The sequence below is a fragment of the Rousettus aegyptiacus genome, unplaced genomic scaffold (assembly GCF_014176215.1).
Source record: "Rousettus aegyptiacus isolate mRouAeg1 unplaced genomic scaffold, mRouAeg1.p scaffold_m13_p_7, whole genome shotgun sequence".
NCBI classification, from domain to species: Eukaryota; Metazoa; Chordata; class Mammalia; order Chiroptera; family Pteropodidae; genus Rousettus; species Rousettus aegyptiacus.
This window is the reverse complement of record NW_023416310.1, coordinates 100,348,343-100,490,739: the sequence shown is the minus strand read 5'-3', so window position 1 is coordinate 100,490,739 and position 142,397 is coordinate 100,348,343. Positions and strand designations below refer to the sequence as shown.

Sequence of the window (142,397 nt, the reverse complement as noted above, 5' to 3'; positions counted from 1 at the left end):
TGTGAGAGAAGGTGGTAGAAGATGACTCCTACAGCTGAGATTCTGGCTTTGTGAGGCAGACAGTGAGAGCTGTGAGTATTTGATGGAGACATTTGGTAAACTTCAGGTTCATAGGCGGCTAGCCTACGTGGCGCAGTGCCACCTGCTAATTTTCATGGAAAAGCCAGGATTTGATCTGCATGTCTGCATAGTTGTCACCATGCTGGAGGCTTTGTATTCATTATCTCTAGTCTTTACCATGACCCTGCAAAGCAGATGAGGAAACTAATGCTTAGAGAGGTTAAGTCACTTCCTCAAAGCCACCCAGCTAATGAAAGATGGAGCTACGAGTCAGACCCAAAGCCATGATCTGATTCCAAAGCCAGACTCTTTGCATAACACTTGGGACATTTCCCAGGAGATTAGAGGATCAAATGAAGATCATTATTGTGCTTGTCCTCGCTTCTGGGAGGCCACCTTGACCTTGAGGCTGTCACCTGGCAGGGTGGTACCTTTCCCCAGGGCCTTCCGTTGCCATCACTGTTGCTAGAAAATGCTGGGAATATGCGCAGGGCAAACACACACTCACCTGAGTGCAGCTTCTAAGGGGGAACAACTTGTACTCAAAAGTAGTTGGGATAAGCTTTTCTGTCTCTTGCTCTGTCTATCGTGACTCTAAAATAGCCAAGGTCTCTGCAGACCTCCTCTGCATTGTTCAGGTGCACACCAGTTTGGAATGAAACCAGCTCTTGGCCAATTAATGGCATACAGGAGCCTTGATATAATTCCGCGGGTAAGGACTTGTGGATAGTTTTCCCTTTGGTTGTTCTCACTTTTTTTGCATTGGTTTTTGGGTTTACAGATGTTAAGCCACAGCTGGTTTCCTCCTTTCCGTAAAGGCCCTTTGATAGCCAGTCAACTGAGTTTTCCACTGTTATTTTTCACAGGTCTAATAGTTGTTGGCAACCACTTTGTGTTATTTTGTTCACATAATTATTCACTGAGCCTGAAATACCCCCAAGCGACCGTCAACATCTCAGCTGTGGCCTTGCTCACTGGAGTCACTACTAGGAAGTGGTTAAAACCTTGAGGATGAAATGGGGAACTTTTCCTAATGAGGTTGATTCAGCCACTAAGAGCAAAGCCTGACACATATGTTGTATTCTACTTCACTCTGAGTTGCTATGACACACTTGCCCCAAGTCCCCTGTGTTCTTTCAGGTCTGTCTGTGACTCTAACTCTTCTCAGAGGAGTGTTTTCAGGAAAGATAGGCCAGCCTAGTCTCCTTGCTTATGATTGAAACAGAGGGCAGAGCAGAGACCATGGAGTCCCAAAAGGAAACCCCCTTCTTCCCACCATGGGATTTTCTGCTCTTCAGCTGCTCCAGTAGCTGCTGAGAATTCATATTTCCAGCCCCTAGTAGAGCACAGATACTAAAAAAGAGAAAACCTTGAGATTATGACCTATTCTTTGTCCATGTTTGCTAATAGGCTGGTTGGAGAGAGAGCTAGAACTTCTCCTTCTCCTTCATCTTGTGACTTGAACAACAATTTCTGGCAGCGAAGTTCAGGGCTAAGGGAGGGGCTGGGAAGACAAAGGCCGTCAAGAGCACCAGTGGGCATGGTCAGGCTGCGAATTGGACAGAGGGCCTCAGGCTTAACCAGAGACTTGGGAACAGCTGCAGCTTTTCTGTTTGTGTGAAAGAGAGCCCTAGGAAGTGTTTTGAGTCTTGAAAAAAGTTGTATAAATAGAAGGAAGAAAAAAATTTCCCTTGGTAAGCTTCTAAGGACTATGTTCCAAGGCCCTTGAGGAGGGAATAGGAAGGAATTTAATTTCCCCATGGAAGGATTTGCATGCTGCAGGGAGGGGCGGTGAGGTGGCTCTCACTGCTGACACAGTCCGGGGAGGAAGAGCCCTCTCAGGCGGGTTCTGGAGGGAGTTCAGGAGACCTGGCAAGTGTTTTAGGGGCCTTATGGCAAATCGCTCACTGTTACTTGGATTTGGATTTCCATTTAGCAAGTTAATCCAACAGTCCTTCTATACACAGAGTTATACAGGTGGCTGCCTGGTCTCTGCTTCTCCAAGGGTTAGTGACCTCTGAGCCTCCACCTGCTGCTTGCCTGGACTCAGAATTTCTGTAGCTCTGGCCTCAGTTTCCTTGGCTGTAAACTGGAGATTACAATTACAGACTCCATAAAGTTTTGGGCAGGATTAAAATGAGATAATACATGGAAAGTACTCAGTCCCCTTGACTGACACATAGTGACTGCATAGTCAGTGGTTACTTTTTTATATAAATGTTTTATTTTGGAATACTTTTAGATTTAGAGAAGTCACAAAAATAGTCCAGAATTCCCATATATCCCTCACTCAGTTTCTCATAATGCTAATACCTTATATAATTATGGTACAATTGTCAAGGCTAAGAATCCAACTTTGATATGTTACTATTGATTAAACTCAAGATTTTATTTGTATTTTACTAGTTTTTTCTGTCAGTGTCTTTTTCTGTTTCATGACCTAATCTAGGGCACCATGTTGCGTTTAGACTTATTCACCTCAGGCTTCTCCTGTTGACCTATAGACCCCTGAGGTTCACAGCAGGATCCTGTCTTGTCGCAAACCCAGCACGGTCATGCATGGGGCCAGGAACGACCAGGGTTTGGGAATGCAATCAATAACTTTGCTTTAAAAACATCTTGCCTAAAATCTCTGTGTGTTGGGGAGACCATTAGGGCACAAGCTGGCATTCCTCAGAGCTCCACCAACCCTCAGTTCTCCAGCTTTATGGAGGACGGAGCCTTGGAGCATATGCAGAGGGGGTCTGCTGGGCTTTGGGGTACAGGGTCAGGAGGTGGAGCCATGAAGTCTACATCAAGCCCATGGCTGGAAAGGGGCCACTTTATAGCTTCTAGAGGCTCCAGATTCAGCCTAGGTGTCCCATCCCATCCCAAGCCAGCTCAAGGTCCAGTGTACTCTTTAGAACAGGCCCCGTGGCAGGAACCCCCAGTCCACAGCTTTTATCAAAACCTGACTCCTTGGAGCATAGGCCTTGACCCTTGCAGTCCTACTAGGAAGTCCCACAGTAGAGGTTTAGCAAGAGCTTTACTCTATTTCTTGTCAGGACCTGTGGTGGTAAAGGGGAGCAGGCTGTGGCCCAGAGGGCTCAGGGCCTGCATGGCATTTTCTGGCTTGATGCTAGACCCTTCCTTTCTGACTTCAGACCTTGTGGAGGCTTCTGAGGACTCTGACATCGTTGCCAGCCTGAGATGAGGCACCTCAGCAGGGATCACCATTCCTGGATCCACTGAGACACTTATGGAGGGAAGGAAGTCCCCAAACCCTCATTAGCGCAGACCCTGCTGGAGGGTTTGACGTGAACACCCTCAGCCCTTGTGCTGGCTGAGAGGACAGGTCCTTGACATCTTTTTTCAGAATCCGTTCTCAGGGCTGGCCTGGTACTTTTATATGGAACCGTGCTTGAATTTTGAGAATTTTCAGGGCCTGCGCCTTGGAGTTATGCAGCAGATGCTGTGACACACTTAGTCCCAGAGCGCTCACATCAGGCAGCCAGCCTGCCTGGCGCTGGGGCATGGCTGACGACCAAGAATGTGCACTTAACACACATTCCTTCTCCAAACCCTAAGCGCATTAATATTTTGAAACCTCAAATCAGTTTGTTCTCTTAAAAACTAGAACCACATGCCTGGGAGGCAGCGTGGTGGTGGGCTCAGATTTTTCACGCATGAAATGGGAACGCAGGGCTGTGGAGGCAGAAGTCCTCTGCTCCAGCTGCAGATAAGCCACTAAGCCCCCTGCAAGCTCGAGCAGGTCCCTGACCCTCCTGGGGCCTCGGTTTCTCTAGCCATAAAACAAGGACATTGAAATCTTTAAGGACCTACCAGATCTTTAAGGTTTATGATTCTTGGGATGATGGAGACTCTGAAGTTGACTGGTTTACAGAAAAGTGTATTTGAAATCCACGAGGGCCTATGATTGCTTGTAAATGTTTAAGATGCATTTTTTTAGTAAGTCTAAATACCGGCAAAAATGGCAAGAATGTAAACAGTCCTTAGAAAGACCCTCTCTGCTGGTGCCTGTGGATGAGAACCGCAGTAAGAACGCAGGGAGGCAGGAAAGGGCGAAAGCAGGATCCAGTCTTCCCGGGACCATTGCACTGGGGCCCTGGAGGACTTCTTCACAGCTGCCCAGAGCCGGCACAAACCAGCAGCCTGGACACCTCCTTCTCTGTCAGCTGTGGTAACAGTTCTTAGCTCTTTCCCAGAAAGAAGGCTTGAATCCTGCAGCCCTGACCTCCCAGCTCCCCTCAGGGAGAGTCCCGCAGACTCTCTGTGGCCAGCTTTGAATTCTGCTCAGAGCCAAACAGCTGGGCAGTAAGGTCCCCAGCTAACCAATTTTTGGGAAAATGGAGTAGAGGCCATAGGGGCCAAATTCTGGCCTGCGACTGGCCCTCACCCTGGGGTGTCTGGCATCCACAGGATGCACTAGGTGGGGGGGGGGGGCTTTCAGGTTTCTGAGGTTAGATTGCTTGAGGACAGAGAAAGAGTTCTGTGATTAACAAATGAGAAAAAAAAATTGCTCTAAGTGATCAACCTGGTGTCCATTGGCCAGGGAGGGCATGAGTCTATAGAGCTTCTTCCCTTAGTTGAGTGTTTGTTGAGTGTCCAGTAGGTACAACGCTGGTGCCTGACTTGTTGACCATGGCAAGAGCCTGATAGGAGGGAAGAAGCATAAATAGGTGAACCACAGACGAGGAAGTGTGACAGCTGGCAGACAGGGGGTCCTGGTCATGATGGAGGGCTGACTCAGGCATGGTGGTCAGCAAAGACCTCTCTGCAGAAGTGAATTTACTCTGAGACTTAACGGGTTAGCAGGAGCCAGTGGGGGCAGGGAACCCCAGCAGATGCAACAGCGCAGAGCTAAGGCTCGAAAGCCAGGACGAGCTGGACTGGGAGTGGGGTCTGAATGAGTGGGGGACGCCGGCATCAAAGATGCACATGTGGGGATTGCTCAGCTGTGCGTCCTGAGTCGGAGTGGTTTGGGAGTAGGATGGTTGTGTGGGCAGGATGAGAAGAGGACTGTTTGTGTGTGCCCGTCAGAGTCCTGGGAGTGGACAAGCTTTGGACCAAGCACGACATCCATGCTGCTAAATTCCGGACTCTTGACTAAGAAGCTGAAAGTCACAGCTGCCCAGAAACTCATTCAAACACAGAGGGAATTCATGGAGCCTTTCCCACCTCCACCCACTTCCCCTGCCAGTTATTGTCAGAGGCCATTCTCATCTTTTGTCCTTTTCTTGTGATTGCTCATATTTTCCCCAAACGTGTGTTTATATTTCCTGTAGTCCCATTGTTCTAGTCGGCCCATAATTGCTTGAGGGGAGAGCAGGTAGGAGTTCCTCCTGAAGTGTCCTTCTCTTGCTCTCAGGGGTCAGAGAAGGAACAGAGTGGGAAGAGGAACTCGAGTGTGACACATGGCATGTACTTGATCCAACTCCTGGAAGAAGGGCTTGCGGAGCAGGAGGAGGATGTGGATGGGTCAGAAGGCAGGATGGTCTGAGAGAGCAGAGGTTGTGGCAGGAGAAAGTGAGGGTGCTGCCTCTTCTGGAGACTGTTGGGTGCAGCCCTGTACCACACTCCATAAAACCTCCTGGGTATTGAAACCCAACTCCAGTTCCAGAAGCTCAGTGAAGCTTTGTCTAACTTCTTAGGTCTTTCTAGGCTTACATTCTCTGAGCCTGTGAGTTCCTGTGTCCACTTGATTGTCTAAGCCACACACTGCAGGCCCTTGCTACTCAAAGTATGCTCTGTGGTTTAGCAGCTTTGGCATCACTTGGAGGTGTTAGAAATGCAGAATCTCTGGCCCTTCCCTAAACCTTCTGAATCAGATGCACTTTAAGAAGATCCCAAGGTGACGCCTATGCTCCTTAGAGTTGGAGAAGCAAGGCCATAGACCTTCATCAGCTGCTAGCTCCAGTTACTCTACTCTCCCAGGGGCACGCTGCACTCCTGGGTAGGATGGTGAGCTCCTAGGGCGGAGCCCCAGCACCCCATCTGGAAGCCAAGCTGAGAAGAATACTGGCCACCTAGCCAGGGAGCCAGTCCGTGTGTGATCTGACTTATTTGGAGGAGGTGAGGTACAAACAAAACAGAAGCAAGTGGAGAGGAAAAGAAGAGAGCATTTCATCCAGGGTCTCAGGAACCTCGGAGAAGCCTGTGGGTCTCTTGGAATCTTCTCTGTCTGAGACGTTTTGCACTAAGCCAGCTCCAAACTGAAGAGTTTATGAGATCAGGGCCATAACTTGGAGAAATTGCAAGACTGAGAGAGCTGCGACCAGAGTGCAGGGAGCATTCTTCTCCTGAACCCGAAGGCCCAGACATCCCAGAGGGCTGTTCTTTCTAAAAGCCTGTCTTACAAAGGGTAAATGTCAGAGAGACCAAAATTGTGAACTAGCACCAGGTTATGTCAAAGACTGCTCTCCTCTCTGCTCCTCTCTCCATCACCAGTACTCTGAGCTCACTGAGTCATGAGGATGGAGGGACTTTGCCAGCATCCAAGAGGTCAGAGCTGAAGTGAGAGCAATTGAGATGATGCTTCCTTCACTTGGGGTGGAAGGAGCCTCCAGACATGCAGTGAGTTCTCAAGAAGAGCTTGAATCATCGGGAGGCTGCTGCCTCGGAGAAGGAAGGCTCCAGGGCAAAGGATAACAGGCTGATGGAGTGGAGCTGGAAAACTCTTTCTTTCAGAAAAACTGATTGTTATTAAACAATCGCCCAGGTGAGAGAAAGTGCTCAGTTCAGTGTCAGACCCACAGGAGTCGCGTTGTTAGGATGGTTTTCTGACAGTTGCACAGAGAGCACTCAGCCAGCCCCTACCCTTGGATTAAACTCAGCATTTTATTGAGATAGGGAAGCTCATATTTTACCGTCCACAGGCAGCTTTTCCACATTACTCTAGCCCTGTCTCCTGATGAAGAGCTGTATCTGCTCTGTTTGTACATAGAATAATATACTGTCATGTGGTGGTCTGCTCCCTGCCTTCCTGTCTGACCCCATCTCCTAGCACCAGCACCCCCTCCCATGCCAGTTATCAGTATATTGCTGTTCAGCTCCAAACCCACCCTTATTTGCCTGCTCTATGATAATGGAGGTGAGCTGTGTAAGTATTTCTCCTCTGCCAGCTGGCTTGATGCTAAGCCTTGTCTACAGAGGTCATTGGAAGGACACTAGAAAAAGAAGGGGTTTTCTCTTCCTGGTTCTTCTGAGCCTCCTTTACTAGGCTTCTGCAGTGCCCAGGTCCTGAGAGCACATGGCTTCTGCTGTGCCAGGCTCCTGTAGGACACCATTCTGTAGTACCCTCGCTCCTACAGAAGTGGCTTCTTGAGCTCCTGTAATGCCCAGTGGCCAGTGGCTTCCCTCAGCACTCCCTCAGGTGACTTTGCAGTGAGTTCTGAGCTATGAGACCTTCTCCTGACATCTCAAAGTATAGCTTCCTGGCAAGCCGCACCAGTGAGGCTTCTAATGGCTTTTCTGCCAGCCAGTGAGCCATGGCTGTGCCCTCTCCAAGGTCTGAATCCTAGTCCTTGGGGTAGAGGCTCTTCCCTGGGAAGTAGGGTACCGTCTCTGCTCTGGGGGTGGTGGCTGCTCCCCATATCTGCCACTGCCGCATTCTGTATAGCTCTCTTTAACTCTTACTAATCAAGGCTCCATCACTCCAATTTCCTATTAATAATTCTTTATATTATTTTTTTCTGTTTGAATTATTGTATGGTTTTAATGCCCTGATTGGACCCCGTGGGCAGAACTTTGAGCAGTACACTTGGTTGTCCACTAATGTGTAATGAAAGATGACCATAAATCTGGGCGGTTACTAATGGTTTTGCTGGAAGGTCAGGGGCTTGGAAGGAACAGGATCGATCCTGATTACCGCAGGATAACTGCTTTGCAGCTACACAGTAGAGAAAAAAAGAGACAATTTCTGGACTCCAAGGGATTCTCTGAGGCGCCTCTTAGTACTTCCATGCCCAGTAGTAGAGACCTATCCAAAACTACGGCAACAAAAATATGGGCAGGCGACTGAGGACTCAGACTCTTTAGGAATCTAGGTTTCAGTCACTTCACGAGGTAAAGAACCCAGCCAGCTGTGTCGTGACTGAGCACGGGGGAGCATGGAGTGGTTAGTGGAGCAAAGAAGCCGTAGATCTCCATTGCCCCCTCGAGACCAATTACATCAGAGAAGACTGCACTAGCTTTGCATGTTTATCTCCTTTATTTTATGCATGTGCTTATTTGTTTATGCTGATTTCATCTCCCTTCGTTTCATTTTTCTTTTCTGTACATTGCTGAAAGTTAACTTTACAATTTTGTCTTCAGGTAATAGATTATTCAGTGGATCTGTGATGGATTTGAGGAATAATTAACAGCTACAGCGGTAGATACGGTGATTTAGGACTGTGTGTCTCTTCATTTGGTATAGCGTGAGAAATTCTTTACTTAGAAAGATAGCTGTATCTTACTAGGTGGAAACAGCATGTTTTATTGTTACATAGAAGTTCGAATTTGTGTAAAATGTGCAAATGAAAATTGAGTAGCCACAGGGGTGGACCATGGTAGATATCAAATGTATTGCTGCTCAGCTGCAAACTCACCTTTTTAGCTGGCTCTGTCAGAATGGAGGTGGGCATGGGCTTTGCAAAGGTTTTTTTCTTTGCCAGCTGATATAATGTTAAGTCCGATCACTAGAGAACCCCGAATGGACAAGGAGGAGGAAGATATTTCCTCTTCCTGGTTCCAGTGTGTCTCACTTGCCAGGCTCTTGAAAAGCGAACTTTCTCCAGCACTCAGCCCCTGCAGAGGTTGGCTTTTTGAGCTCTTGGTTCCTATCAGCGTCCTGCAGCCAGAAGTGCCCAGTGGCCAGCATCTTCTCCTGGCATCTTTTTAGGCAGTGTCATAGTGGAATGCTACCAGCAAGGCACCCTTACATGACACTCTTTCTGACATCCTCCCAGATGACTTCTGAGGCAAGTTCTGAGGTGTGGCACCTTCCTGTGGATGGCACCCAAGAACACATAAATTGAATAAATTGGATAGGAAGACAAAGTACAAAGTCCCAACATTAGAAGTGAAATGGAATGAAAGATTTATTATAAGGATGCAGTTGTGGGCTGGTAAAGAAGTTAATGGAAAGGTATTTTCTCTGCATCTCATGGTGGGATTGAAGATGCTGTGGGTCACAGAGCTGGCGGTCAGGAGGAAAAGCCAGGCGTGAAGCGGGGAGAGCAAGGACAAATGAACCTGTGTGCGAGGGTCAACTTGGCTGTGCTACAGTAGCCGGTTATTTAATCAGACACTAATCTAGATGTGGTTAACATCTGTAATCAGTTGACTTTAAGTAAAGGGTGGTTATTCTTGATGATGTGGGTGGGCCTCATTCAATCAGTTGAAGACCATAATGGCAAAAGCTGAGATTACCTGGAGAAGAAGGCATTCTGCCTTAAGACTGCAGCATTCGATCCCGTCTGCGTTTCCAGTTGTCCCGCACAGACTGCAGGAGCTCAGGCTGCCCCACTCTTGTGTGTGTTCCTAGCAGCGCTGAGCACAGGGCTTGGCCCAGAGTGGATGCTCGATAAATATTTCCTGTCTGGAAACGACAACCATCTGTCGGAGTCGGTGTGAACAGAGCTCTGCCTTGGGGCAGGGGCGGAAGCTGAGGGACCGAGGAGGGCCCTTCCTGTCCTTAGATCCTATGACAGTGAGTGGGAAGCTCTCCAGGTTGAGAATAGGTTGTTGGGAGACAAAGCGGGAAAGGGAATCTGAGATCTATAAAGTAAAGAACGAAAATTTAGGCGAAGTGCTGGAAGAGATGCAGCTTAGGGGAGACATTCTGAAGCTTTGCCGGAGTGCTTGTTGCAGGTGAGCACTTCCGTTGGCTGTTCCGATGGGCCAGGCACTTTGTAAGGGCTTCACATATATTAACTCATATCAGCCTCACTATCCCGCCAGATAAGTTCTGTTATGATCCCCGTCTACAGATGGGAAAGGAATGAGCAAAGAGGTTAAGTAGCTGGAGAAGGATTCATTTTGACCCATGGGTGCTCCTCCTCCAGGCATGTCCCCTCATGCAAAGGGAAGGGGCCCTTTCTCTCTCATATCTAATTCTAGCCCAGGTCTCTGTGTTTTCCAGAGTTTTCCAAGAAAATCCCACCAGGCTGAGTGAGTTCCCTGTCCTCACTAGGACCTGTGGTATGCTCTGTATCAGACCTGGTGGTTTCAGTGTGGGGACAGATTTCTGTGCAAACCTTTTCATTCAGAGCTGCGGAGCTGGCTTTGGGGCTACATGTGCAATTCATAAAGTTTGCATTTTCCACAGGACTGGTTTCCAGAGCATTTTGGCCTGAGCACTACAAGCTTTCAAGAATTTCAGCCGAGAAACGCTGTCCACAGATTGCTCAGTCTCATACCCCCTTCCCATGGCTGTGAAGTTTGGCACGGGTATTCTATTATTGCTCCAGGATCGGATTTGGAGTTTTATTTTGTTAATATTCTTTTTTATTTTTGCAAGGATTCAGAGGAGAGGGGATATGGACCAACACTGTTTTCTCCAGGTTCATCATTATTCCCTACCAACATCCACGTGTGGCCTCTTTCTGTCAATTTTGACCCCGTTTGCCACGTCAGCGCATGTCTTCTGTCTCCCGAGGGCTGGTCTTTATGCAGTGCATGGAAACGAGTGTGACTGCAGGTGAAGGAATATGCATATAGCCTATAAATTTGCAAATTTACTCTAAATTGGCAAGTACTGTGTTAGCTGGGTTTAAGAACTGTGTATACAGGAGTTTTTTCTGAATAAAAATAATCTTGACTTTCAAGCTGCAGCCTGGCATTGTGAGATTTGCTGACATTGGGGCTCCCGCCCCGTCTGTGCCCTAGCCTGGGCTGTGAAAGCTTTTAGGATGCACTGGCCAGTGTTCGCAGGGAACACTACCATGCCACCTTGCCCAGGCCTACGAGCTCTGGGCTGGTTAGCATTGTGCTTCGGTGTCCAGCTGGGGCATCAGATTGCTGCTAAGGCGCAGAGTGCTGGGTCCTGGGTCTGCTGTCTTCCTGCCACGTGCCCAGGGCATTGAGCCTTGCCAGTTGTGGAACCTGCGGACAACCATCTTCTTCTAGTTCTGAGGACTACCCCCTTTCTGTCATGGGTTGTATCGCGTCCCCTCCCAAAGAGATATGTTGAAATCCGGCACCTCAGAATGCGACCTTATTTGGAAATGGGGTCCTTGCAGACGTTGTTAGTTGAGTTAAGATGGGGTTCTATTGGAGTAGAGTGGGTCCCTAGAAGAGAAGAGACATGGAGACACATGGAGAGAAAGCCATGTGATGACAAAGACAGAGATTGGAGTTAGGCAGCTGCAAGCCACGGAGTGCCAAAGGTTGCCCTGACCAGTAAACCACCAGAAGTTAGCAAGAGGCAGGGAAAGATTTTCCTATGGATTTAAGAGGCAACATGGTCTTGCTAACACCTAGATTTCAGACTTCCAGCCTCCAGAATAGGAAGACAGTAAATTTCTGTTGTTCAAGACCCCCAGTTTGTGGTACTTTGTAACAGTAGCCCTAGGAAAGGGTCAGCAAGGTTCCTGTCCATACTCCGCCCTTGCAGAGGACTAACATAACCCCTTCTCCATGGGCGTGTAGAATCACTGTGGTGGTGGATGCCCTTTTCAGAGGGTGAGTATTACAAGAGTGATGCTGAGACCAGCTACTTTTCTTCTCTTGGCCAGTTCTGTTATTTATTTCTATCATTATTCAGTTCTAAGCAAAGAGACATTGTGTGAGCAGGTGATCAGTGCTACTTAAAGTTTGTAGCCAACATCCAAAATTCTCCTTTCAGTTTACTCTTCTACTCTAGAGACCAAGCCGAGACCCGGGTTTGATCAAAGATATTTCTCAGATTGCTGACAGAGCAGGGCTCTCTGTGGGAAACGTAAGACTTGTGAAAGTCAAATGTTTGTAAAATGCAAACTCTTTCATGTTTTTATGGCACATGGCAGCCATAATTAAGGCATGAGCTGTGGGATAAAGAAAACCACCAGTCAGCTTCCTTGTTCTTTGTATACAAAGGATAGTGTCGGAATATGATTTCACCTAGCCTTGGGCTCTGTGGATACTGGGTGTGTAGCTCTGAGTTTTGGTCTTTCTCTCGGTTGGTGCCCTTTCCAGAAAGTTTAAGCCTTGAATTTCTCACCCATGCACTCCCCACCACCCTTAGCACTAGGGCTTCATGCCTGGCCATCCCTCCTGGTCTTTAGCAGCTTGTTTTTCACCCAGGCCTTGGAGAGGGACGACTTTCAGACCCGCTTCAGCTTCTATGGACCTATCCCTAGGCTGGATATCTGTTCTTGCTGTGTAAACTAGGGTGAACATTGAGAGGGGGTACCCTGAGAAGAGTTGAGGGCCTAGGGCTCTGAAGAAAGAGAGGAATTTCTCCAGAATGGCCAATGGGCCATACAAGTTATGGTCCAAGAGTAAAGCTACAAGCGAGAAACACAGGATGGAGCCTCAGTTCTGAGACTCAGTCTTAGACTCTTAGTCTTCTAAGACCTGTTGATTGAGTAGATACTATTTCCCAGGGGTCATGTGCTGAGAAGAGTGATGAACAGACCAGATCTAAATCCCTGCCCTCTGCGTTTACATGCAAGTGGATCGCAACAAGAGAGTAAGCAAGAAGACAAGGCAGGAGGTCCTGTGCTGGAAGGAGTAGAAACAGGGGAGTGGAGCGCTCAGGATCAGGACAAGTGACGCAGGACAGCAGCTGCACAGCGCCTCGTGCTGGCGGCATGTGTTCATGGAGGGCTGGCGTCAGGCCATTGAGCCATTAAGACTAGATGGTGGCTGTGGCGGGTCTTATCAGGAGCATATCGATCGGTCTTCTGGATGTTTCCAGCGATGGGGATGGAATTAATAAAATCTTTAGTTAAACAACATCTTCCAATGAGATCTGAAGAAAAAAGAGAAATGTCAATAGAGAAGATGTGGAAAGAAGACAGGCTGATACTAGCCTCCCAGGTGCCTAGGGAATGACCACCCACACAAAGGCCTGTTGTTTCGGTTGCCACACAGCATGAGAGCCAAGTGGGGGCTTCCTGGGGTCTCACACTTGGGTTTCTGTATTGAGATGTCTGCGACAGTCCAGGTGCTGGCTTCTGGAAGTGGTCGGCCAAAAAAACATCCATTGCAGACTCGTATGCGAGGACGGGGAATGGGGAGTCCCCATGTGGCCTCCCTCGATCCTCATTTTAGACTTCCCTATGGGCCAGCAGGCCCTACTGTGCTCTGAATGAAGAGCTGCTGACTGTGTGTCCTAGAGAGGAGTGTCAGCAACACCTACATGTGGCTTGTGCCACAAGCAGCCAGGCTGCTGTGGGCGAAAGCTGGCTGGAGGAATGCGTTAGCCTGGTGAACCAACCTCCAGGGAAGCCCTCTCTTCACTTCAGAACCTTCCAGTCTTACAAAACACCTAATTCAGTTGATTCGAACCAACCACTGGCTTCAGTCAGAAGTATGAGATATGCAACACACATTGTGTGCGCGCGGGCAAACACACACACACACACACACGTATGCATGAGCTTTGGGGTTCACCATTGGCTGTGTGTTTTTGCAGGCTGTTAACTGTCGTTACTGTATCTGGGCTGTCACAACCAGGTGACCCCTTCCTGAGGCATTCTGTGAAGCGAAGGATGCTGGTTGGGCTATTTGCTCTTTGAGGGCAACTCCAGCCAAAAGGATGCTCTTCTCCTGCTGCAAGCCAGGAATGGTTTCCCCACTTTGGAGCCCTTGTGTTTTGTTCTTTTCCATCAATACTGCTTTATTAGGCTATTTCCTTCTAAATGACTCACAGACTGTTTTTGTGGGAGCCATGCACGTGTGTGTGTGTGTGTGTGTGTGTGTGTGTGTGTGTGTGTGTGAAGCCAGGATTCTGGAACCAAGGAGAATTAAGTGTCGAAGCACAAGTAGTTTTGGTATATAGCTGCATTTAGTACTGGTCGCCTCCCTTCACTCCCAAGCCTTTAATTGGAACACACTTCTGGTTCATATGTATGAAATTTAACTTTGGCTTATTCAGTTGGGTCCTAAGTTTGGAAATTTTTAGCTATGGAGAAGACTTTTTTTTTTTTAATTAAAAACTTTTTGAGATCCACATGCAGTTGCGAGAAACAATCTAGAGAGATCCCCTGATAGCTGAACCCTGCTTCTCCTAGTGATAACATCTTGCAAAACCATAGTAAAATATCACGGCTAGGATATAGTCAATGCCATAATCGGGGAATGGAGCAGCTCCATCACCACAATGACCCCCACTGTCTGCTCCCCCTAAATCTATCCCTAGCCCCCTCTGGGGACCACTGCTCTGTTCTCCAGTTCTGTAATTTGGAAAGACATGGTTTTTTAGCAGGACGATCTTCGTGAAGTTGACTTGATTCCTCACTAGGGTCCTAAACTCTCTGCCATTTGGCTAGATATGACGTTAAAAGCTCTTCTCCTTGCTCTTCACACAGTCAGCGTTGTGTTCTGCTGGCTGGTAGTGTGGGCTCTGCTGGCAGAACTCAACCTATAGGAATTACTAGCTGAGTGACCTAAGTGAGACTTAACCTTCATATGCACAATGGGGGTGATAATAGGCCTCAGGGGGTTGATGAGGAATTAACTGAGTTAACAGATCCAAGTACTAAGGACAGTACTTCTCAAGTTTTAATGTCACATAAATCACCTGGGTCCTGTTATGTGGCCTGAGAGTCTGCATGTCTAACAATCTCCCAGGCGATGCTGACACTGCTGGTCCTCAGACCACACTTGGTAGCAAGGACTCAGAAGAGTGCCTGGTATAGGGTAAGTGCTCAAAAAGCTTTGGTTATGTTTTTTCAGTATGAGTCTTAAGCCATGTGGGATAGAACTGGGAGCAGTGAGCCTGAGCTTCAGGTTTCAGAGCCAAGAATGCCCCTAGCTTTACTAGTCTCAGGGCCAGATCGAACCCCAAGAATGAGGTGGAAGGGCAGCCTTAACAGAAGTGGGTTCTGTTAAGTGTGGTTGTGCCCCCAGCCCAAATCCCCATCCAGGTGCTGTTTCCTATAGGAAAAGGCATGCCCCGGAAGTCACTTCCCTCTGGCCTCCAGAAACACAGCTCCTGAGAGTGCTCCCTTCTTCACCTGGGCAGGCAGATGGGGACAAGAGAAGCAAGACCACCTTTTCCTAGGCGGCTGTGAGCAGCTCTAGACTGCCAAAGGTTGACTTGCCCTTAATTTATCAGGGACAATAATGAGAATGATAGCTGGGAGCAGCCCTACAGTGTGTCCTCATGGAGTCCCTGTGCCATGTTTACCAGTCCTGAGCTGGCGGCCTTGGGGAAGTTGAGCAGGCTGGGATGTTTCTGTCCTAGACAAGTTGGAATGCCATCTTCCAGGCATTAAACCCTGGTTGTAAAAATGAAAATAGCACATAAGTACGTGAAGTTAAGAGTGTCGCCTTCCTTTCCTTTCTGTCCCCCACGGTACCACCGAGGACTTCACTGGAGGAGGTAAGCAGTATTTATTTGTTTAACGTAAAAACGCTGCTGCAGAAGCAGTCACTGCAACCCCCAGAGGGCCCGCAGCTCCTGTTGGAAGGAGAAAGAAAGCTTCTATTTTAGTAACTGTGGATCCTCATTCTGTGTCTGCAATGGTGCAGCTCCAACAAGAGGGCCATTCATGGATTCACATGGCCCAAGGCAGTGTGATGTGGCCAGTGGGAAGAGCTCTGGGACTGGGGCCAGCAGACCCAAGTTCAAATCCCAGCTCCCCCCTGTGGAGGGCACAAATGGCATCCTCCCGGCTCGCCTCCTCTTTGCCACCTTGTAGCTTTTGACTTGCCTCACCCCGTCCTGAGGACTCACTATAACCTTGGCCTCTGTGGCACTGTTCTTGCCAGGCTCTGTGACCAGTCTCCTGCCCTTGAAGGGTCCTCATCCGGGTGTCCTCCATGCTCCTGTCTACACGTTCAGTTCCTCCCATAGCACCCACTGTGGCGGCTGCAGTGTGTCTCCGCCTAGCTGGTCCTCAGGCGGGAGCTCTCTCCTGGTCCCAGCTCACATCCCCCTGCAGTTGCAGCAGTGCGCCTTGGTGCTCTGTTCCCAGGAGCGCTCACAGGGTCCACCCCTGAACACCTTTCTCCCTAACGCCCCTCCTCCTGTGTGCCATGTCTTAGTAAATGGTGTTGACTAGTCAATCGAGCCAAAGACCTTAAGAGTCAGCCGTTGGGTTCTCCATCTCTGTTGCTAGAAATTTTTTCATGATTCCCCATTGCCTACTGAATGAAATCTGGGCTCTTTGGATTCTTTTTTCCCCTAAGTTGACTTCTTATTTTCCTCCACTGATTTCCCTGCATATATCCTATATTCAAATCAAATTGGGCTACTTACTATTACTCAGATAATTACGTACTTTCTGGTGTCTGCACCTAGAAAACAGGTTTTCAGCCTGGGCACTATTTACATTTTGAGACAGTTCTTTGTGGCGAGGGGCTCGCCTGTGTATTAGAGGATGTTCAGCTGGCCTCCCTGGCCTCTTCTCAGTGGCATCACCTCCTCAGTCGTGACACTTAAAAATGTCTCCAGATATTGCTTAATGTTCCCTTGGGAGAGAAAATCGCCTCCCGTTGAGAACCACCATTTGAGATTCACATTGTTTTATCTGCATGGAAAGCCCTGTCCCATCTCCCTACCTCTAATTTGTAATCTAACTGTTCAAAAAAGCAAATTATGGAAAAGTATACAGTATGACTGTTATGTGTGCAAGTAAATGAGGACTGGAATAGAATATGCAAAGATGAACATGGTTATGTAAGCTCTGTCTCCTTGGGCAGAGCTTACTCCTGTGGGGGGTTAAAAATGTGGTCACTTTTTATAGAACCAAACTGTACTTGGCCGTCTCTCACTTCCAACTGCTACTGTAAGATTTTGACCCTAGAAACTCCTGGGAGCACCTAACCTCCGGTGGCTTCACAAAAGAATGCCATGACAGAGATTGGTTTCTCTCCCACGGAATCCGCCCCCGACCTTAGACACCTGTCAGGCTGGGTGATGCCCACTCATGAGGCACCCGCCAAGCACTGAGCATCTCCGCCAGGCACACTGATCCTTGAGGTCTCAAAGTGGCCCTGCATCTGTGGGAGCTGTCACAGTGCCACTGTCTCTTTGTGTTCCCTGCAGAACTATGGCCATGTGATTTTAACGAAACTGCTCTTTGCCTCTTAGACAGGTATCCATGGAAGGCAGGTCTGGACTCAATCCAAGGGACAGATACTATGACAGACTTTTTATTCCGACACCTTGGCCATACCTGATGCTCTCCCCAAAGGGTCCTTGTGGCCTGCCCGACATGTCTCAATCCCAGTGGTGAGCATAGACCAATCTGCAGCAGATATTCTGCTGCGACAAGAATTGGATTATGAATGGTTCTTTTATATCAATAACAAGAATAACTTATTTTTTTTAAAAAAAAAAAATCAGATCCAACTTCAAGTCTTGCCTCTAAGACTTCTGAGCTTCCTTCCATTACATTTCTCTATTCCCAATTTGATGAACTGTGGCCTCTCATTCTCCTTCAAGGTCCTACACCTTGACCCTCCATGGGATCTTGAACGTGTTCTGCTCAGTGGTGGTTTCTCTCCCTCTCTAATGTGTATACTCCTTGAAGACACAGAGTACCTTAAACTCATTGTGGGGGCCACCACTGTTTGGCGACACTCCAGCCGTGTGATGAGACTCCCTGGGTACCTGTGACATGAATAGGGACAGAGGTGAACTGTACATGACACGGGTCCTTTCCTGGGACATCCAGAACATGGAGATCTCTGACCTGTTCTGCCACCATCTCACTGGGACCCCGGCCAGCTCTCACAACCCCTCCATCTCAGTGTCTCATCCATGAAGAGGGGGAAACAGCCCCGGCCCCTGGGATCTGGCAGGACTCCATGGTTAAGTGCGCTGAACCACTGAGAGGAAAAGTTCTCCATTTATTCAAGGGCTATTTTCAGTAATCTGTTCATATTAGACCAGGAAATAGTGGTATGGGTTTTCAGTAAAATACCTCAGTGATCTCCTGTCTTCAGATAGCTCTCACATAAAGAGCTTATGTTCAGGAAGGACTCAGCAGGTTGGGAGTGAGGATTGAAATTCAATTCCAGTCACTCCCGCCCTAGATCCCTCTGCTCCTCAGATGTTTTTCTGTAGTCCTGAGGGAACTTCAGGAAGCAGGGCCCAACCTATAGCCATGGCCGAAACCGGGGCCGTCACTCTGGGACAGGAGGGCTCTGGGAAGATTTAGGAAAAGCTCTGATTTCTAATAGAAGTCTGTTGTTCAGGGAACCAGAGAAGGATAATTTAGGGACAGAAAACTTCATTACTTAGGAGCCTTGCTGAGTTGTGAGGGGTCTGGGGACTGTAGGTGCTGTTTATTAGGAAAAGGAAAGCTGTTTCTCTATCCCTGCCTGGCTGTTTTTGGAGGACCAAGGGCACAGAGGGCAGTGAACGCACTGAAAGGAGGTAGGCATTTGGATGGAAAGTCAAGCTCTGACAGTGCCCTGCTCATCCAAAAGGACAGGAAGAAGGTTTACCACGAGTGGATTTCCCAGAAAATAGAATGTCAGCCCTGTGAGCAGATTTTGAAAAAGTATAATCATTTGGAAAGGAAATATTTCTAATGGGTGTTGCACTTTTTTCTGGTTTTGTAAAAGGAGTACGTGGAACGGCATTTTGCGTCTTCTGTGTTTCAGCTTTATGGCTCATCACTTGCACCCTGAGCTTTAGCTGGTCTCACCGGTTCTGAAACATGGCCCATGATTTTCCATCTGTGAGCCTCGGTGCCCTTGTCTTCACATGTCTGCATCCTGTGTAACATCAACTCTGTCTTCTGAAAGCACTCCGCTTGGCATCTGGCCCATACAGTGAGTGCCAAATAAACATCTTTGAATGAATGACTTAGAGCTGTACAAACCCCTGCCACCATAAAGTTCTGTCCAGTTGACAAAGCACTTCCATTGTCTTTTTTGAAGCGCTAATGTCTGGGGGCATCCATGAGCAGGAAGTCCTGTTCACCTATCACTCACTCTGCAAACATTTCCCTGCCTCGTCCTTTGTTCCAACACAATGCCAGGCAGCAGAGGCACGAAGGTGAATCAGACCTGGTTCCTTCCCTCAAGGACCTCGTGATCTAAGATTAATATAAAGAAAGTAGACGCAATTCAGTATGGTGAATGCTCTGTTTCCCTATACTTAATGGTCTAAGACGAAAAATTTAAAAAATTCTCTCCAATTTCCATCATTCTTCTCTTTTTTTCTCACCGTCACTTCTTGATATAACTGACACACCAGCTTCTTTACAGCAGTGGATTTCTACTTAGACTGGCTGCATATTACAGGCATCCAGGACTCCATTTCACCCCTGTATTGTGTTCGTGCTCAGAGATTCTGATCTAATTGGACAGAGTGGGTTTAGACCTGTTTCATGGGCAATTCCAATGAATCTATAGATCTATAGATTCCGACAAGGCTTGGGGATGGCCCTCGTCTCACCTGTGGAATTAAGTGCATGAGCTTTGTGATGTTTTTTTCCTAAGCACATAATCTATTTTTAAATCTCTGGGGTGTGAAGACACAGTCCTGGTCCCTCTGTAAGTTGTAACAGCCAAGAGTCCAACAGTAGAGCAGCCTAGCACCAAGAAACGGCCCCTTCCTCACTCCACAACGTCTGAACACCTCACAGGCAGTCATGGTGATTGAGGTTGTTCCTCGTCAGGTGTTTGAAATCTCAACTAATAGACATTGAAGCTAACATATCAAAACTCAGAAGTTTATAAATTGAGAGGCTCTAAGACCTATGGTTTGAAAACTGAATATTAGCTATTTATACACCTGGAAAAGTTAAATTAAAACTAACATCTGTAAAATATATCTAGGAGGGCAGAGTTACCAAAGTAGCAATGATCTGTCACTTTCTAATTTCTGAGAGGTCTTCTCTCAGAAATCAGCCTCATCAGGCTCTGGCTCCACCCAGATGTCAGTGATGTGAGTCCATTTAGCAGCCACCTGATGCTGTTTGGCATACTCGTATCAGATTATTTCAGTTAATTGGCAACCGTTTATTGAGCACTTACTATAGGCCTGGCGCAGAGGGATAAACACAGATGTTGTTCTCGAGGCAATTGCTGTCTTGTGAGAGAATGACTTTTGTAACACGTGAAGAATGAAATTATAACCCAAGATGTAACTTACAGCTGCCTCCTCCCACCCATGGGCTCAGACTGAGCAGCACACAAGGACCGAGGACATCAGGGAGACAGGAAGTGCTTTAGGGCTCCATCCCCTGAGCCTGAAACACGGGTAATGAACACACCTTCCTTGCTTTCACCCAGGGACAGGTAATGCGAATATTAAACAAAGCAATTTAATGTAACAGGTATGTCATGAGTATCAGCTCTATGAGGAAGAAGGGAGGCAGAGATGAAATACTCAAGGAAGTCAGAGCTCTGTGATAGGGAAGACAAGTGCTAGGGTTATTCCAATGTAAAATAAAATAACAATAATAATGCAGCTACCCTTTGGTGAGCGGTCAGCATGTGCTAGGCACAGTGCTCAGCTCTCGTCATACATGTATGTCACGCCCATTCTGTGATGATAGTGCACTTATCACCATCTTACCTTTGAGAAAACTGAGATCAGCTAGGGGAGAAGACACTTCTGGACAGGGGCTGGCTTGGGCTCTCCCAGAGGCAGACCCAGAGACAAGTAGTTTACTGGGAGGTGATCCCAGGAAGCACTGGGGGAGGGGGCAGTGGTGACGGGAGACAGGGAGGGGAAGGACACTGAGTAAGGGCACATCGTCAGGAGGTTCCCTCATTGCGACCGGATGTCAGTCCCACCAGACACTGGGTGAGAGAATGCAGACCGTGTCTTCCTGAGTGGTGAAAAAGCCGGAGATGTTTGTCACCATGCTACCCGCTGTCGTTAGCTGAGGCTCGCTTCTAGGGACATTAACTCTCAGGCACTCTGGCTGCTGGCAGAAGAGCCTGGAGAAGATTCTAGGTGGGCGCAGTGCCCTAAGCCTGGCTGTTGTCTCTGGAGGTCCAGGGATGAAGGATAGCCATGTCAACCCCCTCACCACCACGTGCTGGGGAGGCACCATGCTGTGTTGAGTTCCAAGACTGTGAGACCCACACACTAAGTCGTCTTCAGAATTAGGCGACTCTGGGTGCCACAGAGGAGAGTTCAAACTCAGCGGAGAGGAACTTCTTACCCATAAGTGGCCATGGCTACTTTGCAAGTCTTCCCTCTGTGACCAGAACAATGTCCCAGCACTTCAGGCATCAGCGATCTGGGCATTTTGTCAGTGAACTAGTGGCCTTTGTAGACAAGTTTGACAAGCCATGCTGGATTTCAGGCTAGCAGGCCTGGATTTGAGTGTCAGCTTTGATATTATCAACCAGACAAGCTTTTCTGGGTTCCTGTTGACTTGGGTAGCCAGCAGGACCTCGTCTCACCCAGTGCAGGTCTGGGGTGCTCTCGGTGAACACCGGGCAAACGACCCATTGTGTGAACTCTTCCACAGGTCATGAATAGAGCTGCTGCCAGGAGGCCTCCCAGAGCTGGGTCCCGGGTGCCCCCCTGCAGTCTTTTCCAGGGATGGACATGGAGCCAGAGCACAGGAAAGGAACGCAGGCTTGGGAGCCAGGGCCCGGGAGAGTCCTGCTCTGCTGTTTACTGGCTGTATTGCTCGCCAAATCACTCGGTCATTTTGAGCCTCAGTTCCTTCAAAGGTGGAATAAGGATAAAAATACTCAATTCTTCTTAATGTTGTTGTGAGAATTAAGTTGCATAGTGCTTACACAGTGCCTTACATGTGTGCGGTACATAGCAAAGACTCAGGAAATGTTAGCTGCTTCTTGTCAACAGTACCCAGACAAGGATCCCACTATGGGGGAGGAGGGAGTGCTCCTGTTCTTTGTGAGCTGCCTGGAAGAAGTCCCCACGTCATGGGAGCAGATGCTCTTTGCCTGTCTCCGTCTGTAATTGTTGGGCTTTGTTCTCTTACACAATTAGACATATCGGGTTCAAAAGAGACATTGTCTAATACTAATGAATAAGATTAATAGCTGCCCTGGCCAGATGCAGGAGACGTTATCAGGCTCTTGAAATGTTGATGATGTCTGAGAGAGGTAGCTTTAGGGAGCCACTCCTAAATAAATCATTCTTCCCTGCCACACCTGAGCCCCTCCTTGGCTGAGAGGTGGGAGCCTGCAGCCGTGGCACAATGGACTGGCTGGGGGGTCAGTCAGAGAGGGCACATGTGGTGAGTGCCCATGGGCAGGCCCCTAACCGGCTGTGTGGCAGGTGGGGGGAGCAGGGGTGGGGGGAATGGGGATGAAAACCTGACTGTAATATCAACCAGAGGGCAGGATAAAGGCCAAAGAAGCTAGATGAAGGAAAGCAAGGGGCTCCAGCTTGCAACTCAAAGGTGTGCTCAGGCCGGCCTTGGGTCAGGCTGGAGAATGCCAGGCAAACCCAGCTCTGGAGTTGGGAGGCTGGTGGTCACTGAGGACCTGGTGGACACTGTGCCCTTACCTTCCCTCTCTAGAAGGCCTGCTTGGTAATCGCAGTGCCTTTGACTGAGTCTCTCCTGGCATGCCGTCAGCCTCTAGGCTTATCATCAGTTTCATTTCCTGCTCTGGTTTGGGGCGCAGACCACTCAATTCATGTACTATGTGCGAAGGGCTCTTCTTTTGTCTTCCTAAGGAAACTCAACCTGTGGTCTGTTTCCTTCATCCCTGAATGCGTATTCCAGCTGTCTGATGTGGGGGCAGACCCGTTAGCTGGCAGAGCATCCCTGTTCCCATCTGGCGGGGAGCCTTTCCTCGTCAACATTTGATGAGATCTGACGCTTTCTCACTTTCCCTGCAGAAGGTCAACAGACTGTGGAGGATGCAGAACTTATTTAGAAGAAAGATGTTTCCAAGAGAATTGAGAATAATATCAGAGCCTTTTAACAAACACAACCAGATTTTATATTTATTCGTTTGCTTTCATAATAGAATATGACCTATCCTGAAATGAACTATTCTTTTAAATTATCTACCAGATCACACAACAGAAGGCATTAGGCTTTTTTTTTTTCCTTCTCCAGAATGAACAGTTTAATTTTAGAGACAGAGTTAAAAGAAAAACACTGAGACCAAGGTATCTAGCATTTCAAGAGAAAATGATGAAACTTTAAAAATGGGGGAGTTTACCAGGTCAGGCCAAACGACCCCTGCTTTGGTCAGTTTGTAGGAGCTGACCTCCTCAGAAGGATTGGAAGTCTGAGCAAAGCCAACCACTAGCTTCCAAATTGATTTTCAAAACAAAATTGGAACAGTTCTCCAATGCTTCTGGGATTCGGAGCTATTAATACTGAAGAACAATGAGAAGGAAAAAGTGAGTGTGTAAGAGGTGATTTATGACCAAAAGGAAGTAGCAAGCTTGGAAACTGTATGCAGCCCAATCACAGACCCTCTGGAGATGTTCCAGGGAAGAGATGGAGGATGGAAGGAGAGAGCATTTCCGAGGGATATTAAAGCTTATAAAAGGAGGTGGTGTGGGCTTTGGGCCTGAAATGAACAAGCAAAGAGCTGACCGTCTTGAACTCCTCATAACCACAGCAGGTTTTTGTGCAGCTGTCATCGGCGCCTGAGACACCCCACGAGCCTTTCCTTGTATTTGTTTCTTACCATTAGTCCGTCACCAAGCAGGTTAAGTGGCAGGAAGAAACACTCCCCACTAGAGTGTGGGACTGTGACTGCTGCTGCTCAAACCCACGGTCTCATCTCAGGTGTCAAGTTCTCGGGTGTCAGGGCTGACTCCAGCTGCAAACCAGTGAGCCCATCTACGGCCAGGTCAGAGTGGAGGTGCACAGGGCAGTGAAGCAGGGCGGTCAGAGCCCGGCGAGGTGTTCTGGCAGTGGACGCTTAACCTCACCCTTTTTTTCATAGTTGTTGCAGAAGTTATTATTATTTACAGCTTTATTGAGATAGAATTGATATACAGTAAATTATACATAAAGTGTGCAACTCGCACACTTTACATATACACGTATATGTGTATAGGCATGTATGTATACGTATATGCCTTTATTTGAAGGACTGAAGAGAACCAGCTGATCCATACACTGTTTTGGCTGTGTGCAAGGCATTCTTGTGGGATGTACATTCTTTTGGGGTACAAAAATAAGAGGAGGAAAGGCTGCTGAGATGAGCTTCCAGCTGTCAATCCTTGAGAGACTGGAGATGGGACCAATTGCAAGTGTAACCCAGGCTCCCCAAATGGCCAGATAAATGTCTCCTTCTGAAAACAAACAGTATGTAATAATCCAATCTAGGGAGTCAAAACAATACCTTACGTGGCTGCAGTCTTCGATAGTTTAAAAAATGTGATAGTACCAGGATTTCATTGGCACGGTATAACATATCTGGATTATTATTATGATCATTACTAATCATCGTTTACCAGTTCCGCTTCTCAGAAATCATTCTACACCCAAATGGGAGAGGGTTGAAGGGACTCATGTCACTGGAGGGCTATGGTCATTTCTAAGCTCTGAAGTTGGGCTGGAGAAGCCTCCGAAGGGTTGACCAGAACGGCTTTGCACTGTTAACATCACTTCCACTGGCGGCATCCGTCTCAGCCCTCCGCCGCCCAGATGGTGCCTCCAGATAACACGCGTTGCCGTCAACAAAATGAAAATGGAGGAAACACCGTGTGTTTAATCAGTGTTGGCCAAGGAATGAGGCGGGGGCAGGGCAAGGGTGCAGAAAGGTCTGGGAATGAGGAGAGATCTAGGATATGGAGAAGAGTCAAGCCTCGTAAAGGCATTTTATGGTGTGGCTGGGAGCGGAATCATTGGCATTGTATGTTTACCGCTCCCCTAGGATCTTCGAGAGCCGGGAAGAACCACCACTCCCAGTCTCCCTTTTTGCCAACTGGCATTGTTGCTGACTTAGCAATTCTAAGAAATTCACCTCTGATCTAACTCGGAATGTTTCAGTTCTATATTCGTAAATGGGATGAGGAAGGGCTTGGCTGGTTGTGGAGGGAGCAGTTCTGTTTGGAGGGAGCATCTGGGGAAGCACATACACGGCCTCCCCCGCCCCCCGCCCCACCCCGCACCTTCCTCCACCCTGCCCCGAGCTGTGTTGAAGAGCTGGGCGGTCAGCAGCGCCAGGGCAGTGTGAGGCCAGATGTTCAGCAGTCTTCCCAGAAACGGGCCTGGTGGGAAGGTCAGCCCTGTCGTCATCACCCTGAGCAGAGGACGTGTATGACCCTGCCCTCGCCAGTGCTCCGTAATGAGAACGTGGGCCCGCGCCAAACGGCCAGGGTTCCTCAGTGCTGTCTGTGCTCTGGAAAACCCATGGAGCGTGCAAGAAGGGAAGTCCTGCAAGGATCATGTCTCCTTTACACCGGGCTTGGACCCAGGGTGTCTCTATAGGCTTTGAAATGGAAAAGAAGGCACATCCTCCCCTCGATGTTGGCGGCCAGAGAGTAACCTTGAAATCTCTGGTGTCAGTGCCTGTGACCTAGGATGTCAGCCTGGCAGAGACTCCATGCTGAATGCTGGTAGTTGTCTAATGGCTGGAAGAGACCTATTTGGTTTTCTTAAACATTCTCTGCCTCTACCTTTTAAAGGCATTGTTACTTAGTTTGTTTATTTTATCAATGGTTAACATACAGTCATAATACAAATTTCAAAAACAGTAAAAGGCAAAATCATGGAAAGTCTTTTTTTTCTCCAGGTCCCTCACCACCCAGTTCTCCTCTCCAGAGTTAACCAATATTTCAGATTCTTGCATGTTCTTCTAGAGATAGTTTCTGCAAAATCGAGCAAGTCTGTAAATGGAAATCTTTTTGATCCCCCCTCCTCTGCCTTCCCCCTTCCCTGCCACAGATGGTAGCGGTAGCAGGTGGGTTCTATGGAAATAGACTCTGAGATGGTGATTTTCTGGCAGGAAGTTTGCTGGGGAGTGCACTCAGGGCCAACATCTGCGAGGGAGAGAGGGAAGCAGGACTGGCCAGAGGGAGGAATTCTAACTATCATGCAGTCACAGGAGAGGCCTCAGCCAGCCCCACAGGGAGCTCTGGAGCCTGATGGCCCTTCAGAGTGGCCCCGATTTAGGGTAAGGGGAGTAGGCTTTTGATCAGTCATTGCATAAGGGCATCATTTTTGGAGAAGCAGCTTTCTTCATCCCTGGGCAACCCCTGGAGAAAGACTTGGGGTCCCTCCAACACTCCCGGCAGCTGGGGAATCTGGGTGGGCCCAACACAGCAGCATATGATGCACATTGCTCTGCTTTTTTCACTTACGAGCAGATCCTGAAGATTGTTTCACATCGGTACAATAATAGTGTCCTTGTTCCATTTGTAATGGCTGCAGAGTGTTCCATTGTGTGAGTGTAGCATAATTTTTAGGTTCTTTATTGATGGATATTTAATTTTTTAGCAGTCTTTGCAGTTACGTCCAATTCTGTGGTGTAGATTTGTCCCTTCACTCAAGCACAAGTATATTCTATAGTCAAATCGCAGGGTCCAAGAATGTGCAGTTTCATTTTTGGAAGAGCCTATCTAGTGCCATCTACTGAGTCTATATCGGTTTACACTCCGTCAGCAATGTATGAGCATGTCTGTTTTTCCTACTTTCACCGATACTATGTTATTAAACTTTTTAATTTTTTCCAATCTCAAAGGTTAAAAATGGTATTTTGTGGGAATTTCCGTTTGCATTTTTCTTTTTATGAGCGAGGTTAAGTATCTTTTTGTTATGTTTAAAAGCGATTTGCATCACCTTTTCTGTAAACTTTTTGATTATCTTGCTTGAATTTCTTTTAGTTGGCCATTTTCTTATTTATTTGTAGAAACTATATATCACGAACGTTAGACATTTGTAGTGCAAATTGACAAGTTCATCCTCTAATGAACTTAGGCAGACACAGAAACTGTTATACATTTAGGGATCTTTTAAGGAGTAGGTTCTACGGCATCTCTGTTTTTCCGTCCACCACTCAGTTCATATGTTGGGGATGAAGCCAACCCCTGCTCGTCTACCTGCAGCGGTGCGTGCCCTGGTTCAGCAACACAGGATGTCCTGCAGTTTCCCTGGGGATTTTCAACCTGGTCTCAGCTTAGTGTGATCCCATCTATCTCCCATCTGTCTCTCAGACACTCTCACAGTGTCTCTCAGCACTGTAGCATGTTCTGTGACTTCGTTCATATGGGGACAGAGTGAGCTGAACTTAGGTGGAGTTTCTTGTGGTGTGTACTCTTTATTTTCATAGGTGTTAGAGTTGGACAGGCCTGGGTTCAATTCATTCTTTTGTCACTTAACAACCAACAAGTCATCTTGTCATTAGCTCCTCTGAGGTGCAATTCCTCATCTGTACAATGGGGAACATAATAGGTATCTCTGTGGCTCACTGACAGGATTAAACAAGACAATCTCTAAACGACTCAATATTGGGCACAGCTGCTCCTCTTTACCACTCCAGCCTCCCTTCTCCCCACTCCCCCCATTGCTGCTTGCACTCCAGGCACACTGAGCCTCTTTCATTTCCTTGGAGAACCATGCTTGGGCTAATCCCACTTATCCTGTAAGACTCAGAGCAGTCTCTTTCTGATATGGTTTAGTTGCTCCCTCTATCATCAACTCGGACATGCTATATTACAGCACTTCTCATGCTTCTCATTTTCTACCTACCTGTCTCCATCATTAGACTGAGAGCACCATGAGGGCAGGGCCACTGGATCTCTCCCTTGGCAGGTACTCAGTACAGGTTTACAGGAAGATAAGTGGATAACTAGACAGACAGCGGGATAGATGGATGGATGGATGGATGGATGGATGGATGGATGGATGGATGGATGGTTGAATGGATGGATGGATGAACGGACAGATGGTAGATGGATAGATGAGCTGCTTGGGGTGTCATCTGATACTCTGGGAAGGGCTTCATTTATTTCTGAAAGCTCTGACTTCCAAAGAAAGAGAAAGGGTTTTGCACAGATCAGTAGAGGCCTGACAAGCAACCTGTTCTCAGCAGAATCCAGCCCATGATACCTTTTAAAAAATCCATTAAGAAAATAAGACTGGCTTGGCTCACCCAGATTGTCCCTACCCAAAGCATGTAAAACTGAGTGTCAATGTCCTTTCTCTCTCAGTAGAGAGCCCTTAGCAAAATAGGAAGAATGACTGACATTATAGAATCCTTCAAAAAAGTTACCTACAGGTACAGTGAGAAAGTGAGCACTTTACCACCAATGTACTTTGAAAATCATTAAGTATGTTTTTCTATGAAAGCCAATCATAAGCTATCTAAAGATTAATCTTCAAAGATTTTATGGTAACACTTTGAATCGCATTATTTATACATGGAAAATGCTTCATTTATTGCTGAGTTGAAGAATATGGTGTTCCTCCCAGGTGCGTGAGACGTCTAGATCACTGAGGCTTGGTATTTAAATAGTCATTTTATCTTTCCAACACAAATGTTCTTTCGAAGCACTTGGAAATCTCTCTTTTGTAATTTACTTCAATTTAAGACAAGTCTTATTTTTTTATGTCACTGTTTTTATAAAGACATATTCCCTTCCCTACTTAGTAAATAGAGCACTTTAGACACAAGTTACCAATTTCATGAAGACTCAGGATAATCATTATAAGCAGACATTATTTTTCTGGGTCTTTATATTCACTGATGTTTTCAGGGGCTGGTGCCCTATGCAGCGCGGCTTGGCCCTGCAGGAAGCGGCCTCTAACTCTTCTGCTTTTACTAAGGATTCTTCTCCCCTCCCTTTTTCCTACCTGCCCTTTCTTTTGTGTCCCTTTGACCCGAGTGTGTTCCTTATTGTGCCTGGGCTTCCTGATAAATAACTTACTTCTCTGAGGCCTGTGGACATAGTTGAAAAGTTGATCTTACTAGGGGTCTGGTCTCTAGATAACACAAATGTTCCTGGAGGAGATTGTGCTTTAGGAACCAGAGTGTTTATTGTGTTTACTTAGGGCTGCAGGATGTCTTTTAAGAGGTTCAGCAACACCAAGGAAGCCTGTCATGGAACAATTCGCTGCAGCTTAAAAAAGTAATAATAACAATGGAAAGAAATTGCTCAAGAACTAATTCCATGAGGGAACATGGAGATGTTATCCAGGGAATATTGATTCAGGCTTATTACAGACGTGCTGAAAACAAAGGCTAAATTGCCAGCGCTCTGTATGCAAAAGGAAACACTCCTCCCAGTACTAGCACCAAGTGCAAGTTTAAACCCACAGAGTCTTATGGTAATCAAGGTGCCTTTTCAAAGTTCTGTCTTGTGAGTTAGCATATTTGGATCTATGAGGACTAAAGATGGCCAGTGTCTCTTAAAAATCCAAAGGTCCTAAAAAAAAAATCTGAAAGTCCTGAGACTCCATTGTGCTGACTCTTGTCTTTGTAGGTTGGAATGGGGTGAGGGTGGGAGGCTCCAAGTGCCTACTCTCTGTAATTCTGAATCGTGAAAGGCATTTCCCTAAAATGGATTTTAAGAGCAGCCCAGTTGTACCATTATAGGAAAACTGATCTTCCCCTTTGGCAGCGAAGACATGGGTTTATTCAAATCGGCAAATATTAACCCATCCCCACTCTATTCTGGGTTCTCCCAAACACCAGAGGTTTAAGGCCTGGCCACTGTCCTCAGGGAGTGGGGACTTAGGGCCGAGGATGGGGGAGTGAGAGGAGCGAGGATCTCTTGTCTGGTCAGCCAGGCATTTGCGTTCATACTAGCACGGCCACCTGTCTCTGTCTGCCCAGGACTGAGAGGTGTCCCTGAACAAGGGACGTTCACCGCTAGGACCAGGGATGACCTGGACAAACCAGGACAAATTGGTCACCGTAAAAGTTGCTAACCTTCTTTGTACCTCATTTTCCTTATCTGAAAAACGGAGATAATGATGCCAAACTCTCCAAGTTAATGGAAGAAAGAACCGAATGTGATAAAATTTGTAGAGCACGTGGCACATAGATGCATCAGTATATGAATGCCTTAAGACATCGAGGAAGGAGAGGATCACATGGAGCTGCGGAACATTCCGGAAAGGGCAAAGACAGCATGAGGGGAAATGAATTGGGGGAGACTCTGTGGAAGCAAGTGTGCGCCAGCTCTCTTAAAGAACCAGTGAGACTCAGCCTGAAATTGTGCATGAGATCTGATTGTTTTGGAATAAAATATGAGCGATTCTAGAAATAACTTCTTCCCTGCTTCAAGCCACTTGTGTTTTGCAGGATCTAGCTACCGCTCTGCTATGTTTCTCAACTTTTTCTCTCCCCCACCCCCAACCTGTCCACTCTTTTTTACTTGGGGTTTGCTGCTGCTGTGCCACAGGCTGGGTCTCCCCTCCATAAAACACCTGCTCATTAACTGGCCACCCGCCCCCTCCCCATTAGAGGTGTCTGGTGAGCCAGGATTAGGGAAACTTAAGCTCAGAGAGGTTAAGTGACTTGCCAAGAATCACCCAGCAGATCAATTTTGAATTCAGAAACAGGAACCAGATGTCCGCACCTTCCTCCTTGCTTACTTTGGAAGGTGGAGTGTGGGGCCCAAGAGGCCCTAGGAGAAAGACTAAGCTCCTCTGGGAGAGACCAGGAGACTAGGAATTCCACAGCCATCCTGTGATTTATGGTCGGGAGTTCCCCATAAATGTGTCTTAGGGGGAGGCGTTTTTATAAAAATTCGTCTTTGAGGATGCCCCCTGAGTTTAGAAGTTTTACCTATAAAGGAAATTTCTGACTATCATTTAGGAAAAGATGCCGCAGTGAATGAATTTAATGAATTAAGGATTTGGCACAGGCCGTATCGAGTATCAAGTAACGAGGTTCCATTTCCAGTCACACATTCGAGAGCTTCTCAATTCAGCCAAAATTGGCAAGAGTCAAGCTGGTTATTAAAGCAAAACCTGGGAAAGGCAATTAAGCGTTCCAAGGGTTAAGAGGTTGACTCCAGTGGAAACACGAATCATAAATTTTACTCACAGATATTCCCGTGGCTTGGAGGCTGTGGCTCTTAAACAGAGCAGTGTGTGAGGAAGAGGGCTCCCCACTCCGGGCTGGGTGATAAAAGGCATGGGTGGCCCTTGCCGCCTGCTGGAAGGCCTTCCTCAGACACCGGCCAGTGCCCTGCTTGCTGCAGCAGGAGGAGGGCCGGTGGGAGTCAGGGTCTGCAGAGAAGCCCGGATTTGCTCCAGTCCCTTCCCCGCAGGCGGAAGGCGCGGTTCAAGGCATCCTGTGTGTGCTTTTTGGACACTGAGAAATAGGTTGACCAACCATCCTGGGCTGAGGGGTGTCCTGCAATGCAGGAACGATCCCAGGGAAGCTTGACGACCAACTCTGTAAAGACCCTGATATTTTTGCCAGAGTCCTTATTTCCTTCCCAACAGTTTTGTAAAATGTCTAAAACTGAACCTTGTGCCTCCACCTCCAGAGATGTAAGGTGGGGGTCACCAGATTTCCACTGTCTGGGGTGGTGTGAGGAGTAGCTGAGTAGGCAAGCGAATGCTGAGCAGAGAGCAGGCGCCTGGCTGGACGAGGTTGCCACCCAGCTATGGCGCCCATTTTATTATCTGCCCCCTCGCTCAGGGCAGCCGCTTTGGGAGGGCTCTTCTATCCCACCTTGCAGCGGCCTGGAGGGCTCAGAGAAATCCCGAGTCCCACCCAAGATCAACTCAAATTGTGTTATTCAAGCTGACTTATCTTCAGAAAGAGAGGGGCAGTAGCTCGTGTTCTTTGTCCGAAAGTGAGCCCGACTTCAGAGCAGCCAGCAGCAAGCACTGGTGCTCTGGGGAGAGTCAAACTCGCTGTCCTGAGAATGGCTTCGTTTTCTGATTGAGCCCACTGTGAATGGTCTGATCTGTCCTACAGGTGGAGAAATAGACAATCTCGATGGATTTGTTAAGGATGGCTTTTTTAGCGTTAAAGAATTCTCTCCCATTTTGTCCTTTTGGAGGATTGTTTGCTATTAAAAGGTGCCCCGGAGGAGAAGCTATGAGGAAAACGAGACTGCCACTTGCCACCTCTAAGAGCTGAGGGGAACCAGCCCTGTCTGCACGTTTTAATTTCTTTGGAAAAAGGTAGTTGAGTATCTCTCTCCAAATTTTCATGCAATGCAGTCATCTTCAGAGATGCTGTCTTTGCTAATAATCTAGCAATTAAAATGGAATGTGACTGCTAATTAAACCTGCCACTCAACCAAGAGATGTGTATTTGTTTTCAACTGGAGCCGGATTTGATACAGCCTGTTTTCAACTGAAGCCGAAGACTGAAGACTGAATTAGAACGTAAGGCCCAGGGAGGAAAGTTCCTCTAATTACCTTTAAGTTTCCTTCTCTTGCAAATGGACCCTCATAACAGCCGAGATCGAATTAAAAGTTCAAACGAAATAAGTCATCTTAAATTTCAAAAATGTTTGTCTTTGGGATGTGTTTTCACTGGTTCCTTCATTCAACGAACATTTTCCTCATTTGATTTGCAAGTTGAATTTTCATTCAAAATCTTCAAAGTTTTCTAGTATTAAACTTCCTTTACATTTATATTTAATAAAAACTCCTACCATTTAGCTTGGTGTGTTAGCAGGGGTCTGAAGTTGTGTGATCTACTGGGGGGATGCCTGCCCAAGAGGATTCTGGTTTTGAAACCTGTTTTTGTTGCCATATAATGAGAGGATTTTGAGTCAAGAAAAGGAAGGGAGTGGATCAGGTCTGGGTGGTGCCGGTCAGCTCTCCTCGGCAGGGGCTGTCCTGTGAGCCCCGCACTGACGCGAGCTGACTGGAATATTGGGACTGGTTCCGCCGAGTATCTCGGCCGCCTTCGAGACACTCGGCTACGAAGAGGAAGCTGCTTCTTCTGACGTCTCCAAACTTGCCAGGCTGTGTTGTGATCGGCAGATGAAGGCACGTATGCCTCCATAGGCTTCTTCCATGCTCAGCATAGATGTCACTAATCGATCATTCTTTCCTCGGATGGGAAGTCATGATCTGAAGCCACGTTAACAGCATTCTCAAAGCAGCCCCTGCCAATCGAATGGAATGGAGACTCAAGTGAAACATAGCCACCGTCCTGAGTGTCTGTCCCATGAGGCAGGAGGGGTCTGAGGGCAAATGAGAAGAGGAGGGGCCGTTGGGGATCAGCTCCGCTGATAGCCTGAGTGAGGTGGCAGTGTCCCCTCCGCTTTCCTCATCCCGTGCTCTCTCACTCACCGTGTGCGGGTGTAGGGAGACCGACCCCCCCTAACTCCCAGTAAGCCTCACGGAACCTTTGTCCTGCAGGCTTCCAAATCCGGTGAGAAGGAATATTCAGGAGAAAAAAGTGTTTCCTCGCCAATGCTTTAGGAGACACACTTGAAGAGGATGTGGCTGGTGCTCTCCAGGCCACCACCTGCCTTTGCAGCTACCAGGGTATCTGTCCCTGGACAGAGCATCGCACAGGAAGCTAGGCAGCCACAGTCGTGGGCAGGACCACAGTGGTCCTGCAAAGAGACAGGGAGAGGCTTTGAAGAAGACAGTTGGCCTGTGGATGAAACGCTCAGGTCCCCTGGGCTGCCTGGTGTGCTATGTTTACAATTTTTATTGAACCACCGACTACACAGATGTGTCCTTCCCACACAGGCTTCCCGAGGCCCACACCTAGCCACGGGCTCCATGGAGGGAGGGCCGGTGAGGGTCAAACAATCCGAACAGCCTTCACCTTGTGGTATATGAAGATGCAACCAGCTTTCCCCTGAGGAGGACCTAAGATGGCTCTAGGAAATGGATGCAAATGATACTAAAATCAGAACTCTTTCAGCTCCCATCTCCCAGCTTCCACTCTTGCTCCCTGGAAATTCGTTATCTACCTGGCAGCCAGAAGGAGTTGACTGTTTGCTCCCCGCCTCCCCCCTGGACCACTCCCCCAGCCCCCGCCGCCACTCACACCACTCTCCTCCTCATAGCCCTTCAGCTTTTGCACTGACACCTTCCTGCCCCTCACAAGCATAAGCCTCAGGGTGGGTACACTAGCTGGTCCCAGTGCCTGGACTCTCTTCCCAGAGACTTGCTGGCTGCTGCTTATCACTTGTGGGTGAAAGGAGAGGCCCTATCTGAGCATCCAGTCCAAAATAGTAATCTCCCCTTTGCACAGAGTCACTCTTTAGCACATGGCCCTGCTCTGTCTTATTCACAGCACTCATCACTCTCTGAAATTGTCACAGTTTATTTTTTTTTTCTTGCTTATTGTCAGCTTCCCCCTATGAGACTATAAGATCTAGGAGAGCGAGACCTGGCACCCAGTACAGAGTATGTTCTCACCAAGTGTTCGGCAATGAAGGAACCTTTGCTAAGCCTCCTAGGACCAGAGGGTCATTTGTTTGTTTTCCCCTTAGGTTTTCCCAGCTGGCTTTGCAGGGTGGAGAGCTGGAATGGAAGCAGCCAGACTCTCCTGAAGCTGGTATGCCAAAGTGATGCATGCACAGGCCCGGGCTGGACACTGACAAAGAGCTGCCTTCCGCCCACGGGGGCCTCTCTCCGGCTGGCCCCCCTACGCGGGGCAGCTGTGCTGGCACCTTCCCCCTGCCGCATGTGCTGGAGGCTGCCGTGTTTCCTCTCGGACCCCAGCTGCAGGACACATGCTCCTGGGAGTCTCTTCTCTGATGCCGGCCACATGTTTTTGCTCCTGCCCCAATCTTCCTCCCAAGACGCAGGCTCTTGGATTCAAAAGTAAACGAATTCCCAGCGGCACTGGGATGCAAGAAAGGCTGGTCTTAGTCGTTTGGAAGAGAGGAAATACTGAAGTCTCACCAAGAACCGGATCTCTGCCCCTTCCCAGCTGAGACAACCTGTCCTGGCCCAGAAGGACACAAGTCTTTGCTCTGTGACTAACTATGACATAAAGCAAATCCAGGGAAGACAGACACTGATAGGAGCCCTGTGGCCTGCTGCAAGGATGGTCTCTCTGAGCCTAAATTTCATTACCAGAAGATGGATATAGCAGTAATATCTACGCATAAGGGCAATTTTGAAGAGTAAAGAATGCAACACATATATGGAAAATGCTTGGCCTGAGCTTAATGCAAAAACACCCGGGAGCGCCAGGGAGTGATTGGGGGATGCAGAGCAGCGAGCCGCTAGGTAGGGACCAGGTCGACTTGGAATCAAAGAGCTGTGGGGCAGAGCCCTCCACTCCCCTCCCAGTCAAAGTCAAGGTGGGGCCATGAGTCATGCCACACTTGGTGGTACTGGCAAGAAGTACAGGAGCTTTGAGCGAGAAGGATCTGAGTCTCCCTTTTCTTGGGTCCCCTGTGCCAAATCCTGTGTCAGGCATACAGTAGGTGAGAAGAAAGATGTGCTTGGATGTGAATCCCAGGACAGGGTTGCTCAGTGAATGTTGAGTGAATTAATGAATGAACGGTTGATTGAATCAAGAGTCATGCTATCCCTGGTCCCTCTCTTGTCCCCGCTGAGCCCCTCCACCTGGATGCCAATTCAGATCCCTGCCGTGAAACTGGAACAGACCCCCACACTACCACCCAGAGCAGGTCTGAACACAGGCGGAGGCTGAGCTGGGGCATCTCTGCCCCACTGTCCCAATACCTATTGGGGCTACAGCTCCCTGCACACCCGTGGGAGGTCTCCAGGGCTAGCCCAGGCCTTCCATACTGGAGAGCTCCAGCCAACCCTTCTCACCTCCTGCCAGTCACTGTAACAGGAGACGGAGAGCTCATCCCAAGGGAGCTTGTCCCAGTTCATAGTCAGCTTCCCCTCTGAACCAGTGTGGGAAAAGCCATGATGCTTCTGAGGAGCAGGGAGATGGGGCTGGGACATGCGACCTGGCACCAGACAATTCGAGTTTTATCTCCCAGTGTTTACCTTGAGGAAAAAGGAATGGTAATAGAAGGATAATTAGAAGCCCTCTTTAAATTTTTTTTTTTTTTTTTTTAGAAGAAAGAAGCAGAATGCCTAAGCGTGTAAAAAGTGCTATTTAAATTTCTTGTCTGTAGCATATACTCGAACCTATAATTATGGCTTCGGAAAAAAAAAAGATAATTATGAAAATTTCTGGGCTCATTAAAGACACACAATTGACATCTAAAATTATTTGAGTTAGAGATGATGCTGGAATGATTCTCTTTTAACAAGCCCAGAGGAAAATAACTTTGCTTTTTAAAAACTTTTAAGTTCTAGGTTAACCCAGAGTGTCACAGGTCACCTCGGGTAATGTTTTCCTTCTTGGGAAGAAGGCACAGAGTCTGCCCCCTCTTCAGTGCCAGCTCAGCTTGGCCCCCATGGGCCAGGTTGGTGGGCTTGGCGGGTCATTTTCGGGGGCTCGCCACAAACTGTGGTCATCAAGACCTCTGCTAGCTGTGTGTTTTGCTGTGGTACCTGCCCTGCCCTGGGCACTCAAAAGACCAAGGAGGCAGTCAGAAACAGTGGGTCTGTTGGGTCCCCTGGGCGATGACATGACTCTGGAGTCAGACTGCCCAGACTCAAATCCCTATGCCTTCACCTGCTAACTGTGTGACCTTGGCACATCCTTTCCCCTTTCTGGAGACATTGGACCAGTGGAGTATCGGCAACTGGCAAGCCTCCTTTGCTAGAGGCTGGACCCTGCTCTTCTGTGAGTCCTAGCTTTACCCTTACATTCCATGTTCCAGTGTTATGCTAAGAATGCCGAGTCTGACATAATCAGAGGGAAGACAAGGTGTGCCTGCAGAGCCAGCAGGACACTGAGGTTGTGGCAATGGTCTCCAAGAAAGAAACACCCCACTAGCCTTCTTCCAAGGCCCAAGAGATGGCCTTCCCTGGTGCATTCCTGGAGTGATAAGAATATATCTTACAGGCCCTGGCTGCCAGGTGAGCTCCGAAGAGCAAGGAAGCTTCCAGGAGCAGGCTCTCAAAGGCTGGGCTGCAGGCATTTGTTCCTAATATCAAAACCTTAGAGGGTCTCTCTTTGCTGTGTGAGGAGCCCATCTTCTCTCTGTTTCCCACTGCCCTTGACCCAGGCGCTCATATCATCGTACCTCTGGACCTGCTACCCCAGACAGTCGTCGCCAGGCCATGTGGGGGGCTCTGACATCTGCTGCAAGCAGAGCTTGCCACCTTTAGGACTGTCTCTGCCAGCCACGCGGAGCTGCCTAAATCATGTCACTTTCTGAGGCGGCAGTGCGGGGAGACCTCTGAGAAACAACTGGGCCTCAAAGCGGTGGGGGGCTCACCTGGCATCTTGTGTGTGGTCTCCTTGTGGTCACGCTAAGGCCTTGGGCTGGGACTTACTGTGGTTCCCAGGGCCACTGTAAGGTCACAGTGTGGTTGTCTGAGTTAGAAATTGGAAATTCAGTGCCCTGCGGTTGGACATGAGAAGGTCAGCATAGCTTTCTTTCTGGCTGGTGATTCTTAAAGCAACCGTTTGTGGCCTGTGGTCAGTCAATGGTGACTCTGTGGGTGGGTCGAAGCCATGACTCTAACAAAGGTCCTTTCTTAGAACTAATATTATCTCTTCAGCTGGAGGCGTAAGTAAAATCTAATCTTCTAAAGAATCTGAGTGTTTACTTGGTGTTTATGGCTCTGATCAACTACTTCAGTTTCAAAAAATAATAATGAGATGAATCGCAAATGCAAAACCTAGAATCAAAAAACTTTTAGAAAAAAACATAGACTAATACCTTCACAGCCTTGGGGTGAGCAAAGATTTCTTAGACAGGATACAAAAAGCACTAACCATGAAAGGAACGAATCATGAATTGGTTGTCAAAAGTATAACTTTTTGCTTTTCATCATCAAAACACATCGTTAAGAAAATGAATGGGTAATCCACAGATGGGAAAATATTTAAAACGTGTGGATCTGATAAAGGAATCATATCCAAAATATGAAAAGGACTTCCTCAGATCAAAATAAAAAGATAAACACTCCAATTTTAAAAATGAGAACAGAGATCTCACAAAAATATATGAATGGCCAATAATAAGCACACGAAAAGATGCTCAACATCATTAGTCATTCGGGAAATTTAAATTAAAACCACAGTGAGATCTTTTTTCCTACCTAATAGAATGGCTAAAATAAAAAGGACTGATAACCCCAAATGCTAATGAAACTAGGGAGCATCTAGACCGCTCATACATTACCGGTGGGAACATAAAATGTTGCAACCACTTTAAAAAACAGTTTAGTAGCTTCTTACAAACATATACTTATTCTATGACTCAGTGATTCCACTCCTAATTATTTACCCAAGAGAAATGAAAACATATGTTCATACAGAGATTTGTTTGGGAATGTTTGTAGCGGACTTGTTTAAAATAGCCCTAAACTGGAAACAAACCAAATGTTCATCAAAAGGCCAACAGATTTTTTAAAGAAGTGATATATTCATGCAAGGGAATACTATGCACCAATAACAAATACCAAACTGCTAATACCCACAACATGGATGAACCTCAAAAACATGGTGAGCGAGAAAAGCCAGATGCAGAACAGGGCCAGAGGATATACTATACGATTCCATTTATATGAAGTTCTAGAATGGGCAGAGCGCATCTATGATCATGGAAATCAGAAGATTATTGCTTCTAGGATTAGGGAGACAGAGATTGACTGGAAAGAGGCATGAAAGAACTTTCCAGTATGATGGAAATGTTTAATTTTATATCTTAGATGATGGTTACACAAGTGTATGCAGTTGTCAAAACTCATCAAATCGAACACTTAAAAATGTGTGCGTTTTATTATATAAAAATTTTATGTATTTCATGTCTCAGTTAAAAAAAAAATAACATCAAAAGCCAGTGTTTACTGAACGCTGTGCTCTGTGCAGCCTTGTGGCAGGCAAAATGTCTATCAGGTCTCACAGCAAGGCTCACAGCCACCTAGAGGGTAGGACCCGTAGTGACCACTCTTTTTATGTGAGGGTTTGCAGAGCTATTAAGTGGTGGAAACGGAATCTGAATTCTGTGGCCTGAGCGTCATCTACTCTGATTGTCTCCCTGGCTCTTATTTTGTTATTTCTGGGTCCCCGTCAGCATTTATTACATGGCGTTGCAGGCACTTAGAAAATGATATTGGACTGAAATGTGAATTCCAAGCTTTGTGAGATATTGAATGAACTTGTGCTAAACAACTTGTGCTGGGGCTGAGGAGAAGCAGTGAACAAGAGAGGTGCCCCCGCGCCCATCCCCACCCCCACGCCAGAGCCCACATTCTGGAGAGGTCCATGCGGGTAGACAGCCAGTTTCCCTGGGCGCCTCTCTCATGGTCTCTGGGCTCAAGCTTAGGTTTTATTTTCAGTTGCTTCCCAAGGCTCCACCTGGTTCCAGAGGGGGCTCTGGCTGGACATACTTCCCTCGACGGTGCAGGAGCCCTTTCATCTTCACAAACCCTGGATCCAAAAGCAGGTGAAAGCACAGAACCCCCCATCAGAGAGACAGTTCGGGCTCCGGGTGAACACCTGGGCCTCTGCGGGGCTCCCCATCCCAGGGGCTCTAAGGGACACTCCTGCCAGCAGCAACACAGTGGATGCCGCTTGAGCATGTACTCTGAGGCCCCTGGGGCCTGGCCTACCCCCTGCTTCCAGCTTCTAAAGACAGGGTTTGGTGCAGGTTGAGACATAGTGGCCTTCATAAATCATGGGGGCCTGGGCCTTAGGGAGCCGGCTTTCCTGCCTTGAGATTGACAGGCAGCTCTGCTGGGCCTTGTCCTGCCTGCAGATCTAACGTTGGGTGTCCCCCTGTGGTATGCAGAGTCACCCGAGACCCATAGCTCTCCTTATTCTCAGCGCATCCCCAGCTACCACTCCAGTGCTCACCTGCCTCAGAATCCGGGCCATGCCAGTGCTTTCTTCTCCTCCTGGAGATTTTCAATGCCCATCTGCCTGTGACAGGCTCTGGGAAGTCCCAAAGCCAGGAAACCTCTCCAACATCTTTTAATCAGGAGTTTCCCAAACAAACTTGACCTTGGGACTCCTTTCTCATGCAACACCTTTTAGCATTGTGTGAAGCTGGGGCTCTACGGGGCACATCGTGAGAAATGGTGTTAAGCATCTAACAGGTCTCCTTCCCAGCAAACGCGGAGTTGTAAACTGAGTCACATGGAAGGCCCTCTTCAGGAAAATACCTTCGTCTTGACTGAACCTGCCTGAGTCTTTTCATCATGTCTGACAGCCCCTTGCCACTCTCATCAGCCCAGGGAAAAAAATACTTCAAGGAATTTAATTATTACATAGAAATGTCTATGAAAATGCCATTCACAGTGAGCAGTGAACAAGATGGTAATATTTAGTATCAGACAGGGACCCACAGGCAAAAATAGCAGAAGCAGACTCGCAGGCTTGCGTAGTTTCATCTGAAATGTGAAAAGACAAGTCTGAGATCGGGAGGGCTCTGGGAACTGGGCATCGGCTTCTGCGGAGGAATTACCCCAAAGGCAAACCTGGGAACATCAATCACTGCACACACAGGCTGCTGCTGGCCTCTGTCTCTCATCAAGAATATCTCGGAGATAACTCCATAAGGCAGCCCAGCCAGGCCTCTCCTTTGTTCATAGACAAAGGATGAGAAGCGGCATATTCTGATGCTCCTCCTTTGTGGCTGCAGATACCAAGGCCGGGTTTGCGGATTCAGACGCTTGCTTATTTTGCAAGGAGTGGGCATTTTAAAAGCAAGGTCAGGTAATGCACCTAATAGCATGCTGCCCACGGTCTTCCCCACTTCTCATCACTGCTTGGCTAACTTCTTGACAGAAATGTCCCTTCCTCTAGGAAGCTACCCTCGACTCTCTGACTTACTGTGTTCCCTTGCTTTCCTCTCCCTAAGCACCCTGAATATCTTGCTTTGAGACGCCGATGCCACACTGTGACTCAAAGGAGGGCAGTCTCTTCCAAACCACAGGCTCCACAAGGATGGAATGATTATAGTAGCATGTCCCCAGTACCCAGTACAGTACCTAGACCAAGAAGCCACCCAGAACATAGCTGATGAATGAGCATCTGTGCCCCTCTCTGGGTGCTTCCTAGATCCCCACTGCCATGCCCATGAGCTTCCTTTCTCTGTGTGCCAGGCCCCCAGATATGGAGGGAATCCCCAGCAGAATCCCTAGCATCCATGAGCGCCCTTCCAGTGATTGGTACCTAATGCCAAACAAACTCAGCGTGCGGTGTGTGTAGCAGCCTCGTGCTCTTGCAGAGATTTCCATCCTGAGATGTGGCAAATACATGTGTGTCAGTTTGAACTGTTCAGTGAGTGTTCTGGCTGTCACATTCGTTTTGGACCTGACATGAAGTCAGGAAGAAGGCTGAGGTTTTGGTGATGGGTTTGTGTCCTGCTCAGGCTTGTGGAGGCTCAGAGGAGACCAGCCTCCACTGCAGACATGCACAGCAGAGGTCCTGTAGGAAATGCCCCTGCTGTGGGGGTTTGCTGTGGAGCACATCCTCTGAATGCGTATGTTGGTGGCAAGTCAGGTGGAACACAAGCCTGTTTTTTCTTTAACTGGCTCAGCTTCTCAGTTACATCAGATCCCCAACCCCAGACCTGCCCTGAGCTAGAGCGGGTAGATTCTGGATTAGCTCTCAAGTGCCAGGCAACATCTAACTGACCGTCCCCATGTTCGGGCTTTCCAAAGGTCCTCCCACAGCAGCGACATAGATCTTTTTGTTAAATATTGAGCAGGATGTTTTATCTCCATTTTAAAAAAGGAAACACAGGCCCACAGATACATGGTCATTTGGATAGATTTAGACTCAGTACAAGGATGTCCGAGCCAGTGCTATTTAGCCAGTTACTTTAGGGTATAAATAAGGGCCAAATTAGATCAAAATTAGTTAGTTTTTGTTGTTGTTGTTGTTTCTTTGTTCAGGATTTACTGTGTTCCAGGTAGTATGTTAAGAGCGCCATGCACATTATTTCGTTTACTCTCTCTATTAACCCTTTCAGGTATTATCATCATTATTATCCCCATTTTATAGATGAGGACACTGATGGACAGAGAGTTTAAATAACTTGCCCAGCATTAAATGGCTAATAAATGGCAGAGCCAGGATTTAAACCCAGCCCTGGCTGATGGCAAAGCTACGCTCTTAACTAAGTTTTCTGGCAGTTTCTTAATATCTCAGTAGTTCCCTGCTGTCAGGCAGACGGCAGTGTGTGGTCCGGGTTGCTGATGCAAACCCACTGGTGTTGCCATCGTGTGTTGGGCCTGGGAGGGATTGAGCCCAGCCTGCCAGTGGCCAGGCTCTAGAGTCCCTTCCTGTTGGCATGACAATGGTCTTGCCTTGCCACCCACGCTCAGGCCCTCAGCCAGGACGCCCTGATTCAGGGCTCCCACACCCAGTTTTGGGACCTGCAGTTTTGAGACCAGAGAGCAGCAGCCACTGCAGGTGAGCAGCTGCCTTTGTGACAGTCCCCACGTTGCTGCCTCTGTTGCCCACTGAGAGGGCTGGCTGTGCCGCCTAGCAGTGGGGGCCTTGGGCATGTTGTGGAGCTTCTCAGAGCTTTGATCTCCTCATCCGTAAAGTGGGAATGTTAACGTTTATCTCACGCATCGTTGTGAGGATTCTGTAAGGTAATACGCACAGGGTGTTAGCACACGGTAGATGTTCCCCACCTGTTAACTTTGAAGATGATGTGATGATGACGATGATGACGATGAGGATGAGGATGATGATGATGGTAGTGACGACAAAGCAAGGGGTGTGTACCCAGCACATCCTAATCCATGCAAGACTGCATTAACATTTAGTGCTTGGAAGGACAGGTGACCAGACAGAAACTGCCTAGACATAAAGCACGCTGGGGGCTCCTACAGACTATGTGAGTGTTTGGCCTCTGGCTCCTACAAACTCTGTGACTTTGAGCAAGTTGCTTAGCCTCTCTGAGCCCATTTACTCGGAAGAAAGTTTGCCTGCAGCACAAGGATGGGGCCTTTGTTCCTGTGAGGTGGGACCAGGCCTTCCTAGGGCATCGGGATGCCAGCCGCTCCTGATGTGTGGGCGGTCCCCACATGAAGTCTCACATTCTGGCTAGACTGACAGGGTGGCAGGGGCTGCGGAGCCAGCCTGGCGGGCGCACAGACGGGTTCGTGTGGCCGAGCTCCACCTTCTTTCTCAGGAATCGCTCACCCTGCACCTGCTTCCTTTGAACTCAGCTGGCTCTTCTAGGCTGCCCGTCTGGACACCAGTCCAGCCCTTTCTTTTCAAAGAGGGACTCTGCCTGTGAGCGAGGCCAGCCCCACTGCACCCCTCACCGCACACCTTGCCGTTACACCTGGCACCTGTGTAAATACAGCCTTTATGCCGCCTGCTTCCCTGGGACGGGGCCTGGCTCTGGGCTGGGCAGCAAGGAGCAAGATTTGTGTCATGGGCCTCTTGGACCCTTGGTGACTTGTGCCAAGCGCTGGGGTCCAAAGGTGAGGCAGGTCTTCTCCTCTGGGGTTGGGGTGGGAGGTACAACAGAACAAGAGCAGGGAGGGCCTCTGTACCCAGACAAACCTCGATGCAGATCCTGGTTCTGCTACTCACTAGTGCGTGAGGCTGGAAAAGATGTCCTCCTGGTCTCAGTTCCCCAGTCTGTAAACTGGGTTAGCAATATTACCCACCTCTAAGGATTAAAGGGAGCATACAAGGCGCTTAGCACAGGGCCCAACACATGATAATCATTTAGTATTTATGAGGGTAGCATCAGGGCATTGCTCTTCGGTGTTGAGAGGCTCCTGGTTTGTAAGGAGGTGGACAAGCGCAGAAATCCCAGGGCGGCAAGACTGGGGTTTGGGGGGAAGCAAGTGCTGGGTGCAGTGGGAGCGCTGGGGAAAGCGCCCTAGAGCTGCCTGGACCTCAGTCTGGAAGGTGACACTGGGGCGAGGCTTCAAGGAGGAGGAGTTTCGCAGGAGGATGAGAGGTCTAAGGGGCTCAGTCCCTTCCCTCAAGCTGCTGATGTGCGGCCATGTCTCACCTCCCCAGAGCCCGGCAGGGCCGTGGCCGGCGAGGCAGCCCTTTCGGCTTCAATGATCAGGAAAGGCTTCATGGGAGCAGTAAAATGTGAGATGGATTCTACTTTTCAAGCAGGTAGACCAGGTGGAGGAAGCACGAAGACCATGTGGAAAACACGGGAGAGCGTGGGTGTGGGCGTGCAGAGTGGGCCAGGGCTAAGCAGTGAGGGCAGAGTCAGCCAGGAGGCTCCCAGGGTCCTTTATTCACGTCCTGCCAGCCATGGCCCTGCGTTTGCAGACTCTGAGCCCACAGCCTAGGGTCTACTGAGAAGGGGAGGTAACAGGGCGCGGGAGGTGGGGGGTCCCCGACCGCACCCGATTTGCCAGTTCTGCAACCCAAAGAGGCCCCATGGGGCGTGGCTCCTGCCGACTTCTCTCCCTGGCATTATCTCTTGCCCCCGTTGCTCACTTTCTGGCCGTCTTTCTCTCCAATCATCAGACCTCTGCCTTCCCCCCGGGCTTCCTCGCTCAGGTGTTCCCTTCTCAGCGCTCGGCATCTCTCTTCACCCGCTTACTCCAACCCCCAACCCAGGAGTTGTCCCTGGTTCTTTTCTTCCTCTGCCCAACCCGTCAGTAAGGCCTCTGTCTCCAGAAGCATCCCAAATCCGACAGCCGCCTGCCGCCACGCGAGTCCAAGCCGTCCCCTCCTCCTGCCTCAGAGACTGCAGGGACCTCTGATCTGATCCCGCCGCCACCACTCTTAGTCTCTAATGTTTCCCTTCCTGCTTGCACACTGGAGTGTTTGTGGCATTCCTCTCTCTCCACGCAGAGTGAAACCCGGGCTTCCTGTGAGGCCTGCGCGGCCCTGTGTGATCTTCCCCCCCGGCCCGCCTCCGTGGCCTCGGCTCCTGAGCCTCTCTCCTGCTTGCTGCCCTCAGCCACTTCGGCTGCAGTTCTCATCTGCTCCCAGGCCCATGCCTGCGCCGGCCTTTGCACTTGCTCTTCCCTCTGCCTGGAACACTCCCCCGAGATGCCCTCGTGGCTCATTGCTTCCCTTCACTCAAGTCGCTGCTCCAGTGTTGGCTCTTCAGGGAGGCCTTCACGTCCCCCTTAGCTAAAGCAGCCTCTCCAGCCCTCTCGCTTATCATCCTGTTTTCTTGTCGTATAGCCCTCGTCAGCCTGAAACAATCGCGAGTATTTGTTCACGAGTTTATTGGCTGTTTCTCCCAGCTAGTCTGTGAGCTCACGAGGGCAGGGGCTGTGTCTGTCTTACTGATTGCTGGGTCCGGTTCCCGGCACGGAGCAGGCTTTGTGGTAGGACAGTAAATATGTGCTGAGTGACGGGAGGATGGTGCAGGCAGTTGAGGCCTCGGTGCCTGGGGCCGAGCGTAAGGAATGAGGGTGGGTTCTGGGCAGTTGGGACTCAGGCTGGGACGTCCTTTTTCTCCTGGCTCTATGCCACTGGTCAGGGATCCTCCAGCCTCCCTGACAGCAGGGACTGAGGATAAGAGTATACATTCTATCCATGGGCCCCTTTTGTGTGTTTTTTTTTTTAACTTTTTTTAATTTTAGAAACTTTCAAACATCTGCAGAAGTAGAGAGAATAGCATAATCGTCCGTCCCCACATCCTCATCCCCTAGCTCTGACAATGGTCAACCCACCCCTGCTCAATCTCGCTCCATCCATTCTTCGTCCCACCCCATCCCCCTAGGGCTCTTCTCAAGCAAATCCACGGGGCCTTCTGTTGTGTTGATAGCTTAGAAATACTTCCTGGCAAGTGCTTTCCTTCTCCCCCTCCTCCAAGTGTCTCCAGTCCTCAGGCGCCGTCTCCTCCCCAGTCAGAACTGACCCTCGGTGCAGGATCTGATAAATGTATTCCCATCAGGGCGTCAGTGACTAAGATGCACGCCCTCACTGGGGTGGTGCTTTCATCAAAACTCTACATTTTAACGGTGGGGTCAGGTCCTGCCTCAGCCAGGCAGAGATGGCCAAGCCATCCCAGGGCAACTCTGGGGCTCAGATGGTTTAGAGCCCATACTGCTTTCTCTCCACTTATGGCGGTCACCTGTGGGGGCTGGGGCAGGGATGTTTACTGTGAGCTGGGGCTGGTTCGGGGAGAGCCCAAGTGTCTCCAGGATCATTTTTAATGACTTCTGGTGGAAAAATACATTTGAGAGAGGGGGAGAAGGAGAAGGGGCTGTAGGGGAGAGGGGAACATGAATATGAATGAATGAATAAGAGCAAGCAGGCTGTGGACCCCAATGCAGTGGGGTGGGGCAAGCCTCGCTTTTGAGAACTAGGCTGGCCCTGGTCACAGCCATAGCTGAATGAGTCCAGACACCAGCCCTCCTTCCCTTTCCTTCTAGAATGACATTTGTTTAAAGTTGATAAAATGCCATTTCATTGGATAGTGTTTTCATTTAGGTTGTGTGACTGTCCTTCCCAGGTAGTTTTATTGTTACAATACATTCTATTTGAGAAGAAAATATAATACAAAGCAAGTTAGGCTTTACATAGTAACAATTGTAAAACTGAGATCTCTACCAAATCTTTTCATGACTATAAAGTAAAGATCCTCGCCGCTTCCGCAGGCGCCCGGCGCTGGGCCCACACCCGCCGCCAGCACTGCCCTTGCCGAGCCTGAGGACCGGCCCGCTTCTGGGGGAGGAGCTAGAATCAGTCTGGGCTCCCTAGCCATGGGCTCTCGGGCCAATTCCTGCAACCCTATCCAAGTTCGAGACCAACTCCGACCAGCCTAACAACTAAATTTAATGGGATGTGCAGCTGGAGGTTGGTTTTTCAACTCCAGGTCCTTGTCTGCCATCTTATTGAGCAGAAGAATCGCCAGAGAACTTGATACAAACCCAGAGTCCTGGGCCCCACCCCAAAGGTTCCAACTTAGTACAAAAGGGACTGGGCCCAGGAACCTGCACTGTAATAAGTCAGCCTAAGCGCTTTTGGAGCAGGGGTCCTGGACCATGTTCCAGAGGCACCACTATGCTGAGAGGCCCGGTGTAGTGAGTGGTTGCGGGGCAGGGTTATTGAGATTGGAAATTCGGAATTGACCCTTGGGTTACAGACTGTAAAACTTAACCTTTCTGAACTTTAGTTTTCTCCTTTTTAAATGGAGGTAATAATCACACCTACATTGCACAGTTCCCGTGGGTTGTACAAGACAAAGCGTGGAGAGCTCAGCACAGTGCCAGGCGCATTGTAAGTGCTTGGCTCACGCTGGCCACTCTTGTTTGACTGTTGGTTCCCGCCATTCCTCAAGTGCGCATCTGCTCCCTCCCACAACACACACTTTCCCCAAGAACACTATTGACTGGGTCTCTGGGGGTCAGGGGAAGCCCTGATTTGAAGCATTTACCAGTTCCTGTGGTGTAAATACTCCCACCGTGGCCAATTTAAAGCTCGTAATGTGATGACATTGAACATGGACTTGGGAAGAGATGTGCACAGTTGGCTCGTACGCGTCAGTACGAGCTGGGTCCAGTGAAGCACCACTAAGTCCCTCTTCACCGTGAGGTCCCAAGTGTATTATCACGGGCTAAGCTGGAACTGGTGAAGGCACAGGGCTGTGAGCAGAGTCTGATATAATTGCTACCTCCTGTTTCAAGGGGCAGCTGGTTTTTGCACAGTTTTGCTATTTGTGTGTCCTCCTGGCTAATGCAGGAAATGAGAATGGTAGCCTCAAATTACTGTCATTGGGAACCCAGAGCAGAAATGATTATCAAAGGGCAGAGATGGCTCCAACGGGCTAATATTTACCATTTGCCATGGGCCGCATGAAAGGGTGTGTGGCTTCTGAAGCCACCGCTGTCTCCTTCGCTAGTTCTGGTTTTGTTTTGATTCGATCACTGAGAAAGGCAGGCTTATGTCATGAAACAAATGTGGATCTTAGAGCCAGACAGTCTAGGGTCAAATCTCAGTACTGCCTCGTAGCAATGTGTGACCTTGAGCAGGTTAGCCAACCTCTCTGAGTGCTCAGTTTGCTCCTCTGTAAAGTGGGTATATTCGTGAATATGTTTCAGATTGTTGTGAGAATTAGATGTAACATGCCACGTGCGTAGGACAGGGTCTGGCAGAGAAAAGAAGCTTAACGAATGGTAGCTAAGTTACGGCTATTGCTGGGTGGAGGTGCTGCCTAAATGACTTTTCTAAAGTGATCCTCATCCAGGATTCAGGAGCTCGCTGAGAAGCCAGCCTCACTTGTAGAGGGGAGCAGGGTAGACAGTTTCATAATGGCAAGTTTCCGACATTTCATTTCTTCCTCAAAGTGATCTTTTCTATATGAAGAAATGTTATTCTTTCCTACTAACCCATCATGTGAAAGAAGCTGGATGTTTCTCTCAAGCCGTAGCAGGCAGGCCCGCCAGTTTAGAAGGAAGAGCAAAGGCCTTTTCATTGTCCTGGGTCCTCTCCTACCCCCCACTCCCAGGGGAGCTGAGATGGCAGAGATGAGGCTCGTGTGCAGTTGCCGATATTCAGTTCCCTGAGGATTATATTAGTGTCCCCAGCCTTTGGGAGAATCGCAGCCTGTCCAGGGCCTGCCTCACAAGCGACTTTTGGCCTCGCGTGGGTGTGAATTGACTATGCTGGTGGGTTCCCAGGAGTGCTGTGCGATCTGTTACTTTCATGCCATCGGGGGCGGGCGGGGAGGAAGGCCTCAGTGCTAAGGGCTACTAGAAAGTGTCCCTAAGAAGCAGATTCCTCACCATCTCCTTTCTCTTTGCCGTCCTCTTCATTCACTTCAACTCTCTCCCTGCCCGTAACCCTAGGAACATATACGACCAGCTTAGACATGAAATATAGAAACCTGCTTTTAAATTGCTATGACCCCACAAACTCTTCCTAGCATGTGAAAATCTGTCCATCCTTCCATCCCCTCTCCTCATTGCTTGGACCATCTTCTTCAGTTACCTGGGGTTAGTACCTCAAGACCATCGGCATTTCCTGGACGCTCCCCGCCTTTGTACAGCTTACTCAGTGTCAAGCCCTGTTGGTTCTCCCTATGCAGATTTCCACCTGGATCCCTTTCTAACTTCCACTGCTGCCACCTGTGCGGACCTCAAGCTCTCTCGCCTGGATAGTTGTAGTCACCTCACTGACCTCCCTGCCTCTAGCATACCCTCCCACCTTCTCCCGCTCTGGGATTCCGCAGGCTGTGTTCTTCATCACCCCCGTCCCCGAAGAACAACGTTTTCAACTCCTCACAGGTCCACTCAATAACTTCCCACGTCTTTGTTGGCCTGGACTCTGCACTGTCGATGATTTTCTGATAGAATCAGAACGTCCTTTGTTCCGAACTTTTCTTATTGTTTTCTTTCCACAGGATTATAGAAAACATCTCCCGCCAGGCACACCCTACTGTTTTTTTGTGAAAATTATAGGCTGCAAATAACTGCTTAAGTCAACTGCCAGACGAGGTACTCTCTTCAGAGGGAAAATTCCAGCTGTTGAACAAGTTTATGGGCTTTATTTTTGGAGCAAAGAGTGCATCAAGTAAAGAACAGAATTTTCCAGGTGCCCCAACCCCATTTTTATTATAAAGCATATGTGTCTGGGTGGGCTACTTCTGTCAAGGTCAAATTTATTACCCAGTACTTACTTGCCCTCTCTTTCTGTTGACTTCCTCGGGCCCCTTCTACAGACTGTCAGTAAACACTTTGAAGAACACAGAGATGAACAAAGATGAGAGAGGAGGGAGGGCATGAAGGTGAGGCCAGCCCCCACCCCATTTCTCCTCAAGTCTGACAGCATTCCATGCCTCAGACTCCATGAATTGATGCTTTGTCTTGAGGATATTTCCTGTCTTAAGCTGGGTTATTCCTGAATTCAAACAGTCTGGACTGAGACCCACAAAAGACCAGCTTCCTCCTCTTGAACACTTATAGTGAGTGGAGTGTACCCCGGAAGATGCTGCCCAGGATCTGTGCTCTAGACATAGCTCCTCACAACTGGGGCGACCTGCTTTTTTGCAAAGCATTCTGGACACCATCGAGGAGCCCATGAAGTGAGCTCATCTGTCTCCTTGAATGCCCCTGCATCTCACTCTGCCCTGTAGATGCATAGGCCATCCCTGGTGACCACCATTCAGAGAGGCCCCTCATCCTAGAACTTGGCCAGTGTCAGACACCCCCATCAGAACTGGACCAACCTATGTTCCCGTCCCACCAAATTCTGCTGATCTGGTAAACGAAATTATATTTGGGGTTTAATGAACAGTAATTGTTCAATATTAACCTAATACCTTGCCATTCAGAATGTGGCTGGCAGACCCATAGCAGCACATCTACTTAAGAGCTTGTTAGAAATGCAGAAACTCAGGCCCACCCCAGACCTTCTGAACCAGAATCTTCATTTAATGAGATCCCCAGATGCACATTAAAGTACAATAAGCACTAACTTACTATATAGTGAGCTTTCTTCAGCAGATAATTACTTCTAATGCAAGACATTTCGTGTTAATGACACCAGTGGTTTGGCATTTTACACTTTTACAAAGCTTTTTCACAAACATGAATTTCTGTGGTTGGCAGAGCGGCTAGGCTGTGAGTTCCTGGGAGCACCAGGGTTCTCCTGATAGCCCCAGCTCAGCTCTGGCATTTGACCGCAGTTTAATTAGCTGAACGGAAGAATAAATGTAGAGGCCCCTGAGGGAGACAGGGCATTGGACATTATCCTCATTTTGCGTCATTCCCTTAGTGAGGAAACTAAGGCTCGAATAGGTCCAGACTTGCTCTAGATTAGTTCTTAAGTGTTAGAATTAAATTCCATCACTAGGCTTCTGACCTCCCATCTCCAAATGACTGTAGACTTGATGCTCTGTTGCTGGGAGATTTGTGTGGTCCCCGTTGTTATGGCTATGGAGTCTGATTGCAAATTCTAAAACAAGTTTCTTTGTGGAACGACTTTTCCTGATCTTTTGGCGGGGACGGGGGAACATCGAGGCACCATGCACAGCCCACCCGAGTCTTCATCCTGGAAAGCTGCCGTGGGCTTCTGTCCACAGGGCCCCTCCTTGGAGCTTCCGAAGCTGATAGTGGGAAACCAGGCCTGGAGCTCTTTCAAGAGATGTGAACACCTGCTGCTCATTCCCCTGCCTCTCACCCCACCCCAGGACCAGGCTAAAGGAAGTAGCCAGGAAGACCCCGGGAGGAGTGTGGGTAAGGCTTTTGAGAATGGTTTCCAGTTGAGAAGCTTGTTAAGTTGGAATCATTTGCCCCAGGTGTCCCCTTCCTGACGACACTAGGCTCTAGCCATCCACCTGGAGCCGGTTAGGTGTGGCCATGTGCAGAGAAGTGCGTTCACAGAGGAGCTCAGAGGACCCCACGGCAAGATAGACAGGCAGAGTGTGTAATCAGGGCGAAAGGGGGATCTGAGCGCAGAAACGGACCTCAGGAATGCGCCATGTCTCCCCCGGGGATCACTGCAAAGGATCGAAGCAGACGAGGGCTTTGCCATTCCACAGATTCCTCCGGCCCTGTCCCAGGCCTTAGGAAAGGAGGGAGCGCGTGGTCCAGAAGGAGCAGGAGGGGAGATGTCTCTCTGCCATTCCCCACAGCGGCAGCCCATCATCCCCGGCTTTCCTGCAGTTGTGTCTGCTTGTCCTCAGACCGAAAGTCCACCGCCACCTCTGGCTTGCAGCGAAGGCCACCCGCAGTGGGGTTGGGGCATCACATTCCCCTGCACACTTTGGTTTAGGTGTCTTGGCTGCAAAAACACCTGGATAAAGGTAATAACACTAGTAATAGTAATCTGAGCACCTCTACACCAGGCGCTTTTTACCTGCATTAAATCATTTGATCTCTACCCCAACCCTCAGAGTTAGAAAGGCCCTGTTATTATTCCCGTTTTACAGATGAAGCAAAGGAAACACAAAGTGACCATGTGATTGCTCAAGGTCCCCACCGCTGAGTGGAAGAGCCCTTTTAACCACCTCTTAGGGTTAATTGAGGAAAGGCAGCATGGCTTGAAGGAAGGAGGGGGTTCCCATGGCCCTTTACAGTGCAGTAAGAGGATCTGTGCAAAGGCGACATGCAGACAATATGCTTCTTGGTGCTCTGGGGTCATGCCTGGGGTGTATGGGGTGTGTACTGGAGAAAGGATGCTGTAGGGCCAGCTGTGGAGTCTGAGCTTTACTCTGTAGGCAAAGGGAGCCGCTGAAGGGGAGTTAAAAATCTGACCCATGGTCCAGAAGGGTAAGAGGTAGCATCCTGGGGGCCCAATTGGACAGGCAAGAGACAAGGGGTCTGGCGGCTCCAAGGAGGCTCTTTTAATAAAGCAGATGTAAGGAGGTGAAGGCTGAACTGGGGCAGAGAGAGTGGAGCTGAGCAGATGGGCCACATCTGGAAGAAATAGCAGAGGTGTAATCAATAAAATGTGGCCTCAGAGCCAACGGTTGCAGTGCTTCCTCTTCTAGGCTGGGGTTCCCAGCCCGAATGGGCACTTTACTGATTGTCTCTGCATGAGCCATGCGAGTCACTGTGGTAGGGGCGAAGAGGGTTGGGGTTGTGTTCAGGTTCCTAAAGTTTGACCCAGTGGCCCCCACCCCTGCCAGGGTGACACAGCTCTCCCCGAGAGCCCAGTGAGGCGGTGGGTGTGCCTTGGGGTGACTCCCATTGACTTTGGTGGCCTTTCCACCCTCTCCCCTCTCCCAAGCATGGCCTGAGCCATCATCCTCTCGTGGTCCATTACGGACACTTGTAGCTACTGAGTGGGCTGCTTACCAGGAGGGTATTGGGAGGCTGTGACTAGCCAGAGGTGACTTCACCTCTCAGGACTTTCCCCGAAGCCCCAGGGAATGGATGAGAAGTTTGGGCCTGGGAGTGTGGGCATAAATGTGCACTTGTAGGAAAAAAAAAACAAATTTCTTAAATTACTAATCCATCTGTTCTGTGCTAATGCCTCCTGAAAGAAAACTCTCAACTTGGAAAACATACCCTTTTCTCTCTTGGAACCACTTGGACCTGAAATTAGGAGGTGTGTCTCATTAAATCCATAGCCGTGGATTGCAAAGTCTGAAGGCCCAACCTGGCCAGGGGGTGGCTTCCTGGTGCTAATATCTGGTTCGTGTGCCCTCGCCATGGCACTGTCCTGTTCCCCTGGACGTGGGCTTCCTGTTTGTATTTCCCGGCTTTTGCTTGGAATGAGTAAATTGCTGTCGAGATTTATCTTTTCTTTCCCCTCTTTAATTCCTACCCCGTCCCCCTCTCCACCATTGACCTAAGGATGCTGCCATTTCCCCTTAAGAACTGGATCTCTGAAGGTGGGGCGTCTCCTCCCACATGCTCTCGCGGCCTGCACTCTGGGGCCGGGTGCACTTGGGGGGGCCTGGCACACCCCGGGTGTGTTCCGTGGCTCCACGTGGGGCGTGAACCCAGGACCTTCTACCTGTAAAGCAGACGTGCTAACCACTACACTATGGAGCCAGCCCCAGAGATTTACCTTTTAATTCCAAATACAGCTCCCAAGAGCATTCCAAGGCTTTGTGGTGGTTGTAGCTTGGACCCCTTGTCACCTGGTGGTGTTTCCACCTTGAAAAAGAACTCTCACCAGTGATAAGAATTTTGTCCGAATATTCCTCTTTCCTCCACATGCAGGTTGCTTCCTGGTCCCCAGCTCCAGGACATCCGTCGGGATCCTCATCAGGGAGAGAAGCAGTACTGGCAGAGTCACTGACAAAACTGGGTGAGAGCCGCTCAACCCCACAGCCACCTCCACCATGCACATACATGGTTGGTGTATCGGCTTGGGCTTCGGATGAGCATCTTTACATGAGCCAGTAGATAGGCAGTCAACTGGGTTTCAAGAAGAAGGTGAGCTCGTAGCTGACCTAAGTTCCCCCAGAAGCTCCTATGCTGCCACAGAGGGTAGATAAAATTCCCCAAAGGGCCCATTCTCTGATCTTATGGTTATCATTTCTTTACACCGTCGTGTGAATGAGTCTACTACCTGGCCAGAGGATTTGCATTAAGTAAGCCTCTCGAGGTAGATGGTTGGCTTTGTTTCTTCCTCAAGAGGTTTCGGGCATCTGTATGAGGACCCTTGTCCAACACAGTCTTTCCTGATGTTGTGGTAGAAAGGTGGCCCCCGATTCTATCTATACACAGAATTAATAAGGGATAGTCCGTGGTCTGAAACCTTCAATTATAAACACAGGACTTGGGTCGTTGAAAGCCCTGGACTAGAAAGAATGGTCTTCGAGACCATCTACCCCAGGCCCCTGCCAGCATAGGACTCCCTCAGCAGCAGTGCGTCTCAGCCTGTGTAGACATTTTTTTTTTCCCCTCAACTGCCTCCTCCTATGAAATTTCGATACCTCAGATATACCACATACCTGTTTATGTACTATGGCCCTTTGGAGGGCCACAGCCGTCCTAACAGCTAGAACATTTTTGTTTCCCCAAAACCCATTTTTATCCTGTTGGGCACGTATCTCTCTCGTGGAAAAAGCATACCTTTTCTTGTATCCCCGAGCAGAAGCTGCTTCGATACCACAAGTGTCAGGGAGCTCACTACCTTTCTCCTCAGGGCAGCAAAAAAGGAACGAACTATTTATTGATGCAGCAACTTGAATGACCCGCCAGAGAATAGCACCATGTGAATAAAAGCCAATCCTGAAAGGTTATGTGCCGTATGATTCTACTTAGACAACGTTTTTGAAATGACAGAATATTAGAAATAACAGGTTCGTAGTTGCCGAGGGTGAGGGGCGGGAGGGAAGCGGATGCGTATAACGGGGCGACGAGAGGGATCCAGTGGCTTTGGGCCTGCTCCGTACCTCGACTGTTCAGGTGCGTATAGGAACCTACACATGTGATAAAACGACGCTGAGCTGAACGCACGCATGCAGGTGGGACCAGGGAGATCCGACGACGGGTGGCTCGTATCAGCGTCGACATCCTGGTTGTGATATTGTATGGTAGTTTTGCAAGATGTTCTTTATCATTGAGGGAAACCGGGTAGAGGGCACAGAGCGTACCTCTGTGTTATTTCTTAGAACTGCATGCAAATCTATGATTTTCTCAAAATACACCATTTAATTAAAAAAAAAAAATAGCTAGCTTTGAAAATGGGAATTAAAATAAAGAGCCTACATTTTCATTTTACAAATCTAGGATTTATGTTCCCCTGTGGGCTTTTCTGAGGGCCCACTGTCTCATTGTCAAATTCAGTCAAATTGACTTAAAAGAGGCAACAAGCGCGTGCATGTCCCCTTGTCCTAGGGGTGTAGGCTGACACCTGTGAGTGTGTGTTGGGGTGGGCGGGGGGCGCTTCTGAGCAGGCATGCAGGAGAAGCAGGAAGAACGGAGACCTGGCTTCCATCCCTCCCCACGGAGCCCAAGGGAAGGGAAGGGGAGAGGCAGTGGGGGAACCGGAGAGGCTGCTCCTCCATTCCCCCTGGGGATGCGCCTTCAAAGGAGCAGGGGGGCAGGGAGGGCAGGGAGGGCAGGGAGGGCAGGCACTCATGCTGCTGCGTGAGAGGGCCGGGGCAGCGCTGGGAGCTGGGAGCTCAGGGGAATGCCTCGACCTGCTCGGGAACGCGGCAGGGCGGGGCAGGCGGCAGTGCCAGAGCCTCTGTCACCCCCCTTACATGGCAGAGACATACAGCAGACCCCCGAATAATGTCCTTTTGTTCAATCTCGTTTTCTTATATCATTGATGAGCTGCTGTAGGAACTTAGCTCTTGTTCATATCAATTAGCCTATGGTAAAATTAGTTCTGTTATAAGACATTTAGCTTAAAGTCGCAGAACTTATTGACGACATTAAGTGAGGGCTTAGTGTACACCAGCTTCTGCCCCAGCTCAGCTGGAAGTCAGGAGTGCAGAGGCTCTGTCCGGCCAGGGCAGAGCTTGGCTGCAGTACATCCAGAAAGGCCTTCTTTGAACCAAATTCTGAAGGGGCTCACAGATCAGCTGGATCAATAGTCGTTGGTCCAGTTGACCCAGACCCGTCTCTCCGGCCTTACAGGCAGGCCCCATTCCTTGGATCCAGGCAGGCTGAGGCGGGACAGCTGTTTGGACCCATGGGAGGGATCTGCCTTGCCTGTTCGCCCTGCCGTGGCCAGAGTCCAGCTGGGGGGCTTTAAAGCAAGCCTGAAAGCCCTGGTTGGTGTGGGCCTGGTGAGAGGAGGATGTGGATTCGGCAGTGGGTGCCAGGCCCTGTGCTGAGCACTTTGTAGGACACACACACACACACACACACACACACACACACACACTTTGCAGTGCTGCCCCACGCCCCAGCGTGAGCCCTCTGGTCTTACACAGCAGACAAGGCTCACAGAGATGAAGGAACCTGCTGCCCAAGGTCCCACAACGCCTGTGTTCACACTGAAACTCAGGTCTGTCTGTCTCCAGGGCCGAGCTCTACACACACGCCATTGACTTTATGCGCTGGCACACTCGGCAGGGCCTTTTCACACCCCTCTCTGTACCCCAATGTGGCAAGAGAGCTGGGGATTATAATCGCCTCGATAGAAGGGAGCCCCCATCCCAGGGACACCCAACGCTGGCGCCAGAGTCGACTTGCCTGATGCCGACTTCGGTGTCCTCCCACCTAAACTGCATGACCCTCCCGTGACTCGGGAGCCTTATGTGGCCAAAGACATATTCTCAGAGGAAGAAGGTGGCTCTTCACAAGAATATGCCGTCCAATATTTGCTGACACTGATATGAAATGACAGTGGGTTCCTCAGGATGGTTCGATGCCCAGAGAAGGCTCCATAACCCTTGTGGCAGCAGGTGTCTGTCTGCGCCTGCACAGCCAGCCCTGTCACAGTCCTGATGGATCCCGGTCCCTTGATTGTCACTCACAATCCATTGCAAGGAGCTGCAAGAAGGAAAGAAGAAAACTATCCAGGCCTGGAAACCACTGGATTCACCCCAACAAAAATGGGAGTGGAGCCGGGTAGCATAGGGAAGGAAGAAGACTACCTCGGGGGCTCTCCCGGTGGTGGAAGGGGTGGATGAAGCCTCTGGCCACAGTCAGGAAGCCTGGCCCTGGTCCTGCCCCTGACACCGGCCTGCTGTATTATCTTTGCAGCATTGGGCATGTCAGAGTGCAGATGCCACACGCAGGAAGAGGTGTTCTTAGGGGCAGGTAGCAGACGGGGTCCTAGCTAGAGGGCTCTGAGCTCCCACCCCCATTTTGACCGGTGTTGTTCCACCTCTGTCTGATTACATGTTGAGATCCACCTGAGATTGCTTGTGGACAGGAGTCCACAGCTGAAGCCGGTTGAAAGCCACCAGCTGGATGGTCTGAATGGGCTGCACAATCGGAGCAGGTCTCTGCTCTCCAGAACTGAGCAAAAGAGCTGAGAGAGGACAGTTCCTGCAGGAAGAAGAGGCTTCTAAAAGGGTGTGGGGCAGGGAAAGGAAGAGAAGGCAGCGAAGAATATCTGTGTGCCTGCCGCTGACAGCTTTGTGCACTGAGCGGGGTGACGCCAAAGCTCTGGGGAGATGCGGTTCGATGCCCTGAAATTCCTCTTGTATTATTATAAGATGTGCTCTGGTGACAGTGTGTTGCTGAAAACCAGAAATGACCAGCAGACAAGGCATTCGGCTGAGGAATGCGGGGCTTCTCCTAGCCAGCTCCAAAGCAGCCCTGAGAAGAGTTCAGTCCACTGGGCTCTGGACACCGTGCTGGGCTGAACTGGTATATTGTGGTTTTGCCTTTGTTGCTGGCAATATCAGAAGGCTTGGAGCAGCACAAAAGTTCAAAATCAAATTTCTCTCCTTCTGAATCTGTGTGCAGACATGCTAATTGAGCAGCCGGGGATCAGGAATCTGTTTTTCTCTTCTCTCTTCTGGATTTCTAACATTTCTCATTCACGTTTGCTCTACTTGAAGACAGCACTGCGTCAGGCCGTCTGGGTCTGTCTGTGTGTTGGCCCACCCACTGGGAAGTTCCGTGCTACCTGGCCACAAGCCCTTCATGCTATTAGCATCAGCTGGTGCTTTCTGGGCAGCTTGACCAGCTGTCTGCAGGCCCGTAGGTGTTTGTGTGAGCACAGAGGGAATTTTGCTGGCATTTAAAATTCCCTGCCTCATTCCAGGCACTTGACTGCTCCTCCATATTTTTCGTTATGGCAAACCGTCGGGAACATGATGTGTTTGTGTGACTCACTCTCATTTACAAGGACATGTGACCTTGGACCTCTGGCAAGTTACTTGTTTCTTCGGAGACTTGGTTTCTGCTGGAGGTGGATTACCGTTTATGGACTCTGCCTGGAAGAGGCCAAAGGAGTGGAGAGCCTAAGCTCCATGACAGCTGAGCTGAGGCACAGCCTGGCTGGGTCCCAGGGATGGGAGGACAAGGTTGGCATGCTAGGGCATTCTCTAAGACCACTGACTGTCAGGACGATGATGGGGATCATTGTTGCTATGGTTTCAAACAGGAGTGATTATGTGTCTCTCCAGCCTGGCTGCCCACAAAGGGGTCATCCCCAGCTAGGACCAGAGCACAGAGACCCGCTATCTCTGAGTGACCACTTTGCTCCCTATGCAACATCTGCTCCTCTTTGGAGAGGACTGCCTGGAGAAGTGTCTCCTGGCTGCTGCTGGCCGGGCCCTGCGGGCCTCTCCCCCTGAGGACCCAGGGTTTCCTGCTTCACAAGGCTCCTTGCAAGTGTGCGTTTTCATGGTCTAGCTCCCCCTTCCCAACTGTCCCTTTGCCCTTGTCTCTTTAAACTTCCCATTGTGTTGAAAACCTTGATGACAATGCCTAGTGATTTTTTTTTTTTTTTCAGTGACTAATCGATTTGCTATATCTTTTTAGCTGCTGTAATTTTGCAAAGATCCCTCTTCAGCGGGTCCTATGGGGCTGGAGCCATTTTGAATGACAGCAGGGGGAAGAGGCTGAGTATGAGAGAGCGAAGGGGGAGGGGGAGAGAAAGCAGGGGGGAGAGAGAGAAATAGAGAGAGAGAGAGAGAGAGAGAGAGAGAATGAAGGGCAGGCACAATGCCAGGGACCCCTGAGGGACACACACACCAGTGTAATTCTTGCTCTCTCTTTTTTACTTAAAAATGCCACAAACTACAGTGTAACAACCATAACAGAAATGTTGCTTTAATCACTCCTAATCCCATCACTCGAGCAAATCAGCTGTTTTTAATCTTCCCTTCCAGAGCCTGTAGACATTTTTCTAAATGGCTGTAATCAGAACACAATTTTGCATTCTGCCTTCCCCCTTAATTCCTAAGCCTTGCCTCCCATTGCTACAGTCTTCCCAGGCATCATTTTAAATGGCTCACTCAATTGCGGCTTCTGGAAATTACTTACCAGCCTCTTAAATGGCCACCACGTCCTTACTTGTAAGAGCCCAGATTAGCTGGGAAACCAGCGTATAGGTAATTTCTATAATTTCTCCACGTTATTGAACTCTAGAGATATCTAAAATGCTTCCTTGGGAAGACATGTTACTATTGTAAGACCGGAGCTCTTCTCCCTCTGTCGTGTGCAAACTAATGCCTCTGCACACACACTTTCGCCTATCAACAGCACAGGCAGAAATCATTCCTCCTGCAGCTTTTTTCTATGTGAATTCTTCCCCAACGTCTCCTTCTCCTTGATCACTGTCATCATCATCTTACTCAGAGCTGCTGTTTATTGAGGATTTTCCGTGCCAGGCGCTGTATTCTTGCACCATTACTTTGTTTAATCCCATCAGTTACTATTGTTGTTATCCTCAGTTACAGATGAGGAAACTGAGGCCCAGGATGTTGAAGTGGCTCACTGGAAGTCTCACAGCTCTCAGGTGTCAGAGGCTGCCTACTTTCCCCAGCCCTGTATCCCCTGGGAGTCACCCCTCCAGGGAAAGTGACTCTTTGTACCATGTGGCGCCTTATATGAGGGCCTGTCCTCCGGGACAGAGTTAGGCCTAAGGCTCCTAAGGTAGGCTTCTGGGCCCAAGGAGCCTTACTTTCTTAGTCCTTTTGGGCTGCTACAACAGAATACCAGAGGCCGAATGACTTATAAACAATAGTAATTTATTTCTTGTAGTTTTGGAAGCTGCGAAGTCCAAGATCAAGGTGCTGGCAGACTTGGTGTTTGGTGAGGGCTTGCTTTGCTATCACCTCATATGGTAAAAAGAATGGGAGAGATCACTGAGGTCTCTTTTATAAGGGCACAGATTCCATTCATGAGAGCCCCACCTTTGTGACCTAATCGCCTTCCGAAAATGCCACCTCCGAACACCATCACCTTGGGCATTAGTTTCCAGCATATGAATTGGGAGGACACAAACATTCAGTCTATAGCGCTTACCACAGTGACCTCTTTTCAGGGGTCAAGGAGGCCTTTCCCCACCCTGCAGGAACCCTGGGCAGGATGGAATGTGCCTGGCTAAGACGAGAGCTGAGAGGCCACGTGTCCTTTACAGGGGTTGGGGCACAGAGACAGGATGGGCCTCACCTAAGGTCATGGGGTGAGTCATTGGCACAGCCAGGCTAGAATTGGGTCTCTTGACTTGTGACCAGGACTCTGTCCTTCTCACTGGGAAGTGATTTCAATAGACCACATCTAAAATTGAGAGAGAGGGTTTAGAATTATGAAGTGGTCCTGTTCTTAGGAAATACTGGTGCCGTACATAGTCGAAGAGTTCCGGGCAGGAATAGGAGGGGAGACAGTGACTGAGCCCAGCCTGGTGGGTAGAGACGGGAGCCAATAGCACAGACTCAGATCGTAGGAAACACAGGCCTGGGGGCCCTGAGCCTGGCCTCAGCCTTCAGACTTGACTTAGATGTATCACAAAAGCTCCGGCCAAAGGGATTTCTGAAAAGGTGGGGGGGCTCTTCACCCTTTTGAGTCTCTTGGTCTCTGTAAGTCATTATGATTTTCCCCTCATAGACTCCTGCATTTGTGTGCTGCCAGGAGTGATGTGTGGCTGGTGCTCTAGTACAGGGGTCCCCGACCGTCGGGCTATTAGGAACAAGGTATGGCAGGCAAGCTAATAAAGCTTCATCTGTATGTGCAGCTGCTCCCCAGTGCCGGCATCACTGCCTCAGCTCCACCTCAGATGATCAGGCATTAGATTCTCATAGGCGCACCAGTCCCTGGTGCCAAAAAGGTTGGGGACCGCTGCTCTGGAGTGCAAACAGTAGCTCCTCTAAAGTCAGTGCTCCCTCCAAACTAGGTACCCTCATTTTGATGTCTTATTTACATCACCGATGGCTGCGTCCTCATTAGAGGCTGTTAACAGATCTAAATAGCATTTCTTGGACCTTGTAAAGTAATAAATTGTGTTATGTTTACTTTTTAGTTACTAGGCTGAGTGCTAGAGTTTGGAAAAAAAAAAAAAACCCTTCCTGTGGTTATTTAATTGGAACAAACTACTCTTGCTAAGGAATCTTAGCTAAACACATCGTTAGCTCTGGGAGAGACAGCCCTGACAAGTGATGACTACTAATTTTCTGGTTGCTGATGGACGTTAACTGGCTCCTGGATATTACCTGTGTCCCTGTTTCATCCTGCCTGTGGTCAGGGTTGATCTAGATGTTCACTGCACTGGGGTCGGCTGCTGGAACAGTGGTGTCTGGCTAGTTCTGCCCAGTAGCTCGGAGCTGACTGGGGTAAGCCGCGGCCACCCCACCTCTTCTCCTCTCCTTCCCCGGAGGCCTGCCAACAGGGCAGGAGAAGGAAGTACTTTCAGAGATTCATAAGGAACTGTCAGTCTACTAGGGACCCCCCATGGCCCTGACCCTGGCTACCCAGGTGCCACCTCAGTGCTGAGGGCACTCCCTGGCATGCACAGTATGTCCCGTCTGGGTTCCCTGTGGGATGTGAGGCCTTTGATGAGGCCCCAACAGCACAGTACACAGGCCATGTCTGCCCATTTTCTGGGTACAGTCTCTGTCCATTTTATTCTAATTATAGGTTCACAGGCAGTTGTAAGAAATAATACAGAGAGATCCTGTGTACCCTTTACCCAGCTTCCTTCCATGGCAACATCTTGCAAAACTAGTACAGTATCACAGCCAGGATATTGACCTTGCTAGTCAAGATAGAGACATGCCCATCACGGTAGGGATCCTTCACGTTGGCCTGTACAGCCACATCCACATCCGCCTCACCTCTACCCCTCCTTAACCATCCGTAACCACCGAACTCTTCTCCATCTCTATAATTTTGTCATTTCGAGAATATTATATAGATGGAATCATGCAGAATGAAACCTTTTGGGATTGGCTTTTTCCAGTCGGTGTGATTCTCTGGAGAGTCATCCAGGTTGTTGTATTGATACTTTCTTCCTTCTCGCTGTTGAGTCTGCGATACGGGTGCACCACTGTCCACTTAACCTTCGTCCTTTGGAGGACCTCTGGGTTGTTTCCAGTTTGGAGCTACTGTGAATAGAACGGCTCTATATGTTCATGTGTAGATTTTGGTGTGGACATAAGTCTTCATTTCTCTAGGATAAATGCCCAGGAGTATAATTGCTGGGGTCTGTCATAGCAGCATGTCTAGTTTTTTAAAGATACTGTTTTCCTGAGCAGCTTTCCCATTTTACATTCTCACCAGCAATCGGGAGTGATCCAGTGTCTGTGTATCTCCCCCAGCATTTGGCGATGCTACTGTTTGTATTTTAGCCATTCTGATAGGTGTGTAGTAATATCTCATTATGATTTTAATTTGCATTTCCTTAATGACTAAGGATGTTGAATTTTCTTTCTTTCTTTCTTTCTTTCTTGAGGGAGGGAGGGCGGAGGGGAGGGCGGGATGGAGGGAGGGAGGAGGGAGGGAGGGAGGGTAAGGGAGGGGAGGGAAAGAAAGAAGTGGGAAGAAAGCAAGGGAAAGAGAGCAGGACGGAAGGAAGGAAGGGAGGAGGAGGAGGCGGAGGAGAAGGAGAAGGAGAAGGAGGAGAAGGAGAAGATGGAGAGAGACCGGAGAAGGAGAAAGAGCAAGAGAAGGAAAGAGAGCACAGATCCTGCCTTCCTAGTCCACCTCCTCCTCCTCCTCCTCCTCCTCCTCCTTCTCCTCCTCTTCCTCCTTCTCTTTTTTCATTTTCTTTTTGAACACCTTTTCCTGTGCCTTACTGGTCACTTGTATATCTTGTTTGGTGAAATGTCTTTTCTTGTCTTTCATTCATTTTCAAATTGGACTGTTTCACTTTTTTTATTGTTTGGTTTTTGCAGGTTATTTACATAGTCTAGATACTTGTCCTTTGTCTGATATATGGTTTGCAAATATTTCTCCCACTCTGTAGATTGTTTTTCAACAGGGTCTTTTTCAGAGCAAAAACTTTTATTTTTAATGAAGTCAATTTATCAGTTTCTTTTTAGGGATTGTGCTTTTGAGGCTGTGTTTAACAACTCTTTCTTGGCCCTGAAGTTTTCTATTTGTTTTCTAAAAGTTTTATATTTTCATATTTTACATTTAAGTTTGTGATCCATTTTGAGTCAGTTTTCATATAAGATGTGAGACTTAGGTCAAGGTCCCTGACCCCCGCCACCCAGATGTCCAATTGCTCCAGCACCATTCATTAAAAGACCATTTTCCCACTATTAATTGCATTTGCATCTTTGTCAAAAATCATTTGAACATATTTGTGTGAGTCTGTTTTGGGGTTCTCTCTTCTGTTTCATTGACTTATGTGTCTCTGCCAATACCACGCAATCTTGATTTCTGTAAGTGCATAGTAAATCTTGAAATCACATAGACTGATTCTTCCCACTTTATTCTTTAAAAAAAATTATTCTACTATTTTAATTCCATAAAAATTTTAGAATAATCTACAAAATATCTTTCTGGAATTTTGATAGGAATTTTGGATTCTGTCTTTTTTTTTTTTAAATGTAACTTTTCTATAGCTAGATAATAGGTTGGAAAAAAAATCAGCAAAAAGAGAACTGAGAATGTCTGCGAGTCTACCAAAGTATGTGTATCCTGTATAGACTATTTCATAATCAGCTATCTTTCGCTTAATATGTTAAGATACTTTTTCCATGGCAATAAACACATTTCTATGTTATGATTTTAAAGTGTTTCATAATATTTACCTGTATAGGCACAGCATTATTTATTTGAGCAATCCTCCGTTCTTGGATATTTAGACATTTTCCTTTTTAAAACTTTTTAAAATTTACCTTTGTTATAAATAGCACTGTGATAAATATCTTAAAGCCACATCTGTATACATGTCTTTAATTATTTCCTGGTACCGTCTCGATACCAGGAAATAACTTCCTTAACTGAAGCGAATGTTTGATTATTAGCTGAAAAGAGGCCAGAACATCAACTCACTTTCTGCCTCTGGCTTGCTCACCACCTGGGTTTCATCCTCTTGGAATGTCCCCCCCACCCCCGCCCCACACCACCACCTACTGCCACCCCAACCCCCCACCCCCATCATCCCCACCAAAGCTTGGATGGGAGAGAAGGGCAGATGAGAGATGCAGGTTCTCCACAACCCTCTGTTCTTAGCCTCGTCTTTGAGGCTCTCCTATCATCTAGAGCTGTGTCCTACTTCTAACCCCAGATGTAAAACAGATGGGAGATGGATGCTGTGCCTTAGCCTTAGACTCTCCCACCCCCTCCCTTTGCCCAGTCATTCTCTGCTCTTCCTTTCTGGAAGACGGTGCACAGGGACTCATGGGGCCCTTCTACGTCCATTGTCACTTAAAAGCCCTTTTCCCCAATCCCGGATAGCATGTGACTTTTTAAATAAAATTCTTTAAAGGCTTCAAAGAGTAATAGGATAGTTTCGGGGATGCTTGTTAAAATTCTTGAATACGTTTAAGGGATTTACATTTTCAAAGAGAGAATGTTTTCTGTTTGATGTTGAGAAAAGATGTTTTTTTTTTTCCTTTTTTCCTTTCCTGTGAATTTAAATAATTTGCTTGACTTTCTAGTGGAAAACCACAGTATTCTTAGGTTCTGGATGTGGCATTTGTTAGAATCCTCAATGACTGACTGCAGAGAGAATGTGTGTGCAAATGATTCTGAAATGTTTTCAAACCTACGGCCATCTGTAAGTTGTCAGCTTAAAAAAAGTGGCATCTTCCGTGTATGGGGACATTTTATTTTGTTGAAAGAAATAGTTGCATAAAAAATATCAATTTTAAATTATCTTTAATGATGACATGAAGAGTACTTTCCAGAAGAAACGGAGTCAGTCTTCCCCCTTGTGGATAACTAGGAAAGTATCTGTTTCTCCCACTAGAAATACATGTATGAGTCCTGAGGGAACTGTAAGGTACGATATTTTCCTTCTCATTTAAAAGTAATAGTAAGTACCCTTTATGTAAAATTTGTATTAAAGTAACAATGTCTCTGTAATAGCTGATTTGGCTTTATGATTGGTATTTTTAAATAGAACATATAAAAATAAATACATGAGATAATTTGATATATATGTATATGATGTTATATATGTGTATTACATATGTATTATACATATATGTGTATAATATATATACATATATATGTATTATACATATGTAATATACGTGTGTGTGTGTGTGTGTGTGTGTGTATAATTTTAGGGTTTCCCGTCCCACATCCCCAGGGCTATCTCAGCCTTGTCAGTTAAGTCAGTCTCTATGTCCCCATCTACAGCCAGTAAACTGAGAGGTTTGGGGTATACCTGGAGGTCATAGTTGAGAAGCTTGGGGACTCAGAAGAGAGGTGACCATAATGACCACTGTCATTCGGGGAGAGGTTATTATATTCCAGGCAATTCTCTAAATTCATTCTCATAAGAAGCCTATGTTGTTACTATCCCATTTTATAGCTGAGGGATCAGAGACTCAGAGAGGTTCTCTTCCTTAGAGTCACACAGCTGGTAAGTGGCAGAGCTTGGCTATAGAGGAAGGCCTGCCCGACACCCAGGCCCCGTGCTGGAGGCAAATCCCCTGGAAGACTAATACTCGAATCCTTGTGAGCTGTGGCCGCCTGGGAGGTTTCTTGGAGGGCGGCTCTGGCTTGCTCCGGTGAGCGTGGGGCTGCCAGTGAGAGAAGGCATGGAGGGCACAGCGGCTGGGTCTGGTAGGGGCACAGCAAGTCCAGGGCACCCAAGGGGGGAACTTACTCTCAATAGCGGAGAGAGGCAGATGGATTGTGAAAGGCCCGGGATGCCAGACCAGAGTTGGGATCTGTTTTTCATGTGGAAGGAAGCCACCAAAGGTTTCTGAGCAAGAAAACGATAGGATGAAATCAGAACTTTAGAAAGAAGTGTCCAGTGGCAGTTCGGGTTGGCAGCGGAGTGTCTGAAAGTCTGGACCCGCTGAAAGAGGCTGCAGTGTTTAAGAACAATGTTTTAAGGGTTGGGGTGAGAGTGGCCAGGAGACAGGGTCAGAAGTGGGTACCTGAGAAGGAATAGCCTGTAGGTGGCATAGAGGCTCTGCACGAGGGACCCAGATGGCACTGTGAATAGGGAGGAGATGTCAGGACCAGAGTGTGTGTCGGGGGGTGAGGGCCAGAGAGAGCAGGGCACGGGGGTGAGAGCTGTAAAACCCTCAAGTGACACCATTCGTTACTGTAACCAGTATCTGTAAAAGTACATTCGATTTGCCAGAGTTGAAAAGCAGACAGTACTTTGAAGTGAAAACTTCATCCCTCTAACACTGCGAATTTATTATATCAATTGGCAGAGGAGGTGGGTGAGCAGCTCATCTGGTAGCCTGGCAGAAAGGAAAATTAAGCACAGCATTGATCCTTTCAGGAAGAACTAAGCGACATTAAAGGTACTGAGTGACATGTTTAAAAAGCTACAGAAGCCTTGGCATGCTCCTGGTATGAGATGGTTTAGAATAGGAGCTTTATTGGAGCTTTTCTCTGTAAAACAAAATGAGAAACTCTTGCGAGGAGAGTAGGTAGGGAAATACCAGGGAGAGTGGGAAGGTTCTGCCTCTGGATGGACCCTGAGTGAGCGACTCATGGCTGAAGGCAACTGCAGTGACCCCTAAGAGTGGCTTCCAGGTGATAAATGTGTCACTCTAAAGCACAAGGGCCATTTTGACCACCAGCGGCAGTCCCCAGGTCAGCCTCTGCACCCTGGGCCTTGTCCCTGCTGTGTGCTTCCTCTGCCTTTTGGGGAGCATTTGTCCCCCAAAACTCTGCTTTCTCTAAACTCCAACCATACTTACTCACCAGTGCAGGGAGCATGGGTCCCAGGGAGTCTGGGACAGTCCGAATTTCAAACCTCTGCCCACACTGGCCTCATCTGCTCCTGTCAGGACAGACAGATGGTCCCTGATATGCACACGAGGTGGGGCTCGTGTCCCTCCCTATCTAGACGGTGGTCTGTCTGAGCAGAGAGCACACTCCTCCTGCACAGCAGGGGCTAAAGGGACCTGGTTTGAGGGTCAGGGTCTTGGGACAAGATACCTTGCCACCTTGACCTTGAGTACCGTATCTTCAGAATGGTCCCTGCCCTTGAGACTGTGCAGGTGACACACCAGGATACATTTAAAAGGTCCTGGTACCGAGTCCTGGCTCCACATTCTAAGACCCTGGACAAGTCGGTCCCCATCTCTGGGCCCCATCAGACCCACCGGTCCACAGGTGTGACGATCCAGCGAGGATTTGGTGAAGCCACAAAAGGCCAATGCCTCATGAACTGGCAGCAGCCCCCAGGGGATGTGCCCGCAGAGGTAGGGGTTCTGTTCGACCACACACTTGAACTCCAGTTTGAGTAAGATCCAGCTGCTCAGTGAATCGGGGGCGTATTCTCCAGGGCTCTGGGCTGGCTGGGACAACTGAGGGTTTGCCACACGACCTCAGAACCCTAGACTTACACAGCAGCCCTGGGGAGATGGCTCTCTAAAAGTCACCTCAGACTTCTTGCAGGTAAAGACCATCAGCCCCACAGAAAGGCCTGAGGAGCTGGCTTTAGTCTCTATTATTTGAGGAGAAGGGCCAAGTCTAGCACAAGAGGAATGAAGAGGGCAAGTTGTGACTCATGATTCTTTTCGTAAAGTTCGGTGCGGTCAGCCACACATGCAGATGCACACGCACACGAGGGCCGGCCTAGAAAACGGTTACCAACGCGGTGTCCTGTAGTGGCGACTTCTCACGTCACCTGCCTGTTCTTGCCATATCCAATTGCACCTTATAGGTATTTAAACAGACTCATCTTTTTATTGAAAAAAAGCTACACCGTCCCAAGCAAAAATATCTATAAAATCATGGCTTTAATATAATCATATTTCTCTAACATGCATTAAATTTAATACATTTGCTGTTAAAATACAAATATCTATGTGGCACCTAAAATCATTTTTCAATGGCAGAGTGATTAAGGACTTCGGCCCCAGTGTCTAACAGCCTAAATTTGAATTCCGGCTCTGCCATTTTACTACTGGCCATTTATTATTCAATACATTCTTAACCACACTTCGCTCTCTTTCCACGGGGATAATAATCTCAAGCCCTGAGGCTGAACACGAACTCAGCCCTTTTCTCCAGGCTGTCTTAGCACTGAGGCTTAACTCTTCGACCTGGAAACTGGCCTAACAGTAGTGTCCTTCCTGACTTGAAAGTCTGCAGTGAGGACTACGTGTGGGATTTGCCCAGTGGAGTAGCCGACACTTGGCAGGTAACAGCAAGTGCTGGTCTCTTCCCTCTGAGTGGTAGCACGAGACCTGGGAGAGAAGCTGGGGATGGGGGCTCTGTGGGAGCGAGCAGGCGTTCGGCATAACTGTCTCACTGTGGGGTCACGGGCGCCTGGGAAAGAAACTCGGAGGAGAGGCAGCTGGCATCTAATGGCAAGGGCAGGGACCCAGACGGGAGGGGCTGAAGCACACAGGCAAGGAGCTGTCCAGACAGCCCCGGGCAGCAAAGTGGATGCATGGCACCCTCCCTCACCTGCCCCCGGAGGCCTTGGGGCACTCTGTGCCCGAGGGAGCTCGCTAGCCAGTCATGGAGAGCCGATCTGATTCCAGAAGATGTCTGTCTCCCCTTTGTTTCCCCAAGTCTCTGGGGAGATCTGGACTAAGCTGACTTAAGAGGCAGGTGATGATGTCAGGTGTTGGGCGCTTGGGCAGGAGTCTCCATGGTAACAGAGCCATCTGGCTTTTTTACCTGGCACCAGGCCTTGTGACTTCATGGTGGAATCTTCTCTGACAGGCAGAGGGGCATTGGCCAAGGATAAGAGGAGGCCAGGAGGACGGGACCTGCCAAGGGAGGCTTTGCCTCTTCAGCCAGTTGGAAGATTAAGCTTGATTGTGTCAGCTTGGGGCTTCTGCTGCCTCCAGAGCAAATGCTGCAGGTACTGTCTGAGGGATCGCGTAGGTGGCACTGTGCATGTGCCATTTTGCTGAGCCCCTGAGGAGGTGGTGGAGGCACACCTGGCCCCCTTCAATCTAGGACTCACCGGTGAAGTGAAGCCAAGGTCCAGGCGGGAAAGACTGAGGTGTGAGAGAGCTACTGGCCCACCCCAGGGAGATCTACCCCAGGCCGGCACCACTGGATGGCTGGAAGGGTAAGGCCTAGGTGTACCCAGCACATGGAGGGGATGGGGGTGACAGCCCTACCATTCTTCACCCGCCAACCAGCCAGTCAACCAACCAGTATGAGTTCATTTCCCGGGGTGCTGTAACACATCACCACAAATGGGTGGCTTAACACAACACAAATGTATTCTCTGGCAGTTCTGAGGGCCAGAAGTCCAAAATCAAGGTGTGGGCAGCGTTCCTTCTCGGGGGCTCAGAGGCAGCATCGCTTGTGGCAGCATCACTCCAATGTCTGCCTCCTTTGTCACATGACATTCTCCCCATGTCCGTGTCCAGATTTCCCTGGTCTTATACGCACAAGCAGTCCCTGGAGTTAAGGCCCAACCTAATCTAGTGTGACCTCACCTTAACTCCATGACATCTGCAATGACCCTGTTTCAAAATAAGATCCCAGGCACAGGTCTCAAGGGTCAGGACTTCAGCACATCTCGTAGAGGACACAATTTAACCCACAGTACCCCATAACTCACAGTGAAAGGAGCACAGGCTTTGAGCAGGGCAGATGGGCTCAAACTCTAGTACCGCCATTAACCTGTCCTGTCTCCTTAGCACAGCAAAGTTGGAAAGGTAAGTGTGTCTTCATGGGCCTCCCAGGGATGACCTGGGAGAGGACCACAAAGGACCTGTGGAATGTCCGGGGAAGGTGGCAACGCCACACAGCTGGCCCCAAGCTGGGCCTCGGGACCTGGTGTTTGCTCTCCGGGAGCTCACCATCCTGGGACTGCAGTCACTTACCGCAGGTTAGGACATACGAATGGGACTGCAGTGACCCAGCTGCATTCAAGGAGTTAGGACAAGCAGGGACCATATAGGATGTGTGGTGGGTGAGGGGCACTTAAGGTCCAGAGGCCTCAACAGGGACCAAGAAGCCAGGGGCCAGACCACAACAGGTTCTTTCTGTGGAATGCAGAGTCATCCATGCACCCCAGGGGCTGTGGGTCTGGCCCTTTAAGACAAAGGCCCTTTAAGAGAAAGGGCTGGCTTTTCCCTAACAGGTGCTCTGGGCCTCTGTGTCATCTCCAGGCCTAGGAAGTCATTCCTCACTTTTCATCTGCCATCCTTCTCCCAAGACATGGCTTCTCTCTCCTATTGACATTGCGTCTGGCAGGGACTTTGTTCCTGGCCAAACCTACTTTAATATTCTGTTTCTGTCTTCCTCCTTCCTCCCCTCCCAGCATGTTTTCTTTCTTCTAATATTTGGTATCTATTGTATGCTGGGGCTATTCTAGGCCCGGAAGACACAGAAGACAGGTGGGCCTGGCCTTCATGGAATTTATAGCTAGTGGGGTGAGAGGTATTAATCAAAGACTCATGCAGATAAATGCTCCACGGTGCAGGAACCGGTGCTCTCTCGTTAAGCTGTATCGGGGCTGTGGGAGTCAATAATAGAGTTGACGCAGCTAAACCTGGGAAGCAAGGGAAGTAACCTTGAGCCAAGAACTGAAGAAGCTGTCATCAAGGAAAAAGGGGAAGGAAGAGATTCCAGGCAGGAACGTTAGCACGTGCAAAGGCCCTGTGACAGGAATCTGCTCGGCAAACTGAGGGACAGAGCGAAGTCTGTGTGGCCAGGCCGAACAAAGTGAAGGGAATAGGAGATGGGCTGAGAGTCAGCAGATTAGGCCAATCATTTGTTAGTAAAGTGTCAGCTGAGTGCCTACCATGATCGAGGAGCACTGGACAGATAAGACCACCACATGCACAGAATGGGAAGACCACACACAGGCCAAGGACATTACAACGTGGGAGACGTGAAGGGCAAAGTGACCCGGAGTCCCAGAGTGAACAGAGCTGGGCACAGGCTGTAAAGCAGGACCAGCTTGGTGTGACTGAGGAATGGTAAGAGGGCCAGTGTGTACAGACTGCAGCGAGCAGGGAGAGAAGGATGTAGGATGAGGCTGCAGGTGCTGGCAGGGCCAGGTCCCGCGAGGCTCATGGGTAACCAGACCATGGCTGGGAGCCATTCTGGGTTTTCACAGAGGAGAGCCATGCTCTGGTTTGTGCTTCTGAAAGACCCCTCTGGCCTCTGATGTAGGCAGGAATTGCAGGGCTGTGTGTGTGGGGGGCTGGGGGGGGGGACCTGGAGTGGCCGGAGAAATTGGGGCACAGTAGCAGATGGAACACCCTTCTCCTCCCAGACAGCCCAGAAATGCTATGGGGATGCACCTGGAGTCTTGCCCTCTGAGAGCTGCCTGGAGGAGGAGGAACCCGGGCCCCTGTCCCAGCAACTGCAGGCTACCAGTTCAAGCGGCAGCGAGCCCCTCAGCAACCTCGACCTCTCCCATGAGTCCCTGGTGGACCTTCAGTACCTGCCCTTCTTCCGCACCTATGGGCATCTCCTGTCTGAAGAGGAGTTGGCCCTGCAGCCAGAGGTTTGCAGGGACCTAAGAGGAGACTGGGGTATCAGAGGGGCGCCGTTCCAGGAGGACTTAGAACCCCCCAGCGGGTTCTTTCCTTACTACCACTCCAAGGAGGAGAGTTTTTCCAGCCTTTTGTGTGGGGGCTCCCAAGACCCACCTACCAGGATGGAGGTACAGGCTGGCTGCTTCTGCAGGAGAACAGTCAGCAGCAGGAGCTCTGTGAGTGGGGATGGCCACACACACAGGCCCCAGAAGGGTGTGGGGAGCAGCCCCGGGCCCCGCCGCCTCCGTCAGACCTCTGTTGCCGGGACCCAGACCCCAGTAGGCCAGACCAGCTCCCCACCCCCGTCGGGGTCTGCTGGGGCTCCTGAAGCAGCAGTGTGTCCTTGCTAAGACCACAGAGGCTGGAGGCAGAGGACCTCATTCAGTGCCAGCTGGACCACTTGCTAGGAGAGTGGCCTGGGGGAATGTGTGTAAGCCCCGTGAGCCTCAGGTTCCATAGGAGAGAGAATAGTAATAGCTACTCTTCGAGCCTCTGTGCGAATTACACACAACGTGACTACGGCACCAGGCTTAGCCTGGTGTCCCCTACAGGAACATTCGTTCAGTCCTTCTGGTTTGCTAGGCACCCAGAGAGATCCTTCACGTGCGTCAATCCATTTATCCTGATATTTATCCTATGAGATAGTTCTGATCATTATTCCCGTTTTATGGGTGAGAAATGAGTCTCTGAGAGGCTGAGTGACTTGGCCAAGGACACATCGCCCAAAAGCGCAAACCCGAGATCTGACCCAAAGCCTATGCCCTGTGGTGTTGCTAATAGCCACCTTCAGCTCCGTGCAGCTGGGCCCCTTTCCCCTGACTGCAGAGATGGAAGAGGTGGCACAGAGGGCTCTAATGCTGGACACACCCCTCCGGCCGTGAGCCCTGGGGTAAGCGCATTGCCGTTGCAGGGGGGCGTATTTCCTAGTGCAGAGAACAAGCACAGGCCCTGCCTTCGTCCCCTGCCGCCCCTGTGGTGGTACAGGCGCAGGCCAGCCCTGGGTGCGTGGGCTGAACCTGGGAGCCTGGCTGACCGCCGTCTCCTTCCAACCCAGGCTGCCTCAGCAGACCCGGACCTCGTCTCTGGGTCCTCACCGACCTGCCGCCCCACCCCGCTGGCCTCAGCAGGGCACTCCCATGACAGCTGCCTTGATGCCCCTCTCTCCAGTGATGCTGCCCTTAGTGGCCACGTCCTACGTGCCTCAGGCTTCGTGCCTTACTACAGAACCCCCGAGGAGGAGCTCCACTCTAGCCCTGGGCCTCCTGCCTCCAGTTCCGGGGGCCAGGAGCCCACAGGGGAGCTGCCCAGGCCTGGTGCAGCCACGCTGTGAAGGGAGCACCCGCTGGTCATCGGGGTGAAGATGGCTGGATGTAAGGTTCCCAGAGCTGGGTTTGCCCTGGGACCAGAGCCCTTAGGCCTTTATTCCCCTGCCTCAGTGCCCATGACCTGCAGAGCTGCAGGAGGGCCCAACCCCTAGCAAGGCTCTCCCATCCCCTCTCCGTCCACTGAGCTGGACAGGCAAGAAGACCCTGCACCCTGCTGGTATGTGGCTCCATGCTGGTGTCTGGCTCAGCAGACCTGGCGTTCGCCTTTTTCCTCAAAGAATAGAGGGGGGCAGCTCAGCCTGTGCCTGTGTTTAGCCACTCCCACTCCCCTGCCCCAGGAAGTGACCACACCACCCTGGGCTGCTCCCGCCTGGCTCTCTCAGCTAGAAAACTGGCCTAGTGAAACACGGAGAGCAGCAGCCCCCAGAGCGTCTCCACAAGGGGCTTCTGCCTGGCCCGTGCTCACACCTTCCCGCTGGTCCTGCTGTAGCCTGTTCCAAGCCCAGCAGCTGATGTTCCGCTGAACCACTGAGGGATGCAGAGACCAGACACAGGTTTTGTAAATAAATCACTACAAGGGTCGGAGTTGGTACGTTAATTTGGTGCTTTGGAGTAATTTTGCAGCTTCCTTTTATTGAGCATTTACTATGTACTAGGCACCTTGTAGAGACCATCTTCATAATCCTTAGGGGTAGACCCTCATGTCATTTCCATTTTATATAGATGAAGGAACGGGCTCAGAGAGGTTAAGCGGTGTGCCTGACCTCACACAGCTCACGGACACTGGAGCTGAGAGTCACACCCAGGTTTGTCTGACCTCGGGCTGAGTGCTTCCCCACACACCCCCCTCAGTGACTCTTCACGCAGCAAGGAGGGCAGCTGCCCCCCGCCTGGCTCCCCTGGACCCACCCCACCACCTCTCTTTTTCCTCGTTGCCCCTCTGCCTTCCCTTCCCTGGCTCCTTGCTGTGTGGATGGTGACGCAGCACACGTCTGCTGAGGCCTGCCTTCTGGGATGCTGTGGCTGTTTTCTGGTGCCTCAGCCCGATCCCCGGCCCCAGGCTCACCCCGCGCCACGGCGGATGGCCCTGAGGCAGAAGCACGTGGGACGGGGACAGTGTGTGCTCATCCCCTCCTCAGACCGGGCATGCGAATGCTGGCTCCTGTTTGAAACGGTCCTTTCACGCTGCCAAGTCGTGGGCGCGCTGTCTCACATTCACAGCCGCTCTTTCCCATGGTGCTGGTTCCAGGTGCCCTTCCTCTGACCCGCATACCCCTGATAGCTGGTTTCTGTCCCTTCAGCCCCCACCTGCTCCCCACTCTGAGGATGGGGAAGCTGAGAGAGATCAGAGTCAGTCCTACTTGTCATACTGAAGAATTTCTTCTAAAAAAAATCCACTTTTTTATATTTTTCAAGGCATTCCTATGACTTCCCTATATGCAACTGACTTGGGGTTGGAGGTGTGATGGAAGAGACATTGATGTCCTTTCTGGAAGACTCCTTGGTTATGCTCTTGGAGGGGAGGAAGGTTTGGCCTGGTCCCTCATTTCCCACAGGGCCAGGTCTGGGCTGGATGAGGGAGCTGGCATCTTGGGTCCTCACTGCCCTCAGAAGTCACAGTTACCTCCGCCATGCTCTGTTGGTCACACAGACTAGCTACAATTCAGTGTGTAAGGAGACCTTGCAAGGGCATGAATGGCGGGAAGCATTGGGGGCCATCTTAGAGACTGGCTAACACAATGCTCCAAGGTTAGATATTTTGTCAAATTCTGATGATTCACGGAGAGAGAGAGAGAGAGAGAGAGAGAGAGAGAGAGAGAGAGAGAGAGAGAGAGAGAGCGCGCGCACGCTTGCTCACCAGCCCAGGTCACAGGGAGGCAGCATAACACTATACCTGAGAGGGCTGTGCCCAGTACCCAGCACTATGTCTGTGGTGGGTACTCGGGCATTACTTGTTGGATGAATGGATGAGGCACCAATTAGGGGGCACATTCTCCTTATATGGAGCCTAAAGTTGGGGAGGGAGTGGAGGAAGGAGGATGGGAGGACGGCGAGGCCGCCTTGGTCACTGCAGAGCCTGGATGGACGGGCAAGGCTGGCATGCCAGGGGGAGGAGGAGGGGTGCCTCGGGCTGTGCTACTGCTGAGACGCGCTGGAGGAAGTGACAGCAGGAGCAGGCCCGGAGCCCAGCTGCTTTGCCAGGAGCCCCGGCTGCAGCAAAGCATGAGAGGCTTGGGGCAGTGGGCGACTTCCCTCTGCCCTCCACACACCCCACGTAGAACTGTCCCTCATTTAATGCTGGTTCTCTCGAGCCTTTTCCCTGGGCACAGCTTTTGTCACTTAGGAAATCTCTGTTTTGGAGAAAAACTAATTCATATGGTTTGAGGATTTTGATCTTTAATTTTTTTTTTCTCTGTACTTGCATCAAAAGTGAGATATTTTCAAAGCCCCTTAAAATTTCCTCACTTAAAAACAGAAGGTTTGCTCTTTGCCATGTTCACACTGGCTCTGGAGCAGAGAGCAACGGGGTTTGGGGTTCAGAGCTGAGGGTTCATCACAGCCTCTTTCCTCAAGGTGTGGGCTCTTAAGTCTGGCCTTTTAATGGATGGAGAAACTGAGGCCTGGAAGAAACAGCGTATCCAAAGACCCACAGCAAATGAGAAGACCTGGTCTGTCCCTTGAAACAGAATGTACTGATAGTTCTAGTTACTGATGCCCGCCCAAGTCCCAGTCCTGTCCCCAACCCTGACCCAGAGGGCATTCAGAGACCACTAAGTGTGGGCATACCAGGGTGAGGGCAGCCTGCCTGTCCTTAGGCAGCTGTGGGAGGGAGACCATGGCCCTTCCGACAGGCTGGACCAGCGCTGGCCTCAGCTTCCCCTGAGGTCCCCACAGAGAGAAAAGGCTTGTTTGTAAGGAGCCCGAGCCCACCTCAGCGTGGTCTAGGAAGGTGTGTACAGGCGAGATGTAGTTGGCCCTGAGATGGGTCCCCCATCCACTCATGGATCAGCAGAAGGGCTGAGAACCGCCCATGAGAAGCAGACACCACTGTCCACAGAGTCACGTGACAGCCGTCCCCTTGCAGGCCGGGGTCCTCTGCTGTCAGGCGCCACACCCTCAGCATCTGCGCCCGCAGCGGCAGGCTTCCAAGGCGTGAGGTTTCCTGGTCTGTCCCCAGAGCCCAGCAGCTGACATCTGATGCACACATGATGGACGCCCACCGTGTGCAAAGCGGGGGGCGGACAATCCTTAGCACAAACTCCCCTCTCACTAACAGCATTGCAAGCTCTCTGCATTCCAGGACGTTTAGCTCACAGGAGGTGCTTAGCAGGGGCTTCTAGAAGTGACCTTCAGAGCTGCAATGGTTTCCTCTACCCCTCACCCCACACCCTTCTCCTGCAGAAGCCCCTCAACTCCAGATCTCCCCAGCCAGGTTTCCTGGCTCCTTGACTCGCACGGCTGCCACTCGCCCTAACACTGGCCCACTTATGCCTATCAGCTGAGAGGAAAAGGCTGAGGAGGGCCAGGCCAGCCTTGTGCTCAGACATGTGCAGAGCCAGCCTGGCCTGCAGGAGCATGTCAGGGAGGAGAGGACAGAGGCATCTCCTCCCACCCCCCAAGCACTGTGGCATCTGCTCCAGGAGCCCTAAGAATACGAGTGTAGTCGGCAAATGTTAATACCATCTCACTGATGGAGCAACTGAGGCATGAAGTGAGGACATTTATGAAGAAGGACTGGGTGAGGGCAAGGGCTTTTGAGGAAGTCACTTCTACTTTATGAGTCTTGGCCAGTGGGCAGTGCCTTGGCTAAGAGTTGGGCCCTGGTGTGGATCTGTAACCCTCCCCTTACTGTGTAGCTTTGGAGAAACCACTTAACCTCCCCGAGGTTCATTCTTCTCATCTGTAAAATGAGATGATGTAGGTAGAGCATGTAGCTCTGGACCAACTTGGTTCCCTGGGGTGGAAAAGAGGCATTGGCGAATCAAGGCAGGTGAAGAGATTGGGGCATCACCTTTCTCTGCTGGGGTGCTCTCCCTCTAGATACATAGTTCCCAAGAAGCCTCAGATGGGTTCTTGTCAAGCTCCTCAGAGGTCCACTCTGGCACCTTCAGGCTCCTCCTAAGCTTCTGGGTCAACACCTCTTTCACTGCCCAAGTATGTACTGATCTCACTCTGCCGGCCCAGTGCTGGGAAGAGCCAGAAAGAACTCCCGCCCTCCTGAGAGCCCCAAGTGCTGTACAGCAGCGCCCTCTGCTGGCATATCTTGAAAAGACGCACAGCTGGTGTCTCCATGGCCCAGAATTTTGGACTGCCTACGAGGCAGACTCCTCCAAAAGACGAGGAAATTGAAGTGTGGACCTGTCCACGGTGAGTCAGCAGCACTAGAAGCAGAGGCTAAGCAGGCCAGTCTCCCGGCAGCTGCTTTGCCCCCACTTCAACACCACCCATCTCGGCTTGTTTCAAATTGAGCAGGTGCTGAAAATACTATAAATCTGAACGTGCTCTGAATAGCCTTTCTCAAAGACTTGTCATTAAGGAAAGCATCCTGCCCCAAAGGAGAAGCTTGAAAATCACCAGATGCCCCCTTTTTCCCATGAGACTTGGGGAAGTGCCCTCAGGGCTCTCATTACCTAAGGCCAGCGCAGCTGTGATGCAGCAGGTATTGCCCAGAGAAGGCAGCACGTGCATGTGTTCCCACTTCATTCATTTATTTGCACTTGATCATCAGCAATTACCATTCACTTTCTCTGCGGCAGAGGCTGAGAATGCCGCCAAGGCCATGGGCAAATCAGACAGGGCCTACCCTCCCGGAATCCCTGGGCATTGCACAAGGACCCAAACGGTGAGGGCTGGCAGGAGAAGCAGGGATGCCTCCAGAGGGGCAGCGAGGTCTTGACCTCGACTGCGGGGTCTGGAGAGGCCTCTGTGCAAAGGATGTTTCAGCTTAGGGACTGAAGGAGGTAGAAGTTGGCCTTGAGAAAGGCAAGAGGAGGAAGCAGCAAACCTCCCTCTGGTGGTGTGTCTCATGGGCAGATTCATGGCACACATTTGGAGATGGAGCCCAGTGGTTCGTTCTGGAAAAGAGCCCATTCCCGCTCAGCTCCAGCTCATTAGCAATACAAGCAGTAGCTTTCTGGACTCAGGAGGCCGTCCAGGGGCTGCCGGGGCCACTGCCAACTCAGGACCTTGCCTGCCAACTCAGAACCTTTCTGATTGGTCCCATGCTGACATGTGACTGAGGGAATGACAATCTGCCTGGTACCCATTGGGTGGTCCTCCTAAAGAGGGGGCCTTGGGGAACTAGCAGGCTTCCTACCTACAGACTTGCTCCAGTGGTGAACTCACAAAAGAGCCACCCTTTGGAGACCTTCCATTTCTCATGAGTGTCCCAGCACCTTTCCTGAGCATGGCTGGGCACAGCCCACAACACCTTGGCAGGTCTCTCGGCCCTTTTAGGATCAAGCGTCAGTAGTCAGACTCCATCTCACTTTGGGAGAAGGTGGCCTGGCTGGCCGCTGCTGCATGTTGGCCTAAATGATGTGACAGGGATGTACCAGTGGGAGAAGAGCAGGCCTGGCAGAGGCTTCTTCCTCCAGGCCACACCCCTCATCATTCTCTGCAATCCTGAGTGCCATGGTGTGTCTCTGCTGGAGACTAGCAGGACACCGGAGGACAGCAAGTCATCTTCCTTCTCGGAAGGCCAGGGAGCTTCCACTGGAGTCCGAGCACCACCCCATTGCCAGGCCACACTCGCTTTGAGTGTGGACTGCCAGCTAGGCTGGGTGCAGGGCACACCCACAGACAAGGGCTGTAAGGGAGAGAGGACTGCCCCTCTTCTGGGCTGTCCCAGGGTGGATAGTGTGGCTGAGCCTGGGCCTGGAGGGAGCCGGGTCCCTGGAGAGCTGCCTCTGAAAGTTAAACACGACTCTGTGGGCTCTAGGTGCTGAGTGGGACCTAGTTGGGCTGGCAATAAGTATCACTGCCCTAGACTGGGACAGGGAAGAGAGAGCGCCCGGCTGACTGGGGTCAGCAGCATCTGCACAGGCCCAGGGAGGTGTGTGCGCCCCAGCAATTGCATTTCAGGAGGTGGATCTAGACAGGAAAGTGGGGTGGGGGGGGGGAGATCAGAGGGAACAAGAGCAAACTCCAGGTTGCCCCTAGAATTCCTCCACCACCTCACAGCCGGGGCGCTGATATTTCCTGACTGACAGAGTCTCATTTAACCTCACAGAAACTCTGTCTCCTCAACTCTATTTTACAGGTGAACACAGTGAGGTTTTTCTTAGAGAAACAACTAGTAAAAGATACAGGTAGACCTCCTTTTATTGCACTTCACTTTATTGCTCTTTACAGGTATATATTTTTTTACAAACTGAAGGCAAGACCCTCCACCAGTCGAAATATTAGGACTCACTTTGTTGCAGTGGTCTGGAACCAAATTTACACTATCTCTAAGGTACACAGATAAATACATATGTACATAACTGTGGGGTCTGACTGGGCAAGGCTGAAACCTGGAGGGCAGGTAGCAGGCCAGAAAGTGGCAGGCATGTGTTTCCACAAGGGGGGTTTCCTCTTCCTCAGAGTAATCTGTATTTTGTTCTTAAGACCTTTCAGTTGACTGGATGAAGCCCATCCCATTATCTAGAACGAGCTCCCTTACTTAAAGTCACCTGGATGCAGGTGTTAACCACAACTACAAAACACCTTCACAGCAACACCTAGATTAGTGTTTGATTGACCCACCGGGGGCTGTCTCCTGGCCAAGCTGACACGTAAAGCTGACCATCAGTGAGTGGTGTGTGCTCACAGCTGCTGTGAGGAGTGGGCTGTGTGTAAAGCCCTCAGCATGAACTTGAAGACATCTTCAGGGCAAGGTAGCTCTCACGGCCATTTGCTTGTCTGGAGCATGCCGGTAGAAAGGTAGAGGGGTGTGTGTGTGTGTGTGTATGTGTGTGTGTTCGGGGGCAGTAGGAAGTGTTTCAGCCAAGGTGACAGAACAGGGTTTGGGGCCTGCTTGTCTGTGGGGTGTAGGGGCCTGGGGAGAGAGTGCTGGGGAAGGGGGGATGTTTGTGGATTCTGGGAGCTGCAAGGCAGGCAATTCTAGAGGCACAGTGTGCTATCTGGCCATGGGGACCTTCCTCCCAGACAGCTCTCAGAGGAAATTTCCAACCTAGCCTCACCCCTCCCGAAGGCCTGGCCAAGGCCATGCTGAGAGTTTTTAGGGCTCTGGAAATTCCCACCTGGTGGGTGTGCCCTCAGCAGGGGCTGCGTCAGGACCTTGGACTCTGGATTCCGGGTGTGGTCTCCCCTGGACTCTCCACTGTGACAGTCAAGTCTTTGAGAATAAGCTGAAATCTGTCCTTACCCAGATGAGCCTACAATTCAGGTGTGATGATTTTCATCTCCTAATTTGGGCCAGTTTTCTAAAAGATTCACACCTATATGACACACACACACACATTATATACGTCATACAGGCATTTTCCTCACCTAGGAATGAGGGTCACGATAACACCCACCTCACAGGGCTGCTGTGAGGAATAAGCCCAGAACAGCGAGTGGGGCATGATTTCAATGTTTAGGAAATCTTGGATGTTATTAATAACTAATATTTATTTAGAGCCGACTTGGAGTCTACCCCTGGGTTGGGCGCTTTCCACATTTTATTTCAGTTCTTTGTGACTAGGTGGGTTCTGAAACCTGGGTGCCAACTTCCCATGCCAGTTTTAGAGGTTAGGGACACTTCCCTGGGGAGCAGCCAGGGAAGTGTCCCTAACCTCTAAAGCTGGCATGGAAAATTGTATGTCCTGTATACTTCGCAGCGACACTGTCCATGGCTTTCAACCAGCTCCTCAGAGAATGAAGAACTTCTGATTTAGTTGATAGACATTCGTTTAGAAATTATTTCAGCACTGTTTTAGCTTAAAAGAGGATGTGTTTTCACAGGTAAATAATCTACCTACCGACCTGGGATAAAGCATCCCCTCCTCCCTCCTGTAATGAATGAACTTTGCAAAAATGTTTCTGCAATCATTTCCAGTGTTGGACGCAATGTGAATAATTACAGGCACGAGTGAGCACCTTCGCCGCGCAGGGCCGAGGTTCTGCAGCTGGCAAGAGAGAGGTCGCCGTAGAGGGGAGGGCGCAGGGAATCTTCTCCTGGCCTCGGCGCCTCCGGGCCTGGGGAGTGCGGTGGCGCGGGGCGCGCCGTCGCCCCGCCTGCGTGCTGCGCCTTTAAGGACCGCTGGGGGCGTGCTGTCAGCTGCCTGCGGGCCGGGGGAGAGGTGAGCGCCGCCGCCCGCGCGGCGGGGGGGACTGGAGACCCGGCTCGGCGTCGGACGGTGCTGCGCTCCGACTCTCCGCCGCCCGCCCCGGCGCGCCGCTCCCGCGGGCCATGCCCCGCACACGCTGAATGGGCACCAACCCGGCCCCGGGCGGGCGTGGCGCGGCGGCCCCGGCCATGGGCAGCTTCCAGCTGGAAGACTTTGCGGCGGGCTGGATCGGAGGTGAGGCCACCATGGATGGGAGGGACACCTCTGAGAGGTGTGAGTGCTTTCGGGAGACCCCCCGGGCCTGAGAAGTAGAGAGAGAGAGGCGGGCCAGGTGCCGCGAGGGCCGAGTTTGCACCGCGGCTTCCCGCCCGCGCCGTGCGCGCCTCCTGCTGCGGGCAGAGCTGGAAGCACAGCGCCTGAAGGGTCTTGTCTCCGGCTGCCGCCCGAGTAAACTTCGAGCCTCACAGAGGTTCACCTGAGCTTCCGATTTGCCTCCAAGTTAGGATCCGCGGAGCTTGATCTGATAATGATTAAGCCACACGTCCAAGCGGACAGCCAATGGAGCGTCCCGGCGCTTACACAACTTTCGGTGACCGGGTGAGCACCTGAATTCGGGGACGTGGCTCGCTGGAAATTGTGGGTGAGGGTGGCGCCGTCCTCTGGCCCCGGGAGCAGGATGGGGAGGCTGACTTCGTGATCAGGCTTGTCCTAGGGGGAGCCCTGGCTGGAAGGAGCGGATAGAAGAACCCTCGCTGTCTTCAGCCCAGGTCAACTGTCAGGTCCCTTCTCGCGGCACTATGCTTCAGGAACTCTCTCTGCCGGCCCCAGGATGGGTTTGCTTGGTCAGGACTTTCATCCGTTTCCTTGCTTCTCCATTCTTTTCCCAATAGGTCTATCTCTTCTCTTCTGGCAGCTTTTGGTGGAGGTGTGGGGGGAGGGTTTGAGGGACTTACTTATTGTGAAATAATATCTTTCTTTTGGCCCCATCTAAGAGGACTATCAGGATGTTGGCAGACACAGCCCCTCCCCAAAGACCAAATAAAATACTTAGGTGCAGAGGCAGAGACTATGGCATGTTTGTGCCTCACCAAGAATTCTAGGTATGGAGGAGACCAGGAAATTTGTAGGAAAAGGAAAACAAAAACAAAAGAGCAACAAGCCAGATAGCATCCCAGATTCTTTCCCTCTGGGGCGCCCCTCCCACCCGGGGGGAGTCCAGGTCTGCCCACCCATAGGTGGCTGCAGGGTGCCTGCTTCTCACCCCTTCTGAGCAGAGGTGGTGGGCAGTTCTGTTGGCACAGACTCTCGGGTTGGGTTGAGACCCGTGTCTTCTAATTTTCCCAGTCAGGGGGCTGTGTCCAGAGGCCCACTGGGCATATCTAGGCTGTCTTTGGACAACCCCTCAGCCATTCCAAGGGAGAGCCTGCCCTCAGCTGTTTCCTTAAGGAGCCAGACCAAGGTCAGTAGGGGTGCCAGTGGCGTGGTTTAAGAAATGGCCTGGAAGGTAAGGCTGTCAGAGGAGCTCAAATTCTCTGACAACATGGAGACCCTCCCCAATTCACACAGCAAGTAGTGGATTGTCCTTATTCTGTAATTGCTTTTACTTTGTCGATGTTTAACCATTTTTTTTCCTATTAAATGATGATGATCGTAGTAACAGTCAATACTTAGTGGGTACCACATGCTGTTTAAGTGATCCAAGTATATTTTTAAAACAACTTTCTTAAGGTTATTTTACATGTAATAAAATCCACTCATTTCAAATGTACAAGTCGATGATTTTTAGTAACTTTACCAAGTGGTACAACCATTATCATAAATTAATTTTGGAACATTTTTGCACTCCAGTAAGACCCCTCATGCTCATTTACGGTTAAATCTCATCCCCTCCTTTTCCCTCTGGGCAACCACTAATCTCCTTTCTATAAATTAGCCTTTTCTGGACATTTTATATAAATGTATTTATAAAATATGTGGTATCTTGTGTCTGTTTATGTATATTTCTTCATAACCCCAGTGAGGTAGCTACTTTTATTACATTCCGTTTTACAGGTAAGGAAATGGATACATAGAGGAAATCCAATGACTTGCCCAAAGTCATGCATCTAGGGTGAGCACTGGGATTCCAACCTGGGCAGTCCGGTACCAGGGCATTTTAACCCCCATACTCATCTATAGCTGTTTTCTTTCTTGATGACCTTGCATGATAAAATTTCACCATTTTAAACAAAATTCACATTTTGTTTGAAATTTTACTGGTTCATGAAGTTTTAGGGTCTGGAAACCACTGACCTGATACTCCGATGTCTTACATTGCATCCTTGTTTTTACATGGGTGAGCCAATGAGTGAGCAGGGAGACACTGGTCCAAGGCTGGATCTGGGGTGCTGCCCTGGGCTGAGGGATGCCTGTAGTGAAGGAGGCACTCACTAAGGGGCCAGCAGCTGGGGCCTGAGGACCAGACTGCTTCCTTCCCCTGCCAAGAGGGGTTCTTATGAAGTGAATGCTCCCGCTGCCCACTGCCCACTACCTTTCTTCCTCTGTCCAGTTCTGTGGGAAAGAGGGGCTGAGAGGGGTCTGGAGGTTCTAGACCAAGGAAATGTTTGCTCTGGGATTAGCTGGGTTCTTGACGCCTGTAAATATCTAATATTTTAGGCCCCCCTCACCTGCTAGCAGAGACCCTTTCTCATCAGTGTCATGGGGAATTTGTCTTAGAAGAATGACTCCTGTTTCAATCTCACAGTCACTGACTTCTGCAACAAGGGCTTCTTAGTCCACATGAACTCAGGGTGGTCTTGCTTCCTGCCAAAATGGTTCAGGCCTTGTGAGTGTGTGAGGATGGGCGTTTTTCTGTGCAAAGATCCAGATTATCCATCACCTTTTAGAAGAGGCCCCCCTTAAAAAAAAATCAATAGCAATAGCATCTCTTTGTGAACGTCCTGTAAGTACCAGGCTCTCTGATGGTACTTTACATTCATTACCTCATTTCATTCTTACAATGGAACCATGAGGGAGGTGCTAATATTATTCTCACCTACATATGCTAAAAACGAGGGGTAGAGATGTAACCTGCAGGTAACTGAAAAGTTTCTGGGTTTTTGCTTTACGCCTTTCTCCCTTTTTAGAGGTGAAATTCACATAGCACAATTAACCATTCATAGTGTACAATGCGTGGCATTTAGTACATTCACAGTGTTGTGCAACCAACACCTCTGTCTAGTTCCAAAACATTTCCTCATGTCCAAAGAAGTCCCCGAACATGACTTTAAGCAGTCACTCCCATTTCCCCTCCCCCAAGCCCTGGCAACTGCTAATCTGCTCTCTGTCTCTGTGGCTCTATCTCTATTCTAGATAATTCATACGAATGGACTCATACAGTGTGTGACCTTTTTTGTCTGGACTCTTTCATTTACATAATGTTTTCAGCATTCATCCACACTGTAGCCTGTATCGGTACTTCATTCCTATTTATGTCTAATAGTATTCCATTGTATGGATGCACCCCATTTTATTTATCCTTTCACCCAGTGATGGACATCTGGGCTGTTTCCACCTTTTGACCATTGTGGATTGTGCTGCTATGAACATGCATGTGCATATACTTGTTCGAGTGCTCATTTTCCTTTCTTTTGGATACATACCTAGGAGTAGAATTACTGAGTCAGATGGTAATTCTACATTTAATTTTTTGAGGAACTGCCAAACTGTTTTCCACAGTGGCTATACCATTTTACCTTCCCACCAGCAATGTATGAGGGCTCCAATTTCTCCATATTTTCCCCAACACTTGTTATTATCCTTTTTTGCTTTGTTTTGTTTAAATTATAGCCATCCTGGTGGGTGTGATTGGAATCTCGTGATTTTGACTTGTATTTCCCTAGCGACTAATGATGTTGAGCATATTTTCATACATTTCCTGGCCATTTGTATATCTTCTTTGGAGAAATGTCTATTCAAGTGCTTTGCCCATATTTAAAAAAACAATTTCAGTGTAAGAGTTCTTTATATATTCTGGATCCTAGACCCTTACCAAATATTTGATTTGCAAATATTTCCCCTCATTTTGTAGGTTGTCTTCACTTTCTCGATAGTGTAATTTGATGCACAAAGTTTTAATTTTGCATGACATTCAATTTATTTTTCCATTTGTTACTCATGTTTTTGGTATCTAAGAATCTATGGCAAATCTAAGGTCATGAAGAGTTTTCCCTATTTTTGTATATGATTTTTATAGTTTTAGTGTTTCCTTTTAGGTCTGGTCTATTTTGAGTTAATTTTTGTACATGATATGAGGTAGGGGGTCTAACTTCTTTCTTTTGCATGGGGGTACCCACTTGTCCCAGCATCTTCCTCACCCTTTATTGGGGTGCTTTGTTTCTTGAGGCCGATCCCTAGTTTACTTCATTTTCTCTTGCCTTCCTCAATGCCTGAGCCTGTGCCTCACACATTGGGGGTCCTCTCTGGCAACTGGGCATTGGCTAACAAGATGAATATAAGCCTGAGCCCTCTGTGCTGTCCCAAGCACCAGAAGGTGCAAGCCAGGAGTCCAGGGGTTGAGTGACTGAGTATTCTTCTTCAACCTGCAGGTGCAGCCAGTGTCATTGTCGGCTACCCTCTGGACATGGTCAAGGTACAGTAGCCATGTTTGTCATTACCTCTTGGAAATGGGCCTGGAGTGAGTCTGCCTCTAGGGCTGTGCCTGGTTTCTGATCCCCAGGGAGCGTCCAGCTCAGGGCAGCCTCTCTGTGTCAGCTCAGGGGATGCGGGGCCAGGAAGCCTGGTTTGGAATGGCTCTACCTTCATCACTTGGCAGTGATTTTGTTTTTGCGAATGTCTCATTTCTGCCTCCAGGTTCTCATGAACTGTGGGGGAGGCAGTTCAAGCACTGGGGAGTGTCTATAAGTCTCTGTGGAACCAAAGAACCAGGAAAGGCTTCAAGTGTGAGGTGGCATCTGAGCCCAACATTTAAGGTTGGGTTTCTGGTGGTTAGAAAAGCTATTTCAGGCACAGAACACGGCATTGGCGAAAGCACTGAGATGGGGTCACATTGTGGTGCCCACTTGGGAAAGGCTGGCATGGCTCAGTGCTGACACCTCAGGTTTCTGACAGCAGCTGCAGATCCGAATCCAGAAAAGGGAGGTCAGCACTCAACCCTTGCAGGCAGTGGGCGTCAGGGTAGGACTCTGGACCTGGGCACGGGATGGGACTCCATTATAACTTGATGAAGCACATGGGGTGTGAGGACTCCAGAGCCAGCAAAGCCATTGGGCATGGGGTCATTCAAGCTCCTTGTTCTACAGATGTAGAAATTGCCTCAGGTCACATAATAAGCATCAAGGAGTGAGACATTATAAAGAGACAGTCTTTGACTTCAGTTCACTCTCATCCCTGCCACCTGTCCCCAGTGGTGAGTGGGATTCAGAGCCACACCCTGAGAACCTAGCCAGAGATAGGAACTTCCAGATCCATAGCTAAAGCTCTGCAGGGATCTCACACCAGGAGAAACCTCATTGGCCTTTCTCAAGTGGCTTTGGCCATCTCCTTTCTCCCTGTCTTCCTCCCTGAGTGACAGGGGGCCCCCTCCTGGGTCATGGCATAGGCCTGCTCTCCTCTTCATGGAGAGGTCAGCCTACTCATCTTAAACAGTTGAAGATATGTCCTGGCTCCTCATGCCTTTCATACGGGCCTTGCCTTTTTCTCATACAGCAAATGTATACTGGACACTTTCTCTGTGCAGGCACTGTGGGGATGGCAAGGCGTGGGGGTGGACAAAGCAAGTGGAGCCCCTGCCCCGGGCAGCCTTACAGCCACATTCCTGATGCATGTGACCTTTGTGTCTTCCTGGGACTGCATCCTCCCCTCACCTCCAGCCTGGCCAGGAGCTGGTGGAGCTTGTTGGAACTACCACTACCTCCTTGCATGGGCAAGTCTGGCCATCCTGGGTCTGGCCACGTGTCGCCTGAAAAAGCAGGAGCTCTCATTCTTCACTCTGCCCTGGGAGCCACTGGAGGGAATCCTCCTGATAACTAAAATCCAGTCTCTACTCAGCCTGAGAACTTCCCTGCTGAGGGCGCAGCCTGGTGACCCCCAGGGATGTGGCCCAGGGCCCTTGTTTATCCCTAGAACACCCTCCTTCCTTTCTCCCTTCTGGCAATCATTTTCTCTAGAGTCCTTGTCCACTGAGAAAGAGCTTCAGAGTCAGAATAAACTGGAGTCCAGTCCCAGCCTCCCCACCTACTCTCCTGTGACCAGGGCACAGCACTAACCTCCCTGAGCCTTGATGTCTTTGTTTATTAAATGGGCAAAGAATACTTCCTAGGGCAGCTGTCATGGAGATCATTACTGAGGATAGAGCAATGAGCAGACCATTCACATCCTGATGCACATACGTGCTGCGATGTGTCCGAGGTCCCAGGGCTGGACCATGGGAGGGTCAAGCTAGAAGGACCTGGGCTCCTGAATTGGGTCAAAGGTTCCTTCCCCAGCCTGCGGCTGCCTCATCACAGGTGGGAGAGCCAGCCACTGGATGCTTGGTGGAAGTGGAGCTGTCTCCTGGCACAGCTGGTACATTTAGGGTTTATGCCTGATGCAGTATGACCAGCTTTCTAATCAGGGCTCAGCTGCCTTCAGACCATCTAGCGAACTGTGAGAGAATAAATTTGCATGGTTTTAACCCTTAAGTAATTTGTTACAGCAGCAGCAGGCAACTAATACGGGGAGTTGGCTTTCTTCTTCTGTCAAACAGAGCTAGTATTCATGCTGCATAGCATTGGAAGGGTTCAGTGAGATAACTTCTGTAAGATGCCTGTGTTCCCCCATGTATACATTTGGTGCACACTAAATGCCAGCTCTTGTTGTAGCTGGAGGTCCTGGAGGCTTGAGCTGGGCTGCTGGCCTTGAGGGCAGCCTCCCAAGCGCTTAGCACAGCTGGCAGACCTTTGCTCCGTGGTTTTGAACCTATTCTGTGATCTGGGTGACGTGCCCTCATGAACCATTTGTTTGAGTGACTTGACCACTCACCCTTCTTAGTGGGTACTTGATCCTTCCTGGGGCTCAGCCATTTTGTGGGTTCACTTCCCAGGGCCTGGAACCAGCACAGGAGAGTGGCCAGCCTCAGGCCAGCCTTAAATGGGGCAGAGAGAGGCCTGCGCCCCGACCTGCCCTGGCCCACACCCATGCCCTGGTTGGGGATGCTGCAGCCCAAGGCAGACCTCTGTGGTTCTGCTTGGCTAGAAGGCCCAAAGGCCCAGTTCTCACCTTTGATGCATCTTTCAGGGCCTCTTCCCCACCACCTAGCCTTTCTGGTCCTTGGTGATTTATTTTTCTCTGTGGCACCTACCATCTGACACACACATTTACATGGGAATGGCTTTTTATTAACTGTCTTTTCCAACCCCACTGGGTTTAAGTTCCATGAGGTCAGGGGGTTTGTTTACTACTGAATTCCTGAAGACCAGAACAGTGGCTGCTGTAAAATAGGAACTTAATAAAATTGGTTAAGAGTTAATAAATACATTTCTCTGATTATGAAGGTAATATTTATAAATGGTGTGATGCCATTTATGTATCACACCTATAGGAGTACTACATATTTCCTCTGGCTCTCTATCTGTATCAGACTATTTAGATGGATGTCAGTCAAACTCTTCGCCATGTTATTCACTCAGAGAGGATGGGTGAGAGAGAGAGGTGGGCCAAAGGAGACTCTAGCTTTATATGTAAAACAAAATGTTGACTTTTTTTTTTATTAAGAGAATGTAGTCCCCTATTAGTTGTCTACTTAAATATTTTAATTACATAAGCTAAAAATGATCAAAGGAATCCCTGCTCACTGTAGAAAGATGGAAAACGAAGAAAAGTTCAATGCAGAAAAGCGACCCCTGACTTTTACCTCAGAGGCCATCACTTTTATGATGTGTGTTCTTCCAGGGTCTTCTCCACTTATCTATGGATGGAGCTCAGGCTGTGAGCATGAAGCATTAGCCTATACCCTGGGCCTTAGCTCCTCTCAGGACCCTGGATTTGAGGGTGGGGGCAGGCCCCACATCTCCTTCTCTGTGGCCCTCACAGCCCCTTCCTTGCAGGCACTGTATGCTGTGGGTGCTGAGAAACTGTTTTAATGGAGAATTATAGAGTGTGCATCTTAAAAGAAGCAGAACCCTCTGAGAACAGGGTAAAGGGAACCCTGGGCACATTGTGGGCTTACTCAGACCCTCTGTGCTCTCGTAATGGCCCTCATCACCCCCGCCAGCCTCTGTTAGAGGACAGCACACCTTCGCCATCTGGCCAGTACAAAGGGGTCATGTGCCAAGGCCCCACTTGGCTCCAGGGACAAGAGGGAAGTAGGAGACAGCCCTGCCCTAGGGGAGGCACCCACATAAACCCTAAGTAAACAGACAAACAGATGACACTTCCACAACATTTAAGCCCAGACTAAAATCTGAGCAGCAACTAGAGGAAGAACCTTCTAGAGAAGGAGCAGAGGTGGAGGCAGGAAAGAGCTGATCCTCTGGGGACTGTGACACGTGGTGGTACGGAAGCAGGGGGATGGAGGAAATGGCGGGGTGGGGTGAGGCGGGCTCTGGCGCTCACCCAGAGCCTCCTGGGTGCTGGTAAAGAGTGCGGAATTTATTCTAAGTTGATGGGAAGCCACTGGAGAAATTTAAACAACACAGAACCAACTCACTGCTGTTTAGGAAAAGACCAGTCTAACCTGTGTCAAGGAGTGAGGGGAAGCAGGAGGCCGGCAAGGAGACTAGACCATGGTCCAGGTGAGGGATGAAGGGTTCTGGAGGTGAGAAGAGCAGCTCACTCCCAGGGATATCTGGGAGGGCAGAGTGATGGACAGAAGATGGGTCAGATCCGTGCAATGGATTAGCTTTTTGTACTCAAGAGGCAGGGAACAGATGTTTCCAAAGAAGCATCATTTTTGCTCGACAAACTGGCCTTTGTTCTCCTTTCAGACCAAAAGGGCTTCTGCTGTATTTAGGGAGGGCTGAATGGGACGTTGAGGGAGGCAGTGCAGGTTGAGGACAGAGGGCCATCCTGGCCGGGACTGAAACCCACTCTTCCTTCCTGGCTCAGTCACCTCAGGTTGGTCCTTTCCCACTCTGGGCCTCAGTACTGGCAGCTAAGCATCTTGGGGATTAGTGGGGACGTGAAGCATCTCTGCTTGGGCCTCACACCCTTGCCTGTCTCTCCTCAGACTCGCCTGCAGGCCGGGGTCGGCTATGGGAACACCTTCAGCTGCATCCGCACCGTGTACAGGAAGGAGAGTGTAAGTGCCCCTCCAGAGGGTGGCTGGGGCCATTCCCGCCAGGACCTCTCACAAAATGGGCCCCCGCCCCCCCCCCCGCCGCCAATCCCTCCCCACCCCACGCCCGGGCCCAGGGGCTGAGGCCCCAGCCCTCCAACCAGCACACCGGGTGGGAGGTCCATGCCTTCCTGCTCATCACGCAATCACTTCACACCATACCTCAAATATTACATGTTACCTAAACTTAATTCTGCCACCTATTGGGATGTTATTGGGGGGGGGGGGGGCGGAAACTGGAGAAATTCTGAGGAATTTACTAACACAGTGTGGAAAATTCCTGCAAAAACAAGGTGACCTGTCAGGTTTTCAAAACCAAGTGAGTGGCCAGTAAACTATGTGCCCGCAGACTTCCCTTTATCCGGGTGCCTCAGGAGCCAGGAGCTCTGACTCTACACCCCCAGAGCTGACTCATACCACAGGTGGCTTGGCTTGAGACCATGGACCCAAAGTTTTCCTTTGCAAAGGGGGAAAGCTGAATAATATTTTATAGACAACGTGTCAGGTGCCTTCCTGAGAATTACCGTGTGCCTCAGGAAGACTTTCTAAGGCCTCTTTTTGGGAAATTTAAAATAATTTTTAAAAAATAAATTTTAAAATTTAGGATGACATGATCTGTGGATTTAAAGCAACAGTCAGGTGTTAGCCCTAAGGCGGCCCAAGGCTTTTCTTGAGTCACCAGAAATGTGGCCCCATTGTGAACCTCCGTCTCTGCTAGACTCCATGTAGGAAGTGCCCTGGAGCTAGGGAGCCTCCCACCTGCACCTGGAATTTCTCCTCAGACCTAGTGTGTCTTGTGTCAGTGTGTAGTTCTAACTCACTGACTGGCTGGCTGCTTTAAACCAGGGTGGGCACTGCCAACCTAGTACTAGCTGTTTCAGGGTGATGCGCGATTCCTCAGTAACTCGAAAGGCAGCTGTTGATTCTCCCAAGTGGACACTCCCCCCTCCCCCCTCAGTGTCTGGCAGCCAGTGTCCCCACTCTGCAGTGGGACTGTGGATACCTTCTGAGACACAGCAGCTCAGGGCTAAGCGATGTTCCAGGTTACCCGAAGAATTGCCTGCAGCAGTGTGTGCGTGTGTGTGTGCGCGCGGACACGCGTGGGGTGTCCTGCTGCTGGCAATGGTAGGCACACACACAATTCAGGATTAGCGAGTTGCATGTAGCCTGGAATTTGCACGACGGCCTCTAGTACTTGTTCAACTTTGGCATGAAGCTCATGCGTGCTGCCCTGACTCCTCCAAGGGCCTGTGGAATTTTCCGGTTTCAGGGGAGTGTCTGTGGCGTTCATTGAGAATGCAGTATGGAAAGGACCCTGACCTCAGCCTCAGCACCCTCTCCTCAGCCTCCTGTTTCCTGTGTATGTGCAGCAGCCTCTTTGTGCTATCCTTCCGGGAACTCTACCCTCTACCTCTCCTTCCAAGGCACCCATGCTCAGGGACATCCATCTACAGGCTGGCCCAGGTGCCCCTTGGGGGGTGTGGGCCCCTTTCTTACCCCCTCACCACAAGTTAGTACATCTCATTTTAAATACCTGTCGGTTTGTCTGTCCAGGTTCCCCGCTCCCCTTCCTTGCCCCAACCGTGAGCTCAGTGAGGATGTTTCTTATTGTTGTTCCCAGGGCTGGGCACACAGAGTGCCCAGAGAGTGCTTTTGCTGGAGTGGCAAATGAGGAGGCTGTGCGCGGTGCTTGGCAAGCCTGCTACTCACTAGGACTCCACAGTGCCCCTTGGTCAGGGCACTGCGGCCGCGGAGGCAGACGTGGGTTCCAGACCCAGGACCCACTGCTCAGCCCACAAGTTTGTGCAGGAGCCGGTGCCTCCTCAACGCAGGAATGATCTCTCCCACTCCCATCTCTCCTATCGCATCAGCCTCCTCTTTTATCCTCCTCCCTAGCACCTGGTTTACTTTTGCGCTGTCTCCCTGTGCCCGCAGGCTGCAGAGGGGCAGCATGGGGAGCTAGGCGCCTGGCAGCAGTCAGGCCCTGGCACTCATGCTTCCTCCCCCGGGGTTTTCCCACAGGTGTTCGGCTTCTTCAAGGGCATGTCCTTCCCCCTGGCCAGCATTGCAGTTTATAACTCGGTGGTGTTTGGGGTCTTCAGTAACACACACAGGTTCCTCAGCCAGCACCAGTGCAAGGAGCCTGAGGCCCATCCGCCCCACACGCTGCCAGACCTGCTTCTGGCCAGCATGGTGGCCGGTGTGGTCTCTGTTGGGCTGGGCGCACCTGTGGACCTCGTCAAGATCCGGCTGCAGATGCAAACACAGCCATTTCGGGAAGGTAAGAGGCCAGGGGAGGGCGCCTGTGCTTGGGCCCCATGACCCTCTCCTGGTTTGCAGGGTCTGGGGTGTGGTTGTGAACATCCTTTGTATTGAACAGGGCATCTGTGTGGTCACGTAATTGTCTGTGATTATTGTTACTTTATCTAGAGTATTGACTCTCATTGAGCAGGTATTTCCCTGGCACCTGCTAAGAGCTTTGCATCTGTCCTCTTAATTTGTCCTTACAACCATTCTGTGACATAGATGCTGTTCGCTCTTTCCAGAGTTGGAAATTGAGACTCCCAGAGATTCAGATACGAATCCAGGACACACGGTCAATGACCAGCTACATGATTTGCAGAACCCAGTGAAAGATGAAAATATGGGATCCATGTTCAAAAATTATTAAGCATTTTGAAAGGGCAACAGCAGAGTGTTAAACTAGTGTGGGCAGGACTCAAAGCCACACCTGGCCCACGCACCAGAGAGTGCAGCCACAGAGGCCTCACACCTGGACTGGTGGGTCTCAGGGGCACGGAGAGGCCCCATCCCCTCCTTGCCCCTGACACCCCAATTACAGCTCCGTTTCTTGGTGTGCTATGCAGCACTCCCTTACCCCAGGCTACACCTGTCTTTTCTTCCTTGCTGGGAAGGAGGTTTCTGTGTCTCCTCCTGGGGATGGTTCTGATGAAGGAAGAGCACTTCTTATGCAGAGTAGAAAGTGCCAGCTCTAGAAGGATGAGCTGGGGGGTCTTAGTAGTAGACAAATTTCAGCACCTCGGAGTTTGGTTCTTAGCTCTAATTTCACTGTCTCCAGGAAGATCTTGCCCCTTCCTGGGCCTCGGTCTCCTTTTCCAGAGAAAGGACTAGATCCAAGGTGTTTTCAATCACCTCAGAGACTCCATCGGGGCCAACAGCTCTGTGGATAAGGTCCCTCACTTGGGCAGCCTTCTTTGTGTGACCCTTCTGTCCACAGAAGCTGAGTCAGCTGTGCCCTGCAGCTGGAGCCCTGAGAGCCCACTCAGGAGCATCCCAGCCCAGCGCCTCAACTCAGCTTGCACTCCCCTGCCCGGCATGGGAGGGCGTCCAGGGCAGGTCTGCACGTGCTCTGAGAGTGATGCCGATGCTTCCTGCTGGGGCATGTGGAGGGCCTGGGACCCTGAGGAGGTGGGGCACACCTGCTGGATGCTCAGTGCCCCAGGGACCGTGGTCACGGTCAGCATGAGGGGAAGTACAAGACAACAAATGAGCTGGCTCATCCAGAGGGTCACAGAGCATAGCCCCATGGGGGCCCCCCAGGGAGATACAGAGCAGAGGTGTCCCCACCTCCATCTATTAGACACACTGAGTCGTGTCTTGCTACAATTTAGTTTGATCAAAGGACTATACCTCTGAGAAATGTTTGAGGCTTGCTGATCTGATCCTATCCTAGAGGCAAAAGCAAAGACGTAGAGGAATGAAGGGCATCGTGAGCAGGCTTAGCGCCCGCGAGTCCCGGCCCGCAGGCTGGCTGGCTGCTCTGTCCTGTCTCCTTCAGAAAAGCTTGTGTTAGGCCTGGGTATAGAGGAAACCTCTCCATAAGCCTTAAAACTCTTTGGGGACCATATGTTGGAAGAGTCTCAGTGATGAGGCTCCTCAGCTTTTGGGGGCAGCCCTGCTGCCTTCACAACCTGGGCTCCTTGTTTCTGGAAGGGGAGGAAATAGGGGCAGGTACACATATATGTGGGAGGTGCAGGGGTGCATAGCCAGCCTGGACGCCAGGGGAGACGGTTCTCCAATAATGCCTTCCTTCAGGAAGCCTGGGGTATTTCAAGGCAAATTGATTGGTGAGCTTTCTTGACAGTGTTCGGTTCCATCCTCTGCCCAGTCTAGTACCCTCCACCCATACCTTTCCTGTGGAGGGTACTAGACTGGGGGCTGACTTGGCAGGCCAAAGTCTGAGCTACAGGGTTCTAGAAGCCTGTGGAGACTGGAGAAAAGTCGAGGGGCAGCCAGCTAAAAGCCAAAGCCAAGAAAGGCTCCAAAGCTGGGTATGCAGGACCCTCAATTTTAGGGAGCGGAGCAGCCACCGTTAGCAGCTGCCGTAGTTGGTAAGTGCTCACCGTGGGCCTGACACTGTGTTAAGTGCTGGATGCGCACCATCTCATTTGATATCCATCATGACAGTGTGAGGCTGGTATGGCTGCCGGCCCTGTTTTGTTTACCCAACATGCAAGTTCCGCATCTGCTGTATGCCAGGCATGGGGTTAGGTGATGGGGATACAGCAGTGAGCAACAAACTGTACTGTCCCTCTTGTAGTGCTCTGTCCAGCAGACAGGCAGACAGGAATTGGGCCACTTAAACATGGTGGGTGGGTGGGGGTGGGACAGGCTCTCAGGAAGGCTGGAGGGTCAGGAAGGGCTTTGGAGCCGGTGGTGGGAGGGTTGGAAGGTGTGTCTAGAGCTCAGGACCGTACACACCTGATCAGGGCAGCGCTGAGTGTTACCAATGCCTGCTCACCCAGGGCATGGCCAAGCTGGGGTTGGACTCTTCAGAACTGCCCATTCAGGAAGTCTGGACCCTTCTAGAACCTTGCCTCCTGTAGAAGCCCTCTAAGCAGTTAGAACATGGGGACCTGTGTGCCCTCCCTGTGCCTTGCCACCGTAGGAGGTGTCGACAGCATCTCAGGAGGGATGTGATCCGCTGACCCCACTCCTATATGGGGGGTGGGGGATCCTGCCTGGGACCTCAGGTTGTCAGTTCATCCATGGTGCCAGAAGAAACGGTTTTCTTAACAAAACCCTTTGAGGCGGCAACAGAAAATCGCCTGTTTGTTCTCTCCTTCCCCGTGTAGCAAAAACTGGCATTTTGGGAGCTCAGGAAAGGCTCTTAATGAGAGGCCAAGGAGGGTCCTGCAGGCAAATATTTCTCAGCCCCACAAAGCTCTAAGTCGTTAGCACCTGGTCACAGGGCTTAGTGTCAGCACAATGACTAAGACAGTTTACCGAGTGGGTGGAGAAAAGGTAGAAATTAAGATCGGAGCGTCCTCCTCAGCTGTGCCCCTCCAGCCACTGATCTGGGCTCAGCCAGGCCTGTCACAGCAGTGGAGGCTGAGAAGCCAGTATTTACTGAGCTATTAAATGCCAGGCTCTGTGCTGAGAGCTTTGTGTGTGTTTAATCTTCATAACAACCCAATTCTTAGACAACTACAGAGGGGAGACTGAGGCACAAAGAGGTTCCATACCTGCCTGAGGTCACTCCCCTAGTGAGAGGTGGTGCTGGCATGTGGACCCAGGCAGCCTGACTCTGAGCCCACCAGTGCTGTTTCTGCTTCTGCCCCCAGGATTTTGTAGAACCTGAGGCTATGGCAACTCTAGTAACACCTGGGCCTTTGCATGAAATTAGGGATGGGGGCTGGGAGCCTGTCTCTCTAAAATGATATTGCTCAAGTAATAGGCACAGCTCATGGGTTCTAGGGGTGGGTCTGAGTTCTGCGGCTTTGGCAGCTCCTTCACACGTGGTCCACTCTTCCTGACTCCTCCACGCCAGCTGATTGAAAGAAGAGCTTTGGTGACTACAGATGCTGGGCAGGATCGGCTACTGGGGACAGAGCAGGGGAGGCAGGCAGTATGTCTCCAGGCCGTACTTTCTGATAGGAATGTTTTCAGAGTATGAGGAAGGATGTGGTTTCTTTTTACTTGTTCTTCAGGAAACTTCTAGGACAGAAGCAGAAAACTCGGGCTCATTGGGACCAGGGAGGTAACAGAAGTGAGCAGAGGTGCCTGGAAAATGTAACCTCTTCTACTCTCTTGACACACACGACCCTCCTGGCCTATGTTTCATTTTTCCTCTTTTCACTGAAACAGTGACACAGAACATGTTTCACCTTCCACATCATTCTGCTGTTAGAAAAGCAGCAGCCCAAGCATGTGTCAGCTTGGGCACCTGGGAGGCGCTGGGAGTGGTGGGCCCACGTCCTATCTGAGGGGCCGGCTCTGACTCCACTCCAGCTGACTATTGCCACGTGGCCTGGATCTTGTGGTTTTTAAGAGAAGACAGAAAGCAAGATTTTTCTGTGGGGTCTTTCAATTGGAAATTGTCAAATAATTCAATCAAAAACAAAGCCAAACACAATAGAACTAGCATAACACTGTGCAGCCCAGAGCACGGTGTGGCCTGGTCAGCCCTGGCTCAGGGTTGGCTGCGAGCTTGTGGTCTCTGCTCAGGGTCAGGCCCACTCTGTGTGGTGACTGGGCTGAGGTGGGCACTTCCAGGCAGCTTTGAGCTAGGACTGCTTCTGGCTGCAATTCCTGCAGAATTGCCAGTTCACTTCTGAGCGGTGACAGTGAGCCATGAGCCAGAAGCCTCTGGCTTTTCTGCTCTGGGATATTGACAGGTGGACTGGCAGGTCAAGGTAAGACCTCACCTGATCTGGTTTGGGGATTTGCAAGTGTAAAGCCAGTGAGTTCATCCTGATTACCTGTTCGTGGTGACCCATAGTTGAAAATGTACAAAATACAAAACACTGTCCTTAGAGGGAGAAGATGCCCATCCACCCAGGTAGTCGCTGTTAACACATTAACATTTTTCCTTTTCTATGTACATGGATTAAATATTTTAGGAGATTGTACTCATCTAGAGAGTTTCATATCCTGCTTCTAATCCAACATAACAGAAACATTTTTGTTATTAAAATAGCATACAAAATAATTTTATAGATGGATAATACTTGTAAAAGATGTACAGTATTCCATCAAATACGCATGTGCACACACACACATTCAGAGGGACGATGCAGTGTTGGAAGAATTCAGTTTCTGGAGTTAGACTACCTGCTTCTAATCCTACCTCTACCAGTGTCAAGACACTTTGGACAAACCTAACGTGACCAAGCCTCAGTTTACTCATCTGTGGGATGGCACAGGATGACGAATTCCATGTGAAGATCTTAGCACAATGTCTGGCACGTTGAAAACGCAGAATCAATGTTAGCTATAAGGTTAGTAAAGTTTTTGTTTAACAATAATCCTAGAAACGAACATTTAGGTTGTTTACAGTTCTTCCTCTTTTAAAAATAGTGCTGCGATTAGCAAATTTGTTCATAAAGAGTTGTCTTCATTTAGAATTATTTCCCTAAATGTGTGGGCTCTTTGAATCATGAGTGGGTAAAAGGCTATGGTCATTTTTCAGATTCTTGGTACATATTAGGAGAGTGTTATGCAAAAGAGTTTTGCTCAATTGCATTGAGAGTTGCTGAAGTTTAGTGGGAATTTCCATTCGAAATGGTTGTTATTCCCCATATAAACTCTTCCACCTTAACTGAAGTTTTCTCCTGGGGCCTCTGCCACTTGGCAAACAAGGAAAAGCTGATCTCGAGTTCAGTTGGACATGACCTCGAAGTTATCATCACCCTTTGCATAGGCTCAAGCCCCACTGGGTACCGTGCTGAGCCTGAGCTGGAGGGTGGGGCTGTGGTCCTTCTGCTGCCTGGGTCAAGACACATCCTGGAGACGGATGGACAAGGACACTCAATCCTCCCCCATCTGGGAGCTTTCAGGTTCCTGATTTCATTAAGAGCCTAATTAATGTGCTTGTCACGGTAACCCCAGTACCACCAGAAGGCAGAGTTGGGGGATTCGAGGAGGACCGGAAATTAACTCTGTGCTGCCCCAGCTGGAGGCAAGGGCTGGCTGCCACACCTGTGGCATTTCACTCCTTGACTCATTCACTCGCAAGCATTCCCCGAGCCCTGCTCTAAGCCAAGCAGAACCGGTGAATCAGTGGGATCAGACCACAGCCCCTGCCTTCCGGGAGCACACGGCCCAGTGAGCAGTCGGAAGTGTGGAATGAGAAGGGCACGTGGAGGGCTCTGGAACCTCAGAGTCTGGTTGTGCACCTCAGGAAGGCTCTGGAGAGGAAGTGACTGTTGACCGGGTTTTTGAATACTGACTAGGATTTGGAGATGGGGTTGTGGGGATGGAGAAGTGTTTCAGACTGAGGAACAGTGTAGGGGAAGAGTCCATGGCAGGAAAGACAGGCATGTCGCAGGACTGGGGAGCGGTTAGCTTAGTGGGGTCATGCAACGCAGGGAGGGGGCAACGCAGGCGAGTTGTGAAGAGCATGGCCTTCTTAGCTGAGGATGGGCTTATGTGCTATTCAACAGGTAGCAGAGCATCCTGGACACCAGAAGGATCCGAGCAGAACGTGTGGTAGGAAGATGGATCGGATCTTGGGAAGGGGTGGAAAGGGTGGGGCTAGCAGAGGTGGGCTGCTTGATTTGGGGGCCGCCGCCACAGACTCCGTGAGAGGCCAGGAACATGTGACACAGGGCCGTGGACTTGGAAAGGGAGGGGAGGACATACCGAGGCAGCATCCGTGCTGTAAAACAGGCCAAGGAGGAGAGAAGAAATGTCAAAAATGACCCATGATGTCTAACTGGGTGACTGTGGGAGGGGCGGGGGGACCTCCCTCACAGGAAATTAAATGGCAGAGTATGTGACATGGTACTTGGCATGGAGTAGGTGATTGATATGTGCTTAGCATTGCTGCTGCTGCTGCTGCTCCTGCTGCTTGGGACCTGGCTAGAGGGACAGGCTTAAGTGAGAACATGATGGATTTGGTTTGGTTCGTATTGTGTGAGGCGCCTGTGGGCCTGCAGCTGGAGTATCGGAGCTGGAGGTACAGACAGGGGAGCGACAGACATAGAGGCGGCAATTGAAGGCATGACATCAGATGTAAATACCAAGGCGAGCTGGAAAGAGACGAGGGTGGACATCAGTAAGAAAGCTGCGAAAAGTCTGGGAAGGAGCAGAGAGCTGTGATGACACTAACAGATGTAGTTAACAATTTTCGAGCCCATACGATGTGCACGGTGCTAACACACTGCACGATTAAATCATCACAACTCTATGGACTGGGCACGCCATTCTCTTTTTTTTACAGGTGGGGGAAACGGAGGCTCAGCTTATGTGAGTTTTCCATGCTCGGTCAACTGTTACGCAGTGGGGCAGGGCATTGCCCACACCATCCGACTCCACCACCCCTGGTGACATGAGAGACTCGTGTCACCAAAGAAGGGGGCAAGAAAGTGAAGAAGGGAGCATTACTGAAGTTGGGGTGGCACCGGGGACAAACAGGTGGAGAAGGAAAAAGGCTGTCTTCTCCATGCTGGGAGAGGAGGAGGAAAGAGACAATTCAGGGAGAATTTTGAGGGCAAGAGGAAGGAAGTTGAGGGAGTTCGCCTCAGAAGGCCTGGCTGTACTGCGTTCAAGATAATCTGAATATAATAAAGGGGACAGAGTGTGGCCAGGATTTGAGAAGGAAAAGGTCCTAATTTCTGGACATGCCAAGAGGAAACACGCTGGGCTGGATGGTACCAGCAGAGAGGTTAGCTGAGGGGTGGATCCGGGCAGGAGAGAGTGTCAACTGTGCACCGGGACGCAGAGCTCATTTGAGCCCAAGACTCTGAAGACTGACAAACGGGGTGAAACCATTTCTCCAGTTTCCCTGAATCTTCAGAAATGTTTGGGAAGATCACAAACTGTACCCCCAAGGCCTTTGGTATATCAATTGGCAGCATAGTTTTATTGCTACCATAAAGAGGTTTGACTGCCATCAAAAAATACTCTTCCCCAGGTAGGCTGGCCTTGGGGAGGAGCAGCCTTTTAATACAATGGGTTTTCTATGATTTTCATAGTGCAGGGCAGGAAAGATTGATGTGAAGTTCCCTGAAGGGAAGCCTAAGTGGGAAGGCAGGAACCCTTGGAACGTTAGAAGGAGTACAAAAAACTAGAGACAAGCCAGAAACATACAGCCTGGGCCTTCTTCTCAAGTAGCCTGTTGGCTGCCAATAGGAAGTGAGGGCTGGAGCAATGGCAGCCCCTAAGTAGAGAGAGGAGGTTTGTGGAGAGGCCAGGAATATAACCATGTAGTTTAAGAGGAATCCTTGAATTCTGAACATTTTAACTGTCTTTTTCACACTGTGATCTCACATAGCTACCAGAGATTAATGAAAATGTATGTAACATAACACACCATTATGCAAGTTACGTACATTGGTGACACATTCGTTTGTTCTTTGAATCAATTGAAAAGAGCAAGTATTGTCCTGATTCCTGCACCTGACGCCAGTATTGGTAGTTCTTGGCCCTGTGTGGCCATTCCCAATCACTCATGCACAAGGAGGCTTGGCAGCAGGCCACAGCTGCCAGAGGTTGGCAGGTCCTGCGCTTCTGGAATCCGGGGTCACAATAGGACAGGGAAGTAAAATTAGGAATGATAACTATTTGCCTCTAGTAAAGTACATTCGCACAATATGCATTTTAGTAAAGTGAATTTGCCGACATTCTCACTTAATTTTCACAAAAGCTAAATGAGGTGGACAGGCCACTTGTTCTTCCCCTTTTATAGATGATGAGGAAACTGAGGCCCAGTGTGGATGAGTGCTTTGCACTGGGTCGTACATCAGATGACACTGAACAGCAAAGTAAATCCTGGCTGCTCCTAATCCAGGCCCCTCTACTCAGCCATGTGCATACCTTGGACCCTTCAGATCATGAGGAAACTTCTGGAGTCATTAGAAACAGGAATTGGGCAAGAGTTTCCCAGTTGGTAATAACCTGGGGAAGTGAAGCGAAGAGTTACACCAGCCTGCTCAAACCCAGACCATTGAGGTTACACCTCGCCTGTCTGCCGGAGATGGACAAGCATGTTGCCGGATGCTTCTGTAGCATTTTAGACCAGTGCGGCAGCTGTGACCACGATCTGGGAGTTTCTACAGCCTCTGGCACAAGTACTAGCAAGGCCAGGCTTGGGCGAATGCTGAGCATGGGAGTTGAACCTTTGGGAGATCTGCCTGGTCAGACAGATGCTCGAGAGTTCACTGAATGGATGTGGAAGCACGTGTGGGCCACAGTGTCAGGCGCAAGGCCATAGTGCTCTGGGACACGCCACGGTGTATGACTCCTATCGTCAGGAAATTCATCGTATCGATTAGGGCAAAACAACAGGCTCAGAAAACAGCAGCTACCAGGATAAACCATAATAGGGGTAGAGCCTGTGGCATGGGCCGGGGGCTCCTGGCTTCTTCTAAGAGTTCCTATATGATATATAAAATATTGGTCTACTCATAGAACGACAGCTGCCCTTCCAGTGTCAGTGGATTAAGAAAACTCATATGACAAGAAGCTACTGGTTATTTGAATATTTAAGTAAAATTTTTTGTGCTCCCCACAGTAGCATCTATACATATGAGAAAAACAGTGACCATAATGTACGTGTGAGGTATTTAGGAATTCTCTCAATCTGTAGTGCTTATGGATTTATGTGTTTCTTGAAGTAACTGTGCTTGCAACTTCTATTTGAGAGCCCACTGGCTTAGACGTGTCTGAACACAGAACACTGGTAAACCTGCGCGTCGCCAAGTGGACCAGTGGGCCTCATTTGCGGGTGGCCGATTTGTTGAGGATTTTCTATAGAAAGCAGCCTCTGTGTTTCTACCCCACCCCAGTATATGCACATACAGGGGCGGCTGGGTGGCGCTTCCTTTCCAGAGAGTGACCAGGCCTTTGTGTTCCTGAGGGCTGGGCCCTCCTCACGTCAGGAAATCAGTGGCCAGCCATTGTGTTTCAGGGGGCATCTCTTTTTCTGAGTTCCTCGCCCACTGAAGAAATTGAACAGCTTTGTCTGAGAAAGGGAAAGAAATGAAACTTCTTCAGGTTCATGTCTGCAAAGGGCACAGTAGCATGCTGTGGCTTGGTCCCTGGGTTCTGAGAAGAGGGGCAGTGGTGGCAAATCTGTAGGGACCTTGGCCTGCATCTGGCCCGGTTCTGCCATTCTGAGGTAGGAGGTGGTTGCATGGGTACCTGTTAGGACTGACTGAACCTGGAAGTCCCTGCCCTCTGCAGAGCCTCCTTCAAAGGGACTTCCTGGCCCAAGGCACCGGCCACTCCAGAGCAGCAGAGCTAGCCACAGCATGTGGTGTAAGGGAAGGGACCACACTGGACAAGGTGTGCGGGGATCTGGAAAGGGGGGTCTCTTTAGAATTTTGAAGGGTTTCCTCCACGTCAAGGGGAAAATTAGGAGCAGGTAGGGGCCAATCTCATTGACTTGGAACATCCTGCCAGTCTTGGTGTAGGTCTTAATGAATTTGGGAAAAGAAAACCACAGGCCTTCTGGGTGTTTGAAGTATGTAATCGATACCTATCATTGTAAAAGGCAATAGGTTCTTGACTTAGAGAGCACGGCAAAAAACGGTCTCAGTAGCAAAGCACTCATGGTAAGAAATCAACATTTGATAATCTTATCCTTTTAAAACAAAAATTCTAATTAGAGAAACTAAATATATTTTACACCAGAAGAAAAACCCAACGTGAGTCCCCTCACGTGCACACGTACACCCTCAAGCCCAAGTCCTGAAGGCTCAGGAACAACGAACACGCTGAGAGTCAGCGGTTCAGTGTGAGCGGAGTCCAGCAGGTTTCCTAATGACGTCATTTTGTTCAATATTGTTTCGTTGTGACAAAACAATGTCGATTTCCAGCAGGGGCCACCATCTGTGTGGAGTTTGTAGGTCTCCCCATGTCCGTATGGGTTCTCTGGGGCTCCGGTTTCCTCCCACATCCTAAAAATGTGCACATGAGGTGAACTTGCCAGTCTACACCGTCCCAGTCTGGGTGAGTGGTCCTGTGATGGAAGGACATCTTGTCCTTGACGGGTTCCCGCTTTATGCCCTGAGCTACAGGCTCTGACCACCTATGGAATAAGCAGCCTGCCTACCAAATAATTCTCTTATTTTTTATTAATTTTTCTTAAATGCATCTATAGCTTAATTTATTTTAATGTTTAATATTAGAAGTGTTCGATTCCTTATTTAGAAGTTTGGTGATGTTTTTGTGACCAGAAATATGCCATAGGCACTTAACTCTTATTTATATCATTAGCCTATGGGAAAACTGGTTTCGTTACATGTCGTTCTGCTTCAAGTCATAGCTTTGCGAGAACCTATCTATGACGTTAGCGAGGACTCACTGTGCTGATCCAGCACCTTACCTCGTTCCTCAAGGTCCTTGCACAGATGACCTGCAAGTCCATGGATTTCAGCTGTGCATATTTCCAAGTACTGCTTGCCAGCAACCTCTCAAGTCAGTTTTTAGGGATCACCAAAATTTGTCTTTCACAAGCTAACACTGGTCCACTGCTAGAGTGACCAAGAACTCTAATTCAGTGCTTTCTCAAGTCCAGCTGCTGAGGCACCAGGCCATGACCCTCAGGGCCACGCTTCCCTGGCTAAGCCACAGAGCCTCTTGTGGTCTGTGCAACTGACGGGAATTTCTGCTGTTTTTGCTCCGTGGTCCCATGTGACTCGTCCGTACCACTATTGCTAATGCAGATGAGCCGTAACAACCATCGTCTAAGAAAGGTTTGCTTCTCATTGAGTGACACATTGCTGATGTCCCAGAGTTCTTTTACCTTGAAAAGCAAGAGAGGGTAGGTAGGCTAGGAATCTTTGCTCTGCCTAAGTGGGCTGTGATCAAAACAGTTTGTTTCAAATATAAGATGTCATTTTCTCAGTAGGATATGGTAACACAGGTCATGCAATTGTCAAAATTCACCAGCTGCGCACTTCAGAACTGCACCTTTTTTTGTTGACTATAAGTTATACCTCAATAAAAAAAAAAAAGCAAACAAACAACCAAACTGAAAAACAGATATAGGAGGCCAGAGAAGGAGAAGACCAGGTGTTTTTGAGAGTGATCGATCATGGGAAAAGAGGTGAGATGGGGAGGAGGTCTGGCCAATGATGCATAACCTCAACATAATTACAAGGAAACAGCAAACAAACCCCAAATGAGGAAAATCCGTTTACAGGAAGGATGTGGGAAGGCTCTGGATTAAAGGAGGCTAAAGAGACATGACAACTAAATGCAATACCTGATTTGACTGGATCCTGCCGTGGGGAGGGGGAGGAATCCTTTAAAGGTCATTATGAGATCAAATGACAAACTGAGTGTAGATACAAGTATTGTCAATGTAGGTTATGATACTGATAACTGTGCTGTGTGGTGAGACAATATCCCTATTCTTAGCAAACACATACTGAAGTATTTAGGGATAAAAGGTCATTTTGTATGTAACTCACCCCGAAATAGTTCAGAAAACAAAATTATGTATGTATGTGTGAAAAAATATATATATGTGTGTGTGCAAAGGAATTCCCTTATAGCTTACTTTGGGGGAAAAAATGTATAGGTTTGCTTCTGGTTTGGATCTTGTTTACAAGGTTGGTTCAAGGTTAGGCAAGTGTTTTTCCAACATTGGCACATTATCAGTCACTGTCCTTCTATCTGTAACTCCGGAAAGCCATGCCATACCCATAACTGATTCATGAAAACCTTGACTCTAGGTCAGGTCACTGTTACCTGGAGATGAACAGAGCCCAGGCAAGTTTATGCATGAGGACAGTCACATCTGCTCAGTTCATTTAGATGCTCATGTTTGAGAGAGAACAGGGGTGGAGGGGGAGAGCACACAAGCTGTAGAACAAATGAAGTGAAATGTTAATAATAGGTGCATCTGGGTAAAGGATATATAATATAAAGGTGTTCTTTGTACAGTATTTTTTTTTTGCACTTACTGTGCAAATTCAAAAATATTTATTGTTTTATACATTATTATATATTTATTATTTTTAAAAAAGTTTTTATATGGAAGATGAGGGAATTGGAAGGAGTTCCAAGGGCTTTCAGTATCAACTTGTGTCTAGAAGGCACTGGCTGCCGGTTCAGATTCGGGTTGGTGTTCCAGACAGTGATAGTCACCATGACAATTATGTTGCTTTCATAGTCATAGCTGGATCATTCTCAAGCCAAAAAAAGCCAGATTATTTATGTAGCAAATCTGGGAGAATATGAGAGAATTTCCTTGTTGCTCACCCTGGAAGGAAAGGAAGTAAGTTCAGGTTTTTTGTTGACAAGTGCAGTTGGAGGTTTGGCAAGTACTTTTCTCAGCATCCGTATCTCCAAACAAGCAGAATATTATCAGACACTCCTGCAATCAGTAACTTCTGAAAGCCACATCATACCCATAGTTGATTTATGGAAACTTTGACTCCTGGCTTGGATCGCCATACTTGGACATGAGTATGGCCCAGGCAAAATTTATGTGTTAGAACAATTATATCTATTTCATCTACCAAAATTTCCTAGGTGACCCCAGCAGTATCATGATGGATTTGGGAGAGGAAGGGGTGTCCGGTAATCTCTCAGTGGGCTTTCAAACACCACAGTGTCTGATTTTGCTCTGAGCTCAGAAGGCCCTGTGCCCTCAATTGTGGCCACCATCCTTGCTCACTTCTTGTGGGATGTGCTATAGAAGTGAATGAGACTCAGCCTCCTGTCCACACTGCAGTTAGCTTAACGTGCATGATGGTGATTACTCTGTTCCCCCCACGCAAACGGAAAATATAGGATTAGTTTGTCCAAGTACATTTCCTGAGCAAATAGAAACCTCCACCACATCCTCACCTACTTCTGGGATGCATGAGAACAGGTTGCAATTTACCCTCAAATCTCTAGTTTGGACTGTGGAGTCACAAAACCAAATATTTTGTTGTAACCTTCCCTCCGATAAAGACAGAACTGCCTAGGTGACTTGGAAATTCAACTCTGTGATGCAAGTGATCTGCCTCTTTGCCAGCATGTGTAAAACCAAATTGAGATGATGCATATTAGGAATGAAACCCAGGTTGCAAAATAAGCATGTGGTCACAGGCAAGCTTCATTTTGTTTCTTCCCTGGGCATGTCATGTTAATTTTTCAAGAAGGGAAAACGTTGAGAATAAGAGCCTGCTTTATCTGCACGGGGGCTGGGAGGTCTCTCTGGCTATGAGTCAAAGCTATGCTAAAGAGTCCACAGCAGAGGCGAGCATCAGCAAGGGAGACTGGGAGCCAGGTGGGAGGATTAAATGGGAGATGAAGAGTCACCGCTTGCTGGCTACGTACACCCCTAGAAGAAGCTGCAGACATAACAACCCATGGTCTGCCAGCAGAGACCCCAGAGGTCAGACAACAGGACAGCAGCCCTGTGTCCTTAGACTTCGAGGGACCAGTGGCACCAGCGTTGCCCTACAGGCATTTCAGGGTACGGCCTGGCCAGGGCTGGGGTGAGTCAGTGAGAACATGTCCAGTGCCCCCTCCAGTGCATCCTGCACCCGATTCATGCCACGTGCCTTGGTCTTTATAATAATCTGTGGGTAGCTCATTGCAGCCCCTACAATGTTCTAGAACCATGCCAAGCACTCTGTGCGTATCACTCTATTTATACTCACAACAGCCTGTTCTCTTTTTATTTTTTAAACAAATATTTTTTCCAGCTTTATTGAGATATAATCGACTATAATATTGTGTTAGTTTAAGTATGCAATGTGATGACTTGATTATATATGTGTATTGTAAAATGATTACTAAGAGAAAGTTAGTTAACACATCCATGACCTTACATAGTGACCATCTTGTGTGCGTGGTGGGGAGAACTTTTAAAATCTTCTTCCTTAGTAACTTCCAAGTATACAGTACAGTATTGCCTGCTTTCTTTTTCGGATAAGGCCTACCAAGGACAAAAAGTTTTCAAGTGGTAAAGCCAGGATTTGGGACCAGAACAGTCTGGGTCCAAATCTCATAATACCAATTATGAGATTTTTTTTTTTTTAACCACAGTGTGCACAAGTGTACACACACACATACACACACAGTGTGTCAGATTTTTAGTCTCAGCTTCGGGAAAGAGCTTGGTGTGGCTTGTCATATTCGATCCTAGGCATTCTGCAGTTACATCTGCTTAGAAAGGCATAGTGATGGTTGACCGGAAACCTCTGGGCATTCTAGGTCAGTTGATATTTTATCACCTGACTGGGACTGTGTCCGATCTGGATGCACATGTTGGCAGGGGCTCTCTGTTGGGACTTCAGAATCCTGGTTTTAGCTGCCAAGAAGGTCAGAAGGTTTGGTAAAAACCAATGGACCACATGACTGGGAACTGTCAATGGGCCGGGCTGGCTTCAGTGCCAGAGAATGACCAATCTCTGGTCCCCTGGGTCACTTGCCATCTTCTCCTCTGTGTCTTGCCAGCCGACCTCGGTTTAAAGCCCAGATCAACTCTTGGGGAGCGGCCAGCCTACCAGGGGCCTGTGCATTGCATCGCAACCATCGTGCGGACGGAGGGCCTGGCGGGGCTGTACCGGGGTGCCAGTGCCATGCTGCTAAGGGACGTCCCGGGCTACTGCCTCTACTTCATCCCCTACGTGCTGCTGAGTGACTGGATCACACCCGAGGCCTGTGCCGGCCCCAGCCCCTGTGCTGTGTGGCTGGCTGGTGGCCTGGCAGGTAAGGCAGCAGAGCTCATCCCTGTCCCTATTTTAGCCACTGCCGGGCACAGCTGGGGGCCTTCCACACCCTCCTCGGCCCTGGGAAGGGCAGGATCCATCCAGCCACTCATCCAAGAAGCCTTTGTTAAGTGCTTAATATGTGCCAGACCTAGCTGGGCCAAGGAAGGACTTAGAATAGAGGAAGGACCCCGTCTCTCTCCCATCCTCTCCTCTCCAGACCTGTGCAGAACGCCAAGTCCCTATTTGGGCCCAATCACCTTTTTGTCAGAAGACATATTTTGAGCACTTACTCTGTGTTAGGTATGACTAAGCATTAAAAATGAAATGTTATCATAGCTCACCGTTTTTTAATATGGGCACACTGCAGTCTCTTCTCCTATGAGATTTCATTAGACCAAGAAGGTAGGAATCAGTCTCCCCATTTCTCAGATGAGAAAGCTCAGGTTCAGAGAGGTTAAGTGACCAACCCAATGTCACACAGCCAGTGCGGACAGTACAGCAGGGACACTGTAGTGAGAAGGATACGAGTTCAAATCTGCACTTTTTCATTTTGTGACTATGGACCCCACACCACATCCCCATTTCCTATAGGGTAAAAGTCAGTGTCCTCGCAGTGATTTCAAGTCCCTCTACGATCTGGCTGCCCGTTACCCCTCTGCACTCACTTTCTGCTCCTGTCCCCTGACTTGTTCTGCTCCAGTCACGCTGGTCTCTTTGCTGCAGGCCTCCCGTGCCTGGCTCTCTCTCCACCACAGGGCCTCTGTGAGGTGTAGGTCATCAGGGACTTTGATGAGACACATTTTGGTGAAGGGAAGGGTGTGAAAACTTGACCGAAGTAGGATAGAGAAAAGATAGGATGAAGGAAATTGGAGAACCCAAGTCTACACATTTCTGAGGGATTTGGCTGTGCCGTAATGGGGCAGAGGGAACTCTAGCTATTGCCAGAGGCAGGCGTGGAAGTCGAGAGGAGATCGCTTTTTAAGAAGGCTGGTAACATGACATGTTTGATGCTAATGGGGAAAGTCCGATGGAGAGAAGAAAACGGTCATCCCTCCTCCTGTTCTTCTTTCTCCTCCTCCTCCTCATAATTTGCTATGCTCGAAATTCAGCTAAGACATAACAAAACCCCAACACCAAACACCCCCTCCACCCCCACAGGTCTGAGACCTGGCCCCTACCGGCTCCTATTAAGTGCTCAGTAAATACTCGCTGGTTGAGAGGACAAACAAGGCTCCATCTGCTCTCATTTATGGTGAGCAGGCAAATCTCGATTTGTAGTACCCTTGCCTGTGGACCAAGGAACAGGAAAGCGTGCCAGGGGAAGCAGCCCATCATCCTGTCAGGTGTCAGAAGAGAAAAGGGGTTCAGGGGGCCCCCCAAGAGTCAGGGTCAGGAGGCCACAGGGGCTGGAGGCCGGGATGGACAGAGGGTCTGGGCAGGTGAAGGCCTCTTTGGGGAGCCTCTGGGCAGCAGTTATGAAATCTTGCACATCAGTTGCTTTGGACTTTGGCATCAGTTTGTTTTTCTCTCCTCATCCAAGAATGTTTCAACTTTTGTGTTTACATAATAACCTGGAGTTCCTTAAAGTCACAGAAGTGCCCAAACCAGGGCACCTGAGCTTATCCAAAGAGGATGACTCAGTGGCATGGGGTCCCAAGGCTCCTATTCCATATATCAGGAAAAGACATGAGATTTTTAAAAACCTGCTGCTCCTTTTGCAAGCCCCAATCTGGCCCTTCCTTGGCCAGCAGCCTATCTGCAAGTGTTTGGTTAGCTTCTTTATGTTCAGGGTAAATCCTGCCTCTGGGGAGCTACAGGCCTCCAGCCTCAGGCATTGCCCTGGGCATTCTCCCCTGGTGCCCTGGAAAGGTACTGCAAGGTACTAGTGGGGGCTGTTCCTGCTTATCCAATAAAAACTGCTAATAAAGGCTTCCACTTATGAAGCACTAGCTGGTATTGTGCTAAAGGCTTCACATGAATCCAGTTATTTATGCTCACAACAACCCCATGAAGGTAAGTACTGCCGCTCCATTTTACAGATGACAAACCCAAGGCCTAGAGGAGGTAGGAGAATTCTACAAAGTCCCACAGCAAGTGGCAAGGGAGGCTCAGGAACAGCCTTCACAGGTCCTAACCCTGAGCTTTTCTACTTCCCTCAGAAGTCTCTGAATTGTAGAAATCTGCAGAGTTCCCTCCAGACCCCGACCAGCCAGCCCCTGACACCTGTTTATCTCTCTTTACAGGAGCAATTTCTTGGGGTACAGCAACGCCTATGGATGTTGTGAAAAGTCGACTCCAAGCTGATGGAGTTTATTTAAACAAGTACAAAGGTGTTCTGGACTGTATCTCCAAGAGTTACCAGAATGATGGTCTTAAAGTAAGCCCCACAGTGGTCATGCAGGGTCTGCGTCAGTCCCTAGAAGATAGAACAGACATTTTTGGGGATGTGAGATTATAGAGAAGGGAAACTGAGATGCCAACAGTCACCACTTATTAAGTGCTGTGAGAGAAACTTGTTTCATCTAGTCTTTGTGCTGGCCTGGTGTGAAGGAGTTGGCTGTGCTCCGTACCTGACTCAGGTTCAGAGACGACTGGTGACCACTGAGGTCAAACAGGTGGTGCGTGACAGCGCTGGGACCTGGACCACCTCTGTGTGTCACCAGACCTTGCTTTTCATCAGGCTATGCCGGGAAGTCCTTCCTAGCTCATTGCTCAGTGCCTTGCTCTTGTCCCTCTTCCAAGTGGGGAGTCCCCGAACCACCTCAGTCATCACATCTCACAAGTTCCAGTTCCCCGATCTGTCTTATGCTCTCCCACCTACGTGAGTTCAGACCCTATCACCTCTGGCTTCACTTCTTGCGGCGGCCTCCAACCTGGCCTTGTCTCTCCTCTTTTCACTTGCCCGCACCCAAATTTTCTTAACATGCCTCTCAAGCAGACTTGAGTTCAAAGCCATGACTGGCTACTTGTGATCTAGAGCAGGGGTCCCCAACCCTCGGGTTACAGACTAGTACCGGTCCACAGCCTTTTAGGAACTGGGCCATACAGCGGGAGGTGAGCTGCAGGCGAGTGAGTGAAGCTTCATCTGTTTTTGCAGCCGCTCCCCAGGGCTAGCATCACCGCCTCTGCTCCACCTCAGATCGTCAGGCATTAGATTCTCATAGGAGCGCTGATCACTGGTGCCAAAAAGGTTGGGGGCTCCTGATGTAGAGGAATCCAGACCAGTTGCTTTACCTCTCCAGGCCTTAAGTTGCTCCAAAGATAACTATCCTTACTGTGAACGACAGAGGTATTTGTGGTTTGAATTAAATTAGGCATATACAAAGTGCTAATTTAATGCATTGCACATAGAGAACATTTAGAAAGAGCCATTTGTCATCGACATTAATATTAGTAGTTTTATTAGTGTTACTGTCACCACTGAGCTCTGGGCCTTTTCTCGTGTGGCTGCCTTGCGATAATCCCAAACCTTCCAATATCTACTAACTGCCTACTCTACTGCATCCCAACTCGTATTTTCTTCTTTGCTCCAATGGAGTGCTGGAACTTATTCTCTGGAAACCTGGACTTCCACACGGCTCTCTCATCTGTCAGTGACCACCCAGATTGGTGTTTTCCAAGTGCTCCTGGACTGTGGCCAAGAGGGGCTGGAACCAGTTCACAGTCTCCTGGAGGTTCCACTGCCAGTGCTGAGGTCTGTCTGCCTATTACTGATATACAGATGGGAGACACTCCTCTAGGGTCCCCTGGCGTATAGTGCTGGATCCCTCAAGTCCCTCAGGGACACTTTTATTCATGGATAGATGCCAAATTCTTGTTGTTGAGGTGGGGACATGTTGTGCTATCATGATGCTGACATCACTCTCCCTCTGAATTTACCTTCATCGGGATCTCTATTTCTTCACGCAGCTTTAAGGTACTATTCCAGTGTCATTTCATTTCACCCTGTGGGACTCCCTGAAACATTTCTTACAGCATAGATCTAGTAGTAATTAACAACCTCAGCTTTTGTTTATCTGGGAATGTCTTACTTTCTCCCTCATTCCTGAAGGATAGTTTTGCTGAGTATAGGATTTTTGATTGACAGTTTTTTTTCTTTGAGCATTTTGAACGTATTGGCCCATTGCCTTCTGGCCTCTAAAGTTTCCGATACATAGTCTGCTAGTGATCTTATTGAGGATCCTTTGTGTATAATGAGTTGCTTCACTCTTGCTGCTTTCATATTCTCTCTTTGCCTTTGAAAGTTGATTATAATGTGTCTTGGTGTGGGTCACTTTGAATTCATCTTCCCTGGAATTTGTTGAGCTTCTTTGATGTTTATATTAACATCTTTCATCAAGTTTGGAAAGTTTTCAGCTATTATTACTTCAAATATTCTCTCTGTCCCTTTTTCCCTTCTTCTGGGACTCCCACAATTCATATGTTGATCTACTTGATAGTTTCCCACAGGTCCCTTAAGTTCTGTTCACTTTTCTTCAATCTTTTTTCTTTCTGTTCCTCAAATTCAATAATTTTCATTGTCCTGTCTCCAAATTTGCTGATTCTTTCTTATGCCTGCTGAAATATGCCTTTGAAGCCTTCTAGTAAATTTTCCATTTTAATTATTGTACATTTTAGCTTCAGAATTTCAGTATGCTTCTCTCTAGGGTTTCTGTTTCTTCACTGATATTTCCATTTTGCTCCATTTCCATTTTGTCATTTTCTTGACTTGCTCCACATCTTCCTCTAGGTCTTCAAGCATCTATAAGAGAGTTGTTATAAAGTAGATCTGTTATAAAGTAGACCTTTTTCAGGGACCATTTCTGTTTATTTTTTTTCTTTGAATAGACCATACCTTCTTGTTTCTTTGTATGCTTCCTGGTTTTTTGTTGAAAACTAGATATTTAAATCTAATAATGTAGTAACTCTGGAAATCAAATTCTCTCTTTCCAGGATTTAGTGTTTTTTTGTTATTTTTGTGGGCTGTTTCTGTGCCAAAGATCAGGTCCTTTCAAGTCTCTTCTGAGCCTTTATCTTTCCCTGGGCATGTGCAATCACTTTCTAATTTTCCCCAAACATGAAGTTACTTTCGAATGTCCTGGTTATTAATGTCTGCCTCCCAAAATGAAGTGGGAAGGGCATTAGCCCTTTAAATCGCCTGTAAGTCACTTCAGCCAGAGGGGAGGGGCTTGCATCAAGGGGGGGGTGCGGTAAGTGGAACAACAATGGCCACCCTCCTCTTTGCACCTCTATGATCAGAAACAGCAATCAGTGATCAGAAAGAGATTTTTACTTTGGGGAGGACAGGGTCCTTATTACTGCTTCTGTCTCCCATAAGCTGTGTGCAGATTGCTCCAGAAACACATGCACAGCTTCCTGCCATAGGGCTTGGGTGGGGGGATCAGTAGCTGCTACTGTGCTAATCGCGGAAATTGACTGAAATTAATCACAGTTTACTGTAAAAACCTTCCTCTGGAAGTTGTAAGCCTTCAGTAAACTCCTGAATTCCAAAATAGTTATGTCAGACCAATTCTGCCAGTACAGTTGTTGTCTAGGTAGGGATACAGATTCCTGGTATTTCTTACTCTGCCATGTTCCTAGAGTCTTAACCTTGTTTTTTTGTTTTTTTTTTTTTTTTTGCGGGGGGCGGGGCAGAAGCACAGTTTTCGATTCCACTAATAACTACAGAGGGACACATAAGGGAGATCTAGATGCAATGCTCTGTTTTAATATGAGATATGTTTGTCTGTTAGCCAAAACATTAATGTGTCATAATTCTGAAAAAAAGTCTGTAGAAGCAGAATATTTTGCTGACGTTATTCCTCCAAAATATACTGTCAAAAAATATGCTGTCAAAAAAAAAAAAAAAATTCCAGAGGGCAACTGAGGCCAAATGATCAATTTTTTAATTTCGATAGCATTTGATTTGTAGTTTATAGTCAGAGACATATTTTAAGCAGAGATAGCAATATTCAGCTTGATTAACTACCTTATTGACTGAGATTAATTTTTAAATGTTTTTGTTAGTGGGTTAAAAATAGATTATATATGAACATAAGAAGCTTCGAAAGGTGTAAAAAGAGGATATACTATCTAAATGTCACACCTGTGGTTGCCAGTTCTCTCTCAAAGGCAATCACTGTTATTTCTTGTGATATATTCCAAAAATACTCACAGCCTATGCAAGCATATCTGTGTGTATGTATATTTATGTATATTTGTATGTGTGTTTGCATATAAACATAAATAGCTACCAAAAAACCCCACACAGTCCTACAAAGTTGGGTTGTCTCCCAGTCATATTCCCAGCAGGAGGGAATGTCTTTTCCCAGGGCCAAGAGATGGCTCCAGTCCCAGTTGGCTTGGGCACTAGCTTTACAGAGTATTCATTCTCAAAATCCTACTACAGCTCACTGAGGCAGGGCACAAAGCCCTGAGCCAACCTGTTCCCACTTTCCCATGGAAGAAAAACTCGGTGGTAATAAACAATTAGAAAGGAGCAAAACAGTGATGACGGTGCCCAATTTTAATAGCCCTTTGTGACTCACTTAACGATTATGCGCAAAGAGGCCTTCATGTCAGCAATGATTAGAAGCCCGTGGACTTTCAGAGCATTCCCAAGTCATAACAGAAGAAAGACCTGGTAGTTTTAGGTCCATTCTCTGCAGGCTGTGAGGATCGTCATGGGCCACTGGGCCATGGCTCGTACTTGGAGAGTTGTCATCTGAAATAAGGAGGCTGGAGGAATGACTTGGTGTCCTTTAGCTCTACAGAGGTGACTGTCGTGAAGGGGTTTGTGAGAGGGGGATGAGATTGGTTGATGCTAAAGAGAGACAGACAAGAACATTTATAATAGACAAGCTTCCCGAGGCACCAGAGCTGGTTGCTCTTTGGTTCTGCCACCTGGGAGGTCTGGAGCCCTCCCTCCACTCCAGGAATCCCCCACAGCCACCACCAGAACTCTTTAGGTCAGAGACTGTTTTTTTGTGCATCAAGGAATTTGTTTGTTCATTCATTTGTTCATTCATTCATTCATTCATTTGTTCATCTATCCATCCATCCATCCATCCATCCATCCATCCACCGATTCATTTAATAAGATTTATAGAGGGTCCTGTAGGCCTAGCACAGTGCAGGCGCTGGGATTCAGAGGTGAGCCATGCACACAGCCCTGCTCTCACGGCCCTTACTGGGGTCATTAACAAGAGGATATACAAATCAGGGGCCATGGGAAAATGGTGTGAGAAGTGCTGTGATGGCAGACATACTGAGGGCATAGAAGGCAACGGGCCATAGTCTAACTTGAGGTGGCGCTGGGAGCATGACTAGAGGGTGCAGCCAGGTTTGAGGAGCATTTCAGCTGAGGCCCGGTGGCGGAAAAGAGTTGGCCCTACAGGAGGAGTGACAGGCTGTTAGCCTGCCCAGAGTGTCGGGTGAGAAAGACGGCCCAAAGAAAGTGCAGGGACAGAGGGCGTGGGTCCTGACAGGCTAGGAAAGGGTGTCGACTTGACCTTGGCCAGTGGGGGGCCATTGAGGCTTCCTGAGGAGAGACTCAGTGTGGGGTTTTTGTGTTCCGAAAGCCTGTGGTAAAAGCAAGAAGGTCTGCCACCTTGGGCCTCACAGAAGAGCAGCCACAGCCATGGGAGGGAACGGTCACACTCCATACTGGGTCCTGCCTGGCTTGCCTCGCCTTCCAGAGCCAAGCCGTGGTCACAGGGGAGCCCCTGTGGGCATCTCACATGGAATTTTCCTCTTGGAGCCTGACCCAGTTCCTTGCTATTATTCAGTCACTCTGGGTGAGACTGTGGAATTCCAGAAAGGTTAGACGTGAGAGAGGATTGCTAAAGTTAGAAGGAGCCCGCTTCCCTGCTGCCTGAATTGCTCCAGGGTTTAGAAGAGCCTCTTGCTTACCTCTGGGATCCCAGTGCATCAGCTCCCTTCCCGGGGGCTGAGGCTTCCCCTCAAGTCCACAAGAGAATGGAGGCCTTCTCTTCCCTTCCTGATCAAGCCGCATCTCCCAGGCTGCCAGAGTGTCAAGGGGCAGGCACCTCTCCACAAGGAAGGCCACCCAGCGTCTTGTACCTACTTACCCTAATATCACAGTGCCTGACTACCAAGGAAATGGGAAATGCAAAGGGCTGGATTTCTGCTTTCTTAAAATACCAGTTATATTTCATAAACTTGATAAATTATATAGGAGTCAGTAAATAGGTTTGAGTCTTACGCCTGACAATTTTCAGGCCATTTATGCTTGAGTAGACATTTGCCTTTAGTTGTGTTGTCCCTTCTCAGAGAGGACATTTGAGGACCGTTCCTCCCCAGCCCCCACCCCTATCCTTACCAAAGCCCTTATCTGTCCTCATCACACTCTAAGTTATGTTGTAGTTATCCCTGAAAGGGACTTAGCCTCCTTAGTAGGTTATAAACATCCCAAGGGCGAGAACTATGTCATAGATCAGGGTGTACCCAGCACCAGGCAGGACATTTTGGGGAGGAAGGGAAGCATTGCTCATATTGTCTAAGGGCGGAAGACAAACACGGTCTTCTTGTATTAAAGGCCGAGTTTAGCCGCTCATCAAGACAGGCCACGGCTGCCAGGCACTCAGACTGATGATCGCTTCTGTATGAAGCGATGACTGTTGACAGTAAGCACAGTGCTGGGACAGTCAACAGTTGGTGAGCGCTTACTGCACAGCAGGCGCTGTGCGAGTGCTTCGAAGTGTCATCTCACTCACCCCCTCAACAACCGATTCGGGTCACTAGTGTTATTACCCCCATTTTACAGTTGGGATAACTGAGATTCCGGAGGCTGCCACTTGCCCAAGTAACAACACAGCTACTAAATGGCCAAGCTGTGCCTCAACTCTGTGTCTACCACCTTCCTCACAGCCTGAGTTCTCCCCGACCCTGCCGCTTAGGGCTGTCCTGAGAAGCATCTCTCCAGTGTCGGCTGTGGCCGGGTGTTCTGTCTACCGTCGCCAAGTGAGTGGGGTGGAGCGCTCTAGCTTCTGGATTCCCAAGTGTCGTGTGTGTGCGTGTGTGTGTGCATGTGTGTGTGCACGCATGTGTGCATGCGTGTGTATGTGCGTGTGTATTCAAGAGAGAGAGCAGCAATTAAGCGAGTATACGTGGGTGTTCTTAGAACTCAACAGTTAGTGCATAATATTTAGTGCACGTGGACCAGGGCCTGGGAGGAAAAGTACCATCAGATGTGACCTGGGTCAGGGCAGGGGCATGGCCAGGTCTCCACCTTCACGGGTCTTTTGAGCTCCGCACGTCCAGCCTGGGACAGGGGGCCTGAGTGAGCAGCGCCGCCAGGCCTCTCTGCCCCTCAGCGGTAGCCCTGCAGAGGGTGCGGATCAGTCCCCTCTGATAACACCGCCTCCTGCCAAAGGTGTTTTTCAGAGGCATCACTGTGAACACTGTACGGGGCTTCCCCATGAGCGCGGCCATGTTCCTCGGGTACGAGCTCTCCCTGCAGGCGATCCGCGGGAACCAAGCGGTGACCAGCCCCTGAGTGCCAGGTCAGTATGCTTCCTTCCCAGCCAACTGCGCCTCTCACAGCTTGAAACTCTCTTCTTTGCCATGAAAATATTTGTCATTTGTTTCCTATCTAATCTGCAGTAATCCTGGGGCCAGGATTGCCACCCTTCTCATCATCAAAAAGCCCATCTCATATGACCCCCTGTGACTGGAGGTGAGCTGGGTGCTCGGTAACTGAGTTCAACACAGAACTTACCTGTTTATAGTGAGCTCACCTCTCTTCTTCCATTCAGAAGCTTGGATGACCCTCAGAGAGAAGTATAGTTTCATTGTACAAATTTGATGACTCACGCTCAAAAGTGAGGACTCAAACCAGGGTGCCCACACCCTGTCACACGAGCACCATCTCCCCACCTCCCTACTGAACTCAGAGCCTGAGTCTCAGAGACACCAGTGGGCTCCCACTGCCTCTGCCCCTGGTCCCCACCTCTTGTACCCTCTTCTCCCTTTCTCATTGCTAAAAGATCACTGTGGCCCGAGGGAGCTAAAAACAGAAATCTGAGCAAGAGACTCCCTTGCTCAGATGCCCGCAATGGTTGCCCCTTGGCTTCTAGGTAAAGTGTCAGTCCTCAATTGCCTCATCCTCACCACCATTCTCAGTGTCCTGTCCTCATTCTCCTCTCTGAGTCTTTCACATGCTGTCTCTTCTCATACCATCTCCCTTGCCTTTGGCTTCATCACCTCCTCTTTGTCATCCAGGCCTTAGTCTAGAAGTCTCCTCCTCCAGGAAGCCTGCCCTGATGCTACATCCAGGAGTCGTGCCCGCTATAGGCTCCCTCCCGCAGCCCCTACTCAGCCCCTGCATCCCTCTGCATCCTAACTGCTTGATTATTTTCCTCACTCCCCAGCCAGCTCTATTTTACCTCTGTATGGCCCATGCCTCTCATGGAGCCTGGCACACAAATGGCCACTCGGAAATATGGTTGAGTGGCTGGATGATTAATCCCTAATAAACTTTAGTTCTTCTTCTTTTCCTCTCTTGTTTCTCCTCCTCTGGCCCCAAACTGGTTACCTGCAGAGCTCAGAAGACAAAGTAGAGTGAGTCACTGAATTTTCTAGTTACCAAGAAACTGTTCTGCCTTGGTTGTAGTGACTGTACATTCTCTCAGGAAAGAGGATCTTTTATCAGGAAGGTCTAGCAAACCTTCCTGCTGCCTCCCCCAGGGCTGCTGAGCCCCGCTGGATGCCTGCATGGGCCGAGGAGCCAGAAAAAGGCAAGACGGATCAGGCTGGCTACAGTGAGCCCAGAACAAGCCCGGGACGCTGGCTTGAAATCAAATGCTTTTAGCCTTTTCCTAAAGCACCCACATTCACAGCTTCCCTGGCTTTTTGCTCTCTTTTATAAAAGGGAAAGGGTAGTGATGCATTTTGCATAATTAAACATTGTGGGTGACAAGTTACTGTATTGGGGTTAGCAGGGAAGAGAAGTTGCCTGCTTCCTGAAGCTGTGCTCAGATATTGGCCGCCTCCCCCACCTTTGAACAGATGAAAGTGGTTTTTTAAAAAAGCTCCTATAATGAAATTGATTTGTTTTTATCGTAGAGTAAAATAGAAAATACAAATAAACTGAAAGAACAAAATAAAAAATACCTATAATCTCAAGACTTTGCTGTTATTCTCCCAAGTGTTTTTTATGTGTATTCCCCAAAACGGGATCCTACTTCATACAATGTTTTCTAATCCACTTTTACTGTTTAATAGTCCAGGACCATTTTTTCATGTCCTTAAATCTTCAGCTGCAAGGTGGTTTTCATGCCAAGACCTGGCAGATCCCAGAGTGGCTGGACGCTTTCCTGAGGACCCTGCCAACCTGTGACCAACCCTGGTGATTGGCTACTTCAGGGGGAAGAAAGAAGTTTCTAGCAAGCCAATTCCTGACTGTTCAGCATTTGGCCATTCAGAGCAGTGGCCACCACAACTGGAAGCTTTTCTTTCTGGAAGTGCTCGGAAAGTACAAGGGGCACAGCCGTCTGTCTGCCTTTTCTCTGCTGGGGTGGGGGAGAGCTCCCAGCTGGAATGGGGGTTTCCCAGGGACTTTTCTGGAGCCTCATCTTAACAAGAAGTTCAACTTCCTGCTCTAACCCAAGAACACCAAAGCCCTCTAACGAGTCCTGGGTTTGAACTTACCAGTAGTTCTGAGATTTGGAGCAGGTGGTGCCTCAGACAGCGGTGACATCCATGCTTTGATGACGTGGAAACCAGTGCCTCCCTCACGGTCCAGGCTGAAGCCAGTGAGATGATGTATATTAGAGAACTAGGGCGCCTGCATTTCCTAAGAAGCAGGAGATGGTGACTTTCTCAAGTCCCAGGGTGCAGGCGGTTGGGAATGACATCAAACTGTTTCCCAGTGCCTGCACGGAACAGAGTCCAGCTCCAAGCAGCTCCAGCCTCCTCCCAAAAACCAGACACAGAGCTCTCCCCAGCTCCCACAGTGTCCGGGGAAGTAGAACACTTCCGTTTCGTTCATCTGTCGTGATTTCTCACCCAGGTCAACATATGAGTGATGCGAGGACCATTTGTGACTGAGTAAAAACCGCATGCGGTTGTCGTTTTGTGACATAGTTGGTTTATCTGTTCACCTGGAGAAATAGCATCAGAAAATACAAGGACAGTGACCTTTGGTGATAGAAAGGCGTCCCAACCACTGGTCAGTGGTCAGTTCTTGGGCTTGTCCGAGGCCCCTGAATCCAACTGCACCTACCTGTCCATCAAGATTCCCTGCCTCCGGGACCTTCCTGGAATAACGCTGGCCTGCCTCCTGCCATGACTTTCATGCTCCAAACCTGGTTGGCCTACTTTCAGGTTCAGGAAAATCCATTTTTAAGGAAAGAGGATACATTCTCCTTCCTGTAATATTTTTTCTGAACATTTGCAAATCACCCAGACAACCTCATAGCCTTTCACCAGTCTGTTTTCATGGTGATACTTTGCCAATTGTTGCTTCACGAAGACAGCTCCAAATGAGTTGTTTGACTCCTAGATCTTGCTGACTGATAACCCCATTTAGATGAAAGTCTTATCTTTCCTCCTTTTTCTCCAGGGCCAGCGTCACCTGGCCAGGGATGGTGTCACCTGACCAGGGCCTCATTCCATTACAGGTTGCTGCCGACAGGGGTGACTCTAGAACCCACTAAGCTTGGAATCCCTTCTTTCCCAATTGCAAGCAGCCTGTTCCTCACCTCCTGGCTGGAGCCACTGAGCTGCCACCTTGGATGGACCATTGATGGATTGCCATCTATTTCAGATCTGCCCTGGCACCTGGTAAAAAGTGCAGTAAAATAGACCCCGCCCCCATGACCATTGCAAACACTGGGAATTCACGAAGGACCTGGAGTTGTCTCTGTTTCCATAGAAAAACATTGAAAACTCCTTCAGGTTGTTTCTAAATCAGATGCGTCTGCCTGGCTCCCAGGCAGCACCGGCTGCTCTCATTCCTCCCTCTGTTAGACCTCCATCGGTGTCACCCACCCAGAGAGGAGCCCACTCCTTGCAAGTGAGAAGAGAAGCTAGAGATGACAGTCTCTGAGCTGCCTAAGGTGGGCAGGGAGGGCGCAGTGGCGATGGAGGGGACAGGCCCTGTGGGCGCGCTCCCTACTCTGCCTGCAGCAGGTGCCAATCAAGTGTTTCTGCATCTGCGGCACACTGAGTGCATGTGGGGCATGTGTCTTCTGGGCTTTTTTCACACGGAGAACAAAATAAAGCAAAATAAAACACTTTGTCCACAATGTGTTTTCTAGAATGATGTCATGATTCTAAATTTTATTTCTCACTAGAACCATGTGGGAAGGCCATTGCTCTTCCACTGTTATATGGTACGTGTCCACGATGTTACTCCCACTTCTGCGCCCGTAACGGGCATCGCTGCTCAGCCATAGAGCCAGCCCTCTCCCGATGAGCTGAATGCAGCTTCAGAATCCCTCTCAGCTGAGTGCCCTGGACAGCCACTATCAGCCCATCAGAACTGACATATGGATTCATCTACTTGCCATTCTTGGCTTAAATCCCAGTGGGGAAAACATCCTTAGATTTTTCTCCCCCCTTTTTTCCCCCTTGAAAGGGTCTTCCTTGATGTCTCCACTCCTGTCTAACCTCCTCGAGTGATTCAGAGCATGTCTGAAAATTCTCTGCCCTCACACCCAGCACCAAGATAAAGCAGTTCATCCTACGCTGTACCAAAAGGTTCCTTCCTTGAAATGAACCCTCATTATGCCCTCCTTGATCTTTCTGCTTCAAGGCCCCTGGCACTGGGCCCCCAGGCAGCATCTAGGCTGCAGTCTAAACTCTCCACTCCTCCAGCAGTGGGGGATTCGTTTGTTCCTTCAGTCATTAAACATCTGTTGAGTACCTACTACAGGCAGACACTGTCCTCCATGCTGGGGACGGCCTCGAGGGGCTCCAGTGGTACTTCCATTCTGGTGTATTAGACGGTTCTACTGACAGGAAAGAAGTGTCTGCATGCCCACACCAGCATTGCTGGTCCTGGGAAGGTGCTGTGGATACTGGTGAAGAGATGTTCACGACATCTTGTCCATTCTCAGATGAACCTGAACCTGAGATCTTTTCTCTTACACATCCTAGAGCATGTTTCTTAAGTCTTCCTGAATGAGACCATTTCCTGATGCTGGTTCTGGTTGCCCAGTATGCTTGAAATTAATGGTGTGTTCGCAAGGCCAGCTGAGGTCTTTGTCAGACCTCCCCCCAATCCCAGGTTCTCTTGATCATCTTATGACCCTCTCCATGTTAGGAGGAGGTAAACTGAGAGAACCATTGATGACCAAGTTTGCACACGGAGAAACTGAAGCTTCAATGTACCTGAGCGGCTGCAGAGTTTGGACTGCCACTCCATTTGATAATCTTCTTGAGGCTACACTGCCCCCTGCTGTCCACGCCAAGGAACATCACAGTAAAAAGAAAGTTGGAACACAACTTTCCTGTAAGAGGTCTTAACCTGCCATTGAAGGTCTTCCACAATTCCCATCACAGCTGCTCTTCCAGACTCACCTCTTACAGCTCTGTTCCAGGTTCCCTGTGCTCCGGGAATCTTTTCCCATCTCTTCCAATGCCAGATACGTAACAGGCATTCAAATGTTTGTTGAAGGAATACCCGAGTGAGCCAACAAACCCACCGGACCAGCTCCTGTCTGTTCACCACCCTCCAGGCTTTCCCATCTCTGTGCTTTTTTTAGCCTGCACACCCCGACTTCCACGAACAGGGAAAATTCCTGTCATCCGCAAAAAGAATAACAATAACCATTCTCAACGGTGGTCCCATTCACTCTTTAAAAATTACTGAGGGCCTCAAAGAATGGTTGTTTCTGTAGATTATAACATTAGCCAGAAATTAAAACAGAATTAAAAAAAAATATTTAAAGTATAATAAACTCATCACATGTTAACATAACAACACATTTTAATGAAAACAACTATCCTTCCCAAACAAAAATAAGTAATGAAAGAGTTGCATTGTTTTGCATTTTTGCAAATCTCCCTGACCTCTGGCTTAGCTTAAAACAGAGGCCGGGTAGATTCCCGTATCTGCTTCTGCTCTGTCTGTTGTGCTGTCCCTTGCCGTGTAGACGTTGGGAAACGCCATTGTATACCTGCGATGAAATGAGAGTGAAAGGAGCAGATAATGTCCTAGTGTTCTGTAAAAATAGTTTTGCCCCCCAGGAGACCCCCTCCGCTCTACAAAAAGAATGCATCGCCCAAAGGCTCTCTTGGCTGATAAGCTGCAGAATCGCCACTTGGAGGCAGCAGAGGTCAACTAAATCCTCCTCAGGTGTCAGCCTCTGGTGGCTGATGACCTTGGCGAGAACATCTGGGCCTTGTGACGCTGCTCTTCCTGTCTGGCGAGTCTCCTGTCTCCCTTGTTGTTGTCCTTTTACTTCTCTGTGACGGAATGAACCTCAGACCAGGAAGACCTCCAGTTCCAGGTCTGTCATCTATCTTCATGAACTTAACAAGCCCAGTTTCTTTATTTGTAAAATGGCCACACCAGGGCGCCCCTACTTACTTTTCAGGGCTTCAGTACCAATTAAGTGCAAAAGTAGTTTTGTAAACTGTAAAGTGCAAAACATAGGGGTTAGAGGAAGGCAGGGGAGGGGAGTGGTCACTGGTTTTTCTTGTCCCTGGTTTCAGCCTGCCTTCTTCCCTGTGAGTCTGGGTTGTTTGCATTTTTCAGGGAGCAACACAGGGCGGCTGCGTCAGTACTCTGGGCCTTGTCTCTGAAGATTAAACCCTGAGCTCCAGATGCCTGGCCCGCAGGCCTTTGGATCTGTAAGTGCACATCTGATACATGTGCTTGGAGTGAGGTTATGGCAGATGCTGATGTGGCCCTTCAGTGCCCAGAGCATCTGACAAGTCATTGATTCCAGCTCTCTAGGATCTTCCTCTGCCAGGAGGACATCAAAGAGGTCCCCGAGAAACATTTGGTTCAGCAGAGGAGTCCAGCCCAGGAGCACCTGGGAGCCAGAAATCCATCCACAGAATCACAGCTTCCCTCCTCTGGCTGAGAGTGGGGAGGGACAGCATGCTCTAGGCTCAGTCGCCCCTGCCAGTCACAAGACCTGCCCCCAGTGCCTTGAGCCTCTGGCCTCCCGGCAGGGCAGACTAGGTCTCTCTCCTCTGTACCTGCAGATTCTGAAGACATTGCAACATATTACTGACTGTTGTGCTGCGTTCTGCACCTGGTTCTCACTGTGTGCTTTATTCGAGCTTGATGAATGATTCAAGCATGTCCTCAGGGATACAAAAAATAAGTGAAGCTTTGTCTACTTTAACTTATTTAGTCTTTTTCAAGCGTTCATTCTACGTGATGGCAGAAAAAGTAATTTTGTCATTTCAGAGTAAAATTCAGAAATTCCAAGCTAAACTCAGTCAGTTCAGGATTTTCTCCTTCTCTTCCCTATCCTGGGGGTGACTTTAGATTTGAGGGATTTGGGGTACAGGGAGAGGTTTCTGGTTCTTGAGAGATGCTCCAGCCTACCTGGTGTTCCCCCTGTCTTGTCCTGGGGTGCGGCCTTCCCTCCATGGTGGCTGCTGTTCGAGCATCTTCATTCCCATTTGGTCCTGGCCACAAGGTGCATGCACCTGTCAACCAGGAGGCCTCTCTGGCCTTGCCACGTTCTGTGACACATCCATGCTCCTCTCCATCCCTTGGTAAAAACCTTGGCTTCTCCATCAGAACTACTCAGGGGCCTGCATTAGGCCCCCTTCCTGGGGTTCCCTGTGCCACACCACATGTTGGGTGGGTGGCAGGCTGCCTTCTTTTTTCAGGTCGTCAGGGCACACAGGACACGCAGCTCAGGCGCCCTCAGTTCTCAGGTCCTCAGCCCGCCCCGAGAGTTCTGCCACCACTATCTCAAGCTCAGCTGGACAGGCGCTCACCAGTGTCTCCTCACTAACTTCTCTTCCACAATCCAAAGAGTCATTACTTCCTATTAGATGTAAGAGCTCTACTTTTGGACATTCAAAATCCAAGCATTAACCTCTATATTAATAGCCTTTATGACCAATAAAGGATAATCATCTCAATTGATGCAGAAAAAGCATTTGACAAAATTCAATATTCATTCATGATAAAAAAAAAATACTCAACAAACTGAGAACAGAAGGGAACTTCCTTAACTTGACAAAGGGCATCTAGGAGAAGTCCATAGCCAACCTAATACTCAATGGTGAAAGGCTAGATGCTTTCCTCTTAAGGTCAGGAATAAGATCTTGCCACTTCTGGTCAGCATTGTGCTGGAGGTTCTACCCAAGGCAGTTAGGCAATGAAATGAAATAGAAGGCATCCAAGTGGAAAAAGGAAAACGAAACTTCCTCTGTGTGCAGACGATATGATCCTCTATGTAGAAAATCCTAAGGAATCCATTTAAAAATCTATTAGGGCCAATAGACAAGTTTGGCAAAGTTTCAGGATACAAGACTAACATACAGAAATCAATTGTATTTCTATATGCTTGCAATGAACACCCCAAAGATAAAATTTAAAAATTTCCATTCACAATAGCATTTGAAAAATAAAATATTTAGGCATATTTTAACGAAAGAAGTGTAAGACTCATACATTGAAAACTACAACACCTTGTTGAAAGAAATTTTAAAAGATCTAAAAAGTGAAAAAATATTATTTCCTTGTCATGGGTCACAAGACTAAATATTGTTAAAATAGCAATACCCCTAAATTGATCTACAGGTTTAATTAAATCTTTCTTAGAATACCAGCTGACTTTTTCATTTTTGGCAGAAATTGTCAAGCTAATCCTAAAATTCATACGAAGATGCAAAAGACCCAGAACAGCCAAAACAATTTTAATAAAGAAGAATAAAGTTGGAGGGCTTGCACTTTCCGATTGCAAGACTACAGTGATCAAGACAGTGTGTCGCCAGCATAATGTAGATATGTAGATCAATGGGATAAAATCGAGACTCTGTGAATAAACCCTTACATCTGTGGTCAATTCATTTTCAGCAAAGGTGCCAAGATGATTCAATGGAGAAAGAATAGTCTTTTCAACAAATAGTGTTGGGACAACTGGATACCCACATTCCAAAGAATAAAATTAGAACCTTACTTCACACCATATGTGAAAATTAACTCAAAATGGATCATGGACTTAGAGTTAAGAGGTAAAACTATAAAACCCATAGAAGGAAATATGAAATAAATCCTTGTGGCCCTGTGTTTGGCAAAGTTTTCTTAGAATACCAAAAGCGTAAGTGACAAGATAAAATATATATTAATTGGACTATAATTAAAAACTTTTATTCCATGAATGATAGCATCAAGAAAATAAAAAGATGACCCACAAAATGGGAGAAAATATTTGCAAATCCTATATCAGATAAGGGACTTATATCCAAAATATATAAAGAATTCTTACAACTTAGCTATAAAAAAGACAAATGACCCAATTTTAAAATGGTCAACTTATTCAATTAGACATTTATTCACAGAAGATATAAAAGTGGCCGATGTGCATATGAAAAGATGCATCACTAGTTATTATGAAAATGAAAATCAAAGTTACAATGAGATATCACCTTATACCCATTAGGATGGTTACAATAAAGAAGGTAGATTGTAAGAGTTGGCGAGGATATGAAGAAATTGGAGCTCTCACACACTGCTGGTTGAAATGTAAAATGATGCAGCCACTTCGGAAAACAGTTTGGCAGTTTCTCAGAAATTAAGATAGAATTGCCGTGAGACCCAGCAACTCCACGCCTAGGTATCTACCCAAGAGGAATGAAAACATTGTCTTCACAAAAACCTTTACCTTTACAAGCATGTTCGTAGCAAGATTATTCATAATGACCCCAAAGTAGAACCAACCCAAAATGTCTACCAACTGATGAATGGATGAGTAAAAGGCAATATTTCTATAAAATGGAATATTAGTTGTCAATAAAAAGAAAAGTACTGATATCTGCTACAACATGAATGACATTTCAAAGCACCATACTAAGTGGAAGAAGCCAGTCACATAGAAAAACACATATCTCATGGGTCCATTTATACGAAAAATCCAGAATAGACAAATTTATAAAGACAGAAAATAGATTACTAGTTGAGTAGGCTGGGGAAAGGAAAGATAGAGAGCGGCTGCTAATGTATGCAAGGTTTCTTCTGGGGGTGATGAAAATATTATCCAGTTAGATTGTGGTGATGGTTGCACATTTCTGAAAACCATCAAATTATACACTTTAAATGGGTGAATGGTCTGTATTTCCAGAGAAAGGGAGGTCTCAGTTTGGGGCGAATGAGGGAAGCAGGGTAGGAAAGGAATTGCGGGGTCGAGCCTTTACAATGCCTTCCTGCTTCAAATCGGATGGATAGGAAGATAGACAGATGCCTGTGGACTGGTCAAATTTAAGGCCAGCGGCATCTAGCTTTGGCTTTGGCCAGCATCAGTGTACCCTGGTCTCGAATTTCCTGGAAACAACTCTGCCCCGGGCCTGGCAGCCAGGACAAGGCAGCTGGCTGTTGAGAGCTGCCACCCTCCTGCAGGTTAGATTTAAGAGTGTGTCTCTGCAGTCAGTTGTCTGAGTTGGGATCTTGGCATTATCACTTATGAGCAATATGCTCCCAGCAAATTATGTAACCTCCCTGAGTCTCAGTTTACTCATCTGTGCACTAGGAATTATATACAGTAATTTTATAATGGCATGGTTGTAAAAGTACTAGATATTTCACAAAGCATGCTGAGTACAGTGCCTGTTGTACAGTAAACACTTAGCAAATGTTAGTTCTCCTTTCTCCAAGGTGCCTTCTGGATAAGGGAGGAGAGTAATTACAGCACACCTTATCCAGGCCCTGAGAATCCTGCTTTGAGCTTGCTTGCAGGGGTATGTCCTGTGGGTTTTATGACTTTTGCAGAAAAGCCCAGGGAAACCACCAAGCTATGCTGCTGACTAATCTGTTGACAGTGGGTTGCAGCTCATCTCTCTGCCCATCTTCTCTGAAAGCTGATTGTGTTCCCAGGTTGTGTTCTGAAACCAACTACCAGCACCTGTTCTTGCAGGGATCCCCAGGCAGGGTGAGCTTCACAGAGGTGGCGGCGCTGAGGCTGCAGGCTGTAAACCACAGTATGTAATGTGCCACAGCTGTGTCTGGGGCCAATCATTCAGACAGCTCAGGTAGGGCAAAGGAGAAGGGAAGTCTCTACTCCTGCGACCTGGGAGGCTTCCTCCAGGCTGCTGCGGAAGACTGTGTCCCTCCTGGGGACACCCAGCCTGGCCCCAGGTAAGCCCTTGGGAGAGAGAGCCCCCTGTGTAAGTGGGGCCAGGGCCAGCAGAATGCAACCAGTCCCTCATCACAATTCTGAAGTCCAATCAGCTCTGAAAGCCCAAGATTTGTTGAGACTCATTTGGCTGCCAAACCCAATCGCCTTGTGTGTTTTGCTGCAAAATATTAATGTGTTTAATTACAGAATCCTGCCCCAAGCCCTGCTGTGGGTGTTATGTAATATACATGAATTGTGTATTCCCTTCCTAAGAAGCTAAACAGCTTGAGTGCTAAAAAGACCCCCAGGTTTTTGGATAAGGGAGTGTGGGCCCATTTATTATGAATCTATTTTGCCCTAGGACTGCAGTCAGAAGAAACACAATGTACATGCTTGATACACACAGAATGTGAGCAGAATGGAAAGAGAAAAGAATTGGAATCTGAGACTCCTGAGCGAGAGCTCTGCTCTAATTCTCACTAGCTGTGGAGCCTTGGGAACATCATTCAAGCTTCCTGAGCTTTGATTTCCTCACCTACAAAGCAGAAATAATAATACTCACGACGGTTATCTGGGGATTAAATGAGAGGGTGCACACTTAGTACATACAGAGTAAGTGCTTAGGTATTAGAGACCTAGTATTAATAAATAATAACCCATAGAGTACTTGATAGACCTTTTTCTCAGTGTCTTGTCCGTGGGAATCCACAGCCCGGCTAGGAAGCCAGGTAAAACAGCCACATCTGGATACTGTGCATAAGGAGGGAGGGCGGCTGCTGAGGATAGTGAATCATACAGGAGGTACCGAGAGGTACTAACACATACAGTAGTAGTGAGAACAGGAATTCTCATACCCACTGCTATGCGAGATCCTTCCCACATCTCCTTGAGGGAACCTGTGCCCAACCCCCACCCGCCCAGCACTGCCACACAATGTTTTTCACTTCTCTCAGGAAGCAGATGGGTCAATGGACTGTGACTGTTGTCTATTTGTCTTCAGGTCTATGTCCCCCGCAAAGTGCTTGGTGGCCTTTAGCGCTGAGGGAGGACAAAGGTTAATCCAGTGGTCCCCTGCTGAAAGCCTCTTGAACTTAGAAATCCAACTCGTTGCCCTTTGATAAACACGTTCCTACAAATAAGTCACTGAGAAATTGGTTTTTGTCTAAACTAAGACTAAAAAATTATGATTAGATATCTCATGGACTCACAATTTCTGCACCCAAGAAGATAATAATACACTCCCTCTGATATGGGTCATCTTTGCTAAAACTCCTCCCTCTCTCATATTGGGCAGGGGTTGGCCATAGGCAGAGGGCGAAACTTGTGCCCACCCCCTTGCTAAAGGAGCCAAACAACTCCAGGTACCAGGGCTACTTAGCTCACCAGAGAACTTCACCTTTGGTGAAGGGCCGTTTGCAGGACAGGTCACATGGGATATTGCTCGATGTTGTGATTGATCAGAAATAAAAGTCAAGCAAAACCCTTTGAGGAACTCTGTCTCTTGGTGCTCTGAACTTCCCATATTATTGATCAAAAGCACCCAAGGATGGTCTAGCCCAATAGAGAGGGGAAGTAATCCTATTTTTGACAGTACCTAGAAAAATACTCCCCACAGTAGGTCCTCCTAAGCTCTTCCCAAGCCTCTAAGCTTTCAGATAGCAAGGGGAAGGCCATTCTGATTGTCAGACCACCCCAATCCCAAGACACTCACCTTAACCCTACCTCCACCTTGCCCATCACACAGAACCAGGGAAGTCAAGCAGGATGATTGCTGGTGGGCTGCCCATGCCCACATAGCAAGGTCATGTGAATTCTAAGCTTGGGGTCTGCCTGGAGGTATGTGAAGGGACCTCACCTTCCTGAACATGTGTAGTATGTTCTAGGTACCATCCCTTCTCCAGATGAGCACATTCCTGACCTACACAGCATTTCATACTTTGCATCTCAAAGGCCTTTCATCTATTTAGTCAATATTTATGGAGCACCCACTCTGGTCTAGGAGTAGTATAGGCTCAGGATAGGCATTTGGAATACAACAGTGAGTACAACAGAGTTCTCTGCCCTCAGAGACTTAGCATTTGAGCAGGGAGAGACAGTAAATAATAAACATAGTAAATTAATAAATGAGAGCATTTTAGAAGACAAATTAGTACTGTGGAACAGAAGCCAGAATCAGGAGTATTGGACATGGGGCAGGGGTGGGGGTGGGGTAGACTGAGGTGAGATGAATAGTCTGCAAGTCAGAGTTCTCCAGAGAAAAAGAACCAGTAGGATGGACGGATGGATGGACGGACGGACAGGTAGGTAGGCGATAGATAGATAGATAGATAGATAGATAGATAGATAGATAGATAGACTTATAGATTTATTATAAGGAATCGGCTCATGCCATTATGGAGGCTAAGTCCAGTGATCAGCTGTCTGCAAGCTGGAGGCCCAAGAAAGCTGGTGGTTATAGTATTAGTTCAAGTTCAAAAGCGTGGTAACTGGGGAGCTGATGGTGTAAGTCCCAGTTCAAGTATAGGAGAAGACCAATGTTCCAGCTCAAGCTGTCAGGCAGAGAGCCAATTTTTTCCCTCTTTCTGCTCTCTTCGGGCCCTCATTGGATTGGATGAGGCCCACCCACGTTGGGGAGAGCATTTGCTTTAGACAGTCTGCCAATCATATGCTCATCCCATCCAGAAACACTCTCACAGACACACCCAGAAATGATGTTTAATCTAATGTCTGGGCATCCCAATGCCTGATCAAGTTGACACTTACAATAAACGATTATAGATAGCTACAGCCACATTATGCCAGCCAGACAACTTAGTTCAAGGATGCCTCAGGTTGGTCCCCCATTACCCTCGGCAACCCAGCCAGACATTACACCGGGCACATGGTGGGTGCTAGCTGAAGGTCTTTCAGGCGAATAAATGACTATGTTGATCCCAGGGTTTCTCTGCTTTTTTTCCCCCAAAGAGCCTGCTCCATGACCTGTTTCTGGCTCAGCTTCAAGCACTTTCCTTTCTCACGAATGAACTTGCTCACATTCTTGAGTAGTTTCCCACTTCCTGGTCTTGCCAAAGTGCTGCCATTTCAGGTACATGGTTGGTTTCTCGGGACCCCAGACTCCTTGGCAGGACCCTGAACCTCCCTCCCGCAGCAGCCACAGATAGGGCACCTCAGGTGTGCCCTTGGCCTCCTAGTAGCAACCCTCAGACTGTCCCCACACCCTTTGTAACTGCACCCCCTTCAGTCCCCAGCATGGCTGTGAGCCTAGCCATTCAGCCCTTTGACAGAGTTTGTAGCTTTCTTTGTTCCACAAGGTGGGAATAAGCAGCAAGAGACCAGATCGCGCTTTGCATATATATTTTAAACAAATATACTTTTTAATTTTAAAAAATGTTAAACAATTATTACAACTGGCTTTTATTTAGCATGGCTTACTTGATTTTTAAATTGCAACAACTTAAAGAGGAGGCTTTTTACATTTAATAAATAGAATAAATACTATTTCATCTTCATGTGCTGCTTCTCATCCTTTCTTTCTGGAAGATTCCCAGGAGACTCTTCAGAAATGTCAGTGTGTTGCCTGTTGTGGTTTGGTTGCATGACTGTTCGCAGGAAAAAAACTGTGGGGATAAAAGTTAACAGAATGACTAAAATAGCAGTCCCAGGAACCCCCAGCCCAGAGCCTGGTGAAGTTGGGGGGTGCAGTGGGGAAGGGGGTATACAGGCACCAGTAGACATGTAGGTGGCTGACTTTGTGGTAGGATTTCAGGGGACACACACACGCACGCTTATATAACTATCAAATATTCCCAAATCTCGTTAGAAGAAACCTATTCTTGGGACTCTTTGAGGCTAAAAATTTTGTTATCTTTTTTGTTTGTCCTTTCAAGGTCATTTTATAGCACAATGGTGAAGAGCAGAATTTTGGGGTCACATAGACCAGAATTCAAATTTCAGCTTTGCCACTTTAGTTCTGTTGTTCTGATAAAATTTCTTAGATGTCGCTTATCGACCTTGAAGTGCCAATTCAGATGTTATCATCTGTTCTCATTCTGAGAGAGTTGGCATTGACATTCACCTAGAAATAACTAAGCAGAGCATGTCACAGATAAAAATAAACTCACTTGACACTTGTTGTTCTTCAGGACTTCAACTGTTCTTTTCACCCGATTGAAAATTAGGGGGAATCTTGTTTTCACTGTGGTGTTGGCCATCTGTGACAGACCCTCCTGGAAGCATGGCGTGGTGCAGTTGTCCTGGTAAACAATAAGATTTGGGAAGAGAAACACTCAGAGGAAAACTTTGGGAAGGAGTCATAAAAAAATGCTTTTAGAGACTTTTAATTTAACCAATCTAACCTAAACTGACATCATTTTTAGACGGGTCCTTTGCCAGTCTAGGAAATGATCAGTATTTCAAGGTGAGGCCATTTTTCCACAGTGACACTCCCTAGAGAGTTCCAGTATGTTCCATTCAGGGACTAAAGGCCTATGGGCTCTGGAAAACAGCCAGTTCTGAGTCTCCTTTACAAATGATGCTTTCCTGTTCCAAGTCTTGAAATAGTGAGTTTGAAAATACAGAGAAGAAAAAGTCTTTTCACACCAACCCTCTGGGGTGTGTCAGTCAAATACAGCCAGTGTCTCAGGAGCAGATAAAATCATAGACTATAAACTAAGGGGATGGGATGTGGTATAATTGCGTGGTTCTGCCTTATCCTATTCTCCTCTAATGGGCCAAGACGGGGTGTGATGACTGACCTCAGTTGGGGCAAGAAGCTCAGATTATCCTAGACCTTGCTTCGGAGAGAGCAAAGCAGGGCCTTTGGATAAGTTCTTCCTCCTCACCTTAGCCAGAAAGTTCCTGCCATACTTCCTATCAGCCAAAGTGGGCAGTGAACTTTGGAAGCCCTTTCTACTTCCCCTCTACCCACAATCTCAGCCACTCTGTCCTCCCAGAGGCCACTCTAAATCAGCTAAACAGACAGGAAGTGAGGGAGGAGGGGGTAAGGAGGGAGAAGGCATAGCACACAGACAATCGATGCCAGAAGAAAGATAAAGAGTTGTCATTTTATTCGCTTTTTTTTTTTTTTTCAGTCTTAGAGCTGTCAGCCTGGAGTAGAAAGAAAGCAACATATGATATGGGCTACATCATATGTTACAGTCTCAGTTCCAGTTTGATTCAGTTGTGCACATGACCACTGATCTAAAAAATCATCCGAGATTCTTTTTTAAATACTGAAAAGTGTTTAAATCTCTCAAAGGTCGTAAAATTGACTTAAATACAAAGAAATGTGTACAATATAGAATTTCAAGAGTCTGGTTTTTAAAGGAAATGCTAATATGTAACAATCGTAATTAAGTAACGCTTATCTAAAACAGCAACCATTTTTACTTAAAAATTTAAAAAGCATAAGATCAAGACTATATTCTTTTGCTGTACTTACAGAAGGAATGGACAGACACAAACAACTGGTCACCTGAAAAAGAGAAATTTCAAAGTGAAGATTCTAGATGTGAAAATTAAAATTAGTTTGGATATTTCTTAAAAGAGCATTTACTCACATTGCCGCTGCAGCTGCAATTTGAAGATGGATCATTCTAAAGTAGAGAGACAAGAACCCATAATAGGTGATGTGTCTTTTCATCCTCTTAAAGAGTTCACTTAACTTTTCAACAGTTACCTTTCTCGCTATTTCTTGCATCCCCGCTCACCAGCTTACCTGCAGGTTGTCAATGAGGTATTTGATGTCCTTGATCCCTACGAAGGTCAGACACCCCTGGCTGGCCACTGAGCAGAGGAAAAGGGCAGAGGCAAGGACCACGGTTGGGAGCATCTTGGCACAGGGCTGGAGCTCGGCCTGCAGACACCTTTGAATCGGGTCGTATTTAAAGCTCCCTTGCAAACATGGAAAAACCCTGACATCAAACTGATACTAAGTGCCCACTTTTTCTCTGTAAGTTTGGGCCACTTGACAATGAAAAAAAAAATTATATATATTACATCAAACTGAGTCACTTGGCAAAGACTATGTTACATTGTCTCAAGAAATATCATTCCTCAGAAAAGATGCTTTTGAAAAAGCTGGGTACCGAAATGCTGTAGGAAAAGTTAAAGATCTTAAAACCATATATACATTTTTTTTTTAAGGCAGAGATTCTGATTGTGAGAGTTAGAATAATTTCCATGAAAGCCCAAGGCTGTATTTTCCCTTTTTCATTTAATTGGAAATGCTGATATAAGAGCCAGTCACCAGCGTTCTAATGAAGGAGGGGCTGAGGTGGCCGAGAGGGGGCAGGGGAGTGAGAGAGAGTGCAGTTTCCTGAGTGGTTACGTCTATCAGGGTTTTGGTTTTTTTTTTTTTTTTTCCCAAACTCAGTCTTTGTAAAGTCAGTCTGGTTAGTGCAACCTCATTCTTATTATGTTTTATTCCCACATCTTCACAATGTCTTTCATGCCTGTGGCCAGATTCTCTACCTCATACAAGTGCATGTTTGTGCAATTATGCCTTTGAACAAGTGTCTGAAGGAGGAACTCTTCAACCATAAAGCACAAGAAGGCAGCAACAGTACCTGTTAACAATGGCCTTGAAGATTCCATAGTATCTTTAGGGAACTTACATAACACTGTGCAATCATTGAGTAAGAACTCAGTGCTTAAAATGTGATAGTAACTAACATCTATTGAGTGCTTACTATATACCAGTCCCAATGCTAAGCACTTTATAGAAATTAAGCCATGTAATACGTACAGCCACCAAATGAGATGGCTACAAATTTATCATCCCCATTTTTACCTTTAAAACATTGTCTGCATTTTAGCTTTCCAGCCCTTTGGTTGGGCCGTACTTGTTACCATGAGCCAGACAACAGTCTCACTGCAGCTCTGTGAGATAATGACTAACCTCATTATTTTGTAGATGGGGAAACTGAGGCACCTATAGGTAAGTAATTCCCCCAAAACCACATAGTCAGAAAGCAACAAAATTTATAGTCAAGGCCTGAAGTCTGGCTCCCAGGTTCAGCTCTTAACCCTCCAGCTCTCCTGCTTCTCGGTGTGTTTTTGGTCTGCCTCTGCCACCAGGATGTATGCCCCGAGGGCCTGGTAGGTCTAATTCACCCTCAGCACTTGGGAAGGTGCCTGGCGAACCGTAGGATATCACTGAATGCATGTCAAATTAAAACATTAATTTGAAAAGTAGTTTTTGAAATAAAAGAAAGGTGTGTAAACTGAGATTTTGTAAGGTTTCAAATCTAGTTTCTAGAGTGCAAATACGGAGGTGTGTGGTTAAGAAAATGTATTCTCCACACACTAGAGACTGAGAAGGTAAGGGTTCTTTTGCTTAGTACTTTGAGCTATAGTAGCCAACGGGAACAAACCCATAAGATTTTTCTCACCACTACTATAAGAGCGTGTGGCGATACTGCTTTTCTTATTGCATATTATTGCTTAGGAGTGATGAGGGATCATCCATGTTTGGCTGCACTATGAAGAGAGGAGATATCTTGGTGCCAAAGTAAAAAGGAGTAAATTCCCCAAATCCTCCTGCAGTTCCGACTTCCATGCCTGTCCTCTGTAGGCACTAAGCAGAAAGTTCAAAGGCCTTCCAGCCTATGGCAAACACTGAATACAGAGTCTGGTGTCTACACCCTTTTCTTGCTGATGGAACCCTGATTGGTTCAGGGCGGCAATGTGCCCAGCCAAATGTCCGCTTTTTCAGCCTCTCTTGCTGCTACACATGACCATGTGATGTGTTGTGATCGATGCAATGTCTGTAGAATTCTTTTGCTTTCTTGTAAGAGGAGATAAAAGTAGCCAAAATCTGCCTTTACGCCCTATTTCAATTTGGTCCTGGATGTGCTGGTAGGACCTTCAGTAGCAATCTTATAACTATGAAGGTATGGACAAGAGAATTACAGCAATAACAATGCTAACACTTTGCATAAGTAGAAGGTAATCATTAAAAAAATAATAATAAAAATAAAACCATGAGAGCAACAATAGAAAGTAATAAGAATACAATAGGGAGGGAAAAAATGGCATACATGATAGAGGCTCTGTTCCTCCCGCTGGCGACCAAATCAAAGTTGTGACGGAAACAAGGAGCAGCAGCAAGGAAAAATCGCCTAGGATCTAGATGAACAAGCCATACAACTAGGGAGAAAAACAAGACATATCCCTGCAATGGCAGAGGGTAGGATGGGGCGAGGATGCGGGGCTGTCAGGTCAAGCATCTGAGTGAGACGGAGGCTGTGACAGCGGTAGACGCCTCTTAAAGGGGCCGCGTCCATGAGCGGATTTTCACGGTAATGGATCTGCTCGTTCTGAGCACCAGTGCCGATTCACCTGCACACAGGACTTACAGGGAGACATTGTCAGAGTGAGGGTCGAGGTGAGACTCACTCTGTACAGAAGTGCAGGCAGTATCCATTGTTCCCTATTGAGCCTTCCCCATACCAGTGCACTGGACACAGAGCTGCCATAGCCATGATGTCACCAAACTGGATAACAGGGGTCGCTCCACCCAGAGGATTTTCTGAAACCCCGCCTCCCCCAACTCGCAGCCTCACCCAAGCCACATTCAGGTAGATCCTCAGCGAGTCAGGTGCTCTTTGCTGAGCAGTGCCTAGACTCACACTGGAGGCAGCTGGCCTTGGTTTCTGGTGTGGCCTTTTGAGGCAACTATAAGCACAGCATCTGTGGATTGCTTGCTGAATCTTAACAGGTAGCCCTGGAAGGACACAGGCTTGGGCTAAATTTGGCCTGCAGCTGAACCCTTCTCAGGACTGTGCCACTGGACACCTACTTCACAAATCCACACTAATAAGACCTGAAGACTTAGAAGCTTTGCTTAGTACATAGAAACAGACACGGAAAGGCAGCCAAAATGGGAAGACAAAGAAGCAGAAACCATATGAGAGAACAGAACAGAGATCCGGATATTATGGAGTCAAGTAATTAACAGATGCAGAGTTCAAAACACTGGTTATAAAGATGCTCAATGAACTTTTTGGAAGTGTAGATAAATTTAGCAAAGAGATAAAAGACATAAAAAGGGAAATGGAAATTATAAAAGGGAACCCATCTGAAATGAGGAACACATTATCTGAGATGAGAAGTATAGTAAATGGAATAAACAAAGGAATAAACAAAGTGAATAAAGAAAAGGATCAAATGCCTTATTTAGAGGATGGGAAAACCAAGGACATGCAATCAGAATGACAAAAGATAAGATGCCAAGACTATAAAAATAATTTAAGGAGCATATGGAATACTATACTATTAAGGCTCCGAATATCCATCCGATCAGTGTAACTGAAGAAAATCAAGATGTTGAACAGCTATTTGAAGAAATAATGATGGAAAGCTTCCCTAACCTGGTAAAGGAAATGGACATAAAACCCCAAGAAGCTCAGAGAATTCCAAAAATCAGGGATCCAAAGAGGCCCACACCAAGACACACCATAATTAAAATGCCAAAGGTTAAATACAAAGAAAGAATGTTAAAAGCAGCAAGAGAAAAATAATTACCTACAAGAAAACACCCATAAGACTGGCAGCTGATTTCTCAAGAGAGACTATGCAGGACAGAAGGGCTTGGCAAAAAATATTCGACAGAATGAAGACCCAGGATATACAACCAAGAATAATTTATCCAGCAAAGCTATCATTTACAGTCGAAGGACAGATAAAAAGCTTCCCAGACAAAAGTAAACTAAAGGAGTTTATCACCACCAAACCAGTATTATATGAAATGTCAGAGAGACTTCTTTAAGAAGAAAAAATACAAAAGACTCACTTCAGATTAAAAGACACACACAGACTAAAAGGAAGGGGATGGAAAAAGATAATGCTTTGATGGACCTAGAAGGCATTTAAGTCAGACAGAGAAAGATAAATACTATATTATTTCACTTATATGCAGAATCTAAGGAATAAAGAGAACAAACTAATCAAAAACAGACTCACAAATATAGTGGACAATTTGGTGATGGACAGAGGTGAGGGAGTTTAGGGAGTTGGGAGAATGGGGTGAAGGGTTAAAAAAGTACAAATTAGTAGCTGATGGATGTTCCTGGGGATGGGGAGCACGGCAGAGGGAATGCAGTTAGCATTAATATGTTGGCTAGGTGGAGAGTCAGGGGAGGAAGGGAGCAATTGGGGGGATCATTTTATGTACTATATAGATGTCTAACCAATGTACTGTACACTTGAAACTAATTAAAATAAATAAATTAAAAACAAACAAGCAAACAAACGAAATAATACAATAATGATACTAAATTCTAGGTAAATATCACTACCTACTGAAGACCCTGGGTTTTGAAGCTCAATAAAAATGGAAAGCTCTTATAAAAATGGAAGTTAGCATGTGCTGGAGAGATGTTAAAGATACGCTAGCATCAGATTGAACGTTTCCCCCAACATCATTGGAAGACTTAAAAGAGACTTTGAAAGGTAGTCATCTTCTCACTGTGTGAATCAATATAATTTAATGCTGTGTGCGTGAACCATGAAAACCACTTCCCATGCCATCAGGTATGTCTCTCACACTGAGGAAACATTATGCCGCCCCTCTTATTTTACAGACAGGGGCCATACCCAGAAAGAAAAACGCACTTGTCTGAAGCCATGTGTCTAGTTACTAGTTGGGGATAGTGTAGTATAGTGGTTAAGGCCAATGACCCTGGCATCCGATTGCCTGAGTTCAAATCTTGCTTCTATCACTTGTTAGCACACAGCCTGGGCCAGGTTGCTGGACTTTTCCAAGCTTCCATTTCTTGACTGTAAGACAAGGTCGAGGATATGGAAAATGCGGACAGGGATGAGGTAGGAATGGTAATAAAGATGAGGATGGGATAGGTTTGTTGTGCAAGGCCTACTTCAGAAGATTCTTGTAAAGGTTGGAAGAATAATTTACTCTGTGCTTAATGTGGGTTAAGCAGCCTCAATTTGAAGTTTGTCAGGGCAATGTAGTCTAGTTTAGGGGGTCAACAAACTATAACCCAGTTGGCCATCCAGTGTAGGGCCTTCAAGCTAAGAAGAGTTCTTAACTTCTTTGAAGGGATGTTATAAAATAAGTAAATAAAAACAAAGAAGAATGCATGACAGAGATTATATGTAGCCTGTAAAGCCTAAAATATCTACTATATGGCTTTTTTACAGAGAAAGTTTGCCCACCCTGGTCTTCTTCCTACACTATATTCCTCATTTTCAGAAGACATCATCTATTATCTTCCCCTCCTGGGAAGGCTAGAGCTAAGGGTTGGTGGCCTAAGGTCTCTGCTCCCACTGCCATTCTGGTTATTCATATCAGGCCTGTGTATAGAAAGGAGGTGGGTGGGGGCCCCGGAATCATAGACTGCCGGATTCTCTGAAGCATTAGAGATTTACCATTCCCTGCAGCAGGAAAGAAGCGCATGAACTAACATTCCCTTATCCCTGGGCCATATCCTGGCTTGACCATCTAGCCTTGGGTCACCCACCTGCTGCACGCACCCCAAGAGCAGGTGCAGAGAAAGATCATCGGTGGACACTGGTGCTCTTCAGGCAGGTTACCTAGCCTTTCCAAGAATCAATGTGCCACCAACACTCACCCACACAGGAATCTGGGGTAGATCGCCTAGCTCACCTCATGGAAAGACAGGAGTGTTTTATTTGTGACGATTCCTAAGATATGAACCACATTTTCATTTGGAAAATTGGTCTGGTCTATTCCAAATTCTGCTCATACTCTACTTCCTTCCTTGCTTACCACCCTCCAGTCATGTTGCTTTCATTCTACTTCTAGCCTCCAGGCCTTTGCTAAGCAATGCCTGGAATATTCTTTCTTACTTCTTCCATGTACAGCCTATTCACATCCTTGAGCTCTCACCCCAAATGCCGCCTCCTCTACAAGGCCCTCCCTGACCAACGCGATCATTGCAATCTGCATGACTCCGTCTTAGCATCTATTCCTCTCAGTGGGATACAAGTTCCATGGGAGCTGACATGACAACTATTTTCTTGTTCATCATTGTGTTCCCAGTTCATGGTTTATATTAGGTGCTCAGGAATTACTGGCTAGACAAATGAATGACAAATAAATTGAATTTTGTAAAAATTTATTAAATTTATATTATTTATGAAGCGACTAATATATGTTCCCAGTGGATCAGTAACAAAGAGCAGACATAAATGTTTTTAAAACCTGAGCAAGGAAAGCATTTCACAAGTGATTAATCAATGAACAATATAAACTCTCCTGGTGTGCAGTCCCTTGAAAATTTTTGAAGTGCTTTTCAATCTCTTCTCCCTTTCAGTTCTTATGGTAACAATTGGAGGAGGGCATGTCAGCTGTGGGAACTCCAGCTCTGTAAAGGATGAGGCAGAGAGAGATAGGTGACTATTCTTTGCAATTCTTGTCCATTTCCCCACCCACTCAGTTATAAAAAAGAAGAGAATTAAGAATATTTAAATGCTTGTTCAGCAGTTCAAAACACCATTATAACAGTAGATGTTTATCTATACAGTCAACAACTTTTGAAGTTTAGCTTCTAGGATTTCTTTCACTATCAAAATGTAAGTATGCAAATGGTCTACAGAGAAAATACACTTAGCTCAGAAATTAATTACTCACTATTTTAAATATCAAGATTGGAGAGTGAGATGCTGACCAAGATTTAGTTTAGATAACATATTTTACAATAAATGACAAAAGACAATACTTAAGCATTTATTTTGTTCCAAAGATAAAGTCTGACGTTTTTATTTTGCGATAAAAGCCCATGTGTCATGGATTACTTCTCTAGGGATAAAACAAAATAGTAATATTTTCTGGGAAGCCACAGCACAAAATGACACACAAAAAAAAGGCACTAAATTTCTAAGTAAAACCATTCTGTCTTTTTCTCCAAACAGCCAAGAGATAACTAGTTTTGAGAATCCTTAAGCACTAATTTCTTAATCAAATAGTTATTTCTAAGTTGGTATTTCCCAACTAAGTGGGATGGGGCAAGCCCCGCTTCCTATAGAGGCTTCTTCCCCAAGGAGGATGATTTCTAGCTAGGTGTCCTGCACCTCTCTTTTTGCTTCCCTCCTAAGCAAATTCTGGTTCCCAGAGACATGGGTGGGGCCTATTGCTCCTAGTTTGGTTCCCATGTAGTTTCCAGAGCTCCAGACCTATGATCCATCCTCTCCTCTACAAGGCAGGGCTGGAAGCAAGCTGATCACTTAGAGGTGACTGTTGGAAAGAAGTAGAGAAAAAAGCTGAAAGGCGAGAAGTAGGGATTCTTTGGCCACGAATCACAGAAACTCCACTTAACACTGGCTTAAACATTGAGGAATTTACCAACTCACAGAACTCCGAATCTGTGGATAGAGTGGCCCCAAGGGTGGGGTTGAGGGGACCAGGGCTCAGGTGTCTCTGTCTCTCTGTGCATTAGCCTCCCCTGGTGGCTGCAAGATGACTGCCTCAGGTCCAGGTCTCACAACCAGGCATGATGATATAAATTCTAGATTTGGAATTGATGTCAAGCATTTTTAATGCTTTCACTTTCAACACATATTACCAAACTGCCCTCTAGAAAGTTGTTCTAAAATGCTATATAATTTATAATTATCTATTTGTCAGGTTTTAAAATGCCAGATTATGACACTCCTGCCAACACTGGACTTTTTATTCACCTTGGCCAGTGTGCTTGGCATATAACATATGATAAGATATATTTGTTAAGTTAATGAGTTATTGCTCATTTAGGTTTCT

General features: G+C 48.4%; 3 protein-coding genes across 6 annotated transcripts; 2 read left to right on the top strand and 1 right to left on the bottom strand.

Annotated features, from left to right (window-relative positions):
- Positions 1-51,342: 51,342 nt before the first annotated feature.
- Positions 51,343-121,485, top strand: SLC25A48 (solute carrier family 25 member 48). 4 transcript variants are annotated; one of them, XM_036224780.1, is made up of 9 exons: positions 51,343-51,754; positions 53,622-53,709; positions 86,060-86,103; positions 90,679-90,750; positions 92,809-93,067; positions 108,154-108,408; positions 110,654-110,787; positions 117,784-117,913; positions 119,669-121,485. In XM_036224780.1, the coding sequence occupies exons 1-8, from the start codon at positions 51,560-51,562 to the stop codon at positions 117,904-117,906; spliced, it is 1,170 nt and encodes a 389-aa protein (XP_036080673.1). In that variant the 5' UTR covers positions 51,343-51,559; the 3' UTR covers positions 117,907-117,913; positions 119,669-121,485. The 4 variants fall into 4 exon arrangements, with proteins under 4 accessions (XP_036080673.1, XP_015993186.2, XP_015993185.2 ...); XM_016137699.2 differs by lacking the exons at positions 51,343-51,754; positions 53,622-53,709 and adding exons at positions 81,504-81,707; positions 117,279-117,371; XM_016137701.2 differs by lacking the exons at positions 51,343-51,754; positions 53,622-53,709 and adding exons at positions 82,077-82,240; positions 117,279-117,371.
- LOC118605248 lies at positions 67,382-73,293 on the top strand. Its single transcript, XM_036224565.1, is given in 5 exon segments — positions 67,382-67,612; positions 70,022-70,039; positions 71,608-72,000; positions 72,627-73,166; positions 73,169-73,293. Coding segments are annotated over 5 exon segments (1,260 nt in total). The 3' UTR covers positions 73,247-73,293.
- Positions 121,486-132,165: 10,680 nt separating the features above from the next.
- On the bottom strand, positions 132,166-134,489 carry IL9 (interleukin 9). The gene is made up of 5 exons (XM_016137636.2): positions 134,376-134,489; positions 134,218-134,253; positions 134,100-134,132; positions 132,781-132,912; positions 132,166-132,276 (listed from the first exon to the last, which is right to left on the bottom strand). The coding sequence occupies exons 1-5, from the start codon at positions 134,487-134,489 to the stop codon at positions 132,166-132,168; spliced, it is 426 nt and encodes a 141-aa protein (XP_015993122.1).
- Positions 134,490-142,397: the final 7,908 nt, after the last annotated feature.

Coding starts and splice junctions, on each gene's coding strand:
- IL9 (XM_016137636.2), bottom strand. CDS start 134,489: ATGCTCCCAACCGTGGTCCTTGCCTCTGCCCTTTTCCTCTGCTCAGTG. Junction 132,913..134,099: donor TGTGTCTGTCCATTCCTTCT/GTAAGTACAGCA, acceptor ATTGTTTACCAG/GACAACTGCACCACGCCATG. Junction 132,277..132,780: donor TGAAGAACAACAAGTGTCAA/GTGAGTTTATTT, acceptor TTATCCCCACAG/TTTTTTTCCTGCGAACAGTC.
- SLC25A48 (XM_036224780.1), top strand. CDS start 51,560: ATGTCTCTCTGCCATTCCCCACAGCGGCAGCCCATCATCCCCGGCTTT. Junction 90,751..92,808: donor CCGTGTACAGGAAGGAGAGT/GTAAGTGCCCCT, acceptor GTTTTCCCACAG/GTGTTCGGCTTCTTCAAGGG. Junction 110,788..117,783: donor ACCAGAATGATGGTCTTAAA/GTAAGCCCCACA, acceptor CTCCTGCCAAAG/GTGTTTTTCAGAGGCATCAC.